The following is a 144,179-nucleotide window of genomic DNA, read 5'->3' as shown; positions in this document are numbered from 1 at the left end:
TTGGGCAGCTTTGGGTACTGTGGTACATGATTTGCATGGCATTTGGAGTCTCCTGCAGATGTCAGGATTTGGGTACAAATGACTGTCAGTGCAGTCTCGCGTTATTCTTGCTTTGGCCTTAAAGTATCTGGAAACTGAGGTGGATTAAAATCCTGCATTAAGTATAGTTTTGCTAAGATTATGATAAAGGAACATGGGAACATAGGAGTCTCATCTCAACTTTTTTTTTGGAGGGTGGGTTGGACTATGACTTATCTCCTCTGCTGGATTGAAAATTGATGACATGTCCCCTGAAGCTATTTGTTTTAATGTGTGGATTACACAAATACTTACCTTTAGTACAGCCCATGTATTGGGGAACTTGTTCACTTCCATGCTTTGTGACAAACTGCCACATGTGTTTGTATCTATTTAGGTGCTGTCACACTCTATCTAGAGCAGGGGTCTCTAAACTTGGCAATTTTAAGACTTGTGGACTTCAACTCCCAGAAGGCTGGAGAATTCTGGGAGTTGAAGTCCACAAGTCTTAAAGTTGCCAAGTTTGGGGACCCCTGCTCTAGAGTGTTGATGGCAAACATTTACCTGCTGCTCTGTAGCTTTGACAAGACTATCTCTTGGGTTACTGTTACTCATGTTCATCTACCTTGCTGATATTTTTGGCAAAGTACAAAACCTGCTTTGACTTCAAAAGCAACACCCCATGGTTTACCTGTTATTGACTCTGTGCTGATGGAGTTCAGGGTCATATAATTTTAATATCCTACTTTTGGCATTTGTATCATGCAGCTTCACTGACTTGTTCACCTCACTGGGAGATCTGCTTCAGAAAAGTCATGGCCATGAAGCAAGCAAACTTCTGAATTGTTCGTGACATATTGAAATTGGCACCTTATCCTTTGAGCTCATTATGTTGGTTAGTTTATACCAGGAGTCTGCAACCTTAAACACTCAAAGAGCCATTTGACCCCACAGAAAACACTGGAAACCAATAATTTAACAACCAGTATGACTGGGTGGGCGTGGCCAACTCGACATCACTCACTCCCACCCAATCACCTCCTGCTCTGGAATATGGAGTGAGTCTCCATCCCCCATCATCACCCTTACTTTCTCAGGCCAGGTGAGGAGTGATGGGGAGGAGAGGGGAGGGACCAGCCAGTGGTGGGATCAGCCAATAGGGAGTCACAGCAGAAGGCTGAAAGAACTGCCTGTAGCTCTGGAGCCACATGTTGCAGCCCCTGGTTTATCCATTTGAAAAGGCTCCACAAGGCAGGCATAATAAATGGCCCCCAGTGCAAAGTTGGTTGGAAAAATTAGTGGTACTCCCATAGGAAGTAGCAGTTTGAAATTTCCAAAAACCATACCCTAGTGCGCATTATTTTAAAATATATGTCTTGGAGATACCTATGGGTGTTACTGAAGTTCTGTGACCTTGATAAATAGCTGTGTTTTCATTAGCATGACTACCAGGACACAGGACACATCTGCAGGCAGGTCTGTTATTTTGGATGAAGTCCAGTTGATAGGAAGGGCAAAGGCTGAATGCAAGGTCAAGCCCTCTGTGTTGTTTATTGCTTTCTTTGTTGTAGCACAAAGCAAGGTTTTTCTGTCCCGGAGGTCTCAACCCTGATCCCTGTTGTGGTGACAGAAGAGGCTTTGGGCAGCCTTTATTAATCGTATTTTGTGTCCCAGCAGGGCCACTAATAAAACGCTTGAAGAGACCAGATACTTATTGTACCAGAGACGTTATGTATTCTCACTGTATTGTGTTCAGGTTCACAAAAGGTTTTCATAAGTCTGCTGCTCCATTTGGCAGATGATGATGATGATGATGATGATGAAGTCTTTAGTTATGTTTTTGCCCCACCCCTGAGAGGATGTTATCTTATATTTTCTCTGTTATGACAATGGGAGGAAGATACAAGCAACCTAGTGAAAGCTGCATGTTTATGTACTTCCTCTCCAGGGACTAATCAGGGTATGCACATAGTTCTTAGTTTTGTGAGTATTATATGGGAGGGTCCAATTAGCATGGTGCAAGAGCTTCCATCTAAAATAAGTTAATCTCTTGTCCTGAGATCAGCAATCCTACCAACTGGAAGCATTTGTAAATTCTCTGGATGAATCTTCAAGCCATTAATTGCACTAAATCCCAGTTTAGAAGTTCAACTAACTATCCCTGGAGCCTATTAGTTTGGAAAATGGAATTGTAAGTTATATGTGAATACGAGTGACAGTCTTCCCTGAGATTTTCTTTGTCCCTTGAGTATGCTGACTAGGATAAAGAGAGTTAGAGGACTGTCGCATCTTTATGGCCACAGTTTTCCACCTTCGTCCTAACGTGACAGCCAAAATTATCAGTCAGGAGTTTTCAAAATCCACATTCTGAAATTTCAGAGAAGCATTTTCTTACTTGGAATCAGTAGGTATACAGTGAAGGACTGAATCAAGCCTCCTATGACACCAAAGGTAAAGGTTTCCCCTGTCTAGTTGTGTCTGACTCTAGGAGACTGTATTCATCTCTGTTTGTTATCCAAGAGAGCCAGCATTCTCTGAAGACACTTCTGTGGTCATATAGCCAGCATGACTATATGCTAAGGTGTGCAGAATGCTGTTACCTTCCCATCAAAATGGTACCTATTTATCTACTTGTATTTGCATGCTTTCAAACTAAGGTTGTAGGAACTGGGGCAAGAAATGGGAGCTTATCCCACTGTTTGGTGCTCGGGTCTTGAATCTTGGCTGTCAGCTTTCCAACTGACAATCTCAGCATCTTTAACTATTGAGCCACCGTGTCCCTTCCTATGATGCTAATCAGGATTTTTTTTTCTGATTTTGGAAGTTGTCTGTAAGCATGACAGGCACCCTGTCTTTTAATTGAAATATGCCAATTGGTTTCAATTGCTAGTGTGGTGTTTTAGCATTTTAGCAATGCTTGCTGATTCAATGGAATGGTGCAGAAAGACAGAATATTTCATGCTGCTTTAAAATCAAAAGAGGATGGGGCGGTTTTTTCAAAGCATTAATTACAGCACTGTACAGAAAAGGAAAGGCTCAAATACCTGGTCAAGGCTCTTCAGTTTTTATATCTGTCATTTGATTGCACTGCAGGCCAAGGGATATACTGTAACCCAAACCTCTGCAATGAAAAAAATGGAAGGCTAAATTGCCTTGCTAATCAAGGCGCCAATGCTTGCATGTATATTTAATGACAAAACAATCCCACTGAAGCAAAGGTGGACAATTTCTATAGAAATATTCTTGCTGATGGGCAGCACTGAATTGTGTTATCCTTAGCTGCCTCGGGCATCAGTAGCTCTGATCTCTCCAGATACCTTGAGAAAGAAAACTGAATAATAATTACCAAAACCTTTAATACCACAGCAGTTCCCTGTGAAATCTTGGTTTGGGGTTTCAAGGATTGTCATGCAGCATCTTTTTCAGCAACCCAACAAGAAGGGGCAGATCAGCTGTTTAAGAACTACAATACTGCATGCACCTGAGCAACTGATTGGCTGAACAACTTTTGATTTAGATTTTGTGCTAAGCAAAAGGCCTCATTTCTGTTGTTACCCTGGTGCACTTTATAGCAATACCTGTTAAAAAACCAATCCACTTTCTCATTAGTTTTGTGTATTCAATGGACATACAGTACTTGTCTTATACATTTAATATAATTGGGTCACATATGGAATATGGTTAAAGATATTGACAAAAGACATTTGAGAGCCAGTTTGATGTAGTTAAAATACCAGTCTTGAAACCTGAAGACCATGAGATAGATTCATTCATTCATTCATTCATTCATTCATTCATTCATTCAGCCACCCACCTCACAAGCATTAGAAGAATTCTACTACCACCAGAAGTATAAAGCTAGTTGGATGACTAGGATAGTCATTCTCAATCAGCTCCAGAAAAAGAAAATAACAAACCACTTACGGATATACTATCACCCCTTAGTGTTGGACCAGGCAAGGAACCAGTTAATACTAGAACTCAATTGACACAGGCTATAAGAGTTGACAGTGTTTCCTCTTTTCTCCTTTCTTATTCCAAAAAGACTCAAGGTGGAGCAACTTCAGTTTCTTTCTGATACTGTCTTGTGTTTTTCAGACTGAGCTCGTGTTTTGCTTACAGCCTTTTCTCTTAGGTCAGCTTGAGGGTAAATATACTATAAGAATACCCGGTTTGGTGGGTCTGACTATGTATAGAAAATACATAAGGAACAATGGCCTGTGTTATTCTATGCTGCCTGGTTTGTAGGATATTTGCAGAACTATCATAGCTCCCAGATGAAAGAAAATCCCAGGTTAAAATCTGGACAACTTTTACGGAAACTGTTTGCAGGCAGAAACTTAAAATTAGTGTCAAATAGCAACATTGTCATCATGCCAGATAAGGCATTGCTTCAAGGAGGAATATCAAATACAAGAAGATGGAAGTGAATTACTTTCTTTTATTGGATTTTATATTGATCTCATTAAATTTTAAATCTTCAATATTTGTTGGTGATTGCAACAAAATTGAGAAATTGATTGAGAAACACCATAGAATGTTAATATTTCACTAGTTTATTATTTTAGTAGTTTAGTATTTTATTCAATTAATAATTAACTTGGCAATTTCGCCTCTAAGTATTTTAGATTCCTTTTAGTATTTGCACTAATACTTTATTCTGTTTATTTCAGTTTGTAGCTTAGTAATATTTATTTTACTTATTTTTGTGCCTCATAATTATTGTCATGAAACCATACAACATTCTGGCAAGTTACTGTAATAAAGGATATTTATTAATTTATTGAATTTTTTTTATTTTTTTTTAAAAAAACCCCCCCCCCCCCCCCCCCCCCTTGCCCCGCGGGCCGGGCGCGCCGGCGCCCCCGGCCCCCCCCCCCCCCCCCCCCCCCCCCCCCCCCCCCGCGCCCGCCCCGGCCCCGCCCCGGGGGGGGGGGAGAAGGATATTATATACAATGATGAATTTTATATATGTATTAAATAACAATAACACTATTATATCAACTACTTAAACCCTTAATATGCTTTTCCTAGTCAAATTCTCATTCTCCAGGTGTCTTCAGTATGTAAGATATGGATTCACCCATCTCCTGTCTTCTGGCTGGATTATATTTCATTACAAGTGCTTCCACACACTTCTGCTATTTTTTCCTTTCCAAACCCTCAGGGGCACTTTGAAGCTGATCTGTGATCTGAAATGCTGAAATTGAGGAGGAAAAAAAATAAAACTCTGCCTTGCCTGAAGCAGCTGCAAATCCTATAGCAACAAAAAAAAAGCCCTCCTCTCCTTCATTGCAGATAGAAAACACAGAAGGAAGGAAGGGAGGGAGGGAGGGAAGGAGGAGGGAAAGGGGAAGGGAGGGAGGAAAGACAGGCAGGCAGGCAGGCAGGCAGGAGCAGTAGACAGGAAGTTTGCAGACTTTCATCACCTACTGAAGAGAAGGAAAAACTCTAGCTGACATCATTCCTCCTTTTTTGTTGGGATTATGGATCATTGTAAAGTTCTCAACCTATCATTGTGGCCACAAGACTGTAAATTGAGGAACTGGGGGGAAATGTGAAGCAATAGTTTGTGGGTAAAAATAGCCACAATGCCAACATATCAAAACCAAAGCAAGCAAGCAAACAAAACCCATGTTTGCAATGATTTTGGATCTACCTTAGCTAAGCTGGGAACACATTAACTCTTTTCTTTAACATTGCTGCTACAGTGTTGTGTCTACTCCCCAGTCCACCCAAAGCACTTATGCCTCTCAGACTGCAAGGAGCAGGAAAGTATCAGCATTTATGGAATCCAAACAACAGAAGACTGCAAACTTTAACAGCTGCATCTATGACATTCTCTGTCTTTCTTCTGTGCCTGAACCAGAGCCTAGAATAGAGCTCTCCAAACTTGGCAACTTTAAGATGTGTGGATTTCAACTCCCAGATGGCTGGAGAATTCTGGGAATTGAAGTCCACAAATCTTAAAGTTGCCAAGTTTTGGGGACTCTTGGCCTAAAAAAATGGAGTGAAGCAAGGTTTGGTGAAAGGAAAAATAAAAGTTTTATTTCAAGTTTGTTGATAAGGTATCTGTTAAATTTACAAGAGAGCCCCTGTGTTCAGATGGAGGGAGGTGAAGTAAAGCAAAGTTCCTGGAAATGGAAAAATGATCCATCCCAAGCCAGCAGAACTCCAGCTTTACAAAAGATAGAACAAAAAACGGGCTTGGCTGCTGAAAGATTAATATTATTATTGGAACATAGTGGCATGTAGCCAAAGCAGTCTGAAGCATAGGCTGCATAGAGGTTCCTGCCATTGAAACCCAGAGGTCCAAAGTTCTTTCATATTGGCAAATGAATCTGAACATGTGGAGATGTTTTTACTGTGCTGCAGTATCTGTATTGAAGATGGAGATACTCATAGTTCTCGCTTAATGACCACAATTGGTACTGGAATGTTGGGCATTAAGTGAGATGTCTTGCCACATGAGCACTTCACCCAATGACCGTGGTTCTATGCGTTCTGGTTGTAGTCATTAAGTGATCTCATTGGTTTCTAAGCAAATGTAGGCTCAGGTAATGGCAAGCATGGAGAGACAGGGAGGGAAGGATTTTAGCTGTGTTCTCTGCTTGGATTTCATCCAGGGGTGGGATTCTACCAGTTTGCACCTATTCACTAGAACCGGTTGTTAACATACTGAGCAGTTCGGAGAACCGGTTGTTGGAAGAAATTACTGGCCTAATCCTGTAAGGAAGGCAGGAAGGAAACATTCTGGTGTTGCTTACAGAAACTGCCTCTCCGTTAACCCTTATTACATTCTTGGCAGGACTAGACTTCCTGTCTCTGGAACTTCTCTGGAGTTTTTGTCCCCTCCTTTGCTGGTACTTTGCTTGTGTGGAGTGATCATTGAAAAAAGTGACTTATGACCCTTTTTCACACTTACGACTGTTGCAGCATCCCCACAGTCATGAGAGGCCAGGTGACGAGATACGTGCCTCAATGTGAGTGATGTTGAGTTGGCCATGCTCAGCCAGTAACATGACCACCAAGCCATGTCCACCCAGTCACATGACCACCAAGCTACACCTACCACCTAAGCCATGCCCACAGAACCGGTTGTTAAAAATTTGAATCCCACCCCTGATTTCATGAGGCATGTTGCTAAAATCTTTTCTCTCTGCAGCTCCATGCCTGCAGAGCAGCTTCAGGGAAGGATGCAGGGAGAAAAGGATAAATCTAGCCAGGCATGGAGCTGCAATCCTTTCTTCTCTGCAGCTTTGTGCCTGCAGCTGCCAAAATCCAAGCAGGAATGAATCTGAATCCTTCAGCTGGAAGCTCTTTTAGCCAATCCTCTTGGCAGGAAGCAGTAGCTTGCAACCTTTCTTGTCAGCTTCCCCAATGACTTTCTGGGGAAGCCAGTACAGAAAATTGCAAATGGTGATCACATGATTGCAAGATACTTGCAACTGGGTCACAAGTTTGCCAAGTTTGCCAAACATCCAAATAATGATCGCATGACTGTGTTCTCTGTGTGTATGCCATTTTGTGATGTAGGAAGTGCTTTACAGGCACTCCCTTTAAAGCACACCCTTTTTGAGGCCATCATTAATTTGAACCATCATTAAATGTATGGTTGTTATTTGAGGGCTACCTGTACTGTTGCTACCAGTTAGGACTTAGAAACTTCCTTATTGTATACTAGATGAGACCAGTGGTGGGATTCAAATAATTTAAAAACCAGTTCTCTGCCCAAATGACTGGCTTGGTAGGCATGGCTTGGTGGTCATGTGACTGGGTGGGTGTGGCCAACTCAACATCACTCACATTTGAGGGGCATTTCACCTCACCCAGGCTCCCATTACCGTGGGGATGCTGCAATGGTTGTAAATGTGAAAAATGGTCATAAGTCACTTTTTTTGGTGCTATTGTAACTTTGAATGGTCACTAAATGAATTATTGTAGGTCAAGGATTACCTGTACAAAAATACAAAAAGCTTCTTTGCTTGCAAAAAGCTGCCCTAAATACCGATCATTAGATTACCGTATTTGCCGGCGTATAAGACGACTTTTTTGCCCTGAAAAAGATGCCTCCAATTGGGGGGGTGAATCCTGTGAAGCCAAAAGGAGCAGCCAGCCTTCTCCCAGCTCCCAAGGAAACGAGGCTCGCACCGCCCGGGCTCCGCTGAGGTATCTGGCTGGGGCTGTCAGGAGTTGTTACCGCTGGCGGCCGTCTGCGCGGCTCCAGTCCTGCGTTGCCTCGGAAGGGAAAGGCAAAACCAGGAGCCGCTGCTGCCATTGCAAGCGCCGCCGCGGCTCTTCCTTTTGCCTTTCCCTTCCCGAGGCAACGCGGGACTGGAGCACGCGAGTCAGCGGAGCCGCCGCAGCGGTAACAACTCCTGACAGCCCCAGCCGGATACCTCAGCGGAGCCCGGGCGGTGCGAGCCTCGTTTCCTTGGGAGCTGGGAGAAGGCTGGCTGCTCCTTTCAGCTTCACGGGATTCGCTTCCACGGTAGACAAAAGTGCCTCAAAAAAAAAAAAGTGCAAAAGTGGAAGGCGTGCGGAAGAGGGGTGAGTATATAACAAACTATATTTTGAGTGGAAATGTTGGGGGTCGTCTTATACGCCGGGTCGTCTTATACGCCGGCATATACGGTAGAAATGGGGGAATACACACTGAAGATCAATGATAGCCATAGCCATCATTGAAACCTGAACTATTGTGTCTGAATACCTTCCTTTTCATCAGAAATACCTACAAGCCAGAATTACAAAATCAGGCAGGGTGCCAGAGCACCTTGAGGAATTAAAATAGTTAAAATGCAATAATAATTATCAGCAGCCAATGCTTGCCCATAAAGTGAAACCCTTTAGCAGAGAGGTCATTTAAGCTCTCCAGAAAGTGGGTGGGCATCTTCCTGACAGGATTAGCCCCGTAAAGTGGAAAAAACAAAAGGCTGTTGGAAGGAGATTTCTTCCAAGAACCAGTTTGCTGAACTGCTCAGAAAGTCAACAAATGGTTCTTCTAAACCTGTGCCAACCGGCTGAATCCCACCACTGGATGAGATTTAATAATGTTGCACAGATTGACAACAGTTTATCAATGTTCGAGGCAACAGTTTACCAATTTTCTAGTGCTAGATTAAGATGCCAGGGATTGAATCTGATATTTTCAGTATGGAGACCCTATGTTATCTCTGATTTATAAATCCTTTATTAATTGAATCAGTCGTATTATACTTATATTTATGTCTTGCCCCTTACTATGTCACTCTGGCATGTAAAGACAAATTTCTTTCAATTAGGTTCAACTCCTAAGTGATTACACAGGCATGTCTGGGTAATTTTCTTGATAACACAGAAATTGTTTGCAATTGTCTTTTGGAATACTTTTTGACTTCTTCCTCTTGCCTACAGTCCCAGTATTACTCTCCCATGAAACTAACCACGGTGAACAAATTATGAATCACTTGTTTTTGTTTCCTTCCAGGCTGGAAATGCTGAAAATAGTATGTAATAATCTAACACTTTCCTATCCCAAGGAAGCCCTGACCTGTTCCTCTCCGCTATTTCTGCTGTAGTCTGGGACATAGTAAGTTCTGTTTATGGCTGTTGTAATCCTAGCTAGCAGACTATATTGTATACTTTCTGTATTCAGGCAACTTACTGCCCTGCCACTATTACTTATTATTCTATCCTATAATAGTTGATTGTATTGTTTGGGAAACCTGAAGGGCTAGTTGGGTCATACTGGAGAGCTGTGTGATCATTAACAGTTGACACCAATTTGATTAGAAGGAACTTACGAAGAATCTTATCTCTCAGCTTCATCTTATGGCAATTTTTGAACTGACTTTATACAGGACAAAGAGAACAAGCCAGCTTTCCAAATCTCACTAAAGATTTGTAATATATCGGTTATCATCTCTAGCTACATAGAAAGAGGTGCTGGAGTTATGAAAGCAGTCGTACATCTTATTTTGGTTTGTTTGCTGTAAAATGTTAGATGTTTTGTTCCTGAATGATAGAATAGTTAGATTATATGGTGTTTTCATTTTCATGTTCTCATTTTTCCTGTACTAACTGAGTGCATAAACTGGCCTCCTACAATAAACAAAGACTCAAAATTATAAACCCACATTGGAGGTAGAAAAATAAACAAAGTGTCCTTTCTGCCTTAGGTTTAAGGGAGATAAGCTTCTTACTGTTCTATTTGCTTCATTAGAAGAGATTGTTAGATATGAAATGTGCAATCCCCTTTTAGTTACTGGAAGAGCTTTGCCTGATAACAACTAGCAGCTAGATGAGCAACTAGGAGGAAAGGAATGATGGTTTTTTAAAAAAAACGCTTAAAAGTTGCCACAATGAAGTTTGGAAAGAGATTACAAGTAGTCCTCAACTTATGACCAGAATCGGGACCAGAATTTTCATTGCTGAGCAAAGCGGTGAGTCGCATAGTTGTTAAGTGAATCTGGTTTAACCCATGAACTTTGCTTGTCAGAAGGTTGCAAATGACAATCACATGACTTTGTTTTTTGTTTTTTGTTATAAACTTTATTACATAAAATTATATACATCATTATGTCAACGTCAAGACATCATTTAGATTTCCTTATTATATTTCTATATATACTTTCTTATTATATTACCATTGCATATTTCTTTCCTTATTCTTATTACAAATTAATATATTTTCATCATATATTTCCATTTTCTCCACAATAGATATATACATAATCTCCTATTCTTTACCTAATTACCATTTTAGTTTCTTTTTATTCTTAAACCATTTGTACCAGGCGTCCCAGACTATATAATACATCGAATCCTCTTCATCTCTTAGTTTCAAAGTCAGCCTGTCCATCTCTGCACAGTCTAATTTTTTTTAAATAACAACACCCTCTGGTGGTACATTTTCCTGCTTCCAAAATTGTGCATAAGAGATCCTAGCAGCTGTTAAAATATGTGACATAATATATCTGACTTTTTTGTTGTATTTTTCTGTTGCTAAGCCTAATAAAAATAATTCTGGTTGGGGTTCAATTTTCTGTTTTATTATTTCTTCTAACCACAGTTGAATTGTATTCCAATATTTCTTTCCACCACGTATGAAAATAGGTGCCCCTTTCTTTCTTACACTTCCAACAATTTGGATTTTGGTTAAACGTTTTTACTAGCCTAGCAGGGGGTAAGTGCCACCTATAAAACATTTTGTACAGGTTTTCCCTGTATGCTGGAGACATAGTTAATTTGTAATTTAGTCACCACATTTTTTCCAATGTTCCAAATCTATATTGTGTCCAACATTTTTCACCCTTACTACCATTGTTTCTTTAACCACCTCCTCTTCTATCTTAAAGTCAATCACATGACTTTGGGACATCATAATATCATAAAAATATGTCATGTCACCTTCTTCTGTATGATTGTAATTTTGAACAGTCACTAAATAAATAATTGTAGGTCAAGGACTACAACCATACAACTTCATATCTTTTTTAAAAAGTTAGAATTTTGATCTTATTTTGTTTGTTTTTGAGATACTTCCTTTCTACCCTTCCTACATCCTTCTCTCCCTTTGATATAACCTGGAATAATGTTTGTTGAGAAATTTCAAGAAACAAATGCTACAAGAATACAAAGGCAGTTCCTAAGGAACCATTTACAAAAATGATCAAAAATTCTTGTTACAATTTAACTCTAGTCTTATAAGTTCCAAGCAGCCTCCTCCAGCGAAATCTTAATATTAATTCTTTTCCTCTCCCTTCCCACTTATAGCAAAAAAAAAAAAAAAAAAGTTTTTTTTCCAATGTTCAGAAATCTTTAATGTCCCCTTGGCTTTAATTTTCAAAATTAATTACCTGCTGATGCCAAAGCGGGTTTTTCCGATATCCATCTGCTATCACCGTAAGGAAGGAGAGTGAGAAAAAACAAACTTTCTCTTTTAACTTTCATCCACCACTTTTTCCAATCTTCTTAGGGAACGATGTATCTTTAATGAAGTTTAAATTCCAGGGTATTTAAATGTTACTTATTATCCCAAAAACTTTCACTTCTCAAGCTTCCTCCTGCACATTCTTATTCCGGATGAAAGCTTCTTTGTGGCGGCCATTGCTGACCGCCGCTCCACCGCTTTAGGAAAAGGGAGTTAAGCCAGCTGAGGAGCGGGGTTGTGATTCCCCCGGACCCCTGCTGGATCTTCCCTGTCTTCAGTTACCTCTACGGGGTAACTATTAGCCCCCAAATCCGGCTGGATCGGGGGCACTCCAGCGGCGAGCGCAGCAGAAACCGCGCACGATCACGGATTCCTGCCGCCGCCAAAGTCTTACAAACCTTCTAAAAGATATATTTTGGAACTTTGCAACTGAACTGTAACCCCAGGAAGAGAAAGTATAAAAAGAAGAAAGTGTTAAATGAAACAGATTGTGTGTATTTGGATTGCTTGGTGACTTTGGGACCTTTGGAAATTATTATTTGAAAGACTAAAAACATTTGGGTTGTTTAAAATTTTTTTTTACAATGGCATTACTTGTTGATGAACTGAAAATGGAATTTAAAAAGCTAAAAGAAGAGGAACAAGAAGGGAAGGGCTCTTCTGGATCTGTTTTTCATTTCTTAGAAATGGCTATTTTTACCTATCAGAAACTACAGAAAGATCGGGATGAAGAAGAAGAAGAAAAAGAAGAAGAAGCCATCTTTAATGAACAAGAAACTCTAGCTGGGGAAGAAAAGGGAAAGAGAGGAAAGAGAATGGAGAATTTAAGACTTAAAAAAACAACCAAAAAAGGGAAAAATAAGGTGAAAAATCGATACAATGTCAGAAAGCAACAGAAAAGAGGATATACAGAAGAGGGTGGAGATTAAGAGGGTGGTGATCAAGAGACAAGGGGGTAAAAAGGCTAGATTGGAGAAGAAAGGAAGGAAAAAAGGGAAGAGAAGTTACAAAGGTTTGAAACAAGATGTAAAGAAACAGGATTTATTCAGAGACAATGGGTAAAAATATAATTAAAAAAGAGATTCTGCAAAAGTACATAAGACTGTATTGTTGTATTTGTATTTGAAATAATGTTAGAAAACTGGAACATTATATGATTATAAAATGGGATAAAATATTAAAAGGAATGTGTAAAATGCTTAAGATTTAATGATAGAGTTTAATTTGCTATGGATTATTGTTCTAATTACATTATAAACTTATTATCTTCCTATCTTAAAATATGGTATGCAGCTTTAGAATGTACTAAGCAGAAGCAGAATGAAAATTATATATTATTTTAAGTGTTAAATTTAGGGGAAAGAAATTTAGGGGAAAGAAATTTAGGCGTCATACTTCAGTCAGTGATTACAGGAGAAACTTTGTGTTAATGAGAAAAGATAATAGATAATTCAAATAGAACAGACAAAAGATACAAGCGTAATGATTTAAATTGAGATGAAATAAATAAAATAGAATTAAGAGAGTGAAAAGAGGAGGGAAGCTATATAGAAAATGTAGAATGGTAAATAAGATATGAAATGGTATATAAAGTGAGCATTAATTTGATTTATGTCTGTACAAAAAAGATGTAACCTGGGACTAAGCCGCTTTCCAAAAAGAAATTTTATGTTTTTATGTTTTGTGTTTTGTTTGTGTATGTTTGTTTATTGAAAATTAATTAAAAAATTATTTTAAAAAAATGATAAAAAATTCTTTTTTCTGTTAGCTTTTGGTTTAGTCTGAGACAAAAGTAACTTGCTTTTCCTGTTGAAAAGGGGCAAAATTATGTTTCAGTTACAAAAGAATTTTTTTCTATTTTTCATATCTGTATATTATTATTAGTCAATAATTCTGCTGACATCCATATCATATCTATTCTAGACCAGGATGTGTGCCTTTTTGAATAAAAAGTATATTGCTTACTTTCCGCATTTCTCTCTCTCCATGCATCTTTTAAATTAAATTCTTTTGTTATTCAAAGGAAGGATTTTGGTAGTATCTTTCTAACTTTCTTTGTTGTTTTCTGTGTTTTATAGTCCAACCGGTTGTTAATTATTCCATTAAAATCTCCCATCATACAAATATTAACATAGTCCTATCATTTAGCATAGGATTGGTTCATTCTCAAGCAGTGATCTTGTCAGGAAACAATATTAATTTGATCAAGAATTTCAACACACAAATGTTGTCATAGAATTGTAAGATTTGGATGGAACCTTCCAAGACTGTCTATATTGAGTTTTATTACCCAAAACTATATCAAAATTGCCACTGGAACAGTAAATTTTAGATGCAACAGAAGAGAAATGAAATTAAATCTAGTTTTTTATTCTGGGTCTCACCCAACTTTTTGATCTTAAGCTTTCCTTACAAGATTAGCTTGTATTTTTTATTTCTTTGTTTATTTTTACCAGGTACATATTATAGTTTTCAAAGCACAAAGCGAAGAAACACAAATACAAGTTTAAAATAATATAAAAAAATCACAGCCTAGTGAAACTCAATATATACAGTACAGATTGATTGCCAAAAAATCTAAAATATAGTTAATATATTTAAATCATCATTAATGCTTAAAGTATTATAGATGTTTCATACCTAATTTCTAGTCAAAACATGTCTCTGTTAAACTTTCAACATACTTATCCAACACAACTGGAGTAAATAGATGAAAAATGAGAACCCCTCATTTATCTGGTAAGACTACAGGTAAGACTTTATTATGCCCATTTATTCATTGCTCAAGATATATCAGGATCAAAATCTTGGTATATTTATTTCAAATGGTATGTTATGTCACAACACTAAGTCATGCAGACATTTAACATAATAGATGTTTCTTCTGTGATTGCATTTTTCCTGTGCTATGGTTTCCCCACAAATAGCTCCTATCAAAGCATTAGTCTCCATAATGGCACAATGACATCATTTATCTTCCCAATTTGTTGTTTGATATACTTTATCAATCCTCTCAACTGTTTCATTGTGCAGCACTAGCTTCAGAGCCAGATGGAATGTTTTCAGACATTGCTTCAAAAATTTGCCATTATTTAATTTTTGCAGAGGAAAACACATAGATCCTCTGAATAATTTTTTTTTTTAAAAAAAAAACAACCTCAGCAGCCTTACTGGAAGCTAAAGCACCACCAAATTCAGTGAATGAGAACTCCATGGGATAAAAGTGCTTGAGGGTTTAACTCTCAGATCTGAGCCTGCACTTCTTTGTTTCTTTTCAAGTTGGCATCATTAGTGTAACCCTCACCTGTCAGGTCAGTGATTGCAATTCCCAAATCTTTTAACTTTATAATAAGTACATTTTTTATACCAGGTCCTGTTGTATCAGCAATTTTAATCAATTCTGGATAACGCAGGAACTTTCTTTTACTAGATTCTGTTGTTAAAAATATTATTTTATTTTATTAGTTTAATTTATTATTTATCAAATTTACATACCAGCCCACCTCCCCCAAAGGGGACTCTGGATGGTGCACCATAATAAATAAAACAGCCCAAATAAAACAGATAAAATTCTAATCCCCAGTATTATTTATTTTATTTATTTATTGAATTTATATTGCTGCCTATTCACCCATGGCGACTTGAGGTGGCTTACAAAATGTAAAACCATATTTAAAATAAAAACCAATAAAAACTAATAAAAAGAATCAAATAAATTAATAAAGCACAATAGAACAAAATCTGGGAAAAAATAAATAAAAAAATCATCCCCAACTCCTACCGCTGCCCCGACAACTGCAGACCACACAAGGAGATGATGATGATGATGATATCCCCAATAATAAATAGTAATAAATAAATAAATAAAAACCAGAAATATTAACCCAGGGCAAAGGAAGGATAAAAATGGCATCCTCAGCAATAGAGACATCAGAACAGATCTCTGGTCCTCTGTTCCAGGCCTGGTAGCATAACCTGGTTTTGAGGCCTTTACAAAAAATCGAAAGGAATGGGGCCAATCTACTGTATTTTCAGGGGGAAGGATATTCAAAAGGCAGATACAGCAGCAGAGAAGGTACCAGGTGTAACATGGCATATCTAATGAGGTGGGCCAATGTAACCTGGGAGCCTTTTCGATGACCCAGTCCCAATGCAGATCAAGGAGCAGTCATGTAACATGTCCTGCCCTAGAAGTGCACATAGCTGTCTGTAACACCACATTTTGTACCAGCTGAAGCTTCTGGATGCTCTTCAGGGGCAGCACCATATAGAGCACATTGCAGTAGTTCCACCTGGAGGTGACTTGGGCATGAATGGCTATAAGCAAGATCTGCAGGCACAACTGGTGGATTAGATAAAGCCATGCAAAGGTCATCCTCGTCTAACAGGCAACTCTTCATCGAGCAGGAGTCATGAGTCTAGGAGGACTCCCATCCAGTACCAAAGATGGCATGGTCCTAGAACCAGACATGGTCCTGAGAACTAAAGCTACTCAACCTTAGCAGGGTTAAGTTAAAGCCTGTCATTTCCCATACAGACCCCCACGGCCTCCAGGTATCTAAGACATTTATGGCATTGCTTAATTTGCCAGGGCTGGAGATACAGTGTGTAATTGAGTATCATCAGTATACTGATGAATCCTCACCCCATAGCAACAAACGAGCTCACTCCTGTAAAAAGGAGAGGAGAAAGCAGCGAGCCCTATATCACTCCATATCATAGGGCTGAGGGTATGAGAGTATTCCCCAATCACTTTTGACTGGAATTGATCCTGAAGAAAGGAGATGAAGCCCAACACATGGCAGAATACAAAAATACTGTATTTGTTCCATATGGCTAATAATTGTCCAGAATCATTAATTAATTAATCACCGTCTTGTTGATTTCAGATTTGTCACAATCTTGACTTTAAATTTTGCTGCCAGTTAGCAATATGATCTTTTTTTGAACTGTTATTGAAAAGTAACAGAGTGTGATTCTTTGAGTAGTGATTCTTCTGAGAAACTTCTAGAGTATAGCTCAAATTCAGCCATTGGTACTACAATTTCAAGTACATTTGTATTATTTCCCATCAACAGTTGATCTGATGTATCATGACGTGTCAGATTTGGGTAACAAGCATTACAGAAGAACTGGGTACATTCAGTACATTTTCCCAGTAAAGAGACTGACGCTATTGTGTCCTGATATTGTTAATCTATGGTGGCTTTCTTTCATTTACAGGTCTTTGCTGCCTCCTCATGACAGCCCAGATAATATAGCTAGATTTTTCCAGTTTCTTTCTACAGAATATCATGTGACTATAATCTTAGACTGGAAGAGTGTGCAATACAACTGATATGCATTTGAGTACATAATTAATGGTCTCTCCACTTTGTCACTGTTGGGGATTTCAGATCAATAATGTGATCTGGGTGAATATGTTTAATTGCTGAGGGGGAACAAAACATTTTTCACTTGCTATGGCACAGGCAATACAAAGAAGTCCCTTGGGCTATTATTTAAACCTACCCATAGTGTTGGATCATTAGATTCAAGGAGCTAAAGTGAATAAAAGCTTTACCCTATTCTTTCTTGAGAGACACTTTCCTTCGGGAATATTGTGGAAATAGTGTGAGAGAGATAGGAATACTGCAGGTGCTGCTAAGGTATCTGTTACGAACTAAGCAAACGCACTGGTTTTAAATCCTAATAGTTTTACTTCCACAGCAGGCTCATAATCCTGCACTTCTCATTGGCCCGCAGTTAGCAGATCATGATTGGTCGTTTCCGATTAGTCTGATTGGCTGATAGCGGGTCGCCGCTGATTGGACGCTTCCAGCGCGGCAAACTTAAATCATTGGACACTGTGACAGCAGCCAGCTCTATAAAAGGAGCTGCTGCTGCCCTAGCGTTTTTGTTCTCTTTCTGAAGTCACTAATAAAGAGTTGAGTCACTATTCGATGCCTCGTCTCCGTTTGTTGCGCCCACTCCTCCAGATCTAACAGTATCTGCACTCCGACTAATGGGAAGATCACATATCTTTTGTACCACTTGAATTCTTAGTGGAATCAGATTTCTTACTGCAAGCATATATGCCTACATAGCTCAGGAAAATTTCTTTCTTAGGAAAATCTCAATATTCCTTTCCTTTCCTTTCCTTTCCTTTCCTTTCCTTTCCTTTCCTTTCCTTTCCTTTCCTTTCCTTTCCTTTCCTTTCCTTTCCTTTCCTTTCCTTCCCTCTCCTCTCCTCCTACCTCAGAAGGGCATTTTCTTCTTTTGATCATGCTTGCTATGCTGTGCCAGCTGTTCTCAGAATCTATGGGTCAAATAAGCAGGGCGCCCTGAAAGAGAAAGGACATCATAATGGCCTAATCAGTTCCTATCACCTCTTCTAGCTCTGACTCCCTTTTCTCCCCAGAAAAGGAAGCAGAAAACTGGAAACACCCCAAGAAGCTGGTATTAAATCAGTTGAGACTCCTGGCCATGCTGGAAAGGTACATTACACTGTTTTCCTCTGCTTTAATTGCTAGAAATTTTACTCCTTTTCACCTTCTCTTCTGCCTTCCTGCTATGTCCCTTGTTTCCAGAGTCTACCACCATTCTCTCATACAGAGCAGAGAAAGCATTTGCACCATCAGCAATTTCCCACATTTTGGTACCGAGTTTAGATTTGCGGTGGTTGTTTCAATTTTCTTCATAGGTATACTAAAACAGTACAGGACCTGTAATATAGACTAGGTTTTTTTTTTAAATGTTGGGGCTGGGGAAAGTGTTAAAGAAAAATCATGGAAACTAATCTGGGAAAGAACATCCCCAACTATTTCTTTTGTATCTTAGAAATATTGCTATGGATACCTTCACTTCATTTAACTGAACTTTTCACCCCTTAGTCTCTCATGGAACTCTGTTAAATTTTCACAAAAAAAAAACAAAAGAAACCTAGAGTTCTGTGGAATACAGTCTGAAAAACCCTGAGATAGGCTAGTGGGCAGACCTGAGGTAAATATGGGTATAAAGCAGGGGTGGGATTCTACAGGTTCGCACCTATTCGCTAGAACCAGTTGTTAACACTCTAAGCAGTTTGGAGAACCTGGCCTAAACCTGTAAAAAAGGCAGGAAGGAAACATTCTGGTGTTGCTTACAGAAACTGCCTCTCCATTAACTCTTATTACATTCTTGGCAGGAGTAGACTTCCTGTCTCTGGAACTTCTATGGAATTTTTTTTCCTCCTTTGCTGGTACTTTGCTTGTGCGGATTGACCATTCAAAGTTACAATGGCACTGAAAAAAGTGACTTATGACCCTTTTTCACACTTACAACTGTTGCAGCATCCCCACAGTCATGAGGGGCCAGGCGAGGAGAAGCGATGTGAGTGATATTGAGTTGGCCACGCCCAGCCAGTCACATGATCACCAAGCCCTGGCTCACCAACTAAGCCACGGCCACAGAACCGGTTGTTAAAAAATTCGAATCCCACCCCTGGTATAACGCTTCTAGAAAGAAAGTTGAATTCTTCAGCACTGTTGCACAAGGAATATGGCAGGAAAATGTAAAATATAAGCCATTGCCTCAGGGTCCGTCTTAAAAACTACACATTGCCAGAGTCACTTGGAATCAACACAAGTGGGAAAACAACAATAAATATTGAGCAATAAAAAAAGTGTGGAACGTTTCAGGCAAGGCTAAATTCTATAAACGTGTAGCTACTTTTGCCTGTCCTGGCACCTTTACTTATCTGAACAGCAGCCTAAGTGTCACATGAGGAAACAAATTTAAAATTTTGAGAGATTTTCAAAAGTAAGTGGTAATAGAAACCAACTGGGTGACTTTGGGCCAGTCACTTACTCTCAGTCCTAAGAAGGAGAAAATGGAAACCACTTCTGAAAAATCTTGCCAAAAAAACTGCAGGGACTCCAGGAGGTCTCTGAGAATCAGACACAACTGAACAGAAAAAAAAAGCAGAATATACCCACCCTCCCAAATATGATTTAAAAATTCCTAGGAGAATGTCTAAATCCTTGGATATATAATGTATGCATGATATGATTTCTTTGAAATCCTTAAGTTTATAGTGTAAATCTTGAGAGGAATGAAGGAGTATACCAAAAGGAAAATAGATGTAAAGGTTATGGCAGAAAAGACTCCAAAATCCATAGAGACAATTTACAAATTACTTGACAGTTTCTGAATTTTCAAGAAGGCTTTTCAGGAAAAATGGTTTGAAGCCAGAAAAAATAACTGGGAGGGGAGAATGTATCTGATAATTGAGCCACATCTTCAATCAGTTATTTCTTTGCAGCAGAGCATCTCCAGATGAACTTCTATTTGGTATAGATAGATAGGTGTTTGCTTGCACTACAGACTCTTAAAATCTGCTAGGAAGAAGAAATAAACAAGTGTTAATCAGTGATGGGATTCCAATTTTTTTACTACTGGTTCTGTGGGCGTGGCTTGGTGGGTGTGGCAGGGGAAAGGATACTGCAAAATCTTCATTCCCACCCAACTCCAGGAGAAGGATACTGTAAAATCTCCATTGCTTTCCTACACCACTAACCTGCTTTCCAGCTCTGTTCTCCTGTGCAGGGCAACAAAAGAAGATCCAGCCAATTAGCTGGGACTCGAGAGGCAGAGAATAGATGGGGCGGAGCCAGTCAGAGGTGGCATTTGCTGGTTCTTTGAACTACTCAAAATGTCCGCTACTGGTTCTCCAGAACTGGTCAGAACCTGCTGAATACCACCTCTGGTAAGTAGCAAGTGATTGGAAGTACCTATCAATCCCAAGTGCGTAAATATTTTCAGGGGCATTATGTGAGGAATGCATTGCTTAACATATGGGAAAAAATTAAACCACAACAGTATATGGAAATACCAGTCTGGCTCTCCCCAGTGAAGGCACTTATATATCCAAATCTCATTAATTTGGAAAAAAATGTACTATATAAAGATATCTTAAATGAGAGGGGTGAATTTAAATCAAGGCAACAACGACAGGACCAAGGGGTTAATCTAGCTTGATGGCCATATTTTCTGATTCAGTCAAGATACGAGAAAGATGTTAGAACATGGCATGTAAATAAAGAACCTACAGCCTTGAATACAATTTTAATGGGGACGGATGAAAAAATGATTAAAAATATGCAATTATTTACTGAACTACAAAATGGAGGAAGAAATAGTCAAAGAAATGATGATTGCCTGGGCAAAAAACTTTAGCTATAATATAGAATTAGAGAATTGGCAAAAAACTTTGGGATAGAAATTACAAAATGACTATGGCTTCAGCTTACAAACAAAATCTTTATAAGATTTTACCACCTGCAAGATTGGTGAAAATGTTCAGCAACCTATCTGTTAAATGTTGGAAATGCAACCAAGTCACAAGAACCTATTACCATATGTGGTGGACATGTGATAAAGCAAGAAAATAGTGGGAAAATATACATAAATGGCTGGAAATGATAACTAAACAAAATATTGAGTTTAAACCAGAAATGTGCCTTTTAGGTAAACTATTGAGGATTTTGACAAAGCAACCACATATTTAGTGTTATACATACTGATGGCAGCAAGGATTACGTATGCTAAATACTGGAAAATATGAATGCTCCACTGGACGAGGTTATAATTAGGAAAATTTGGGACTGTGCTGAAATGGATAGATTTACTTTCAAAATTAAAGACAAAGATGATTCGGAATACTTTTGCACATGGAATACATTCTATGAATGGGTAGAGAAAAGAGGTAGAAATTAGAGAAAGTAAGATTATGATGGTTAATATTATATATATTGAAAGTAAAGTGGTAGATAAACATAAATGTAGTAATTGATAAGAATGTAATTAACCTAACATAAGAAGAAACCTAGATCAACTCTTTCAGTTATACTATTAGTACTGTTATTATACCTTTACTATTGCTATTGGTTTGTATGTTGAGGTTTATTACCAACGTATGTTGATCGTGTTTTATTTGTAAATAATGCTCTGCCAATGCACTGTTATTCAAAAATGTTTATGAATGAAAATTTATAAAATAATAATTAAAAAAGAACCTGCTGAATACCACCTCTGGTGTTAATAATATTACTACTGTATATGAATTATGAAAATTATTCAGATCCCTTCTCAATGGAAATTAGGCAGACCCTCTACAAAATTGGAGATTATTTAAGGTAACATAATAAAGCCAATCTTGTAAAACTGGATGCTTAAATTAACATGTTAAATCAAAGACAATTCTACAACACTGTCAGCTTTGGAAGTCATTTTGAGAGTTGATGCTCCCATTCTGCCACAAGCCTGAGAAAGTGGGAGACATGGGTTTCAATTGAGTAGCTCTAAGTAGACAAAATAAAATTCTTTTATTAGTTCAAGGTCATTGAATATAGCGCAGAATGAAATTATAAACTGACTTTAGGACGGATCGTGATTGGGCATGTGATGTGATGGATGGATTTGCAGTTTGAATATTGCAAGGAATGCCGAAAACTTTCAGATTTGGGATTGAACAGATGTGCCAGTTTACTATCCAAATAAAGATACCTTTGAGATATGTCTGCCTCAGAGTTATTGATTGGAATGGAGGTTTGCTGGAACCCTGACAAACACTGGATATTTAAGTTAATATAATCAAAGCCAATTCTAGTGATCTTAGGGAATGTCCCCTCAATCAACAGAGTACCACAAATGTGATTTAAAGTGTTCCTCCTCCTCCCATATATGATCTTAGTTTTCAGTACCTACATCTGTAATTTTTGAAATTGTGTTACAACAATACAATGAGAAAATAAATCCCAAATCTATGGAGGCTGACTGAAATTTTATGAAGAGTGAGACACTGTCTCAGAGATTAACATACTTTAGAAACTTGATATGTTGACAGTTAACAATTTGTGGTCTGAGACAAACAAAAGAGCAGCAATTTGCTGTCCTTTCATGACATGCAGAATCAACTTCCTAGGTCTAATTCATGGAAGGAATAGCTATTTTTGTGAGGAAAAAAAGAGTCACACAAAAGTTATTGAGCTCCTTATAAAATAATGAATGATGATTACAGTAATGTATAAATAAAAACCCAGTTGTAAATGAAGCAACTTGGATTTATATTTTCCAGGAAGAATATATATATAAGCAACTATATAAAGAAAGAACTTTTGAGGGCTCATTTACCCTCAGGCTTATATAAGTGTGTTCTGTCTCTCCTTCCCTTTCCCCCCAAAGATGAGAGATTATACACACACAAACACAGACAGGCAAGCTGGCTGGGACTTCGCAGAGCTAATTCTTTGGAACTGATAATATTCTTGGCATTCCACTACATCTTGCCTGTCAAGTCCGAGCTGGCAGCAATTATAAATTAAAGTCTTACTCACAGAGATAAATGGTTCTTTTACATCATAAAAATCACAAGGTAGTCCACAAAACAATCATTCATGAAGAAAATCTGAAGTAAGGCAAACTTTTTCCCATACAAAGTTTAAGGAGAAAACACACCCACTTTTATCCCCTGTGGGGTGTGGCTCAATGACAGCCTACTCTCTGACCCTCCCATGCCTCCTACGTTGCTGCTCATGTTTCTCCCTACGACGCTGCTTGGGGTCGAGCCAATACTCCTCCTCTTCACTCCCTGTCAGGGGCTGCTCCGACATGCCTTCCTCCTGATTCATCTCAGGCTGTTCCTCTCGGTTGTCTGATGGAACCTGAGGCATTACCAGGGAGGAAGGTCCTGGGGAGGAAGGCATTGCCAGGGAGGAAGGTCCTGGGGAGGAAGGCATTGCCAAGGAAGAAGGTCCTGAGGAGGAAGGCATTCCCAGTTCCTCCCCCTCATCTTCCAGGTCCTCTTCCTCTGACAGCATAGGCTCAGGAATCAGGGCCACAACGTAAGTGAGATTAGGCAAAAGAAATTAATTAATTAATTAATTAATTAATTAATTAATTAATTAATTTGTGTCAATTGCTTACAAAATAATAGGTATAAGTAAAAGCATAGTTATGAATACATGGATACATGTAAGAAAAATAAAAAAATATATAAAAGAAACAATACGACAGGGATAGTAGGCACGTTGGTGCACTTATGCATGCCCCCTACAGACCTCTTAGGAAAGGGGTGAGGGCAATAGTAGACAGTCTAAGGTTAAAGTTTTTGGGGTTTGGGGAAAAAAACACAGAGTCAGGTAGAGTATTGCAGACATTGACCACTCTGTTGCTGAAGTCATATTTCCTGCAATCAAGTTTGGTGCGATTAACCTTGAGTTTGTACCTATTGTTTGCTCTAGTGTTGTTATGGTTGAAGCTGAAGTATTCATTGACAGGTAGGACATTGCAATGTATGATTTTATATACTATACTTAGATCGGACCAAAGGCAGTGTAGTTCTAGGTTTTCTAGGTCTAGAATTTCGAGTCTGGTGGCATAAGGTATTCTGCAATGAGTAGAGGGTGGAAAACTCTTCTTGTGAAATATTTCTGGACTTTCTCAACTGTGTTAATATCAGATACATAATGTGGGTTCCAGACTGATGAGCTGTATTCGAGTATTGGTCTAGCAAATGTTTTGTATGCTCTAGTTATTAGTGTAATATTACCAGAGAAAAAGCTACATAGGATTAGGTTAACAACTCTTAACGCCTTTTTGGCTATGTAGTTACAGTGGCTATGTAGTTACACTTAGGCCATTAGAGATGAGTACTCCAAGATCCTTGACAGAGTTTGGATCATCAACAAGGTCTTGACTATTCAGCCTGTATTTTATTTTCTGATTTTTTTTTTGCCAATATGTAGGACAGAGCATTTATTTGTTGAGATTTGAAGTTGCCATTTGTTTGACCATTCTGATACATAGTCAAGTTGCCATTTGTTTGACCATTCTGATACATAGTTTTTGAAGGGTAGCAGTATTGTCTGTGGTGTTGAATAGCTTTACATCATCAGCGAAGAGAACGCAGTTGCTCTTGATATGATCACAGAGGTCATTTATGTAGAGTATGAAAAGAGTTGGTCCTAGAACACTGCCTTGGAGGACACCACTGTTGACAGGTACAGAATTTGATAGGACGCTCCCAATTTTGACCATTTGTTGTCTGTTTGACAGGAATGCTTCTATCCAGTTATGCAGGTGTCCAGAGATACCATAAGATTTTAGTTTTAGGAGTAGTTTGTCATGTACCACTGAATCAAAGGCTTTACAGAAGTCTGTGTAGATTGCATCTATTGTTTTGCCCTGATCGAGTTGTGTAGTCCATATGTTTTTGCAATGTAAAAGTTGCAGATTACATGATAGTTTTTTTTTCCTGAAACCAAATTGTTTATTAGAGAGTAGGTTGTTTGTTTCAGTGGAGGATGATGGATTGGTTAATAATTGATTCCATGACTTTACAGGTGACGCAGCATAAAGAGATTGGTCTGTAATTTTCAACTAGGCTGGGGTCTCCCTCCCTTTTTGAAGATGGGGATGACCGTGGCTTGTGACCATAGTTTTGGCAAGAAGCTGGTCCTGAAAGATTTTTCAAAGATTATGCTTAGAGGTTCAGCTATGGCAGTGGATAGCTTTTTTAAGAAGTAGGCACATATTCTGTCCGGTCCAATAGATATAGATGGTTTCACATTGTGTAGTGCTTTTTCAACATTGTCTTCTGTAAAATCTATATGCATTAGATCATTGTAGTCTGTGGTTCGACTAGGAAATTCTGGGCATGATCCATTGCTGTTTACAAATACTGAGCCGAAGAATGTGTTAAAGAGGTTGGCTTTAATAGTGTTGTCGTTGCAGTCTTTATCATTAGGTCCTTTCAGGAGTGGGATGGACCTTGAGTCTTTTAGTTTGTTGTTTACAAAATTGTAGAAAGTGTGGGTGGAGTTGGTGCATAGGTTTTCTTCTTGTTTAATGTCGTAATTGGTGCATTCAGTTTTTATCTGGTGGCATAAATTTTTGTATCGGCTTTTGAAGTTGGCAACGTGACCAGATTTGTTTTTCTGCCAAAGTGATTTCTTTTTGGATTGAAGTTTCCTTATTGTTATGGGTAATTTGTTTTTTCTGGTTTGGGGAGTTGTTAATGGTACATATAGTTTGATGACTCTTTTGACTTCAAATAAAAATATGTTGTAATGGTCTTCTATAGTATTGCATCCAGAGAATAGAAATTGCCAATCAAGAGATGAGAGATTTTTGTTTATAAGATCATAGTTGCCTTTTTTGAAGTTATAATTGGGGATTCCGTCATTGTGATGATTTTTGTGTGGACGTATGTTGAGACAAAAGTCAATCATGTTGTGGTCACTGTTGGAAAAGGGTTCTTTAATTTGTATTCCGTAAATTGAATTCAAACTATTGCAGAAGATGGGATCGAGGCAGTTGTTAAGTCTAGTATTGTTGGTTACTAGTTGTTCTAGTCCCAGATTTGTTACTGCATTGTCGAAGGTTGCATGTGTGGGTTCAGTTGTACATTCATTAAGGATCCAGTTAATATGATGTAGATTGAAGTCACCAAGAAAGAAAAAAGTGTGTGGGCAGGATGCTGCCCATGTTAGTAGTGTATTTAGCTTGTTTGCATGTTCGATGTCATAGTCAGGGGCTCTGTAACATAGTAAGAACGAAATGTGATATTTAAGGACAGTTCACAGATGATGGTCTCAGGAATAGCATGTTCCTGTGTAACTTGGATGTTTTTTAGATGTAAGGACTTTTTATAGAAGATAGCAACACCACCTCCTCTACGGATTTCATGATCTGATTGATAAACATGATAGTCTCTTACTGTAGTAATGGAGTCAGGGAGAGATGCATTGAGCCATTTTTCACAGACAAATATAATGTTGAATTTAGGAGAAATTTAGGTATTTTATTTACAAGGCTTCTTGCATTGAGTAGCTTGCATTTAAGGCCAGTTGTGGTTGGAATAGAGGTAGTTAAGGGCATGCATGCCTAGTTTTGAGTGATGTTGGATTGGATGGGGTGGGGTTGGATGTGGAGTTGTGGGTTGTGTGACTTTCTTTTGATGCAGTCATCTCTGTAGTCAACGTATAGGTCTTTTTCTCCATTGTCTAGACAGTTTTTGAGTTCTGCGCGGAATTCACGGGAGCGGATTCTTTGCAGTATGGATAAGCCTGGTCTTGAGCGAAGTTTTTTGTGGTTGGGATTGGTTTTTCTAATGGCATTTATTGTATGAATGAATATGCGTTTGCTGGACTCATTTTTGCATACAACCCTACAAAATCTTGGGGCCACAGAGCCATCATTGTATTTGTACCCAGGGCCATCTCTGGTTATTTCAATGATATCTTCAAGAGGGATGTTTGTTGTATTTGAGTTGCTTATGATATCGCAAACTTTGGTGATGTTGTCTGATTCGTTGGTGTCTTCGAGACCAAACAAAATGGCATTTGGACGTTTGTGTTCACGTTCCATGGTGTCTCTGATGAGTAAGGGGATATTATTTGTGGAATTATTTGAAAGGATAGTAATTGTTTGTGGCTGTGGTTTGGTGGTTATTTTGGTTGTAGTTGTGATTGTAGTTGAGGTAGTGGTTGTGGTTGTTGTGGGATTTGATTTTGAGCTGATAGGTAATCACTTATCTGTGCTGTATTTTTTTTCCAAGAGAGATTAGGCTTGCTTGTATAGTTGTTTCAAAACATGTTACTAAGCGTTCTTCTATTGAGTGAATGAGTGATTCTATGCTTTCAACTCTGTCAGGTAAGGTACTCAGTTTGTTTAGCTTAGGAGAACATGATGGACATAGATAAAATAATGTATCTAAATTTTTAACCATATCAGCTAGGCTTTTGTTTGCATTTAAACAGGCAGGGTGGGCTAGATTATCACATAGGCGGCATTTGATGTGAATTTCACTTTCATTGATTGTTTCAAGACATCTGAAACATGTGCAGGAGTCTGCAAGGTCATTGGTAGAGATATTTTTCTTTTGTTTTGGTTTGGAGTTTTTGGCTGGCATGATCAATGGCAATAGTACAGTAATCAATTACAATAGCTAGTTAATGTGATAGGTAGACAGTTACTTAATGAATGTTGGTAATTAATAAATGTTAATTGTTATGTTAGAGAACAAATCAAAAGTAATATCTGAACTTAACCCCATACTTGTGGCTGTTACTCTTTGGAGAATACCTTACAATCAAATTATTCAAGAAATTCAAAGTTTACTTTCCAGAAGCTGTTAGAATACAGCACATACACTTAACAAAATTTAGATGAATATATATGGAGATTCTTAGCCATCCAGGTCATGGTTGTCCCAAAGGTGCTTTTTCAAGAGGCCCCTGGACTTTCTTGTTTTTCTTTGAAGATGTTTTGCTTCTCATCCAAGAAGCTTCTTCAACTCTGCCTGGATGGTAGGTGTTGTGAATCAATAAAAAGTAACTAGCCTAAATGCAAAGCAGGTTTTGAAAGCCTGCACACCTGATTGGTCCTTAAACAACGAATAAGGATTGGTCCATAACAAGTCCCTGATTGGCCAATATTAGGACACTTCTTATTGGGTATTAGTTGAACTTGTTGCACATATTATTGGTTAATAAGGTAGCAGCCAACCCTATAAAAGGGTTACTGCTGCCCATAGCCTTGCTCTGTTCTGTTCTATCTACTGTTATTAAAGAGTTGAAGTCACTGGTCAGATGTCTGGTCTCCATTATTCTCCAAACATAACAGTAGGGAATGGACCTCACCATACCCCACCGTCCAGTCAGAGTTGAAGAAGCTTTTTGGATGAGAAGTGAAATATCTTTAAAGAAAAACAAGAAAGTCCAGTTGCCTCTTGAAAAAGCATCTTTGGGACAAACTTTAGATAGTATTCTTTTGACTGGAATATGTAGTATTTGAGGAATGCCATCACATCTTTGTCCCATAGCGAAATTCAACCTCTGTTCCTGCTATTAAAATACATACATACATATATAAATACATACATACATACATACATACATGCATGCATACATACATATCAGATGTTGCTGCATTTTAATATGCTGAATGATTTTGGAAGTTCTTTTTATTGATCTAACCTTCCCAAAATAATTTAATATTATACCATAGTAAGATAAAAACAAGAGGTTACAGATAGCTGATCTGATTGAGATTTAAATATCTTTTTCAATTTGGCTGGATGCTGATATTAATAAAATGAATAACAGTTAACATTATTTCAGATGAGAAATTTTGAGTGCTTAACCTGAACTTTATCCTCCTGCTGCTATAAATGTTCTACCTGGACAGTGATAAATCAATGATGATGGTGATGATGATGATGATATAGGCCAGGGGTCACCAACATTTTGGACCTCAGGGACCACCAAACTCATAATTTTAAAATCCGCAGACCCTGGGAAAATCCCCAAAAAACTCTGCAGGAAAATTCTCCACCCCATTTTCTTACCAATTGACCATTCTTTATTTGGATCGCACGATACCGTCTCCAGCTCCATTCTCAGGGGGAGAGAGAAAGACACTTTTGGCTTCATGCAAGGAAAGCAGCAGAAGCAGCAGATGTCTTTCTTTCTCTCCCCCAAATTCTGCCAGAAATGAGTCATTGTGAGATTTGTCGCACCTGCGCAGCCTCTTGGAACAAGATGCCTTGCAGGGTCCCAAAGACTCATTTCTGGTGAAGTTTGGAGGAGAGAAAGAAAGACTTTTGCTGCTTTCCTTGCGTGCAGCCAAAAGCAGAAGATGAACAAAGTGGAAAGAAGCAGCCCGGTGGCCAGGCGTGACACGTGGGCAAGTGGAGCAAGTTTCCCCCTTTCCCCCCTCCCCTCACTACCTCGTGTTGTTCACAATGCAAGCGACGCAAGCCTTGTGTTCCTGCAGGCCATGCGGGCGGAGCAGCCTTGTGTTCCCGAGCAGCCTGGATTAATTGCTTTAGGAGGTGCTTTGGAGGTGACATTTCTCTGTGGACCACCAAAATTTTCTCAAGGACTACCAGTGGTCCCCCAGTCCACTGGTTGGTGACCACTGATATAGGCAGATAACCTGATGGGTTTCTTATGTTTCAGACTCCAATCTCTATCAACATTCAACATGATCAATAGCCAGAGTCGATGCAACCTATAGTCCAAAACTTCTGGTGGGTACCAGTTTACCTCCCCTTAGAATGGATATTTTAAAGATTTTAAAAATTAAACCATTTTTAATTGTCTTCTATAAATTGCACATGGAGGTAGACATTGGTACTATACTGATGTTCAGCTGATTGAGTGAAGGCAAACAATGAGGAAGAGATGTGTAGTAATATTATGAATATCCCCAGTTGCCTACAGAGTTTTATTTCCATTTCAGGGATTGTAAGTAGAAGCATCTTCAGGACTGTCAGCCAATTCAGCAAGACTGGGAATAGAGCCAATAGAAGCAAGGATTCTGGTTCTCTTGTATCTGCATCTTTTCCCTCTGTTGGTGAGCGGGGGTTGTGCCAGCATAGAGCAGTTTTCCGTTTCGGTTTTCCATTTGAAAGTGTCCTAGGCAGTTTGCAAAGATGTGTTCACATTAAATTTTACCCAGCAATCGCAGCATAGCAGCGTGCAGGTGTTATAAACACACTGTTAACTGGTACAATTATAAAGAAATGAGAATTTAAAACATAAAGGAGAGAGAAAATGCCATTCTTTTGCATTGCTGCCACCTACAGAAAGTTTCCCTAACAACTAGAATTGTTTCACTGCCACATTGTCACACAGTTTAAATAACAATTTCATTTTCTAAAAAGAATGAAATCAAAGGAAAAAAATGAATAGTGTTTTGAACTACAAGAGGGTATCTTTTTAAGTGGTGTCCCTGTTAATAAGGACACTATATAACAGTGTCAAAGTAATACTACATACTTCTGAACCTCTTATGTTTTTTAATGCAAAATATTGCTGGTAAATTAGCGTGTGTAATTTAATATAGCAATAATACTAATTGAGTGATTTTATGCAATTAGGGAATGCACTTCAGGAAGCAAGGGCAGTAGGTTGAATGGAGAGAAAATAGAAGCAATAAGGTAGACAGAGGAGAGGAAAAGATGCTGCAGAAAAGCACAAAACTACAACGAACGAGAACCATGTCGATGCTTGAACCTGAAATGGGAGGACTGAATCAATCTAATTATAATCTCTATCTATCTATCTATCTATCTATCTATCTATCTATCTATCTATCTATCTATCTATCTAACTATCCCTGCACATCTATCATCTATGTCTGTCGATCTATATCTATCTATCTATCTATCTATCTATCTATCTATCTATCTATCATCATCATCATCTCTATCTATCTATCTATCTATCTATCTATCTATCTATCTATCTATCTATCATCTATCTATCATCTATCTATCTATCTATCTATCTATCTATCTATCTATCTAGCTTCTTCTCTTCTCTTCTCTTCTATATCTAGCTGTCTACCAAATGTATATGTCCACCTATCTTTAATAATTCTAGACAGCACATAACAATTCATAAAAAGATAACTAAAAGCAAAGGTAATGATGATATTTAGAAGAAATATTAGATATTGAAGTTTCAAGCAAAAGAATTCTGGAGGTTAAACAGCAGATTTGAGTCTTTTGTATGTATTCGTTTCTTGGGATATAGTTGGATATTTTGCTACCTGGGGCAGAACCCCAAAATAGAGCTTCTTTCTCCCACCTACATTAAACATTATAATATCCCAAACGAAGTTATTTTGGCATCCTACCCTACTTCAAAAACAATTGAATAAATAGCAATTTGTTAGTAATTAACTAGATGTCAAATGCACAGCCTGAGAAACATACCACACTTTGCTTAATGTTAGAACCAGTGTTTCGTCTGATAATGTTTAAATGGTCACTCTATTTACCATTTTATAAAATATAGAGTGGCTTACAGAATTTCAAATAATTGACAATTTTCCAACTTTTAAAATAATAATTAGACATAACCCTGGCCCTGAATGTGTTTTCCCCATATTTAAGTGAAGTTGGCAGCTCCTGCCATTGACAGTAGGCAGGGAAGCTGAAGTGCACAATGATTGCCAAACTAATCTGAATCTTTTCTCACCATCTTTCTTCACTGAAAGTATTTTTTGCCAGGCAGAAGTGACCATATATTGTATTGACAAAGATAGTAGCATTCTTATTCTAAGAATGATGTGGACCCATAAAGCAGGCTAATGTGGTCCAACTTCTTTGATGCAGAAAATTTAGAGCTAGAGCATCCATAGTAAGCTTTTGGGGAAGATCTTCAGCAAGGAAGAGCCAACCTCATCTTTAGGAAATGGGTGTCTTGTCCCAAGCTATCAAGAAGGTTGATTACAAAACCTTACTTTGGGTTTGTGCATTTCCAAGTAAAAGCAAGGAAGGCATGCATGTGCAAGCACAGAACAACAAAGTCACAGTCTCCATTGAGCTTGTCTGCAAAGATCCAAGAGGCCGGAATTCAAGTATGAAAAGCAAAAGCATAGTCGGGTTATGATCCAGAAGTTCAAGAGTTCAAATGTAGATCATCAGTTCCTCTGTGTTTGAAGGGGCAGAGTTTCTAAGGCAACAGGTTCAAGAGACCAATGTACAGAGTTCTAGTAAGCAGAGAAGTTCTTTTCAAAAAGAGATTGTTGGCAGCAATAGTTATTAAATAGGACCAGGGGTGGGATGTTACCAGTTCGGCCCAGTTCTATAGAACCTGTAGCTGCGAAGAGCAGCTGACACTGAACTGGTTTGGTGTTTGGCTTACCCACCTTCACGGGATCTAGGCTGTCCTTTATTCCCTGCTTTCCCCTACTCAGTTGCTTTGTGTGGCACAGCTGAGGGTGAAAACCCAGGAAACAAGAGGATTTTCAAACGCTGTGCACACCCGAGCGCAGCACTTGTCAGCTGTCCAGGCGGCACAGCTGATGATTTCTTACAAATGCTGCACACACAATTATCCCCAGTTCAGAGAACCGGCAAATCGCTCCACTGGCTGGCCCTGCCCCTCCCTGCTCACTCATTCCTTACCTGGCACGCGAGCCATCCAACTTGCCTGGTTTGGTAAGTTGCTATTTTTTCTTTTTTCCCTGGCCATCAGCTGTTCTGCTCTGCCAGGAGATTTAGATTAGCTAGAAAGCAGGAAATCCTTGGATTTCTTGCTAATCTAAAAACAGAGCAGAACCTTTCTTAGGACTGAAGCTTTTCTAGTTTTGGGTAAAAGCTGCTCTTTTTTAATAAAAAAAACTATGTGGTCACTAAGAGCTGAAAATGACTTGATGGCACACAATCAATCATTCAATCAACCAACTCAGCACAACATAGCATCAAAAATCATTAAAGGACTCTCAAATGTTACAACTCCGAAATATTGACATTGGGTTAATTTCTTGCTTGCTTGCATGTAATTCACAATCACTGTGAAAACTTGACAATTCTAATTAAATCTGAAAATGCATTTGTAAGTTAGCAAATAAGTTACTAAATTATTAGGATACACCATAACCATATTTTGCATCATGAAAAAACATGGTTAAAATAACCAGTAAATTAAAATCAGGAACTTGAAAGTACAACATAATAAAATGGAAAATATATTATAATAATTTAAAGATGAATTGAATGATGAAACATTCATTGTTTAAAGCATAAAGAAAAACTTAATCTGAACCGTGTAAAAAATAAAAAAAAGAATTCTATAAATGTAGTGTTGAACAGAAAATATCCTGACTTAAATCCTTAGTAACAAAACTCTCCAGAGCCTCTTTAATGATTGCAAACGGGAAGATTCATATGGAAAGAAGCATAGCCTGCTTTTAACCAGTACACTGAATAGGACTCAGAAAATCAATATCATGTCTATGAAAAGACACCTTGCAATTTAGTCACCATGCTTACATTATTGTTAGTTTCCAAATAACATTCAAGAGGAGCCATTACAGTAAACAAAGTCAGATTAAGGCCTAGAGCACATAAGCCAAATTCTCCTTCCAGGAAAGACCACAGGTATCACACCAATCAAAACTAGGTGTTCCTAGCCAATATTACTCTTGGGTTTCTAGGAGCATCACTGAATCTTCTATATCACTAAATCCAAAACCAGCCACAGATCCAAGCTGTGGATCTGACTTTTAAGAAAAAAGTGTCATTTCCTAGAACAGGTTAAATTCCAAAGTAAATGGTGTCATTTTTCTCCTGGAGGCATATTTACTGCAGCCTAAGCACTTATTTGTATCCATAGACTAGATTAGTTGCCCTAAATTAATCAAAAAGAGGATAATGGTTCAAACTGGAGATAGAGGGTAACTAACTGGGAGACCCACTAGTTGCAAATGAAAGTCTTATCTCAGAGCAGACTTTAAATAAGTATCCATGGTTATTTGATTATGCTCTTCCTGTCCTTGCAATCAATAAAAGTTGAGAAGCATAAAGCTATATTTATGGTTTGGGAAGTTTGACAGAAAGAAATTTAACTACAAAATGTTAGAGTCATTAATATTCATTATTAACTATTGTAAAAAGAAGAAAAGCTTTTGAGGGAATGCTAATGCTTATTTATGCATATGTACATAACATATTTGATTTATGCTAACTCTCTCTCTCTCTCTCTTTTCTTTTTGTAAATTTTGTGACTCAGATGTAGAAACAAGCTCAAGTTTGTAGCAGGAAAGGTTTGTTGTGCATGTAGAAAGCCTTACAGTATTTAGGGCAAATCTACCTCAGTTCAGCGAACAATGCAAGATTTTCCATGTATTAATTTGAAAGTCCTAAAACAGTTTTGTCTACGTCAGGACTGCTCATTCAATTCCTTAAAATAGGAAAGGCAAGGAGAGGTTGTCCCTGTTAGGCAAAAAGTATGAACTTATAGTTGCAATTGGAACTTTCTGCTGAGAAAAGGTATATTGGATTGCATTATTAGACTGCAACCTACATTCTGTTTATAGTGATTTGTGTATTTGTGTGTCTATTCCTGTGAGTCAGTCGTGACTCCTGATGACTGTTTGGATAAGTCCATGCAGTTTTCTTTGCAAGATTTTCAGAAATGGTTTGCCATTGCCTCCTTCCTAAGGCTGGGAGAGAGTGACTGGCCCAGGGATACCCAGCGGGCTTTGTGTTTAAGGTGGAACTGAAACTGATGGCCTGATGCCTTTAATTACTATACCAAACTGACTCTCTTCTCTGAGGCTGCAAACTTTACTTTACTTTACTTTATAGTCATTGCACCTCATACAATGAAATCAAACACCATCTTCAGTGCATATTATGACCATGACCATGAAAATAAACACAAACACACATCCTTCACCTTTCACACATTGAACCGGAAACCCCTGACACCATACCAACACTGCACTATAAAGAAGAATTCAAAAGAGCTACTGCCTGGGATAGAAGCTATTTTTCAGCCTATTTGTCTTTGTTTTTATTATTCTGTACCATCTGCCAAATGGTAATAGTTCAAAAAGAGGCTGCCCAGGATGAGATGGACCTTTGAAAATGTTTTGAACTTTCTTAAGGCAGCGGGAGCTATAAAACTCTTCCAAAGAGGGGAGAGGGCAACCAATGATCTTCTGGGCAATGACATTAACCCTTTGGAGTGCTTTCCTATCTGCCACTGTGCAATTGGCAAACCATACAGAGGTGCAGTATGTTAAAATACTCTCTATGGTGCAGCGGTAGAAGGTCACCAGCAGTTTTTCATTCAGTTGTTATTTTCTGAGAAGTCTCAGGTGATATAATCTCTGCTGGTCCCTTTTGACCAGGGCTGCAATGTGGGCACCCCAGGTCAGGTCCTCTTTTAGGGTAACACCCAGAAACTTAAAACTGGCCACTTGCTCCACTCGGTCTCCATTGATAAGCAAGGGCTGAATGTCTGATCTGTTCCTTCTATAATCCACTATAATCTCCTTGGTCTTATTGGTGTTGAGGACCAAGTTGTTTTCTCCACACCACGAAAGCAACCGGTCCACCTCATCTTGGTAGGCAGACTCATCCCCCCCAGAGATAAGTCCCACCACTGTTGTATCATCTGCAAATTTAGCAATAGTATTACTAGCGTGAGTGGGAATGCAGTCATGCACATAAAGAGTATAGAGTAAGGGACTCAATACACAACCCTGTGGTGTACCAGCGTTAAGAATAAGGGCTGAAGAGGTATGATTACCTAATGTGACCCTCTGTGAGTGGCCAAACAGGAAATCCATAATCCAAAGGCAGATTGAATTAGAAAGCCCAAGGTCCAGAAGTTTAGACACTAGTCTATGTGGAAGAATTGTGTTAAACGCAGAACTAAAATCCACAAAAAGCATCCTCACATAGCCCTCCCACTGTTCTAGATGAGTCAGAGCAGTGTGAAGAGTGATGGATATAGTGTTCTGTGTAGATCTATTTTTTCATATGCAAACTGGTGTTTATAAAATGTATGCGGAAGATCAGAAATGATGTGCCGGCAGACCAATTTCTCAAAGCACTGCATGATGATAGGAGTGAATGCCACTGGTCTGTAATCGTTGAGGTTATTGAAACTTTGGCTTGTGCTCATGGTTATATGAGAAGTGTTTGTACAAATTGGACTAATATAGTCTTTTCAAGTTGAGAAAAGTAACTGACAACTGAACAAGTAGCATAGTTTTGATTGGAGGTTGATTTTGTTATTGTTGGGGATCCATGAAATAATAAATATTGATTGACAATTTCCCGAACCGAATCAATCTTAAAAACAAAACTTCAAGAATACTTCTTCTTTAAGGCTGTCATTTTGATGTCCTTTTTTCTGGTTATTGTTCCAATAAAGGTAGTAAGATTTACATCATTTTTCACTCCAAATCAATTAAGGCCATTATATATATATAGCAAGCTCCCTCTTCCTAATAAAACAAATCCATTCTGTTCCATTGTCTGTACTTGACAAAAACAGTTTTACCTAAAGTATTAATTAATGGGTATTTTCAAGGAATCCCAGTCAATTAAAACCATTCTGCATTTGACTGGACAGGAACAATACAATTAACTTTAACATATCCTACACAATAAAATAAATCTTTTATGTCTTCTATGGAAAGTATGTCAGCTTTTCTAGTAGAAAGTAGAAGGGGCTGAGGATTCCCCTCTGCAGTTCTGTATACAGTGATTGTTGGCTGTGTTGCTTGTTCCTAAAGAAATGTGAATTGGAATGCATAGGCTGGAGAGAAAGTACATACAAGCAGCAATTCCTGTGAAAATTGGCTACCTTTTTACTGTTGTTTCTAGAAAAAGCTGCATTGGTTGAAAAGGAAGGTTGGTTTTAAATTTGTTTCATACACTTTTGTGTGCATTGCAAACTCCAATTTTTCTCATATCTTCATGAATCCATAGTTGTTTCAACAAAACTTCACAACATATTGAATTAAAAGGAGTTCACAAAACTGATTGGGAGGAAAAGGCAAAATGTTTGGTTTGCTGGGTTGTTTGATGCCACCATGTAGATAAGTTTCCTCCTTGTAATGTCTCATTCATCTGTTCCTCAAGTATACTAGGAGAATGATGATTTGTCTCCACAAATCACCATGTGTTTTGGGTCCCAGTCATCAGAATGTTATCCCAATCAGCTGCCTTTGTCACGTTCTGTCAACCCTATCAGAAAATAGATCAGACCAAGAAACAAATACAACAAAGGCCTAAAGCTACTTTTATTAAGATTGGCTGTAGGAACAGAATCTTGCAGTATCTAAATGGGTCTCCCACTCCCTCTTTCATATTCATGTGAATTGGGAGGGAACCCTGTCTGAGATGTTTTCATAACCTTTCCTACTCACCTGGGCTTAGACAATGTTCATCAACTTGTTGCCTTGGTAACAGACCTTCTGTCTGTTCCCTCAAGGTCATCCTCTTTACTCTCTACACATCCTACTACAGCAAAAAGTGGCTTGTTTGACTTTAGCTTGGTGTTATGGGTGACCTCATCCATTGTAATTGTAGGGCTATATGAATGATCCTTGTAAATAAATGCTTATGCCCAATCATTTCAATCGAAGGAATTATTATTCTATGATAATTTAGCTAAATATTTGAATATGCTGTTCTTTAAAAAGTTTGTACCCAGCTTACATGCTGATACCAAGCAGTGAGTCATCTTTCTCTAGTGGTGTTGAGAAAGATCATTTTCTTCCCCGCAAACTTAATTTTATACAAATTGCTATAGGCAATGAACTGTACACAAGCTTACCAAAGCCCAGGAGGTGAGTTGCCTTCTGGCATGCAATTATAAACTATTTTTCAGACACATATTCCATTTTTTAAAAATAATAATGACTATTGTTGATACAAGTTTCAGTTGGAAATAGGCTGCATTAAGCCCCTACAAAAATTGCCTTTGGGCCAGTTAAATGCAAAGCAAGTTCACTGTGGTGAATCATCCAGTGAATGTTAGTCAGGCACTATGGATAAGAGATACTTTCAAAGAACCAGTTTTATCTTAGAAACAACAGAGGCTGACATTGTAAGTGCTAACTGTGACTTATAGCAGCAAATATGAACAATGGGCTACTCTGTGAATATTCCCTCACATTTTTATTCATTTATTATGAAATAACTCCAGTTGCGTACAAGCAAAATTCTTCTTTGGTCCTTTAAATCTTTTATTCCCCAATTAGGCAAAAGGGGGAGTCCCAAGCCTGTGGCTTTTTCAAGTTTAATATCAGTGTTTGCCACTTTACATTTATCTCCTTCCATGAATTCAAAGCTAGAAGTAGATGAAGAAGCAATGGAATTCTCTTAGGTTTGTATTTCATCTCTGTATATTTTGGTTGATTTTATTCACAGCAGCAAATCTCTGATAAACTGCTTATTATTCTTCAACAGTTTCTCTAAAATATTGTAACAGCTGGAGTAGTTTAAATTTTGTGTAGGAAGTATTTAAATACCCCATTTGTAGGTTTTCAAAGTACATGATGTTTCTTGGAACATACTTATTACATTTCAGATTTTTATGTTCAGTTCTGTAATTATACAAGATATCAGTATTTCTCAGCACTGTTAGTCTTTGGACAACTGAGCATTCTGATCTCAGTCTTGTTTACTATATTTTTATTTAATTTAAATATTATTGAAATATATTTTCAATTTAAAATTTACATCTCTCTCTTTCTCTCTCTCCTCTGTCTGTCTGTCCTCTCTCTCTCTCTCTCTCTCTCTCTCTCTCTCTCTCTCTCTATCTATCTATCTATCTATCTATCTATCTATCTATCTATCTATCTATCTATCTATCTATCTATCTATCTATCTATCATCATTTGTCTATTTGAAAATTACAGAAGACTAAAATTAGTTTATTTTTGTTTTGGGGTCATACTTTTTCTAAAAAAATATTTATGAAAAACCCAGTCAAAGAGGTGGAACAATGTACTTCTGGGATTACATTTTTTTTCTTTGAAACTACAGTCATAGGACACTGTTTGGGTAAACCCACCATTAATTTCATATGATATATTCTGATAAATATATGCCACCCAGAATCACCTTACAGGAGAGGTGGATGGCATAAAAATGTAAATAAATAAATAAATAAATAAATAAATCTATAAATAAATAGAACCAGAAAATTATTTTTTAAAAATCTGAATCATGCAATGTATAGAAAAAATGGTTTGTGGACATGTATGTATATTTTGTGCAATGTGGAATTATAAGTGTTTAACAAGTATCCCATCTTTAAAGATAATGGAAAACACTATCTTTAAACATAAGTCTGTTAACATCGTTTCTAGACTGAATCTAGTATGCCGCCCAATTTTTCAGTTAGTTGCAAATAAACATTGTATTTCCTGACACACATTATTTTATTTATGGGCTCTGAACCTTAATTTTGCTCGTAGATCTTCTTTATGGCATATCAGATTATACAATCACTTTCTTTATGTCTTGACTGCTTACTTTTAATAGTTATATTATGATATCTTCATTGTTCTTTAGGAGAAATAAGGAGCTCATATTTTAACGCATTAGCTAATTGTGCACCATAAAGAAAAGAAAATTTGGAATGCCTATGTAGAAAAAGGGCCACAATCTGTCTGAAATTGCTGGGCATTTTTGTCTGATTTTTAAGGAAACTATTTTTTAAATTATTAATAAAAAGCCGGTTCACATACAACATATCTATCTGATCCATCAAGAACCTAATACTACAGATATATTTTCTGATTACTTCATAGGACTCTTGATCATTTTATTTATTTTATGTATACCTGGCCAGAATTAGAAAATCTCTCTTATGTTTTCATCTACAACTATGTCCTTCCTTGTTATTTTCTTTGAATTGAACTGCATGAGAGGGACCTGCAATTAGAGAAGCTGTACTGGGCACAAGAATAGGAGGAAGAGCTGCAACCAAGAAAATGGTCAGATAAAAGAAATCTGAATCTGTTCTTCATAAGTTTGCTATTCCTTTTTCTTCCCTCACTTCATCATCTTAGATGCTATCGTCTGGACTCACCATAGTGACTGAAAGACTGCTGAATACTTGCCAGCTTAAATATGATAAAGTCAAGGTACACTATGCCCACTGCATTCTGTGAGTCAACTAAACTAAACCTCTCTATAAAAAAAGAAAGATTGGATTTAAGTATGCTTGCGTTAATTATACTTTTGACAGATACAGACAACATCTACTCTGAGATCAAACTGTTTAAGGGTTTGTGCACAGACAACATTTATCATTCAGTGATTCAGCACCATGAAATTATCATTTCCGGGAGGTTGAACAGAGATAGGGGGAGGATTTCATTTATTATTTTACAACATTTATATATTGTCCCAATCTAATATTAGACTCTGAGCAGTGCACATAATTACAGCAATTCTCCCATTCTTAATTATTAAAATATCCCAAAATGTAAACTACCGGTAAATAGTCACCTGCGTTTTTTTTTGCTAGAGGTCAAAAATAACCCTGAAAGAAAATGATATTGGTATCTTCCAAAACATAAAAAGACCCAAACCCTGCATGTTAATTTTTGAACGTATTACATTAAATGACCCAAATGCAGGTAGAATATTCTATACTATCAAATATTGCTGGGTTGTAAGTAGATGGAGTCTATAAATAATATGAGAGTTCAGTCACTAATCCTTTCCCCCAAACAATGGCAAGTGAAGATGGCTGGCAGAAAGGATAGAAGAGGGTCACACTGCTATTTCTTCCTTATTGTTGCTATAGCAACAGTGGGTCTGAGTTCCATAAGGATCTTTCCTCCTTTCACTCACTCAAATTATCAGTTCCCACCTCTAGACCTAGAGGTAAATGCTCTTCCATTTTCCATTCAGAAGACCTCCCTCCTCTACTGCTTTAAAATATACTTTAGCTGCCAAGAATTGACTATTTCTTTATGCTACCATCTACTGAAAGATGAATTACTGCAGCCCAGCTATAGTTATTACCCCTTCTTAATGTTTTAAAAAGTCACAAAATGTATACTAAATACAACCAGGTTTGCTTGGAGAACGGGACAAGGAAGGAGGGTATAGGGGAGCCCACCAGAGCCCTCTATGTCTGTGGCTCCCAAGCAGAGGTAGTATTCAGCAGGTTCTGACCAGTTCTGGAGAACCAGTAGTGGAAATTTTGAGTAGTTTGGAGAACCGGCAAATACCACCTCTGACTAGAGATTTTACAGTATCCTTCCCCTGCCATGCCCATGAAACCACGCCCACAGAACTGGTAGTAAAAAGTTGAATCCCACCACTGCTCCCAAGAGGGCTTCTTTGTTTTTTACTGCTATATTTATATTTTTACTGTTTGCTACTAAATTGAGGATCTGTATCACATTGTTAATTCTTCTTCATTTAAGTGAATAAGATTAATAACTGAATAAACATGAATAAAACTCCATTTCTAACCTTGCTACTCTGTGCCAAAGTGTGAGATATCTGGGCACTGAGACCTTGGAGTGATTCTGATGTATGTCCTTCGTACAAATAACCAAGTAACCTGTTTCATGGTTTTTGCTGAGGCCAGGGCATTCTAATTTCTTGCTGTGTACCTTCTTGATGGTTTCCTTTCCATGTGTATGTAAACACCATTTTGCAGGTCAAATACTACAAATTAGAATTGCTTCTGCCTCATTTCAAAAGAATACACAGGAAACTGAGCATCAATTGAGCCATTAAATGAGGAATAATCAAAGCTTAGAAAATTAGGTGACATAGGGACATGTATAAAAGAGCCCTGATAGTTTAGAGAAAAAGAAATAAAAAAGAAGGAATCCAGTTTCTTGTGTTTTCCTTTATAATGTTGCTCTTCAATTTGAGACAATAAGCCAATATTTAAGGACAAAAGAATTAGAATGTAAAAGTTAAGTTATGGCTCAAATCAGATTGCTGATTCACACTGTACGTGAATTGAAACAAGCTTACTGATTTTTTTTAAAAAAACACCACATTTGTATATATTTTACAAGTGCATTGTGAGATTGTATGCAAGTTCAGGAAAAGGAAGTTATGTCTCTTGCAAATGAATGTTGTGCATTCATTCCTGAATATCAATTCTACAAAAATATTTTCCTTATATCCAATTTAGATAAGTTATTCATTTACATCCATCTTGAAAGTCATATAAAAGAAGATGTACTGATTTAATCCTTTTTTCAAAGCTTGAATATTCCAAATCAACTAAAAAATTCAAACCCAAAGCTCATATAGCATGTGCACTGCACAAAAATTGCAAAATATAACACTATTGTTGGACATAGGAAACACCAGTATGCAGTTTGTGTTTGGAGAATATCAAAGTTATGAAAAAATGTATCAGATGCAAAAAATGTATATTTAATTTAGATACCACCTTTTCTCAGATCTTCTAATCAGGCAATCAGGTCTAATAAACTCAATATTCAAATAAAGATTTTACTTGTTTTGTTCATAGTTTAGGTGCCTGCTGTTCTTCAGACTTTGCCATTTTTAGGACATATTCCAGTAAGGTGGGGGAAGAGGAAGCAGAGATGATTTGTCAAAAGGGAACACATTCATATTTTAACGCAACATTAACATTTTTGGTAATTAACATGGCAGTTAATGCTTTTAGCAGATGTAACAACATTAGACTTGTAAATTTTAATTAAAGTTAATGGTTCACGATAGCTGTAGGGATCAGGCATCCTCTCTGGATTCTAAAAACATGTCTAATGTGATTAGAAATACTAATTGAAGAAAAAAGGACTGCAAGAATAATTATGGTATTTCTTATAATCTTGCTCCACCATTAGAAACCTTCAGTAGTTTTTTTTTTTAAAAAAGGCATTCATGCAAGAGGGAAACCTGGAAAGTAAAATATTTCCCTTGAAAATTTTAAAAGAGGTCAACAAAAAATCCAGAGAGGTGTTGTGCACACAAATTAATGTGACTGTAAAACCCTATTTTGTTGATTAGCCTCAGAATCCCTGGCAAAGTTGTAAATCTCTCTGGTTACATTTCATACTTTTTTTTTTTTGCTTGATTAGAAAATTAATTTCTTTCTGAGGTCCTAAATTCAAGGGATAGGAGATTCTTTTTAGGGGACATCCACCTGTAAGCTGTTGTGATGGTGGAAATCGTGATAGCGCATGTGAAGATTTTAAGTTTCTCTATTCTACTTCACATATAATGCCAACACCTACAGAACTGTTTTCATCCCATTACATCATCTCATCCCACCTGGTCAGGCAGAGAAGGTATGTTGCAGATCCCATCAGTTAAAAAAATTAAGCTGGTGGAGCCCAGGAAAAGTACCCTGGCTATGTGGAATATTCTTCTTCTAGAGGTGAAATAGGCAACCACTTTCCTGGCTTTCTGAAAAGGAGTTAAGAGATGACTCTGCAGCCTTGCATGTGGTGCTCAGGGGAACATGAAGCTCATTAGTGCTCCAAAACCATCCTTTTGCCTTTTTGCCTAATTTTAATTTCTTGCATCCTCTTAAAAATTTCAACTTTGATATATACTGTTAACTTTTTAAATTGTACATTGCCCAGAGTTTCTCTTTGAGGAAGATCGATAGTACAGAAATGTGAAAAATAAATATTAATTTAAAAAGAAAAATGGACAAAAGGGTAGCTAATATCCACTTTATTGTGAATATCAACTATGGCTGCAGGAGGACACAAAGGTCAGGGTTCTTGAAACGACAAAGGTGCATAAAAATTGGAGTTTTCCATTAATTTCCTAAAGTTCTACCAACATTAACAATAGTGAAGGGGAAATTTAGCAAATTCTAAATATTTTCTGAGGGGCTCATCTTCCAATGTCATATCTGTTTGCCTTTACTGTCCATGGGGTTAAATGGACTCCGGAGGATGGTAGAGGACAGAAAGGCCTGGAGTTGTCCATGGGATCACGATGGGTCAGACACAACTTCGCAACTAACAACAAAAACAAAATGTTTTCTATTCCTTTCTAACTAATATGGGAAATGAAAGCATTTCAGTACAGGAGATATTGTTGCTATTCAGAGTATCCAATACAATATACTGTATATTTTGTGCCTCATGGCAAAATATGATCCACTTTCCTTTAGATTAAGCATGTCCAATCTGCATCCCATGGGCTGCTTGTGGCCTCAGACAGCTAGTAATGTGGCTCCATTAGATCATAAACTTTTAACATTATGATATGATTTTTAGCAATATTTATATACATTTACTATATTATATATTTTATATGTGGCCCAAGACAATTCTTCTTCTTCTGGTCCTGGCAAACCAAAAGGTTGAACATCCATACTTTAGAGTTGGACAAGCAACAACTACCGTTTGGGGACTATAGAAATTCAGATAATCACTACATGGCAACAAATATTAGATTGCTACATTTCTATTGATTCTAGCCAACCTTGGGAGTTTGAAAGCATGCAAATGAGAATAGATTAATAGGTACCACCTCTGTGGGAAGGTAACAGCATTCTTGCTGGCCACATGACCACAGAAAATGTCTTTCGACAACATTGGCTCCCTTGGCCAAGAAACAGAGATGACCACCTCATACTAGAGTTGGATATGACTGGACATGGAAACCTTTACCTAGTGATATTTGCATTTTAGGTATAATAGTGTTAAAACATACATCGGGTGGTATATTACTAAAGCACTATAACATAGTTATTGTTGGAAGAAAGCTGTTGGTAGCCAAAAATCAGATAAAATTTGGTAGTATATGTTCAGAATATTTTATTAAAAGGCATAAGCATTCATGACCATCTGAGGAAATGAGGTGTAGCTCCCTAAAGTTTATGCCTGTTAATAAAATGTGTTAGTCCAAAAAGATGCTACCAAACTTCTTATAATTTTATAGGGCTTATAATTGGGAACTATAACAGTAGGTATTATATAAATTTCTATATATTTTATTATTCATTGTACTTGGATTGGAACAAAACATCAGGAGATTAAGATCTGGAATTAGTAAGAAATGGGTCTAGGAAAGCATTTTGAAGGATGTCTATGGGATGTGGGTTGCTGCATTTGTACAATTCAAAACCATCAGCATTACCACCCAAAAGTTTACTTCTACTTTAACCTAGTATATTATACAAACTCTGTCTGTGTAATTGATTTATGCTTTAGAACAGGGGTGTCAAACTCGCGGCCCATGGGCTGGATGCATCACACGTTGACCACATTCATCCCCAATTTAGAGAAGGGGAAAAATTGTGATATATCACATGACAACAATGTGATGCCGCGAGTTTGACACTCCTTCTTTAGAATGTTGTGAGAACACAGGAGAAGGCAATGAAATCCCTGAACTGGCCATGATCCTTAGGTCATAATACTAATGGATCTTTATGAAAAGTAATGAACAACTTGGTAGAATAAACAACAAATGTACTCAGCAGCAAATTGTAAAGATAGTCATGTATGGCACTCTTGTCCTGGGGGTGAGAAAATATCTCTTAAAGCAGATGAACAAGCCTGGCTTGGTCAATGGCACAGAATGTGGAAGAGTTGAGGGCCTTACATCTTTTTGTCTCATAATTAACCATGGGTTCCATGGATCTGGTGGGGATTCATTTTCATCAACCTGCTGCAAGAGAAGACAAAGATAATAAGAACACAACAAATGGGTTAATTAAATAATGTATTGTACACTAAAGATTATCATAGAAGAATATTTTGTATGCATATACATGCAGCTATACACATTTCACAAAGTTTTCCCCCCTGCAAAATATATAGTGCAAAATTCCCCAAAACAGGCAAAATTTTTATCATTTTGACTCAGTGTAAGGCACTTTTAAACAAGTAACCATAATCTTATGTTAATCTTCATGTATTTATAGGACCTTCCTTAAGAAATTGACACAGTGGCATAACCTGCTGCAGGATATTGGCAGAGGTTAAATAAAGGTCAACTATTAACAAGCAGAAAACATTTTGCCCTTAGGAGAGAAGACAAGAAGGCTGTGATCTTTGTAAAACAAAGGTCAGAGAATGACTTTAGTTTATCTGGGGCTTCAGCTATTTCACCTGTTACATCGCAACTGATCAATGACAGAAATAAAGCATATAACCACTAGTAAGAGAAGAGAAAGCAAGAATGAGGTATTTCTCAGTTTAAGAGGTGATTTGTTTCCCCCCTTCACTTGTGCCTAAACATGGTGTAAACATTCTCTGATATCTTTGTTCTGCTCTATTTTGTCTTATCAAACCTGTGCCTTTATTGGTGGTACGCTTCCAATGATACTATGCCATTGATTGGATTGGCTGTCTGCTATTTATATTTCTTAGGTTTTTCTAAAACCTGTATTGTATAACACTCTGTAAGCTGCAGTGGAAGTAAAAAAGGAGGAGGAGGTGGTGATGGTGAAATCGGATGCATATATGAATGAGTGTGAAAGGAGCAATGAGAGAGGCAGGCATTTGAGGGACAGCTGCATAAACAGATGGCAAGATAAATTCCCTCAAATCAACTTGTCCAGAACTGCTTTAGATTTCAGAAGGCCACGAAGAAAAAAGGAAAAGCTTCAATGAATTGTTGGCTCAAATGATCATTTGACAAACTTGAGCTCTGGATTACAGTTCAGGATTCACATACTTAGGAGAAGAAATAGAACAGGGCTGTCAGACTCGTGGCTTGAGGGCTGGATGTGTCAGGCACTGGCCACGCCCACCCCCAGTTTAGTGAAGGGAGAAAAAGTCACGATACATCACGGGATGCTGGTGTGAAGATGTGAGTTTGACACCTCTGGAATAGAACGTGGCAACAGTGATAACATGAGCTAGTGGCAATAGGAGAAAAAAGAGGTTTAATTTGCAGGTAATCAGGTGGTGAGGAAAAGCCAGTCCAGTTGAGTGAAAATAAGGAGATCATCAATAGCCACATCACGATAACACACTGTTAGTGGTCATTGCTAGCAATATAACTAAGGTGGACAGATAACAGCAGATAAGGGAAGGAATGTAAATAAACTAAGTGTCTAGGAAAGAAAACTTGGCTGGGTGGTTTTGTTTTAACAGGACTCTGCAGAAGAGAAGTCAAGTTCCACTCTGAAGTTCAGAGAGCCAAGTCAAATTTGACAGCTACTGCTAGGTCAGAGTTTCATGAGCAGGATTCACAAGAATGACACACTGGAGGCAAGAGATTAGACAGTTGTTTCCAACAGGCAAACTCCAGGCAGGATTGACTCACGAATCAGGTTACAGCTAGCAATCTTCAGTTAAGATACTTTTTTTTCTTTGCTTGACTGGAATAGCATTTGGATGACAATTCTGTTTGAGGAGAAAAAGCTATTCCATCAATTAATTATTCTCATTATCAGAAAATTTCTTATTTAAAGGTTGGCTCCCCTTCTGATAAGTTTCCACCCATTGCTTCCTGTCTTGCCCTCAGGTACAATGGAGAATATATCAACCCCCCTCTTCTCCATGACAGCTCTTCAAGTATTGGAAGGCCTTTTTGTCTCTGTGTTTGTCAGAGACCTCTTTGTGCAACTGTACTGGTTTCACCTGGTGTCTCTTATTTTCTCTCTCTCTGGCATTGTTTTTGTTTGGGTCTTTATTATCTTGTTTTACGGAGTTCTCCAAGCAACCTGAACTGTTTTTCCCTCTAGAATTTCCATCCAGAGTTTCCTTCATATTTTATCTCTTTGTGCTGTCCAGACAGTTTAGAGTTAATGGGATTTGGGATAGTTAATTAGGAATTGAGAGCTGTCCCCTTAAGGGAATGCATCATGGTAAATGTAGTTAAGGTATCCTGGGAAATGTAGTCCATATCTTGTGGTCACATCTGTAATCCTGATTGGTCACTAAATTGACCCTTCTTGGGTTGGGGGAGGCTCCCTCACTCTTGCCTGAATCCATTACCATGGAGCTGCTTCAATCATCATGGGGATGAGAGTTTATTATTTTTCTACACCATAATGCAGATATGCAAAGGATTGGACATTAAGAAGAACCTTGTCACAACTGTGAGTTGATAAGGATGCCCGATGAACCAATAAAAAAGACTTTGTATGGATGCTTTGTGGAGTTGCTTTGTCTGCTTTATACCCATCCAGAGAGTAATAAGCAGAATACTCTTAGTATGTTGAAGTTAGCTCTCTTAAAATCTTGAACACTAGCCTGATTTTATTCAGTTACCTATAGTAAATTCTATTATAACATGTTCACTGTCCATGAAAATTCCTACAACTTCCACTCCCTCAACTATTTCATCCCTATTAGTAAGAATTAAGTCCAATATAGCTGACCTTCTAGCTCCTTCCACATGCTAGGTGCATCAGGAACTTGTTTGATCTCCCATTCACCTCAGATTTTGTTTCCTAATTGATGTCAGGATAGTTAAAATCCCCAATTACTACAATGGTGTGTTTCCTAACTGATTTGCAAAAGTTGATCTATGTCATCTGCTTGGTTGGGTGGCCTGTAGTACAGACCAATAGCAACCTCATTTCTTTTTCCTCTAATATTCACCCAAATACTTTCAAGAAGGCTTTCATCTTTGGTATCATGTATTTCTGTACAGCTGTAATAATTATTTACATTCAATGCAGCTCTCATAGTATATTCCAATAATGGGTTCAATCCCACCAAAGATATTTCATTTCTTTTGTTAAGGATGTTGGATCAGTTTTAAATGTATCTCTAAATAATTTTTTTAACCTTGGACTTTAATTGTCCCAGTAGAACAGATAGTTAGTGAATAAGAAGACATATAATATATCCCCTGCTATAGGCAGATTTATTGCAAACTTACAGTATTAGCAAATTTAGCGTACCAGCTAATTGAAAATTAACTAAAAAGATAGGAAAAAAGGACTTCATTAATATATTATATACTGTAAATTAGCTCTTCACTAACCAAGAGAAAATTTTAATCAATTTTTATCCTCTCATGAAAATGTTACTTCTGCTGAACTATAGTTGGTCAGAGTGCTTAAATTTGGTTGGCACCAGATTTAACTCAATACCTTAATTTTAGAATAACCTTCTTCTTTAATCCACATTCTATAATGTTGTTTCAAATGGAAAATTCATTTGACTCATATACTGTACTTTACAAAAAATGTGGCTGAGGATATGGTTCTTCATAAATTAATAAGAAACCCATTTGTGAATAAGGCAACACAAATTTATATTTGCTCTAGGAACATTATAGTTAAAGGAATCATTTTATTTAAACCCATGGGCAGCTAGTGGCTATACCTACCACTGAGGTATCAACTCATAAAATGCAAATCCCATAGCAAAATATGGCCACTATTACACAGTAAGTCATGACATTTAAAACTTCCATTCCATCTTTGTTAGAAACATTTTGATATGAAAAACAACTGTTTCTGATTTTATAAGGAAAAGCTTGTATGTTAAAATGGTCATTGTCAGATTAAAGTAGTTGATGGAACTTAAAAAAAAAAACAAGTAACCATAGAAATGAGTTAAATGTCAGTGCAAATGGTGTTACTCAGATTTCTTTCAAACAAATAATTATTTTCATTTTGCTGATTCAACTGTCAATCATGACGTGGTTAAATTGTTTTGTCTTTATTTTTTTAAGACAGTGGCAAACAAGGGATTTTTTGTAAGGGTGAACAAAATATATTATTAGAATTCATTTTTATATTAGTGATTTTAAATAACATTTGAGCACCCCAGTCAAATTGGATGGGGGAGGGGAACACAGCACACAGAGGCTTTGTCTTTTAACAGTGGTTTATATCCAAGACTGCTATAAATATATGTGTTACGCACATACCAGGCAAGCAATCAGTCTTCATTACTCTGCATGGAGAACTACAATGAAGTTAGAACAAGAGGAGAGAGAGAGAGAGAGACACCCTCTCATGGCCACCTTTATATTGACAGCTTCTTAAAGTGGCAGTAACCCTGCTGACTTATTCTCATTGCGTCAGCATTTATAGCAACTGGTCAGCTATTAAATCTCCAACACTTTAACATAGCATTTAAGCCATGAGCTGACCAAGGCATTAGTGACCGAAGGGGTCCATAATCCAAAAAATGTGCACCATATGAAGTGGTGCAAAGGCCTTCCTGACCAGAGTCACACCTGTTCTTCAAGCAGGTGCATTGAGTCAAGGAAGACCCCCATCCAAAGTCAAAGATGGAATATCTCCAGATCTTGAGGTTCAAACATCCACAGCCCAGAGGTGGTATTAAGCAGGTTCTGAACAGTTCTGGAGAACCAGTAGCGGAAATTTTGAGTAGTTCAGAGAACCGGCAAATACCACCTCTGACTGGAGATTTTGCAGTATCCTTCCCCTGCCACGCCCACCAAGCCACGCCCACAGAACCGGTAGTAAAAAAATTTGAATCCCACCACTAAACTTAGTCTTGGTAGGATTGAGTTGGAGATGGTTCCTCTCTGACTAAACCTACAAGGACAGAACCCTAACAGCCTTTTTTGGCTAGCTCAGGGTCGAAAGCTGTAATTGGGTATCATCAGCATACTGATAATATCAAATTCCAAACTGGTGGATAACCTCACATAGCAGTACAAAATCCTGATTTGAAACCTTGATAATTCATTTTCTCCAGGTTCCTCTCATCACCTGCACCAGCCATCTTCTGAACAACCTTCTCCCAAAAGGGAAGGTTGGAGACTGGTTGATAGTTATAATAAACTGTTGGGTCAAAGCATAGGCTGTTAAGGACAGAGTGCACCACTATCCCTTTCAAGATAGGGGATTATTCTTCTTCTTCTTCTTCTTCTTCTTCTTCTTCTTCTTCTTCTTCTTCTTCTTCTTCTTCTTCTTCTTCTTCTTCTTCTTCTTCTTCTTCTTCTTCTTCTTCTTCTTCTTCTTCTTCTTCTTCTTCTTCTTCTTCCTCCTCCTCCTCCTCCTCCTCCTCCTCCTCCTCCTCCTCCTCCTCCTCCTCCTCCTCCTTCTCCCTCCTTTATCTACTCTTTTTAATATATAACTCAAGAAGACAAACATACCTCATACTCCTTCCTCCTATTTTTCTCACAACAGCAATCTTGGGCTGAGAGAGAATTACTGGCCCAAAGTCACCCAGCCAGCTGTCATACCTAATTACTATTACTCAGTCTCCCGATTTCTAAGACAATATCTTCCCCATTATACCAGACTGGCTCTTCTCCAGAGAGACCAACACTAAAGATTTGACCCAGTTGTATTGTGCTCTGGGTGGGGCCCAGATCCAGTAAAAAACTGATTGAGCTTACAGTACAATGAACCCTGTTCATTTTTGGGGAGTTACCAGCTCAAACTCATTCCAGATCATACCCCAACCCTGCACCCATATATGCAGACAGTACTGGATTTTAGTAGGGAAGTGTTTTAACTGGACAGCCTTTTGTCTGAAATGGTGTAGGGTCTCCTGCTTGAGTAGCTGATTAGATTAGAAGACCCCCTCTTGTTTTAATCTCTTCCCTTCTTCCAAATGATGGGAAATCTGGTTTTCAGCAATCGTGTTTAGAAGCTACCAAAATAATAATAATAAATATAAATAATAAATGTATTCTGCCTCCATCCATCTTTAAAGATGTTTCGAGCTATTCCATAAAAGAAATGCATGTTCTTTTCAAACATAAAATGCAATTTCCTCCATGCATTTTCCCTCCAAACAGAATGCAACTTTTAGGAACACCTCAAGCTTTCCCTTTTCTTATTATATCCTGGAAGTTATATGCTTAGCACTGTAGAGGGCATCTGTGCAAACCTCAGCATACTTGCCAGTTAATCCATAAAGCAAAACCAGTCTTAGTTCCTTGGGGATTAAACTGTTTATGTTTAAGGCTTGGAATGTAATGTCGTCATAAGTTTTGCCAGCAAATGCAGAGGCTGGGAAAGCAAAATAGAAGCACTGGAACGTATAAGGAAAAGATCCAGCATCTTCAAAACCTTTCATAGCAGGATATATTTATCAATGTAGTTATTCACATAGTTGTTTAGTTTTTATGATGCACTAAGTTTTACATCATTTTAAAATGCAATTTGTTATAACTGATAACATAAATATATAGAATAGATTCAGTTTGATTTTATATGGTGGTTTCAAGTTCCTGAATGGAAAAATCCAACTTTTCCTAAATATGATTCTTAGTATAATTTTAACTTATCTTCCAAATGCTAAATATTTACTGTTTCTTTAAAGTCAACTATGACTCATCCAAATAAGTCCTGCACTTAATTCTTCTTGAGTTCCACAGAGTCTGAGCTTCTTTTTAACTCTTCCTTAACTAGCACATGAGGTCTCTTATCCAATGGCACAGGGTCAGGTATAAATCAATGCACAGATGTTACCCAGTTGTAAATCTCAGTCCCCAGACAATTGGGTGATGCTGTCAAAGGTCTGCACTGATACCTGGAGGTTATTGTGGACTGATGGAGTAGTACAGGTTTAGTCTCAATTCTTGCAAGACTGCATAGCTATGGATTCAAAGACCCCTCCCTGCATTTCTGTGGATTTTCCATCTCTCATACTTTATGGTGTTGTACTTTCTCAAGTGAAATGTCTAGGGAGATTCTTAGTCATCCAGGCCATGTTTGTCCCAAAGGTGCTTTTTCAAGACGCAATTGAACTTTCTGATTTTTATTTGAAGATGTTTCACTTTTCATCCTAGAAGCTTCTTCAGCTCTGGCTGAATGGTGGGGAATGGAAGAATTTATGCAGCTGTCTGCAATGAGTATAAACCTTCCATTTCCCACCATCCAGCCAGAGCTGAAGAAGCTTCTTGGACGAGAAGCGAAACGTCTTCAAAGAAAAGCCACAAAAGTCCAGTTGCCTCTTGAAAAAGTTCTTCGGTGAACCTGCCTCAGAGGTGGTATTCAACAGGTTCTGACCAGTTCTGGAGAACCGGTAGTGGAAATTTTGAGTAGTTTGGAGAACTGGCAAATACCACCTCTGACTGGCCCCGCCCCCATCTATTCTCTGCCTCCCGAATCCTAGCTGATCGGCTGGGGTAGAGTGAGAATGGGGATTTTGCAGTATCCTTCCCCTGGAATGGGGTGGGAATGGAGATTTTACGGTATCCTTCCCCTGCCACGCCTACCAAGTCATGCCCATCAAGCCACGCCCACCACGCCACACTACGCCCACCAAGCCATGCCCACAGCACCGGTAGTAAAAAAATTGAATCCTACCAGTGACCTGCTGTGTACACATGGATGAGGGAGCTCCTGGACCTGATATAGTTGATTGAGGAGTAAATATTTTTTTTTAGGGTGTGGGAGTTATTACAGTCTATTTTAAAGGAATGGTGTGGTCCTGTAGATTTTTAATTGGCATTTAAAAGTGTTTAACATAACAAAGAAAAATCTGGCAGGATCAGGCCATAGTTCCATCATCCTTATCACAGAGTTACCAACACCATTCAAAAAGCTCATAGAATATGTAGGATTCCAGGACTCCACCACTGCTTCCGTTACTGCTAGCAAGCAACCAGTATTTTAAAGTCTACAAAAGCAGTGAAGAAACTCCAATATTATTAGCTCTTAATAGCTTGGTCTTTCATGAACCTCCCGAGTTCACCCCTTAAATCACATCAAATTGCATGCCATTATTTCATTTTGGGGCAGTACATTCTGCAGGCTATCCATTGGTTGAAAAGTTATTTTCTTCTTTGGATTTGAACCTGTCCACCTTTGGCTTTATGGATGACCTGAAGGTCTGGACCTGTGAGAAGGAGAAACACTTCCATTTATCATATTTTAATTTCCAAAGTTAAGGGATCCGGGTGGTGAAATCTTTCCTTCAGGCCAGTTTAGGGTTTAACTGGTTTCGAATGGAAAGATTCTTACCTGATACTGTCTTTTTAATTGCATTCCTGTATAGCATTCTGAATGCATTCTGCATTCGGTGGTTATACTATAATTCTTATTATCATTTATTTGATGTATTTTGCTACATAAAACCCAAAGTTTTAAATGTTTTATGAATTCACTAGAAATAATGCCCTGGCTGAGAAAAGGGGTTGATTCACAAGGAGAGAGAACTTTACTATCTCAGCAAAACCTTTATTGCTAGGAACTATGTGGCCTTTATTAGTCAATGGTGACTCTGGGATTCTAGGGACATAAGCAGCAGCTGCCTTCTCCTGAATCAGACTAATGGATTTATCTGTTTTTGTCCTGCTTGCTCCATTGATTGGAACTGGTTCTCCTGGGTTTCATGCAGGAACCTTTCTCAGCCTTACTTGATGATGGAGGAATTGAATTTGGGATTGTTTGCATACAAAGCACATACTTTCCCACTGTGGCCTTTTGCCCAGAGCATAATAGTAACTCAGCTTAGGACACTTGCTGTAAAAGGTTATTGTTTTGATAGTTCTGCAGTGGAATTGAGAAAAATTCCTTCCCCCCCCAATCTTCTACAGTCTTTTTCTCCCTTTGAATCTCTGAAAGCAACCCTTATGCACGCACACACACATACACAAAATTAGGGAAAGTCATATTTCTTGGGCCCAGAATTGGCTCAAAAGTCTAGGATGGGAAGATTCTGTGTAGTCTTCTAATATGAAATGCATATAAAAAATTACAATACGCATTGCATATAAATATTACATACAGTACAGTTCTATGACTGAATGCCAATGGGATTTTCAGAGAGTGCGTGCTATTTTTTGCTAGTCACTAGAGGCCTCCTTTTTGGGAAAAAAAAACCTTCTTCCCACTGGTATTAGAACATTGATCATCTCTGAGCTTGGGAAAATTTGTCCATCTCTGAAGTATAAGTATAGTATAATAATGTCTGGAACTCACTACCTGATTCTGTTGTCATCTGCTCAAACCCCTGCTCCTTTACCCTCAAACTAACCTCTATTGACCTCACCCATTCTTAAGAGGTCTGTAAGCGCACAATCATGCCTACCGTCCCTGTCCTATTGTCCCCAATTATTAGTTCCTATTTCTTATATTTAAACTTATATTTATTCTTATTTCTATTGTATTGTAAGCTTTTGACCAAATAAATAAATAAATAATATGTAAAATATAAAAGCAACAAATATTAGCATATGTGTCCTATGCTATTTCTCTTGTTAGAAAGCAACAGTTTAAACAAATTCTTTTATCATTATTGCTGATACTTTTTCACTGTGTCTTTTCAAAAGGTTTTGGTTTTAATTGGCCACTCAGTGGCTAAGATTCTGAGCTTATTGATCAGAAAGGTCAGCAGTTCGGTGGTTCGAATCCCTAGCACTTCATAATGGAGTGAGCTCCCATTACTGGTCCCAGCTTCTGCCAACCTAGCAGTTTGAAAGCATATAAAAATGCAAGTAGAAAAATAGGGACCATTTTGATGGGAAGTGTTCCATGTACTTTCAGCGTTTAGTCATGTTGGCCACATGACCATGGAGACGTCTTCGGATAGCACTGGCTCTTTGAGGTGGGCACTGCCCCCTAGAGCCAGAAACGACTAGCAGGTATGTGTGAGGGGAACCTTTCCCTTTACCTTATGTTGTTTTATCTGCACTTACACAATATTCTTTTTTTACATTTAGTTTATTGTTCTTAGTTGTCACAGGTGTGTTTTCATGAAAACAATGATATATAAATTAAAATAGTAAAAGAAAATTGTCAGACAACTTCCTCCAGAATAGCTATTAATTTAATTAAATAGGGGGCTGCTGAGAACCATATGATACAATAAGAGACCTATGTTTTGGATTTCAATTTTGAAGGTTGATAGATAAAGCAACTTCTTACATTCCTAAGAGGCTTAATTGTGTTTGCATCTGTAAAAAAAAACACCAAATCAGAATAAAACAACACTATGATAATGAAATATATGCAAAAATGTGAAGGGGAACACTATGGAATGTCTTTAAACTTGTTATTATCCATCTGCCTGGATATACTCGATTTCTTCTCCATGAAACTAAAATGGCAAAATTTTGCTTGTTCATCTGAAAACAAATCTCAATTCAGTTTCGCTGCATCTCCTATGTGTATCTGAGATGGGAGTCCAAATGTAATGAATAAGTGGTGATCTTGTTAGCCAGTAATTGGCTCTCCTTGCTAAATAGCCTAAATAGCAAAGGGCCTGCTGCACTCTGTTGAGCTGTGTCCACACTATTAGCAAAAACTTCATCTGATCCCACACGTAGGTCATGCTTCCCTGCCTCCGCACACACACACAATGACCGATTTTAAATAATGCACTTCCAGAAATAAGTAAACTAGTTGAGGCAGCACCACTTTAAAAACACTGCTGCAAAATCGGCACTTCTACTACCAGAACGGCAATCCTTTCCAACATCAAGGCTGTTCTTTTCAGCGGAATGTGCCCAATTACCTAAATGTGATATTAAATACAACGTTTGCTGAATTATTGATGATTCTGTGACTCCAGAGAAGGGAGGCTGACTGACTTACTAATTTCCTCTGGGCCTTTGTTAGAGATATCATTGCCTATACTGCATAAATAGCTGATCTAAAAACTAAAAGAGGTTGCTGTGGGGATATTTTCATGAGAATAAGTGAAGGAGATAAATCTCATTTAAATAGACAGGGATACCAATTCATTCATCTCACTACTAGCTTGCTTGATAACATTTCAGTGATTCTTTCCAGTGGTAAAAAACACTATGCTATTTTCATATTCAAGAGAAATATCCTCCTCTTTATTGTGAATATGTGGTTAAAATGAAAACTGAACTCACCTTTTCAGACTTTAGCTGCTTTTATTCACTTGTTTTATTATTAGCAGATATGTGGATAATGATATATTTACATATATATTTGGGGTAAGCAACATTAGGCATAGCACAGAAAAGGACTAAAAATAATAAGCAAAAGAAATTAAAGGCATGAGGTAATAAACAGGAAAGGAAATATAGCTTAACCTTGTTTACACATAGCTCACTTGAACTATCTTTTCATTCTTTTCTACCCTATTTGCTTTTTCACATCTGTACACCATGTCATAGCTTGCCTTTTATTTAAACTTATTTTTCTCTTTTATATTAAGTCCATTAATTCATCATCAGTTTTTCTTGACCTTATTTCTCCTCTCTCACACCCATAACTTTCACTTTCACTTTGTTAAAGACAGTACACACACACACACATACACACACACACACACACACACACACACACACACACACATCAGTGGTGGGATTCAAAAATTTTTATTACCGGTTCTGTGGGCATGGCTTTGTGGGTATAAAATGTTTTCGTGTAAAATGTCCAGTCAGAGGTGGTATTTTCTGGTTCTCCGAACTACTCAAAATTTCCATTACTGGTTCTCCAGAACTGGCCAGAACCTGCTGAATACCACCTCTAACACACATGTATATGTATGTATGAGAGAAATGGTGGCAAAGGCTAAATTCCAAAACTTTTAATACTATTGATGATTATGGTTTGTCAAACATGGTCTAGATGCCTTTTCTTACTAAGATCCAACTCACCTCCATTTCTTTTTCTCCATTGTCATGTTTGTAGCAATGAAGCATACTATTATTCCATGTATAACATGTCCCAATATTTTATTTTTCCTTCAAGGGCCAAGTTAGATTTGAAAGGATAATTGCTCTTAGGTTTCAATGCCACAAGCCTATTGATAAATAGGCTTATACAAAACCATAGTAATATAAATCTCTAACAATATGTGTAATCATATTGTGGCAGAAATTGTTTCTATGGTAGAAACATGAATGTATTATTACACAGGGAAACAAAAATACACATACCTACCCTGTTTTTCTGAAGATACAACCTACCCTGAAAGTAAGTCCTAGCTTGATTTTTTACACATGCACCCAATATAAGCCCTACCCCCCAAATAAGCCCTAATTAAGATCCCACCCAATCTAGAGTGCATGGGTAAAAATTAACCTAGGGTGGGGATGGCTGAGTGGAGCTGCCCTACTACTTACCTTTGGACAGTTGTAGCCAGGCCTCTTACACCCCAACACCTGCCTTGCCAACCCATTTCTTCTGCAGCCAGCAAGGCTTTTCTAAAGGCCTCTGTAGCTGATAACAGAGCCCCAGATCGATCCGGAGCTCTGTTATCGGCTGCAGAGGCCTTCAGAGGCCTTTCCGGCTGCAGAAGTAGTTCCTGAAGGTCTCTGACAACGAAAAGGAGGCCGGGGCAATGTGTGCAAGTGAGGTTAGTCAGTGGCTGACTTCCTCCGAAAATAAGACCTGGTGCCTTTTTTGGTGGCAAAAAATATATATAAGATAGGCTCTTATTTTCGGGGAAACATGGATGCTAAGAAATTACACTAATGTCTTTGAATGGAAAACCCTGATCAATGGAGAAATTTTTCTTTTTTTGCATTGGGAATCAAGAAAATGATTAACAAGTTAATTGTATATGCCTTATTTTAAGCTTAAACCACCAAAAAAGGCACCTTTCTCTCCAAACCTCAAAATATAATTTCTTCTGGGAATTTCACTGCCCTCTACTTGCATACCATCTTCCTTATTTATGCTGGCTCTTGGCTGCCCCCTGCCCCCAATTAAACTGGCAAACCAGTACAACCTTCATTTGCCCTTGATATCTAGGCTTGTGGTTGCAGCTGAAATGGCCAAGAATACCAAATGTAATTTTATTAATGTTACTTTCAAATTACTTCTTGATTCATCTGAATGTCTGACTGAAAGGACAAAACACGTGAGAGCCAGAGACTAAAATCACTATGCAGCCATGGAGATCTTCTAATGTGTTTAAAATGCTGGATTCCTTATAATGAATTATGTGCTAACAGCTTTCTTTCAGTGGCAATAGTATTATTTTTCATCCAATTATAAAATTTGTATGCCATAAAACTAATTTTTTTGACATGATAAATATATTTCATTGTGTGTGTGCTTTTTTAAACAAGGAAACAAAGGGAAACATCGAAGCATAAACTCATTAATCATCTTTAATCAGCCCATCATTTATTGCTTTTTGAGAACAGAAAATATTTTTCTTACTATGGTAATTTTATTATATAGAGGTTTCAGACATCTTTTTAAAAAATCCTAATGATGGAATGTCAGAAATAAATATAGCTTATGTCTGCTTACTTATGATTGTGGATGTAGTAGGTAAACACTATTTGTTTATAATGAACAAGAAAATTGATAAATTCTCAGCATGCTGTAATGTCTCTGAAATTTATTTCTAGAACTGACAATAATTCATTAATAAAGGTAGCTTGCTCACAAGATAGTTATCAATGGGTTCCTACTACTCTGCTAAAGTATTTCAGAATGATGGTCATTTAAAAGTTTGAATTTAAATTATTTTCCCAGTTTTATTCCAGGGCTTTTCTACTTATTTGTTGCATGTTCAGTTTGGGTTCTTCAGAAAGTTTTGATGCATGGCAGATACACAATTCTGATTTTTTTTTAAAATGTAGCTAATGATTTTTCTACTTACTATTATTTGTGTGCTTCCTCTTCCACTCCAGGAATATTTCCATTGTACCTGTAACATGAACGAGGACTTGTAAAAAACATTATTATCAACAATATTTGGAGCAGTTAACATCATTTTCTTGGGAAGTTAGAACAAATGAAGAGCCCTCTTTATTTTTATTTGTCTGACATATTAAATGATTAAATAAAGTCCATGTAATTTGTAATATTCTTCAACCCTATTAACAGAGCCAAGTTAAAGGTCTGGCTATATACTTCTCTTCCATCTCCATTTGAAATGATTACTGAGGATCAAGATATTTCGTGAGTAAGTTACACAGCAGACAGTGTGCTTCAGGGTAGAAACTAATTCTGCAAACTGATGTGCTTCAGTGCATGGGATAGTTAATGGCCAAAGAGAGAAAAGCCATGAGCCAAAAGTTATAAGAGAAAGTTAAATGTTACTACTTATTTAGGAAAAAAAATGATAATAATAATAACACAGTCACCAAAATGATTAACTGGAACATCTGTAATAAATTATCTTGTGCTGGTAATGAAAAAATTGGTTGGAAAATATATTGTTATTTATTTATTCAATTTATATGCTGTCCACCTTGCCCAATCTAGGTGGCTTGCAATATTTAAAAACCAATAAAAACAATAAATAATAACATTAAATTAGTTTAAAATTTAAAAAGATGGGTAGGAAGGGAGCAAGATGCACACGGGGCGGTGGAGGGAGATGGAGTCTTATCTAGCCCATTAACCACCTGGGACCCCATGCCAGTTGGCAGAGCCATTTCTTCAGGTCCTGTCAGAAGGCCTAGGAGTGGGTGCAGATCTTACCTTGGGAGGCACAGTGTTTCAAAGGGCAGGAGCAATGGCAGAAGCTGTTGATTAAGGGCAGGAGCTATGGCACAATATTGCTGAAAGGATAGTAGAAAATGAACAGGCTAAAACATTGTGAGATTTCTCAATACAAAGTGATAAAGTCTTGGCCCATAACACAGCAGATTTAACTGGCTGAAAAGAAGGAAGTGTGGATAATTGATGTGGTAATACCAGTGGTGGGATTCAAATTTTTTTTTACTACCGGTTCTGTGGGCATGGCTTGGTGGGCATAGCAGGGGAAGGATATTGTAAAATCTCCCGTCAGAGGTGGTATTTGCTGTTTCTACTCAAAATTTCCACTACCTGTTCTCCAGATCTGGTCAGAACCTGCTGAATACCACCTCTGGGTAATACCAAAGGATAATAGAATACAAGAAAAGAATTGGAGAAGGTCACAATGTATGAAGATATGAAAATCAAAATTGAACGATTATGGCATACAAACATGGTAAGCTTTGATACAACATACCAATCTCTAAATTCAAAGCATTAAATTTCAAATTAATCCCACACCAATAATATATAGATATAATCCCACCTGAGGACCCCTAAGGGGTCCGTGGTACTTTCTGAGCTTGGTTGTTCTCTTGCAAACATTTCATCACCCAAACTAGGTAACATTATCAGTGCTAATCTGAACAAACCTGAGCTAATGATAGTCTCCTTGATTGATAATTCCACCTATATTACATCATAACTGGGAGAAAAGACTGACAAAAATGTCCCATAGTTTGTGTTGGACTCTCTACTTCTCTCTGCTGTCCACTTATGTACCAACTCACACCCTAATGTGTTTGATGGGAGTTTACATAGAAGTCAATTCTGCACAGTGTATAGTACATGCAACTCTCAGGAGTTTGCAACTGTGCGGGATTTGTCCACTATATGCTACTTAGTAACATGGTCTGAGGAATGCCTGGCAACTTTAAGATCATCTCCCAGAATTCCTCAGCCACTATGAACAAGTTTCTGTCTAACGCAAAATTTCTACCCTATTTTAACAAATCAAATAAAAGTCAATATATTAAAATGTTACGTTAAGAAAAATCCACAATTTGGAAAGAAAGTGTTCTCAGTGGCTGCTCCCCTCTTTTGAAACAGCCTCTCCTCAAGGCAAGAATAGCTTCTACTCTTGTAGTCTTCCAAAATATAGTTAAAACCCACTTTTCCAGATTATACAGCTAGAAAAAAATCTGTGTCATTACTTAGAATTTTATTGGTGTTTTATTATATTGCGCTTTGATTTTTACAGTACCTAAAGCCTCTAATATCTTATAATCTTATAAATAATAAACAATAGTGGGTAACTGTAAAATATTCTAGCATTTTTTAACTGTTTAATTTCATTTTTCTTTTCTCCCTGATTCAATGATGGAAGGGACTTTATGCCTCTCAGGTTGCATCAGGCTGTCTTACTGCAACTTCCATTAGTTGTTAGAACTCCCCCTCTTTTTTTCCAAAACGAAGCCACAGTTCCAAGAGGTGTACAATGTTTTTATTCTTTCACTGTCATGGTTGATGTACTTCAGTGATAGTTATTGATTAATGCCAGCATCAAGAATATTTTAGCATAAGTGTGTTACTTGACAGAATCAAACCTCACAGAAATTGAAGTTGACAGTCTGGAAGACATTGCTTGAATATATTATATAAGGAGCTTTCCTCTTCAGGGATGTATCCCAAAGCACAGTCCTTGTGTAAGTTGCTTTCCTTAACTTCTATGATTTGTAAGTAATGAGTATGTTCTACAGTAGGTTTTCTCATTCAGTTGTCCTCCAGAGTTGTTGGATTATAATATTTATAACCCCCGAAACCACATGAGCTATGACTATGTTGGTAGGGACTGTGGAGATTATAATCTGATATTTCAAAAGGTAAACACCTTTCTCTGATTATATTCCTGGAAATACTTTATGGAAGGAATATGGAAACACTGTTTTTTTTTTAAAAATTTTTTTTACATCTGACTGTGTTGCGGAATCTCAGCTTATCTGGAAGATATTAGGATATAACAACAGTCAACTTTCACCAGACTCTGTTTACACAGTGAATCTCACAATGGCATGATGGCAAGGAGATTCTAGCAGTGACCATAAGGAAAGCTTATCAGTAGTATTTAATCAGTAGTGGCAACTAGAAAACTTTGAAACTAAAGCATTTTAAGGGAAGCTTAGAAACACTTTAAAAGTCCAGAATGGAGTGATGTTAGAGGGAGGATGAATTTTAAAAAGTTCCTCTGGAGAAAAGGAAAATAACAACATTTCCTTTATACTATAGTATATGATGACTACTCTGAACCCAGCAAGATTGGGGATAAAAATTAAGTTAGAATGATGTTGCCTAGAATACCTCTAATCCTGTGAATTTACTTTGTAATAGAAATAAATGCCTGTATATATTTTATTTTAAAAATGAAACACCAGAGTTGGTATTTAGATTAGTTATGTGTAGTTATTTGAAGCAGGCATGTCTTGGTATTGATATAGTATACAGAGATTCCTATATGTAGAAATCTTGATATATAATGATGTAATAGTAAACAATACTACAGAGAGAGAAAGAGAAGGGGGAGGGGAGAGAGATATGTGGCAAGATAGTGCTGTGTGTTGTCTATTAAAGTATGTATGCATGAATAAATGTATGTTACAATGTACAAATTAAATTGAAATCTACAGACAGCCGTCTCACTTCCAAAGGACTAAATTGACATTAAAGGAACAGTTTTATAAATTACTTTTTATGTTTTCATGTTGCTAAAAATATTTTGATCAGTCATTAATTACTTTTGATAGAAAACATGTTTCTGAAATGATCAATGGTATTAAACCTGCTAAAGGTTTTGTAAAAAAAAAAAAAAGTGGACGTAGAAGGTTGAGAAAATCATAATTACTTCAATTAAAAGTAAATAACCACAAAGCCTTTTTTTACTATTATTTGTGGAAGCCAAGATATCTTGCTTTTTCCTTATGTTATTACCAAAGACTTCTTCCAGAATAAATGTCCTGGATATATTTAAAAATGCATATCCTGAATAATCTTTTCTCTTTTGTTCTAAGGTTTTCTCCTAGCAGTGAGAATGGATTCCAATTAAAATCCTTTCCACCAGAAATATTTTAAGATTTTTACCCCCTTTCATTACATCTGTACTTCTGTGTAAGATGATCTGATATTGAACTGAAGTGATGCTCTTGCCCAAAGTGCTACTGTCAAAACATGTGTTGCACAATTATGATTTTTGCCTCCTTAAAATAACTTTTTGTGGAAGGAAAAAGATAACACAACAAAGGAAGCTTGCAAATGAAGAACATTTAGTTCTAAATCTCTTTTTTTAAAAAACATAGTAAATGGGGTAAACAGTGCAAGGCATAATAAAAAGTTGTTCTAGAAGTAGAGTGAATCTGACAATTTAAATTCTCACCAATATCATACCTCCCTGTCATTTATTTTACCCCCTTAAACTCCTGTCACAAGATGAAGTTCTCCATCATCCCAGTAAGGAACTACAAATCAATATTTTAGGCAGTGAAGAATAGGATGTTAAAAAACTCAACGTTCATACCAACCAAGGCACTGATTGCAGTACATTTGAAGCATGTGTGTGTGTTTGTGTGTGTTTTCATGAAATAATGAGAAGATAGAAGGAGAGATGATTTAAAAAAAGGAGAAATAAGGAACTTGAAAGTGGTGGCTTCCATGGAAGAAATGGTGAACTGAAGACGGCTCTGCTAAAAGCAAAGCCGACAATGGTGGCAGAATGAAGAGTTGATGTGTAGACCAGTATTTTGTAATCCCTCTCCAGACAAGGGGAGGACCTGAGATCACTCCAAGTGCTTCAGGTAGTTATTTCACCCGAGAAGACTACAAGGCAATTGTTGTGTCCCTGACTAGCTAAGTCTTCAACCTGGTCCGCATTTTGAGCGGGACCACCTGACTGTTCCCATTGGTTGGTGCCGTTTGACAGCAGACTATATAAGGAGCTGTCAAACGGCATCAACTGGGCTTTGGGGCTCGGCTCCAGCCAGCCGGCTGCCAGCCCAGCTGGGCAGCCACGTTAATCTGTTACTACTTCAAATAAAGAAACGTTATTCTTCAGCTCCTGTGTCTGCCTGGTGTGTCCGTTCCACTAATACAACAGCAATGGTCTCTGGTTGCTTTGGAACTGTGGGAGATCAGGAAATAGCCATCTTACTCAAACCATAGTCAGTGCCTTCAAAGGGACCTTAAGTTCACATAATTCCTTTTCCAAGCAACATTGGAAATTGCTCATTGAATTCCTTTTGACTGTTAAGAACTTTTGGATCGACAAGTCTGAAAACACTGGTGAGCTTCCTTCAATCCTTAGTGAATGAAATTTTAAATACAAAGTTAGGGACTTTTTTTTAAAAAAAATAAGCATCAAAAAGGTGATTACAACTTTGATGTTGGAAAGTTGCAAATTGATTTAAGGTCTAGATAGATTTGAAATATATTTTTGGAAATATAAGACTCTTCCCCATAGGAAATTGCTTTTGTTTTGATTGTTTTAAAACACACACACACACACACACACACAAATATTGGTAGAATGGGACTTTGAAAGTTGGACAAAATGGGAACATCAAGGAACGTAAATTAAAGAACACTTAAATTTGATTTAATAGTACAAAATAGAGCAAAATATTTTGACATTGGACATATTGAAGGATATTATTGAACAATGGACACAGAAGTTAATTTTAAAAGTGTCTGCCTTTATAGGTGGATTGTGTTTAAAAGATGTTATGGAATGGTATGTGCCATTCCAACTGAGAAGCTTTGCTCATGGTCACTTACATCTGGTTGGCCTATTGCAATCTGCTCTCCATGGGACCGTCCTTGAAGTTACAATTGGTTGGTATGTGCAGCGCCATTTGCTTTGCCCATATTGCAAATCTGTTTTGCAAGCTGCAAAGGCTCCCAGCATCTTTCCAGATGCAACTCAATGTACTGCTTTTCATCCTTAAAGCTTACGTGGCACAGGGCCAGATTATTTACAGGACCAACTTTCCCTCAGAGTATCTGCTAATTCCATCATTCGGATAGAATGGGAACTAGGTTACTTCTCTTAAATGTTGCCATTTAGGAAGTATGCCTTTTCAATTGTGGCCTTTGCCTTGTGGGATATTGTTCTACATGAGACCTGGCAAGCCATGACCCTTTTAAGTTTCTGAAAGGTCATAAATATGCAGCTTGAGAACGTCAAAGTTCCAAGTAACAATCTCCAAAACAGACAACTCCGAGACAATCATCTTCTCAAAGTTCCATTTTATTAGAGATGTCATATTGGCACATCTGGGAAAACCCAAATGTGAGAGTTCCAGATTTTCCCTTCCCCAAAAGAGAATCAAAGTTCCCTCCCCTGCTTTCATCAGCCCATCACATGGCCCAATCATGTCTTCGTCCCATCCGGAGACTATCCCAGATCACTCCCCTCCAGGTGCAGAGTGAACCGACCTTGAATGTTGTTGTGGCTAAACATGCTCCTAAAAAAACCCCTCCCAAATTCCCAGGTACTAAATGTGGCAGCCTAGAAGCTCCAAAAGAAAAATGGCTTCCCAGGCTGACAGCTGAGTTGGATGCATCAAAGGAGGATGCCACTTTTGGTTGTTTGGTTTTTATTGTTTCTTGGTTTTTATTGCTGTTGTGATCTGTCCAGAGTTGTGCTTTCTAAATGGGCAGCCATATAAACCTTTTAAATAATTAAATTGATGTGATTAACTAGGAGCCTTACGTAAGTAGATAATTTAAAAAAATAATTTTCACACATTCTTCTAAAAATAATCCATCTGGCTCTTGTCTCTTCTAAAAGAGACCAACTTCAGAAAGCGTGTAGCCTGTAGCTTTGACATCTGTGAATGACATAAAATCATTGTTTGCTTGTGTTTTGCCTTGTGCACAATGTTTTTTTCCCCTACCTTTGAGATGTATTTGTCAGAAAAGGGCAGAACAAGACATGCATCTAGAAGAAACGGGTGAATTTTGAAATTAAGGCAAGTTATCTTAATATATACCTGATTTATATCTACAGTATATCCTTACCCACATATCTGGGGGGAAAATTCTTTGCCTGATGCTAATTTGTTCCATAAAAATGAAAGGCATAGTATAGAGTAACCTTTTCCAAAGAGCTAGCCCCTAGAAGTCTAAAACATTTAATGGGATCAGGTTGGGATCAGGTCAATAACATCTATGATTTTTCTGTGTCTTAAAACAGGGAAGATGGTATGTATGGCAAGACAAGCATAGAAAAGGATGGAGCTTGCATTGTAAGCCAACTGTACCATGTTGCCTGAAGTAAGAGATTGATAGTTAGGATTGCTACCTTACCTAATATAAGGCTGATACAAAGGACTGGAAGAAAGAATGTGACAATCGGGAGACAATGTGCTCCCTGAATGAACTGCCAGGATATTCAGACTCATCAAGAAGAATAGGATTATGAAATGAATGGAAACAGTGTCTTCCTATTTGAAGAAAAGCAAACATGTTTTGCATTCAGTTTTCTGCTATTGTTAATTTCAACTATCTTTTTCTGGGCATGTTCTAGATTCAGCAGCAGGATTATCAAAGCTTTACTTACACTGTGTGCACATTTTTACACAATTCAACTGCACCCAGGAGCTTTTAGAAGAAGAATCAAGGACAAAACTTGGATGGAGGCGTTACTCTAATAATTCATCAATTTGCTTAAAATACTTCCAAGTTTTTAACAATAGAATACTTCTCAGTATAATCAATCCTGAAACTAAATTCATTTTTACAATATTTACTTTCCTCCTGGAAATTTGTTATCATTTATTTCAAACTGTGACCACAGCTGCCAATTTTTTTGAATTCATATCAATTAATAATCTATTACTATATTATGCTTATTATCCCTTTATAAAAACAATTTGTGCAAGATGACCTATCAAAGGTAATATTGTCTGTTGCCTGTGTAGTGCTGCTATCAAAATGTTGGCATCAACATTGAACAAGGGGTTTGGGAAATTGTTTGTATAATGAGCTGAATTTTTACTTGCCTTTAAAGTTAGGTTTATGTAAGCCTCAGCAAGGAAACCTGGGGAAGCTTTGTTCAAAAAGGCATCATTATAAACAATGTCAGTCTTTTGAAGTAGCAAAATCAGGAAACAGATATTGCTAGTACACTTACAATGCACTTTAATATGGTTGGATATTGTAAGAAAATCTTGAAAGCCTGTTGAAGCCTTTCCCTACCTCAGCTTATACCTAATGCATTGCTCTAAGGCAGCGTTATGTGGGGTTTCTCACCACATTTTCTATTTTCCCACTACTCAAATACCTTTTTCTTTAATAACTCAACCTTATCTTCCCTCCTTTGCTAAATCAAACCAACATTTTATCACATACAACATTGGAACATTTTTTTTTTATAAAGGTCTTATACAATGATAGGAAAACCATCTGAACCAGAAGTCTTCTTTGCTTTCATAGATTTAATAGTGATTATTACTTACTGAAGATAAAGGAGCCATTAAAATAATAGAACATTAAATAATGCTGTTAAAGAACAGATGATACATTGAATGGTACATCAGCTGACAGCATCCTTTAAAAATCCAGTGCTATACTCCATTTATTGGTGCTGATAAAACTGCACAAATGGCAAGTATTGAATTTCTAGATTGAACTAGAACCAGCAGATCCAGCAAAATACAAAAACAATAGTCAAATGATCTTCATACAGATATCATACTATCTTCTGCTCAGAAACATATTTTCTTTCTCTACTCCTTCAGCTGATTAATTAACTTGGTCCTGTGCAAGTGGTCAAGGTCAAATAAATGTATAGTTATTGACTAGATAGAGAAGTGAAATTATCTGGCAACTAAACAGTTTAGAATGCTATAAACATCTCAACAGAAAGAGCAATATCTTGTTCATTGAAAAAAAAGATGTTTGGAGAATATTGAAAAGCTACCTAACTTTACCTATTGTTTTATGTCTGTAAATAATATGCAACTTTCATAAATCTCTGGATAACAATTTAGACAGATGGCTGGGATCTCTGTTGCCAAGATATTTCTACCCAGGAAAGTTGCATTCATAGCTTAATTTCCATAAAGGGACTTGTGGCTGGATTCATATCTTGCTGTTAAGGCATAATGGGTATCATTTTGTTTTGGCTTAACATCTTAATCACCCATTGTGATTTGCAAACTGTATGTTTTAAAATTGCATGTTGTATGAATTCTATCATTTGTGATTTTGTTAACCATGGTTAAACAAATTATGTTTTAGAGAGCTAAGTTTCTGATTCAATTCTAGATCCCAAAAGGCAGAACACACTGTTATTTCTTACTATGTAAAACTATTGTAGAGAAAAAAATTATTTAACTGCTGTAAATTACTCGCAAGTATTCTGTAGTGTAGAAAGTTAGCACCTACCTCTCTCCCAGAAGAATGAAATATTCTAGGAAATATTAAAAAAGCAGAATATTTCTCCTAAAAGAGAAATAGAAATCTTAAGGGACACAGAAACTCAGCCCCAGCAGATATTTTGGTGCCAGCTTATCTACAGGACAAAAGGTTGGGCCAACTTATCTACAACACAAAAGACCTTCACAGTCAGGACATGATAGGATTAGCCCTCACTCAGATCCAAAACAGGACAAAGCCATTAAGCCATAATAGGAATTGCCCAAAACCCCTTCATTACATCATCAGCAAGATTCAACCAACCCTGGGACTCAAGATAGCCTACAAAGTTACCCCTGCATGGCCCCATGGAAGTCTGACAACCAATCAGGATACATTTTTGCCGCAGGAACAGGAAGCAAGTTCAAAGCCTAACAGAGGGTATAAATCTCTCTTCCTCTCTCACCCATGTACTCAGTTTTTGCCAAGGACCTCAAAACCATGTGGTCCTGTTCACATTAAACCATTCTTCCAAGCAGTCTCCTTGTTTCCAGTGTCTTTCTTCCCACTTGGAACTGAACCCAGATGGACATTTGTTCCAGCAATATTCAAAGTTAGATAAAACTCTTCCATTGACACTTGCTGTGATTTTGCATAAATGACTATAACTGGAAAGTTCAAAAGGGGCTGTCCACTAGTTTCATGTTCTGTATTCACTTGGAATGTCTACCGTATTGAATTGTACTATACTACATTATGCTAGTTATATAATATACAAACTAGCTATTACCAATAACCCTTTGAGCAAAGCACATACATATTAAAATATAATAAAATAATCTATAGACTGTGTGCATTTATTGACTGTTTATTCTGTTATAGTTTAAAAGACATTTGCTTCATATAATCAGATTTGCAACATTAAAATGTTATAAACAATAAACCAGCAGCCTTAGACAAAGCAATAAGATCCGCAGTAATAACAACAGTCACATAACAGGAGATAGAGCTCACTCAAACTTGCTATCACTACGGTAAAACAAATTACAGAAATAGAAAGGTATTTGCCTGCTGTCAAAAAGTTCATAATGGAGTCAGCAGGTAAACTTTTGAAATAGGGCATAAAGATGTTCTTTCTTTTGTCTCTCCCTACTTTACCACATTCTCTAGGACACAGATCCTTACTCTAGATAGATTTCAAGGGATCCATGCCTTTGGATAGGGAAAATTATAACTTTATTTTCACTAAACTCTAGCAGAAATTTAGCTTGCCTTGTTATTGATTTAATGCATTAATAAAGCATATATATTTCTGTATTACACATTGGTTATTTTTAATGTTTTGATAACTGCACTTGAACATTATTAATTTCCTTTATAATAAATATGCATCCATGTATTTTAAACATTTGAATATGTATTTATAAAAAGGGGCTCGTAGATTTTGCTCTCAAAGACAGCCATGGCACAGAAAGATTTAGAACTCCTGTGTAGGGAACCTGGAGAAGTGACAAAAATTTCACTGTCCAAGTAGAAACATGTGAAGGAAATGCCCTTTTAAGCAATCTGATCCTAAGCCACCTAAGTCTTTAAGTACAAGTACTTTGGATAGGCCCTGGAAATGTAGTGAAAACTGGTGGGCTGCAATGCAGAGGCATTTGATTGCACTCGCCAACCCTTAGTAGTTCATCAGCTCTGTTTTGAAGTAATTGAGATTTCTGAAACCATTTGCAGTCACAATCCCAGTTCAACATATTGCAATAATCCAGTTAGAAGTCATTGGAGTGTTTTGCAAGGATGTGTCTCTCCAGGTAGAGCCTCTCCAGGCTGGTGTATCAGTCTAAACAGGTACATAAACATTCACAGTCACTGAGACAACAGTGATGAGTCCAGAAATAAGTACATAATAATAGCCTTGCAAGGGTCATCTTAGTTCAGCATTTTGTTTCTTGTCATGACTAACCATCTTAAGACCAGCAGTATCTATGGGAGAGGCAGGCAAGGGAGGGACAGAATACCAAAGCAAGGTAGATAGAGTGATGCTTGCATACATATGAAACAGGAGCAGTTCATCATTTTAATGAACATAGCAAGGTCCTGTGAACATGTTCCAGAAGACTAGATCTCTCCCATAAATTCATCCAATCCACTTTTGAAAAATTCTATGAGCAAACATTAGAATAAAAACTTTATTGCCACTTTAAATGGGCACTAAACAGCATACATTAAAATGAAATGCTATTGCATTCAGCTCTCAAAAGATAACCATTATGCATATGCCCACATACACACACATATGATATAGAGAAATGTCTAGTTTGAATGTATACATATACATGGTGAAAAAAAAAAAGAATTCTGGAAGTTTACAAGATGAATGGCCTAAGGCAGTGGTCACCAACCAGAGGGCCAGGGACCACTGGTGGTCCACGAGAAAATTTTGGTGGTCCGCAGAGAAATGTCCCCCACAAAGCACCCCCGCAAAGCAATTAATCCAGGTTGCACGGGAACAAAAGGCTGCACCGCCCACATGGCCCACCCGTTCAGCCGAGTGCAAACCTTACCTTGAGTAGAGCCATGAGAACTGGAACTGGAAGGTAAGACCAATGGTGGGGAGGGAAATCCGCCCCAGGGTGGCTTGCTGATGTTGGTGGGAAAGTCAGTCCCATATTCCAAAGCTGTAATAGTCACATGACTGGCCCTTTGGTCATCCTGGAACAGCTAAAATTCATATTAGTGGTCCGCGGGATTTAAAATTATGAGATTGGTGGTCCCTGAAGTTCAAAAGGTTGGTGACCCCTGGCCTAAGGAACAAAGCTGTTACAGAATCTAGTAATCCTGCTATACTTTGAAACCTCCTCCCAGAGGGGAGTAACAGAAACAGACCGTAAAGTGGGTGTGCAGGGTCTATAACAATGCTTTGAGCTCTAAGCACATAGCGCTTATAAGCAGTATCCTGAATAACAGGAAGTAAGCGTCCTATAATCTTCTCAACTGTCCTTACCACTCTTTGTTCCAACAATGTGATGTTCAGTAAGGAAGCAGCCATCTTTCTGGATGGTTCTCAACTTACAACAGTTCATTTAGTGACCATTTCAGTTATGACACTGAAAAAAGTGACATATGACCATTTTTCACAATTATGACCCTTGCAGCATTCCCAGAGTATTCGTTGCAACAATTCCCACATGTGATCAAAATTCAGACTCTTGGCAACTGACTCATATATATGAGAGTTGCAGTGTCCGAGTCATGTGATCACCTTTGGCAACCTTCTCACAAACAAAGTCAACAGGGAAGCCAGATCCACTTAATTACCATGGTATTAATTTAACTGCAGTGATTCACTTAACAACTGTGGCAAGGTAGGTCATAAAATGGGGCAAAACTCATTTAACAAATGTCTCACTTAGCAACAAAAATTTTGGACTCAATTGTGGTCGTAAATCAAGGACTATCTATAAAATTTTAGTAAGGGGTTTGAGGAATTTTGCAGATTTCAAAACATCTCAGAAACTCTCATAATTGGTTGTGACATCTAATTGAAAATGGAATTCAGTACCTAGAGAGCCACAGATCTCTCACTCATTTGAGAGAGGGAAAAATGGATCTGTGTATTTCTATTGGCCTATAGAAATAAGATTCAACAGGCTTGCCCACAACATGTACACATCAGGCAGGAACCTCTTTGGATTCTGTGACAGTTCCTCACAAAAGCAAAGAAAGCTATTTCTGGGGGGAAATTTCTTTTTATGTAACATGAGAAGTACAGTAATAAAGTAAGTTCTCCAATTAACCAGAAGTCCTTCTTATACCTGGTAAAACAGTGAAAGAATTTAAAACATACATCTCTTATTTATTATATTTATTTCAGCAAAATAAATACAACAAATGAGAGATGCATATTTTAATATATATTGTCTTACTCTATTATTAATAAAGGTAAAATATAAGTCGGCCTTCCATAGGTGTTTAATGTTAGTATTCCTGTTTAGCAGAAAAATGCAGCGTTAACCCATCTCTTAAAATTACAGCTACATTGGCCATTATTCAGTTTTCTGAACTGAAGTAAAGGACACATTAGATTCATAAATATATAGTTTTCAAAAGTATTTGAACTCCTCTACTAGACACAGAAATAGAAGTGTGTTTCTAGGTCATTTTGTATCCTTGAACTCATCACACAAGGTGTTTCACAAAAATTTGAAGAGGAAAGAGATTTTATTTATTTGTATGAATGTAAATCAAAGGTTCTAACAATTGGGTCAAATAGACATAATGTTGCATATATAATGTTGTAGATGTCAGATCCATAGGGATATAGCATTTCTTCTGCCCATTGCCACCCCCCAAAGGTTACTGGAGTTAATGCTCATATGGGTAGAGATTTGGAAGGAACAGAGTAGGATCTAACTACCCAATCCTGTATTTCAGAATTCAGTATATCCATTTATTATTTAGAACCCGGATAAATAAAATTATAATAATGCAGATGTACGTAGAGTTCCCAATACTTTCCCCACATTACAAAGTTCTGAGACAAAGCTTCCAGTGAATGTTGGTAAGCAGCCTCCAGAATGTTGCAAAAGGAAGTTTACAAGCCATTTATCTACTTCAAGAGTCTCAAGTATATAGCATCTCTTTGGTATATAGCATCCTTCACATTTCCATTGCCACAGAGTGTTTGGGTAAAGCTTCCATTAATGCACATTTACATAAGCAGTAGTCAGCACTGCTCATGCAATATGTTCCACGTATTTTGTGTACCCTTGATACACAAATCACAGAATGCATATTAATTTGACTTATATGTTAGTGGGAAGGATATGGGGTCAATGGCTGCAAAATTGTCAGTATCCTTTGTTAAGTCCTACTGTTGAAAGATGCTTCGAGAAAGTATTCAAGAAAGAAAGATAAAGGACAACTCCTTTATCCTGAGATTGATCTTCAGTTAAGAAGGGCTTTCTTAATAATTCATTTACATTTCAAGCAAAGATACATAAGTATACCAGCAGAGGAATGAAAGAGGGACAGCTGTGGTATCTTTCTGTCCCTTACACATATTAAGAAAGATAACATTTCTGAAGCAAAACAAGTCAAGACGTAAAATTTACAGAAAACTAGTCATAAGTTGTCACCTTGTTTAGAAATCCTTTAAACCATTTTTACCAGGCTGAGATATGCTGCAGATAAGGATTTTCATTAGAATGTAGCTTATGGAAGCAATAATTGATATGTAACAGGAGTGTCAATGGGCGGAATTATGTGTAAACAATATACAAATTATTTGTTTGCAAAGGGCTGTGTGCATAGCCTTATCAGTCCCTTGCCATCAGTCATTTCTAAATGCGAAAGGTCCAGGTTTTACTGAAAACCTTTCCAATTTTCATTTGTATAAAATCAAAAACTGGAAGAGATCATATTAGGTCATCCAGCCCAAGGTCCCGCTCGGTTGGAAGCGTCCACATTCAATCCCTCTTAATGAAGCTCCACAAGCGGAACCCCGCCGTCTTCCTGGATAAGCATTGGCGAGAAATTCCGAATTACGTCACGACTCCCACGCATTTCAGAAAAGGAAATCAACACCCCGGCCGTCCCTTAAGAGGGGATATCCGAAAAAGAAAAGAAAATAAAATAAAAGAAGCGCACGGCCGGGCCGGAGGCGGCTACAATCCAGGAGCGCGTCTCTTTCAGAGCAAAAACCGAAGTTCAGTTCCCTCACACACCAAAAACTTTTTCCGGGCCTCGAAAGGATTCTGCTTCCGTAGCTACCAAGCCGGGGCCGGGGCATTTTTAGCCGCCCTCCCCCCCGGTCGCCCCTCCCCAAACGCCACTCCGGGCCGACCCAGCGCGCGAGTCCCGGGCACCCCGTGACGCGTGCGCTACTGCTGAGCCACCCCGACTCCTCCCTCCCTCCCCGCCGCGACTCGTCCGTCCCAGCTGGCGCCCTTCGCCGCTCTTCGGGCGGTAGGTAGTCGTTCTTCTCGCTTGCCATTTTCCGAGACGGTGGCCCGGCTTTCCTGGCTCACGTGGTGACCGGCGGGAGGGAGGGGGAAAGGGTAGGGTCTGTGGACTAGTTTTTCTGGAAAGAGGGGGAAGGCGCCTCGCGGGAGACGAGAGCGGCTGTCCTCGCCTTTCTTTTGCTCTTCTCTCTCTTCCTTCTTTCAGCCCCTAGTGTCGCCAGTCGGCAGCGCTTTTCAGAAAGGACTTCCTGCGAGAGTGCAGCCGGCTGGGACGGTAGCTTGAAAAACGAGAAAGAGTGCCGGGCTGGGGCTGGTTTGGGGTTTTAGTAAGAAAACGAGAACGGGCAGCCGATAAAGAAGAATTATCATGAAGTCGTAAGCAGCTAGTAAGTAAGGTAGTTAGGAAAGCACGCGAAGGGGGTTTCCTCCCCAGATTTCCTGGGAGCGGCATCCGCAACTGATTGGCTGGAAGCGGAGTTATCCCAGTCCGAATTTGGTTCTTGCTCCCCCATCCTGGTTTTAAGGCAAGGCGCAGGCCTTAGGGCCGCAGACCGGTTTCGGTATTGAACCCAGCCTTATCAGGCTGAGGCTAGCAGAGAGATGGTTTTTTTCCTCCCCCCGATGAATATGGTGCCAGGTTTTGCAAGCCTTGATTTGTTTACCCAGGAACGAACCCCGCTGAAGTCCGTGGGAATTTGACTTCTGAGCGCTATGCAGTTTTGAAAGCGTTGCACTGAAAAAAACAACAACAAATACACATTGTGTCTTGCGGAGAATTGCCAACGAATCCAAAATAGTTTGCGTTTTGCCAAAAATAGAGTGTAGGGGAGACAGAGGAGGAGGAGAAAACTTCCCTTTGTTGTTAGACCTCTTTACAAAATTTTCAGGTCCTTTACTAAAGGAATTAAAAGGAGATGACATTCGTGATCAAAGTTTCTGAAGTATTAAGTTGATCAGTAGGTGTAAACCAGCTGAGCTCTGTTTGAAAAAAAAAACTTTACTTCTAAAGGCATTTTCAAGGGAGAGTTAAGTTTTCAGGCCACTTAGCAGAAGTTGCTACTCATCTCCCCCTCCCCTTACAAATATATACTTTATTCAGTTTGGATTGAGACTGAGATGTTATGTCTTAGTCAATGGCTGGAGAAGTGCAAGTAGCATTGCTTGAAACTGTTTCTGTTTAGAGCAAGTAAGAAAAGAGACTATTTGCCAAAGCCAGTATTTTGCTGACTTCTGGCTCATTAACACTGTAAAGTTTACCCAATCTGTGCCTTTCTCTTGTCTGAGCTAATTGAAGTATTAGCTTAAACAAATTTTGGGGAGATGAATTACTATCCCAATGAGTCCTGACAGATACCAGTCTTATTGGAAGAAACAAATAATGGACGACATGGTTCACTGTAAAACACTTAGCCCCCCCCCCCCCATGCTACACTTGGTTTAAACCTGGAAAGAAGTCAAGCAGAGAATTTTACCACCAAAAAAAATAATCATTTTTCACCTTTGCTACAACGTTAACAGAGTCCCATTTTACAACCCCCCCCCCCAGTATCTGTATCATTTATTGGTTTTTTCTCACATGATATTTATATTGTCACATTTGGATGTTCCTAACTCGGTGGTGTTGATAGAAAGATACGATAGTATTCCTTATGAAGCATTGGTGTCTCTGCTCAGACTCTGAAATTGAGACAGTAGTACATCTGCTTCTGAAATACCATATCGTCATTTTTGGAGGACAGAGTTAATCTCCCCTCTAATTACAACTATCCAGGCTGCTCTCATGACAGTTGTATGGTACTTAGTAGAATTGGGAAATCTCTAGAATGAATGCAGATGTTTTTACTATCATTGTGTCCATTAGAAGTTTCTGGACCTGATTGGTATATCTTGTGTAGGCATGAATAGTTTGTCTTTTTAAAGTTGGATGGAATATAATGTATTCTTAACTTCTGTTTGGTGTACAACCATATATTTAAATAGAGTTTCTCTGCCTGTAAAAGTCCATATTAATAATGGAATTCTTTTAGATTGTAGAACATTATGAAATGTGTTGTAAGAGTTGCTTTTTCAGTACATCAAGTTCAAATAAGATTTCTCTCCTCCCCTCTCTCCCTCTCCCTCCCTCCGTTCCAAAACACACATTGGTCTAAATCAGTGAAAATGAATATTTTTTTTAAAAGCACCTGTATTGAATATAGTGCAGGGAAGATGGATAGTGTCTTCAAGGAAAATGTTATAGATCATAATATCTAACCTTTCTAAGAAACCCCAGTATAGAGTTCATATTTCCATCCTCTCTCTGTCTCTCATACACAAACACACGGTTCTTAAATGTACAGGTTGTTATTAAGACATGTGCTGCTTATATCAGTTACAGTTACTTTGAGATTAAAAGCAGAAGGAAATAACCAGTGTGGAAAAGTTTTCTGGTAATGTTTCAAGCACAATACAAGGGCTTAAAGACCATTGTATAGAAAACCAGCTAGTTTAAGAATTAAAAGGTGAAAATAGAGATGTTAGTGAAAAAAGTAGGAAAGATTATTTGTACTATAGTGTAACTTACATTATTTATATAGCACCTTAAAAAGAAGCTTTCAGTCTTAAAAGTGCAACTATTATGTCAGTAATTCTGCTGCATGATATTGTTCTGTTGGATAGACTTGTTCAGTGTTTCTGTGTTTAATATATTTGGATTTCTGGCTTGGCTTTAACAAGGAACTGTAGAAATGTGTTCCTGTTAACTTTCTTTGCAACATTTTGAAAAATATCTTATATTCTCCATAGTGTTTTCACATTTAAAGTTACTTCAGTTCTATATGACCCGAGGTAATACTATTGAGAAAAAAAAATCATAGCTAATAAAATGTACTCACTTTTTTTTCATTTTACTGAATGCTGACATTCAATCTTACCTTCTCTTTGAACAAATGGAGAATAAGGAATTACCTTTATGGTTTTTATAATGTGCCTTTTAAAAAATGTCATTTCATGCTGCTCCTGGCAGAATGTTCCTATTGTTTGAACACAACTTTCAAATTCTTCTCCAAAAGCTTCAGATGCCCATTTGGTAACAAGACTGGCAGGATAAAAACATTGTCACTGTCTTTTTTTCTTATTTGGGAAAAATATTTCCTCTTACTGCTTCCAATGGGAAGAAATATATTTGGACCAACTGTCAAGCTAATCTAAATGTTTAATGCCTTTGGGGTTCTGGAAGTAGAAGAAACTGAAGAAATCCTGCTCCTCTGGGAACCCATCCACATGATTTAAATCTGGGCAAATCTGTATATATACTTAACCTTTTGTTATTTTATAGTCACATGTCTCAGGAAAAATTGCATCCAAATCTACAATCCAACGTACACTTACTTAGATGTATATCATTGGCAGTACTAACTCGCCCTTCTGGGATTTACATGAAGGATTTGCAGATTGCACTGGATTTGCCTCAAAAAGTTTGTTAAGCAGAATTACATGTCTGCTCCCTTTTGAGAGGATCTCATTGTTTATTTATTTATTTATGAATGAGAATGAATAGACTTGAACTCTTATTTCTAGCATGTTTACAAGGCTTCTCTAGCAATAAAATGTTATCTGGAACTTTTTATCTCATTAATCTACACTCAGTACTCCATAATGACAAAGTAAAAACAGAATTTTAGAAATGACTTGTAAATGTATTAAGAAGAAGAAAAAAGCCCTAAATATCACTGGCATTAAATATTCAGAGCCTTTGCAACAATACTTGAAATTTATCTCAGGTGCTTCCCATTCTCTTGATAGTTGATGACATGTTTCTACACCTTGATTGGAGTCAATCTGTGCTAAATTAAATTGATTGGACATGATTCGGAAAGAAACACAACTCTCTATAGAAGGCCTCACAGCTAACAATGCATTGCATAGGGTAGCAGAGCGAAAGCCATGAGGTTAAGGGAACTGCCTGCAGAGCTCAGAGACAGGATTATTGCAAGGCACAGATATGGGGAAGGCTACAGTAAAATTTCTACTGCAATGAAAGTTCCTAAGAGCATAGTGTCCTCCATAATTCTCAAATGGAAGAAATTTGGCTCAACCAGGATTCTTCCAAGAGCTGGTTACCCGGTCAAACTGAGCAGTCAGGGGAGAAGGGCTTTAGTAAGAGAGGTGACCAAGAACCCAATAGTCACTTTGACTGAGTTCTAGAGATCCTGTGTGGAGATGAGACAGAGTTCCAGAAGGACAACCATCACTGCAGCCCTCCATTGATCTGGACTTCATGGCAGAGTGGCTAGATGGAAGCCTCTCCTCAGTGCAAAATACATGAAAGCCCACTTGGAGTTTGCAAAAAAGCACCCGAAGGACTCTTAGACTGTGAGGAACAAGATTCTCTGCTCTGATGAAACCAAGATTGAACTTTTTGGCCTCAGTTTTAAATGTTATGTTTGGAGGAAACCAGGCACTGCCCAATATCATCCCAACAGTAAAGCATAGTGGTGACAGCATCATGCTGTAGAGGTGTTTTACAGCAGCAGGGACTGGGAGACGAGGGTTGAGGGACAACTGAATGGAGCAAAGTACAGGGATATCCTCAGTGAAAACCTTTTCCACAGCGTTCAGGACCTCAGGCTGGGCTGAAGATTCACTTTTTAACATGACAAGGATCCTAAGCACACAGCCAAGACAACACAGGAGTGGCTTAGGAGCAACTCTGTGAATGTCCTAGAGTGGCCCAGCCACTGACTTGAACCCTATTGAACATCTTTCAAAATGTCTGTCCACTGACGGTCGCCATCCAACCTGATTGAGCTTGAGAGGATTTGCAAGGAAGAATGGCAGAACCCCTACCCCCTCCAATCCAGATGTGCAAAGTTTGTCGTGTCATACCCCAAAAGACTCAAGGCTGTAATTGCTGCCAGAGGTGCTTCAACAAAGTACTGAATGAAGGAGCTGAATACTTATGCCAAGTATTGCATAACACAATATACAAAAGTGAGAGGGGTCTGAATACTTTCTGAATATACTGTATTTATGTTAAAATATTGTATGTATAGCACAATGTTGGTTTAATCATTGTGATGAATGCCTTGGATCCTGCAGTTGTCTCTGTAGTTCCAAAAAGATTGTATAGGTGACATTGTGAGCCAGCTTTCATCTGTAGAAAATGAAAAGAAAAGAAATGAAAAAGGGGCACAGATATTTAAATACAAGCTTGGGCTAAAGGTTACATGCAAAAGATCACTTCATGTTTCTTTGGCTGACTGAACTTGCTCTTCCTGTATGTAAACACATTGACTTCACTATTTTTTCTGTGGTTTCCTCTTTTATCAATAGTACGATTATAATCCTTTGCTCATGTTAACCCTGTAAATTTTTCTCATAAAAATGCAAGTAAAATCTGTTTTGATTGTATCCTGTTTTAATGCAGGTTATTCAAAAGGATTGTGGTTTGAAATAATGGATGAACAATCACAGGGTCTGCCCGGTCCTCCTGCGTCTCAGTTTCAGCCACAGGTAAGCTAATCTAGATAATCTAGTACAAGCAGTCATTCAGGAGTACATTAATATTAAAAGAACTGTTATCGTATAGACCAGGGGTAGTCAACCTTTTTATGCCTACCGCCCACTTTTGTATCTCTGTTAGTAGTAAAATTTTCTCTAACCGCCCACCGGTTCCACAGTAATAGTGATTTATAAAGTAGGGGAAAAACCCCTACCACCCACCATGAAAGCTGGAACGCCTACTAGTGGGCGGTAGGGACCAGGTTGACTACCACTGGTATAGACTGAAAGGTGTTTTAAATGCCAATGTTATTATCTATTCCAAAATCTTATTCTGATTCCCTTTTCTGGAATCAGTGGAAATGTGAATGGGGAACATGGGCAGGGCTGAAATGGGGTAATGAAGAACACTGTCAATAATAAAATAATAGTAATAATAGTAATAATAATAATAATAATAATAATAATAATAATAATAATAATAATAATAATAATAATAATAATAAAGAAAGGAAAGGAAAGAGCACTGCAAAATTGAAGCCTTATATCAAAATTGTAATTCATCCAATACAGAGATCCCTGCAAGGATTATATAACTAAAACTGAACATAGTAAAAGCATAACTTTTGATATACTTTTATTTTTTTGAAGCCAAATTTAAATAATTCTCCTGAAACTAGAAGTCACCTTAACAGAAATGACACAAATTTTATGTTTTCAAGAAGTATTTCCTCCCTTAAAATGAAATCTCTGATGCTATATTCTTTTACCTTTTGTTTTGGATGAAAACCTAAGTGTGCAATTAATTAATTGCAATTAATTTCATTGGGTGTAGTGACTTTATCTATACTGCAGCTCCAGCAAAGATGTCCATAATGTGAGATCTGAGGCTCACGGGGTGGGAATTGATGGTTCTCAGGCAAGAGAGGAGCATTCTGTAAATGTATCACAGTTGTCCAAGGCCATTAAGGGAGATGACAAATACATTGTTGTTGTAAGCTGCCCAGATTTGTGGTCTAAGATGGATGGCCATATGGATCTTTTAAATTAACTTTAAGTTTATTTGGAAGGGCAGTAGGAAAAAGCCCATTGAGAATATACACAAGTATACACATTACAGTGGGCTTTCTGTCTGTTGGTAAGAGTTCATTCTTCTTGTCTGCAGTGAAGATTCTCATCTAGCTGAGCATTGTGAGTATTCTACCAAATGAAGCTGAGAAATTGTAGGAAGTTTACACAGCTGGAGATTGGTGATTTTCAGCTCAGTCTGTAAAGCTACCTGTTTATCCCTGGATAAACTGTTGTAAAGCTAACAGTTTATCCCTGGAAGAACTAGGTTATGGAGAAAAGGGATTTTTACCACAATGGTGTTTCCAAAGAAAAACCTTAAATCACAATTTGTATAACCCAATCTTATTCTTTGTCTACCTTCTTTACTTCAGATTTTTTTTTTTTAGAAAAAACCCTTCAACATATTCCTGTAACTGAATCTACTGTCTATTGCCTATTTGCTAAAGTGGATAGGTTTTGTTACTTGCTATAAAATGTGTATTTTTTCAAAGGTATTTTAGTTTCTAGTGATATGTTCTCATATTAGTATTCAGCCAGGCTCCAGAATTGCTTCAAATCAGAGGTGGTATTCAGCAGGTTCTGACCAGTTCTGGAGAACCAGTAGCGGAAATTTTGAGTAGTTCGGAGAACTGGCAAATACAACCTCTGACTGGAGATTTTACAGTATCCTTCCCCTGCCACACCCACCAAGCCATGCCCACAGAACTGGTAGTAAAAAAATTTGAATCCCACCACTGCTTCAAATCTTCGGGATTATTGTTGTATTTTGAGAAGAATAGAAATGTGCAAATAGGTTGAAGTTGCTCAACGTAATGTAACAAAAACATTTTTACCTTCAGGTTGTGCTTGCAAGTGAGTATTTCTGCCAGAACCCCACTCCCACTCTTCATATTGAAAGTGACATAGAAATTTTATTTTTCAACAATCTAAGCTTCAAGAGTATACCTTCTTCTGTTTTGAACAGAGCAGTTTTTTAAATGCTTCAGGACTGGTGAAGATAAATTCAATGAAAGAAAGACTAGCTTAATAGAATGTTGCAATCATAATTTCTGAAAGGGGAGAGTGTGATTAAACATCTGCAAGAGATGATGTGGCCTTGTGGCTTTTGCTGCAGAGCAGAATGTTAAATCATAAATTTGAAGACTGTCCTTGCTCTCTGATTTGTGAAAGGGTTTGCGTCAGACAGATATTGGCACTTTAGCTGACCGAAAAAAAACCTGTATCGTGCTTGAATAATACCAGACATAAAAATAAAAGCTCTGGAATATAAAGAATCAGAGCAGCAGTAATGAGGAATAAGGCAGTATGCAAGGTGATTTTTAGATAATGTGCCAATATAACTGGTATCCCTTCAGTGTTTTTTCATAGTCCCAAGGGAAACTGTCTTCTATTGTCCTAGAAGAGAAAAAGTATTGTGTTAGGTCCACAGAACGTTAAGTCAGTACAAAATAGTGCAGCTATAAATAATTGAAAGTCATGGTTAACAAAGCAAAGTTACCTCTTGGATTTTGGAAATCATTAGCAAGAATGTGCTTCTCTTTCTCTTTTGCAAGCATCATTTTCAGGGATTCATAAAAGTGTTTGGCCCTACTATTGTTGGAGGAATGGACCTCCATTGTGGTGGAATGCAACCATTTAATTAAAATGCTGAAACCTGGTCTATAGGTGCAATTCTTTAGTAAGGAGTGGAAAGGCTGTTGACAGGCACCAAATTCAACGAAATAGTCGAATTTGGACTGAAAATACATTTTACGTAGTGGTTATGTTTTCCTCCCTGTAAGTATAGTGTGAAAATTTGTGCTTCTTGTTATGGATTGGTGCTTGTTTGATTACACTTCAGATGGCATTTGGCAATTTTTTGTCTCTTTTATGGACTTTGTATGCAGTGCCAGGCAAATCATACTGTGGTCTGACAAAGGAAAAGAGGGAAGAATTGACGTCAAACAAGGCAAGGAGAATGAGAGTCTGTTCTTGTAACTCTCAATCACAAACTATGGATTTATTTTGAACATAGGAATGAGTTAAAATAGGTCATTTTAGTTCAGTATATGAATTTCTGCTTTATTTGAAAAAATAATAATAAAAAAAACCCTGTTAGATACTAGAGAAGATACCACCATTGTTTTTTTAAAAAATATGCCTGGTTGCAATGCAGTCTAATCATTGCTGTATAATATGTTCTCTGACCAACTGATGGCCCTATTATCCATGAGTTTATTCCTTTTCCAAATTCCTTTATGTCTGGGAGGGAGTCCTGCTATATAGCTGGAGATGTGCAGCTATGTTGCTTCTCATGTCAGGTCTCTGTGTCTGAATTGTATGACACAACAAGAGAGCAGATGAGACAAGCTGTCAGTCAGCCACACTGCCCTTTGAAGGAAGACCACTGGGGTTGGGTGGGCAGAGAAGATGCTGCAAATGGGCTGTGAAGTTTACATACAGTGCCCACTGTTAAACAGATTACCTCTAATGAAGTGTCTAATGCTCAGGCTATCTCAGTCTAATTCTCACTGGCAGTTCATCTCTCAACTGCCAAAAAACCCTACCACCCTCTGGCCCTCTCTCGCCACTCTGGCCGCCAAACACAGAGAGGTGCCCGGTCTTAATAAAGCCAGACAGTGTGTGATCTGACATGCAAATGTAGGTCATTGCATATGTAAATGTGTGATTACAAACCTGCATGCCAAAACACATTAGGGAGACTTTGCTCTCAGCAGGCGGCTGTCACACTGCCTTAGTAGTTCATGCTAATGTTTGTCAAGTTGTTGTGCAGACAGAGGATGCAATTCGCTATTCCAATTTTGAAATATATGCTGGTTAAACAACCTCAGAAATACTCCAAACTTAATGAAGCTACATCCCGTTTCTCTGTAGCCTGAGCATTTGAATAATAAGAGAGAGCTCCCCAAGTTTGAATGTGTTTCTCTAACTGCTAAGGCTGAATTCATTAAACCTGCATAGGCGCTTGGAATATGTTTTTTCCTGAATTGGTACGCTGCCATTCCTATCAAAGCAGCTCCATGTTTGGTCTCTGCTTCATCTGGTGAATATTTTTGATTGTGGGGCTGAGTAACCAACCAATGAGTCAAAAGTTGATTTTTAGTAGCCGTTGAAATTTTAAAGGGAGTATTTTTGTTCCCAAATCATTTTGAATTGCTACACTTTTTTGGGAGGGGAGCAATATAAACTCTAGAAATGAGAAAATTGTTGTTCTCCTCCAGATCTTTTTGCTGTTGTTGTTGTTTCAATTTAGACTATTGTATTTAGTGGACAAATCTGTAAAACTTTAATGTACAAACAGTATACAGTATAATAGAACAGAGTACAGCCTGGAGCAGGGGTCGCCAACCTTTTGGACCTCAGGGACCACCAAACTCATAATTTTAGATCCCAGGGACCACTAACCGGTTCTGTGGGTGTGTCCTAATTTGTAGGTGTGGCTTGGTGGTCATGTGACCGGCTGGGCATGGCTTGTATGTAAATATTACAAATATTTATATAAATATTGAATTTTTTATAAAAAAAGAGCAACTTTTACCCAAAATCAGGCAAAGCAGGCAGGCAGATTGAGTTGCTCACAGAATCACAGATTCATTCAGAAATCTATCTGCCATTGGCTAGCTCAGTCTGTCACATAAAATTTGCTAGCAAGCAAACTCATAAAATTTGCTAGCAAGCAAATTCATAAAATTTGCTAGCAAGCAAACTCACAAAATTAACTCACAACACACCATGTATGTAAATATTGAATTTTTTATTAAAAAAAGCAACTTTTATCCAAAATCAGGCAAAGCAAGTAGATTGAGTTGCTCACAGAATCATTCATATCTGCCATCGGCTAGCTCAGTCTCTCAAATTTGCTTGCCGTGAGTCTGCTCTGAATTTGCTTGCAAGCAAACCTTCAGTCCTAAGGGAGGTTCGGCTGTTCTTAGCTAGAAAGCAAGAAATCCAACCATTTCCTGCTTCCTAGCTAATCTAAATCTCCCGGCAGAGCAGAACAGATGATGGTTGGAAAAAGGAAAAATAGCAACTTAGCAGACAAGTTTGTTGGGTAAGGAGTGAGTGGGTGGGGAGGGTTCCCGCGGGCCATGTGGGCTGAGCAGCCTTGTGTTTCTACGTAGCCTGGATTAATTGCTTTGGGGGTGCTCTGGGGGTGAGATTTCTCTGCAGCCCACCAAAATTTCCTCATGGCCCACCGGTTGGCGACCGCTGGTCTGGAGTATTATCTTACTTGTATATATATAAAATGTCAGCTGTGTATTAATCAAGTGTGTGTCTTTTTAAATAGTAAATTGTAAAAGAACATCAAGAATAGAAGCGGAGGAAAACTAGAGTCTAATATTGTGCTTATCTTCTTGATTTTGTTTAAAGCAGTACAGTAGGGGTTACTAAATTGATCTCTTTCGTAATGTTTTCACACAGGTTCTGATTGTGGTTCAGTACATATTCCATGTATTTGTATCAGTTATGAGTTAAACTTTTAGTTTTTTCTCTCGAGTAATGAAACACTATGCTGGTTTTTATCTCTCCTTCATATTTTTTTCTTCATCTGCTGTAGCCCAAAAGAAACTTGTCTTCTGAATGTAAGACCTGTATAAACAATATTAAACTGACCAATAGACGAACATCCATCCATCCATCCATCCATCCATCCATCCATCTATCTATCTCCAAGCCAGACACATGTCTGGCATCCTCAGTTATTTAGTTCAGTTTCCATTAAGCCCACCCAACATGGCAAATAGCAAGGAATGGTAACTGAAAAGATCAAGAGGCACCTTTACCTTCCATGTTGTCCTTAAGTGTAATGTGTAACAAAACACATTTTCATCAAATCATAAAGTTGGAAAGGATTTCAGTGGCATCTAATCAAACCCCCTGTGTAGTGCAAGAACCACTAGAACAGTTTTTAAAACATGATAGCATAGCTTTAGTTTAAAGATCTCCAATTAACAAGAACTTACCATTTCATATGGCACCTTATTGTATTGGTTAACAACGACTACATTCTTACGAAATACTTAAGCAGCCTTGCAACATAATTGTGAGCTGAAAGAGACTGACTTGAGACAATCTGGTGAACTCCATGGTTGATTTGGAACTTGTACTCCCTTTCCCTGCTCATAACCATTATTCTTGGCTCTTAGGACTGTGAAGACCAAAGCTAGTTTCTTAAATTGAACCTGAAAAGTATGTAGTAAGCATTCCATTGTCAACATAGACGTGTTTGTCTATTTTAAAAAGATAGCTGGAATTGTAGATCTTTAAGTGGGAAATTACTGATACTTAGAATTCATTTTTAAAATTAGATATATTATCTCAAGTATGTATATAATATTACCATTTCTCAAGTGAGCATTTCAAACTCAGAACAAACACTGCTTAGTGTTTTTCAAGTACCCACATCAGTATAGCTGCCAGTAAAGAGTATTTCCTTGTTCCTGTCACTACAGGCAAGTTTACCTTTTCATGAATATATCCCCTCCCACATTTATTTTTCTGGAGTTAATATTCGGAACACCTGGCTCCACTGGAGATAAAAGAAAGTTTATTTGTTTGTTTTTGTTTCTTGGCCTGCAGAAAGCCTTACGACCTGACATGGGCTACAATACTTTAGCCAATTTTCGGATAGAAAAGAAGATTGGCCGTGGACAGTTTAGTGAAGTCTACAGAGCTACATGCTTGTTGGATGGTGTGCCAGTAGCTTTAAAAAAAGTGCAGGTAAGCATCTTTAGGAAGTGAAAAACATCTCTGTCAGTTCTGATATGGTTGCTTAAATATTATTTGATGTATAAATTTAATTCTTTCCAAACGTTATCACTTAGAATCAGTTCTGATTGAAGAACTACAAATGCTTCATAAACAGTAAACAAACAAATAAATGCTAGGTTGTGATAACATCATAAAGTAATTATCAGCAAAGTCTTTCCTTTTTAAAGAAGCACTTAGGTTATCAGCATTAAATATGTTCAATCTAATATTCATAACATTTTATACTGGAATTAATTAAAATTGCACTGTGCTATGGAACTTTTCCAGTTCATATGGCTTTTCTTTACAGCTGCCACACGCACAAAAAAGGTACAGCTGCTTTAAGAGCTATGTCTATGCTCCTGCTTGTTCAAAGCAAGAATCCAAAGCATTAGAGATGGCTAGAAATTATATATCAACTCAACATCATGTGCAGTCATTGTGAGAAATTCTACCTACAATGAGAACATTTTATTACTTCTCTGTTCATTATGGGGCTGCAGCTGTTAAGTAAACTTGCTTTATTCTCACTAATATTGTTTAGAAAATAAGATCTAATGAATGCTGGTAGCAGGTAAATGCCTGGCAAATGCTGTGAAATGGATAGAAAAGAAGGATGAGGGTTCTATAATCTTCTATCAATAAAGCCAGATTATGGACTCAAGTAAGAAATTGACCCTTCCACACTGCTATCCAACTTTCTGCTGATAACCATGGTGTTTTGTGATACTAAGACATTGGTGTCAATAAAAATTTTCCAACATATTTGCAGTTGCAGACCAAACCGAATGAGGCAAGATTTGTAGAGAATCAAGCCTAAGATTGTTAGAACAGGTTCTTGCACTACCAAATATGTAGATGAAGGTGTCAGGAATTAAGCCTTTTCTCCTAGATAAGATTGTGTGGATATGTAGGTTAAGAGGGAGAACAAAAGCACAATGATTCCCACCTCCCTTTTCCAAATTTAGGTTGCTTTTTCCACCCTTTCTACTTAATATTTACAAAATATTGTCAGTGTTTCTTTGGTTTTTTTGTATTAATTTTTTTTCTAAGTCTTATGTGCTGTCATGTGGTATATTGTGACAGATCATGATAGAATTTGGACAGGATGGTTATATAACTTAATCTCACTGTTTTTCTAGACAAGTTTATTTAACAAAGGCTGTTCACTTCTTAAATGGAATTGTTAGCCTGATGCTCATCAGGAAGCCTGTAGATCAATAGAGCGTCCTTAAGGCTTAATTCTTAATCATTTTTGGGTAGGTCATGTTTCAAAGTCCCTTTCTCCTCTCCCTTCCTTTTTTAAAAGTTGTCTGACCAAGTTAAATAAATCCTTTTATCGAGGAGCAGCAGAAGATGGTGAAGAAGAGAAAGCAGGGTACAATAGTGTTAAATCATCCCATAAATGAGTCAGAAAGAGAACTGCCAAAGTAAACTCAGTGTTGTATGTTTACTAAACTATTTTTAAGCTTTAAGAGCTTAGCAGGATTGTGAATCACCCAGTAACAGAAACAAAAAAAAAGTTTAAGATGTGTTGTTCTCTGTGGCAGTTTTTAGTATGCTTGCTCTACTCAGGAACTTAGCCAGAAACTGCCTTGTATTTTATATCCTAGGGAATTGAGTGTTTTCTTCCATTTACTTCCATGTTTTTCTCAGAAGGTGCTAACTAAGGGTTGCTTTTATCCTGGAGCAAGATTAATTATTTATTTTATGTTGTCAGAGAATTGCCTCTTGAGGATTGCAATGATCTTAAGAAAGATAATCATAATTTCATAAAGTTAATGCCTTGCCATTTTATTTTAATGTTTGGCAACTATGGTATGGTTTATGTATTTCTAGCAATGGGGTTTGCTATATCTTTTTACATTCCTATTAGATTGTGTCACCTTTCTTAAAAAACCTAATTAATATTGTTTAAATTTAAGATTCTAACACTTACATTGTCAAAGATTGGATTGTAACCTGTACATTCTAATAAAAAGGCCATTGCTCTTTGAAATTAAATATCTATGACTTTACAGGAGTGCTTCTATGTAAGGTATTTCCAAAAAAATAATCTATAGATTAACTGATTTACATTATATTCTTCAAAAGTTGAAGCTTAAATTAGCTCATTGGATTAAGAGAAATAAATTATGGATTTGAAAATGAAGATGACTATGCATTTTAGCCTCTTTAGAACTACTTCTAACTACAGTACAATGTGTTGCTTCTTTGTCTAACTAATTTACTGTACACCTAATATGTAAATAGCAAGGAGTCATCTTTTCCATTCCCTGAAATACTGCCATGTTATTTTGCAGTGTGAAGCTTCTAGATATCTTGTTTGGCTTGTCTTTTTCCTATTGTCTCTCATAGAGAGATAGCCAATTAACTTCTTTTGTGCTCTCCCCTCAGTGCATTAGACTCTTTGGAGGCTAATGCTGTTTGCATTTTATGCAGATATTAAAATCTGGAAATATCTGAAATCCTAATGTTATTATGAGTATATGTTGGTGAAATGGATATCTGATTTGCTTCTAACTTGGTCGATATATATTTGTTTTCATTTTAAAAAATATGAAGGTCATTCAGTAGCTCTAGCAGCATTTTATCTGGAGTTTGGCTTTTAAGAGCCTTGCATGGTAAAATATACACAAAAGTTACCTTGACAAGAAAATATTTGTATATAGTTTTATTATTATTGCATAGAATGCACTATTGCATCCTAATTATGTTGCCTGCCAGCAGTTCTATTCTCATCAACTCAATTGACTCAGCCTTCCATTCTTCCGAGGCCAGTAAAAGGAGGACCCAGATTGTTGGGGGAGGGCTGTAGAGCACTATGAAGTGGTATATAAGTCTAACTGCTATTGCTACTTTATTTGTTTTTAATTGCTTGAGTTATTATATATTCTGGTTATTTCTTATTAAGACCTTTGAAGATGCAAAGTAAGCACATTTAATTGGTGGGTTGCCTCTACTAGTGCTGTGACTATAGTTCCTAACATTCCCAACATAACTATGATTTCTATAGCAGTCTTAAAGCTTTTTAATTGTGGAAGGTCATGTTAAATAAATTAATAGTAACCACTAATTAAAAATTTGAAAGTTTTTTCAGGATAAGGAAAAACAAATTGTTTCAAACCCTAAGAGACCTCATTTGCAATTTATCTTAAAGTAGAACTTCAGTACCATATGTAGGTTGTAAAAATCCAAATTGAATACTAAATGACAATAAAGATACACAGAAAACTCTTTTTGCTGCAGTCTGGAGCGATTGTCTCAATTTTTGCATCTCAAATAGTGTAACCTTAAGGCCTTTTAAAATTATGAATTGATTAAATGATTAAACAATTTTTTTAGTTTTTTCAATTTTTTAAAAAATAACTAATCAGTATTAAGCTGGAAAGTGGGACAATAAAGCTTGTAATTAAAAGGTAGAAGTCACAGTTAGTCAACTTAGATGCTTCTCTGATTCAAAACTTGTCCATCTTTGTCATCCCAGTAACTACACGTCTAGTAATATTTCTTTGTAATTGTTACTTTTTCTACTGTATTTGTAATGCTCAGAGTAATATGTAAACAAAAGCATGCATATATGTATGTATGTATGTATGTATGTATGGCATTCAGCTTTGTTCGGGTATTTTCCCACGTCATTGTAGTTGTGCTTTTAAAGTTGTAGCAACGTTTCGGCAGAATCTCATCTGCCATCATCAGGCTTCTGTATAGTGTTCATCTGTGAGTCAGACTTTTACAGTGGTTTCAGAAAGTCTGACTCACAGATGAACACTATACAGAAGCCTGATGATGCCAGATGAGATTCTGCCAAACGTTGCTACAACTTTAAAAGCACAACTACAATGACGTGGGAAAATACCCGAACAAAGCTGAATGCCATATATATATATATATATATATATATATATATATATATATATATATATATATATATATATATATATATATTGTGTGTGTGTGTGTGTGTGTGTATATATGTGTGTGTGTGTGTGTGTGTGTGTGTGTGTGTGTGTATGTATGTGTATATGTATATGTATATGTATATGTGTATGTATCTTTGGTTATTCAGGTTTTCTCCCACGTAAGATTGGAAGTATCTAGGCAATGTTTCGATGAAGTGATACTGCCTAGATACTTCCAATCTTACGCGGGAAAAAACCCGAATAACCAACGATCCACATACAAGTACCCGCGAGAACCTCAGAAAACATTATATATATATATATATATAAAACTGGGCTAGGTTTAGATCCAATTAAAGTTTATATCCTACAAAAGATTAGATTCCAAACTAAACATATAATCTAGTAACTCAAAACTCCTGCTTTTAAACTATATATTTGTTTGGATATCTGCTGTTCATCCAACATGACAAGATTGCCACAGAACCCAAAATAAATACCCTCTCAATTCTCTTTACTTTTTACTGCAAAAGTATTTCACTCTGTCTAAGCCATTCTTCATGATAAATTTCTCCTTTTTCTGAGTCTTTATTTCCGTAGATCGTTAACTATTTTTTCCCCATACAAAACCTATACTAAAATAGTTTTCCTCTTTGAATCATTTCAGGAATGTAATAAGAACTTTCTATTTTTCACAAATTCCCATAGTCACATTACCTAATACTCAAGGATCTTGTCGTTAATGTTTTATGGACCTAGGAACTGTTATTCCACACTGGAGAGATAATGAAACAAATATTCAACCATCAGATTACATTCTTACATCAAATTGTGTTGGTTTTTACAAGCTCTTCATCCTTTGTCTCCTTCATGGTTTTCAGAAAGTTTTAAGTTTGGCTTTTAAACTCATGCAGGAAATTATAATAAAGGATGATGCCTATTTTAAGGGTGTCAAGATTAACCTCAAAGTATTTAAAACTCCTTTCTGGCTGATAAAGAAGTGAGAAAAGTGGATGCACTTGGTTAGTCAGTAGGTTGGGATAATTAGAATCTCTGATGAAACCAGGAACGTAGTCTTATTAATTATGTTGAATGGGATTTTCTACAGTAAATCAATCAACTTCTTTTAAATAATAATCTGACCTTTGGATTTATCCCAAGGCAATCAATTTAATCTGTCCAAGCTCCTGTGTGTTGCTTGGTCAAACCTGAAAAAAAATTCTGCTGAATATTCCTTTAATTTCTACAAGTCCAATATAATCATTTTAGTTTTATTATTCAATCTCCTAATGCTAAAGTGTACCCATTTCTTAACTTCAATCACATAGCTCCCTCCTTTAAATCTTACCAGTCAAAAATACTGAAAATAGCATAAGGGAGGCAACACTTGAATATGGCTTCAGTTTTTGAAAAATAACATTTTTCAAAATTTTTATGCTTGGTTTTTAAAAAATAATATTCTCCTGCTTCTCAGTTTTTACGAGCATCTCTTAATGCATAAGACACAGTGTATTGGTATTAGTCATCACTGGCTTACATTCTTCAAACAGTCTGTTCACTTTGATCAAAATCCTAATATCCCAGCAACTTAACACATCACAAGTTCCTCACCAGAATAGGTCTGTTCTCTGTGTGTGTGCTTTGGAGGCTAAACAAATTGCATTTAAGCACATGTAAGTAATTTTATCTCTTTTTCATAATCCCAGATAAAGCCACAGTGGCTTGGAGATTAATAAAAATTAAAAATGATTTGTGGTTTTGCCAAAAATAATACCTCTCCCTCCCCAACTGCTTGTAGTATAACAGAATAAGCATTCATTTGTGCTTTTAATTGCTTCTGAATAGCTTCTATCCATGTTTGCTTTGGGCCTGATTTGTATTAGAGATCCTAAAGGATGAGGAAGTTTCTCCAACTTTGCGTGAAGAAACTCAGCTGCAGAAGTAAGATCTCTCAGGTTCACAAAGCTGGAATCTGGTAATATGTTGAAGCTGCTGGAAAAGTCAGAAATGACCTGAAAGCAATGAAGAGGGCAAGTCCAGAGGCCAGAGCGATAGCCTAAAGTCATAACTGAAGTGACAGGCTGAATATAGTCATTCCGCAACCTCTAGAGAAGGCACTGGGAAATAGATCCTCAGGAGAAGTTTCAAACCTTTCCTGCACCCCAGGCTGCTCAGCTGAGGCATAAAACTCCCATGCGTGCAGCAAAGAAAAGGTAAACCCCCCAATTATTTCCTGACAATTCTGCTGTTATAAGGCAGATGGAAGTGCTGAGAAGACAAGATTTAAACCTCCACAAAGTGGTCCTTGCTCTGCTGCGAAGGTTTCTCTAGGACAGTGATTCTCAGCTTTTAATATTAAAGCATTAGAAATCACATGGGCCCTTCCAGGGTCCCATTAAGATACACATAAAACGTTCTAATGGGAAGGAAATATGTATTTATATAGGAATGTTTTTACATGTATTAGTTATGGTAAGGTTTTAGAAGAGAAATGCAATACAGGTAGTCCTCGACTTACAACCACAATTGAGCCCACAATTTATGTTGCTACGTGGGAAATTGGTTAAGTGAGTTTTCCCCCATTGTGCGACTTTACTTGCCGTATTTGTTATCACTGCAGTTGTTAAATTAATAATGCTATTGTTCAGTGAATCTGGCTTTCCCCATTGATTTTGTGGTCAGAAGGTCACAAAAAGGAGATCACATGACCCAGGGACACTACAGCTGTCATAAATATGAACCGGTTGTCAACCAGCCAAATGTAAATGACATGACTGGGGGATGTTGCAATGGTCATAAGTGTGAAAAATGGTCATAAGTCACTTTTTTCAGTGCTGTTGTAACTCCGAATGGTCACTAAACAAACTCTTGTAAGTCAAGGACTACCGGTAATACTCAGATTGGATCCTGCAACATTATCGTGGGACACGTATATTTGCCTTCATTCATACAATAATACTGTTCACAATGCAATTGTATTTGTAGAATGATGAGTGAAAGACACAGTAATGCATTTGTCACTATCGGAACAGTCATCTGTAATAGCACTAGTGTCAGCTTTGAAATCCTTATTCATTGCTGCCACATACCTTGAGAAAGTGGGAGGGGGTGATTTTAATTGAGTAGCTCTTAGTAGACAAAGTAGAATTCTTTTGTTAGTTCAAGGTGAAAGAGTGTGGCGCAGGGAAAAAGGAACCTACTTTGGGATTGGTTCATGTGATGATGAGAGAGAAAGGGGATGGTTTGTAATTTGGGACATTGTGGGAAGTCCGGGAAACTTTTAGTTTTGGAATTCCACAGATGTACCAGGTGCTATTCTAATAAAGGTACTTTTGAGATTATGCTTGTCTCGGAGTTACTGATTGGAATGGAGGTTCCCTAGAACGCTGACAACTAGCACCTAGGCTTATATACCACTTCACAGTACTTTACAGCCATCTCCACATAGTTTACAGAGTCAGCATATTGCCCTCAACAATCTGCATCCTCATTTTGCCAATCTTGGAAGTCAGTCTGGATCTGCTGGCAGCCAGCAGAATTAGCCTGCAATACTGCAATACTGCATTGTAATCATCGTGCCACCTACCCCCCCCCCCCAATGATTCAAATAATCAGAGAAAGTAAACCTGTTGAGAAAGCAATTTGATTTTAGTTCTTAAGCTCAAATTTTTCCAGTCTTTGATCCCAGGAAATGCTGAATCCCTTTGCCTTAGTAATCAGTTGCATGAAAAATGACATTTGAATTTCATGTTTTACACTTTTCTGTGCTGCCTGAGGACTAGAAAAAGAGAAGAGGGGGACAAGTGCCCTCTTTTTGTGCTTGTTTTCTAATGGCATTTTTATTTAATTTTTATTTGTGGTTTGATCAATGGGACCATATTCAATACTTTTATTATTTTCCGCACAACAACTCTATGATGTAGTTTGTGTTCAGAGAGAATAACTGGCTCAAAATCAATCAGCTATGCCTAAAAAAAGGACTAGAACAGTCTCCAAGCATCTAATCAAGAGATTCTAGTATCCTTCATTGGCCTCAGATGTATATATTGATAATACTTCATCTTGACTTTGTGGTTGCATAGAGTGGGGAGAGAACCAAGCATAGACTGACTCCCATAATACCAGCAATGATTAGACTTGTCCATTCAAATAGGAGCAGAATCATAAAATAATGCTCCCAAATCCCAGTACTGTCAATGGTCTAGAATGTCATGGTCAAAACATTTGAAGAACTGAGACAGCAAGACAAAGATGACCATGCTCTTTCCACCCAGATTCCTCCATCCAAATCTCAAGTTATTCATGAAAACAACCAGGGCCATTTCTATCACCCAAAACGTATGCCTGAATACTGATGTCTCCTTGCAATACCTTTTATCCTCAAAACTTTCCCACCAAAGGGAAGGTTGGAGATAGGATTGTAGATCACAAGTCAAAATGGATTTAGGCAGGTCTCTTGAACAGCAGGTAGACTAGCAAATGCCTCCTTCAAAGCTGCTGAAACTATCTCCTCTCTCAAAATCATGCTGCTTCTCACGTGCCTATCACCTGGTGATAGCTACTTATGCCTAGGTAGTTTAATCTACCTGTGACAGAGACGACTCACAAAGAGGCCTGTCAATTTCCTCAAATTCAAAGTCCCGCCCCAACATTGGAAGATGCCTCTGTCACCTTATCAAATTCTATCTACTTGGCTTTTTACTAATTTTTCCCATGAAGCAGTCAGGCAAACAGTTGCAAGTTACACAAATCAGGTCTTTCCACCCAACATTTCCTTAAGGGTTTAACAAGAATAGATTAATGAATAATTTCACACAGAAGACATTAAACTCACTCAGGACAGATAGATAGTTTATGTGATTCCATAACCACCCCTGTAGTGAGATCATGCAGTTGGAAAGAGAAGGTGTTGTACATATGGGGGAATGCACAATAGCAGCAACCCCAACTTGTTCAGTCCCTGATCCAACTTCACAAGTATGGCCTCAACACTCAACAACGTGAAGAATAGCGGTCCTCCCAACTCTTGGACACACAGCTTGCGATTTCTACTCCTGTCTTAGGGTCATGATTTTAAGCACCAATCCTAAGGTCATGACTTTTTAAAGTACCACTTAAAACCTAGCCAGACAAGTACAGCGAATACTGCTTTATCATTAACTTGCCAGATTTTGGTGCACACACCAAGGCTGCCCTCTTGTGTTCAACTTCATTACAGATGAGATTAAACTTACTACAAAGAGACTAGGTGATCAAAAGCCTTGATATGAGCCTAGAGACTCAGTATTTTGGATATCTGATTCAAAAAATAACATAGTGTAGGTGACCTGAAGTATAGAACGATGCCAAATTTCTAACCTCTCCTACCTTGGACTGACTTACCTCCAACTTTTACTATACTTCTCCTTTTCCATTGTTTCCATTGTCCTCTTCTCACTCCCTGACTCCCTAGCCTCCTTCATAATCCAACAGTGTCAGATACAACACCCAACTAAGATTCAGTTGCAGCTCAAAAAACAAGTCTGACTATCCCACCTGCTACCAATACAATAATCTTCCCAAATCCCATCATTCACCCAACCCCCACCAATCTGCAGCTGACTCTCACCCACTTAGGTGGGGTGTGTGTGTGTGTGTTGGAGCCTCCCTGTCTATTTTCACACTCCAATTTGCTGACTCTCATCCCAAGAGCAAGCAAGTCTGTCTCTGCTCTCTTTGGCTTCTCTGTTTGTTTAGTGTCGTTTCCGCTGTTGCTTGCCCCAGTAGGATTATAGGCACTAAAAGCTAAGGGTGTGTATGCAGGAACTATATTGATAGGGATCTTAGTACATCTAGTACATAAATGGCAAACTTGTATGCAGCAGGGCATATGTCTTGCTGTGAAAAAAGAATTGCATGCATGGAAGCAATTCACAGACTCTTCCAGTTAGACTAGAATGTCCTTAGCATGCCTCTTTTCCACCACTCAGATAATCAAGAATTATTGTAAAATAAACATTAAGAGGAGTCCATTACTGCTGACTAACAGATTTACGTACAGTCATTAGAATGAAATAATTGCAATGGGCTAATAAGCCAATGTACATCAGTCTGGATTGAAACACCACTTAGTAATGATAATTCAGATACCCGTAGGATCTAATATTCATTAGATGCTATCTAAATGGGAAAAATCACTTTGTCACAGGTTCTTTTTAAACTATACCCAAATGTGATTGATTCAAGCTCAAAAGTCCCATCAAAAGTACTAAACCCTGGACAACTCGGATTTCATCTCTCCCTATAAGGAATGGGATGATGTCTTATTTTGGAAAAATATCCAAGAAACAAAATTGAAACACACAAATATACTTTACAAAATCTTTTTACGTCTGTTGTCTTCTATACTCTGTTTCAGCTATGCATTGTTCTCCATTCTTTATTTTATTATTATACTCTATAACTTGTAGTTCTGTGCTATAATATGCAATGTTTATTATACTGCTACTATTAACCAGTATACAACAGTGTTTTAACTTTTACAAACCCTGGTTTGTCTTTAAATTCCCTCCCCCCCCCCCATATCTTCTCTTTTTCTTCTTAACTAATGGGCAGTAGGTAAAGCCCTTGCACCTTCCCAATGTTGGGCTTGGTTTGGCTGCACCTCTTTATTTTCCTCTAGACCTTTCAGTCACTGTGTGAGTTGGGCGGCCATATAAATTTAAGAAATAAATAAAATAAACTCCTTTTACCTGCTTTCTTTGAGTGCTGGTGCAGAACTTGCAAACCATGCAACATCTCCTCCAACATCTGTTTCAAGGCTGTAGATTTTATAAGGAATTCTGCTATGCTGGGGAGAAGGTTCAGATAAGAGAAGTGGGCAAAACAGTGGGTGCCTGCAGTTTTCTTAGCATCATATTGGAATTTGTGGGAATTCTGCAAGATGCTTTTGCCTTTTAGTAATTTACCTTTTATGAACTGATGTGCATAGCTATATCTTTCAAGTTGGGTAGATGAAATTAAGATTGTTCTACTTTGTGAAGAAAAGTTACTTTTTCAAGTTGTTTTCTATAATCTATTTGTAAACTCCATGTTGTATAATTTGTACAACATAAGACTTAGGTGTTAACAAATAATAAAATAATTTGTTTAATTAATATTGCATCACAGTTTTGAAAGCGAGAAGACACTGGAGTAAATTCAGGACCTCTTAGAAATCATGTATTAATAGATGATAATCAAATATCTATTTTACTTTAGTATTTGACATAATGAAACATTAACCAATTAAACATTATTTAACATTGCAAAGCAGATAACTGTTTCTTTCTAACTTTCTTTGATTCTTTGGACTATTATGATTGTCAATGGATTATTTGGGTGTCATTCCTTTATGTTATTACGTTATGGATACTAATTCAAAATGAATTAGAGTTTGCCACTGCTGGTTTTTTTAACCAAAAGAAGAATGAGAGTAACTGTTCAAGACCATGGGGTAGAAGAGAGTAGTTTTATATCTCATTAATGGCATTTTCCTGCCAGAGGGTACTGAGAGTTGTCATGAACTTCATACCTTTTATTACTTAGCTTATCATTGGGGCTGTTCAGAAGTTGCCTAACAGAGAAAATAAAATTTCAACTTCAAAAAGCTTTTGGAAGCTTCTCTTGCATGATCCCTCCCATTCAGTCTTCATTGAGTTTATTTGAACAAATCTGACTCCCCATTTTTTTAAAGTGATGGACCAAGAAGCTAGAGAGAAAATTGTGTACAAATAGATTTGAAAGAGCGAGAATCAGATGTGAAATGCTAAAGATAAAGCATAGCTCAACAACTTAGAGATTTTTCCTTGGGAAATAATAGTGATGTGTGTCCATTAGATCTTCTCAGAGGCAGTCAAATCTTTGAAAGCTGGCTATATGTGCCAAATCTTAGAATTTTGGTGCCAAAGTGTTCTAAGACAAAAAAGTTTGCATTCTTGTCCAAAGGCCTACAGTAACTACAGGTACTATATGTGCTCACTTGTAAACCTGAAGCTTACATCTATACTTATATGGTTTTCATTTATATTAACCTCCTTTTCAGTTTGCATTAAAAAAAAAACCTGAACATACTCCCCCTTTCCATTTGTCAAGCTTTAATTTTCACATTCCATTCGGCTGATATATCCTACTATTGTACTGCAAAATTACTCATTCTCCTTCCTGAGTCATAACTTCCAAATTAGAGGTGGTGTTTTCTATCATCATAGAATTTGTAATGTATGAAGGTGATAAATTAAAATCAAAACTTGTTATTTTTTTAACAGTTAAAATGGCTTAAAATATATTTATAATATTTTCTGTTAGATGCATCAGGCTATGCAAGGGAAAAAATAAAGACGACAGTTGAATATTGAAAGTTGATTCTGAGTCCTACATCACCCTAATGCCTTTTCAGTAATCAGAAATTTCCTATTTCTGAAATACAATTTGTTTAAGATTTCTGGAAATTAAAAAGAACATTCTTATTGACATTTTAATGTATTGTTATGAGGTGAAAGGTATTTAAAAAAAAACACCGGTATTGTGTGCGTGTTTGTGTGTGTACCCTATGCTGGAGCATTCTTAAAATAGTTTACAATATAAAGAATATGATGTATTTTTTCCATCGCTGTTTACCTTATCCTATAAATCACATTCTCCTAACCCATTCTCCTTTTCCTTTCATGTTAGTTTGTATTTAAATATTTGTTTTTGAAACCTAATAAAGATACCATGTTTCTCCAACAATACAGCCTCCACCAATAGGAAGGCCCAGCATGATTTCTAGGCATGAGATGAAATTAAGCCTCACCCCCAAAATTTAGGCCTATTTAAACCATGCGTTTCCCTGCCATTTCTCACATCATTCGTTAGAACTACACGAGGTGAAGAGAAATGGGGGAGAAGGGCGGGGGGGAGAAAACTTGCCTTTAGGAGTGCCCTGCAGGTAGCCTAGGCTAGAATACCCTGATCTACCAATAGAACATCAGCCAATAGAAGCTCCCTGAAGGCAGAGTCCCCAGCCGCTTCAGGGCGTGGTGTGGCTGCCCGTGTCCCCTCGCCTTTAGGCAGTCTCTTTCGAGCGATGGAAGCTCTTCAAGTGCAGTCACCAGCCACTTTGATCGGCCGGTAGTAGCGGCCTTGGGGCGAGCGCACACACACACACTCCCCTCGCCGTGAGGCCGCTTCTATCGGCCGATCGAAGTGGCTGGTGACTGCACTTGGGGAGCTTCCATCGCCCAAAAGAGACTGCCTAAAGGCGAGGGGACATGGGCAGCCATGCCCCAAAGCGGCTGGGGACTCTGCCTTCGGGGAGCTTTTGTCGGCCGATAGAAGCGGCCTCGCGGCGAGGGGACTGTGTGTGTGCGCGCTCACCCCGAGGCCGCTACTACCGGCCGATCGAAGTGGCTGGTGACTGCACTTGGGGAGCTCCCATAGCCCGAAAGACACTGCCTAATGGCAAGGGGACACGAGCAGCCACGCCACGCCCCGAAGCAGCTGGGGACTCTGCCTTCGGGGAACTTTCATCGGCCGATAGAAGCGGCTTCGCGGCAAGATACATGCATATGGGCCGCTCTAGGTGAGGGAGGAAATTAAGTCACCCCCGAAAAGATGGCCTTGCCGTTTTTTCAGGGGTCAAAAAAAAGAAAAGGCCCGGCCTTATTTTGTGAGAAACACGGTATTTAAAAAATATATATATATAAGAAGCAATACATTAAAGTTTAAAATATGTGGATAGATTTGTTACCCCAAAAGTTAATGATTGCTCAGTACTGAATGCAGTTACTCTTGTCTTTTGAACTTGTATTCTTTCTGTTTTACTCCTTTAGTTTTAAGGATTGAATGTGTACGCATGGTATTCCTGATCTTGTAACAGTTAGAAAATGAAATAAAACATACACTTGTTGAGGGTAGAAGAAATGGGAATGGAGTCAGAAGGAGAGAACAGTTGGAATAATATTGTCCTTGATTACTTATGGCTAAGGAGGAATCTGTGCTGGAATGTAGTCTGGATTCCCAGGATGGAGGGGTGCATTCCAGAGGAAGAAGAGAGAATTCTTTAGGTAGTTTTGTGGGTGGAAAGAGGGTGAAGATAACCCTCCCCAATAGTTCCCGGAATATGCTTCCTGTAGATAATAGTCTGCTTTAGTTTGACAAGATTCTATTTATAGGTGTGGAACAATTAACAAATCTGCTTGGAAGTGTAACTATGTATCTTTCTTGATTGTTGGAACCTGACAAGAATCTTTGTCAAGAAAAATTACGATGTAAGGGGAACACTAAATTTATCATTGCTATTTTTTAAAAGAACTTAAGGATCCTTATATCAGTAAATGCTCTGTGCATTATTATAATTTATGCATACACCAAAATAGCAAAATGAATTAGATGGTCCTATGCTGAAACTAATTATGAAGATATTTGGCTTTTTAGATTCTTGATTAAAGCAATGGGGAAAAAAGGAAATATTTGGATTTTTTTTTAAAAAAGCTACAGGGTCTTTTTTGTTTGTTCTGTCAGATTAAAAAAATATTATGAATATGTCCTAATTTTTTTTAAATACTTATGAAGTAATTAAGATGAGAAGAAAGTAGGTCTATATTTGGAATTTTCACACTAAATCAAATTAACAAGAGAAAGGTTATAAAGTTTCTTCTTAATATTGTATAGATACATTTTATGAAAGAAGTAGAAAATAATAGAGTCAGAAATTAAAATAGATTATGCAGTGCTTCATGTGGTAAAATGAGTATTTTAAGCTTTGGTTTAATCCACCTCTATCAGTTAGTGCTCCCTGTATTTCTTTAAAAAATATGTCTCTTTGTTTTAATGTGATGTTGTTTGCTGATGTTTTTAACATATTTTTGTCTGCTTGCTTTTCCTAAAATAGGAAAAACAAAATGATATTTTTAAAATAAGCTGTAGTTCCTTTATAACAAAAATTAAAAATACTCAAAGTAAATTCAAACAGTAGGTTTACAATTATCTGAGCAAAGAGTGCTTTTTAATTTTTAAAGTGAACATATTCTTATGAACAAACCAATGTAGTTAATAACTAAAGGAATAATGTTGAAAACGAGTTGCATATTTTGCATTTCCTCCAACCTTTCTAGTTTTTTTTCCTTGTTGCTTCACATTTATATAAAAAATACATTTCTAATCATTATCATGAAAGTTAGTTTTAGACCAGGAATGGATAATTTGCCCTTAGAGCCCTGTCAGCAGTTGCAGCAACTGGCAGCATAATTTCTGTGATTTTGGATAAAAACACATAAAAAGCAGTATAGGCACTAAGTAGTCTTAATGTAGTTTAAAAACAAACCCAAGAAGTAGAAAAATTATGACTCCATACAGATGTATGAGAATTGACTTTTTCCACTTGGCGTCATTATCATGTGTTTCTTGTTTTGCCCAAAGACTGTAGATGCTACTGCTGCCTTTGACCCTTATTTACAAGAGCCACCAAGTTAGGCCTTTAAAGTCAATCTTAAAAAATTTCCTTACATGAAATAGGATAATTGAAAACCAGCGGCAGAATTATGTCACTATTTAATAATCCCAAATGCTTTTAGAACATGAATGTCACATTTCATAATTTGTACTTGACAGTGTTTCTGTGTTTCTGAAATGTCAGGCAATGAAATATGAATTAAAATTCCAGGCACTTTCCTTAATGATTTTGGAGAGTTTACACTGACAGTGTATAGAAATTTTTGTGATAGAATGTAATGTGAGTTTCTGAACATCTCTCATGAATGGGAAGAGATCATAGAGCACTGACTCCAGGATTTTCCTTTAAGAACACGTGTTTTTGCTGCATCACTGTGGTTGAATGATCCATTGATTCAGAAATGCTGGGCAGAATTATTCACCCCTCCTGCTGTGAAAGAGGCAGAGCTGGAACAGCAATTCATGCTGAGGTGCTGCAAAGATTTGTGCTGTCTCACGAATTTGTATCTTGCACTTCCATGAAGCTTTAATTTAATTTGTGTAATGTATATCTCATGGCTCACTACATGAGAATTTGTTCTTGATGCAATGGGTTGCTCTTATCTTGCATGTTTTCAGTTAACGAGAAAGCATCGAACACATATTTCTTGTAAATGTATTATCACTTTGTAATTTTTTTCCTTTATTTTCTTTAAAAGATATTTGATTTAATGGATGCAAAGGCACGTGCTGACTGTATTAAGGAAATTGATCTCCTTAAGGTAATTTTCTTTTCTTTTCTGGAATGGATATATTCTGGCATTACAATTTTGATAACAAAAGAAGCAATGAGTTATCGGATATAGGTAATTTTGGGCATGTTATTACATGTGAATAGCAAGCTATCTTAGCTTAGAGCTTCACTGAATAGTCAATAGGTCAGTTTGAATTAAAATTTTATGTCAGATTCACATTCATCTGTGGAATTTGAAGCAGACTATATCTGGCCTAGTGACTTCCTTCCTTGGGGAAGGAGAATGAATCATGAAAAAGCACCAAAAGTCTTCCAGTTACTTAAAACTGTGACTAAATAGGTCTTGCCTCTTACTTTACAACAGATATATGTGATGAAGTGAGCCATAGTTTAAGAACTTTACCAAATAATAAATTGATCCAACCTTTAATCCAAAGATTTAATATGAATTTTTGTTACTTTTCTCTATAGACTAATTTGGCTCTTATCTAGAAATTAATTTAAACATACACATTTTATAAATTGGGGGGGTCTCAACTCCACAGGGTAATAGATTATATGCTATATTTTAAATTAAAATATAACTTAAAATTTATTTTAAGTTACCTGTAATTTTAAATAAAATCAGTTGTTTACCCATGGGTTATAGAGTTCTTTTTTTTTTTTTAACATGCTACCTTTTTCTACCGCCTTCCCTTACTTTGAAATGTATTTGTTATATGGGTGGTGATAAAGGCGTAAAGGAACATAAACATATTCACAAAAAGCAAAATGCATAACAGAGAATATATATATTGTATTACACTTGAACCAATTACTGTATTTTTTGTTGTCAAAGCTTGTAAAGTAATAGGTTTCCATTTTGCTTTATTTTTAAAATGTTTCTAAAATCTGTCTAATAGCAGTTAGTGTTTGCTAGAGGGAAAAAGCTGTTGCTTGTTTTAAAAATGTTTATTATAACATCTGATTTTAAAAAATTAGATATGTAACCTATGTTTTAGTTATTATATTTACATATATAATTATATTTTTATTATATTTTTTTATTGATACAGATAGCCCTTAACTTATATCTGGTCATTTAGCGACCATGCAAAATTTTGGCACACTTCCCCCAGGCTACTCATGGCTCATTGAAATCTTGGTGGCTAGGTCACTTCCCCCATGGTCATATGATCACATTTTGCAACTGACCACATTTATGATTATTGTATTTGCAGCGTCCCATGATCATGTATTTACCATGGTGTTGGGTTTTTTTTGCAACCCCCCCCCCCGCATTTCAGTTTTCAGCAAAAAAAAATATGCAAATTTTCAGATAACGGGTGTGCTTAATGACTATGGTTTTTGCTTTATGACTACCACATCTGTATAACGAACCACCGCAAAAAAGGTCGTAAAATTGGGTATAGTCCTGCGGTAACTCACTTAACAATCAGCATGACTTATGTCCATAATTACAGTCATAAAATCAAAGACTGTCTGTACACATGTACATTAACCTGTCCATAACTTTATCTTTTCAAAAGTTTCTTCTGCAGCATGCTTGAAATGATACCTCAAACTTTGCACTAGAAAAGCTAACATTTTTAGGTTTTAAATTATTTTATGTATTGTTTTAATATGATGCTACCATTGAAAACATTCGCTAGAGTTGGTATTGGAATCAGCCACTGTCAGGAAAAAAAGTGGAATTTTTACAAAAAACATTGGGCATTGGCAGAGTATAGATCCTTGCACAGAGCAGGTTTCAACATAGAGAAAACCTATTTCCTAATTGTCATAAGCAGTTATTTTTATTCTGTTAATATATGCAGATCTTGAATCCTAGTGACTACTTGAACAAATCCCGACTCTGTAGTTTCTTCCCCAAACCCCAAAAACTTTAACCTTAGACTGTCTACTATTGACCTCACCCCTTTCCTAAGAGGTCTGTAGGGGGCGTGCATAAGCGCACCAACGTGCCTACCGTCCCTGTCCTATTGTTTCTCTTATTCTTCTTTTATTTTTCTTATATGTATCAATTTCATGTATTCACAACTATGTATACACTTATACTTATTATCTTGTAAACAATTGGCAAATCAAATAAATAAATAAAATAAATCCCTGCTGGTTTCTTAAAGTCTTTCAAAAATAGTTTGCCATTCTTGCTAAGTCTGAGAGAAAATGATCGGCCCAAACTCATGAACTGGCTTTGTGCCTAAAGCAAGGCTTAAACTCACTCTCCTAGTGCCTTTAACCACTATGCTAAACTGGCTCTATAAATAAAACATATTTATTTTTATTATAATTGTATTATATATTTAAAACAAAATACATTTTATATATTATAATAAGTACTATAAATATAATTAAAATTTAAAAACAAAATAGAAATAGATTCCTCTTTTATAATAAAAAAGGAAAAGATCCTGAAAAGAGTTTGGTTTACTTTGGCTCTCTTAACAAGGATTGCACTGACTTGTAACTTGGGGTTCTTCAAGTGTTTTTAAACCTGGCAAGTATGGAAATAATGAATATGAAAATGATGTTTTAATTATAAAATAAGAAAAGTTATTTTCCCACTTGGGGAGATTTAAATGGCAGAGCATATATGTTATCATTTTTACTACTTGTTTATTGTATTTGTGAATAGTAGTCTGTAGACTGAAATAATTTTGTTTTCCTAGCAATTGAACCACCCCAATGTAATCAAATATTATGCATCATTTATTGAAGACAATGAACTAAACATTGTGCTGGAATTAGCAGATGCTGGAGACCTTTCTAGGATGATCAAGGTATGAGTTTTTCTTATTAGGAGGAGTTACACATAATGATAAGGAGTAAATTTCATTCAATCTAAAAAATAAAAGAATAGCTAATGTTGTATTCCTTATAATAGGTATATGTACATCTTATCTAGTGAATTGAGACTTTTACAATATAACCAGCTGCCAAACATTATATCTTATTGTCAAATAAATTATATAAGAAAATATAGAAAAACATAAAATTATTCCCCAAATTTGCAATATGAGCCATAATAGTATAATTGGATTCCTATTCCCTTCAAGTTTTACCCAGAATTCAATGATAAAAACTAATTAGAACTTGAACATGTTTAAGAATGGGCCCAACCAGACATATTTATATTTGGGAACAGTTGTGTCCTCGGAATAGACCTGTTGCCTCCCAAAAGACACGTGGATACTTTCCAGCAGTCATTCGCCAGTTGGAAGGAGTTGCTTTCAAAAATTCTATAAGATTCTCTTTCTATTGTATAGAAGTGAGGAAAAGATGAATTAGGAATCAGTATGGCAATTGATAGTGATTTTTAAAGCTATTTTTGGATTCTCTAAAGCAGAACTGGAATCAATACTTAAGCAAGTAGCCCATTGTGATCTCTTCTTTCTTCACCTATATTAATCTACTTTCTTATCCCTCAGTGTCTATGGAGATTCTTAGTCATCCAGGCCATGGTTGTCCCAAAGAGGTAACTGGACTTTCAGGTTTTTCTTTGAAGATGTTCCATTTCGCAAAACATTTTCAAAGAAATCAGAGCTGAAGAAGCTTCTTGGATGAGAAGTGAAACATCTTCAAAGAATAACCAGAAAGTTCAGTTGCCTCTTGCTTTTTTAAAAAATTAACTCTAAAAGTCAATTATTCATTTTACCAATTTGTGTATTTAAGTAAATAACTATAAGATGAGTGTATGTAATATATATATTTCATAGCTATACAATTTCTTTATTTCATTTCATCCTAATTTTTCTTCCACCACAATAGCATTGTTCTTCAGATTACATTAGTTAACAATTAAGTACAGTGTCTCATGTTTGTTGAAGTACAATTTTATTTCGCTACTATACTTTAAAAATAGAAATTTATTTTGTATGTTCCTTGGAAGAGAATACAGTGGAATTCTTTTTTTATTTTGAATAATGTTTTTTGCCAAAATGACAGTTTTAAGTTAGCTAATTAATAATAGGACACATAGATGAATAATGTTTTGGTAAATTAACCAAACTGAATGCATTTGCTTAAGTTATACTGTGTGTTTTTTTCTTTTAAATGTGTAATGCATATTTATGTAATCTGTCTACCTGTTTTTAACTTTGGCCTTTTTATTTGGAAGAAACAGTGTACTGCCTTGCTTTTAATATATATTCTTTTATTTGATTGCAGTGATATGGTTAGCAGTTTCTTTTGAAAAATTGTAAACTAGAAATAATTTTATATAGTTTTCTAGATTTCTATAGTTTTCTAGATTTACGGATTTACTTATTACTTATTTTCCACAATATTCCACATATGTAGAAATATTAGGCTTCCATTCCAATTTTTGGAGAATATCAGAATGGGAATACTGATTTACTTTTAGTACAGTTACCCCTTAGGTAGTTCTTCAGTGAAGACAGTTCTGAATGTAATCATGTCCTTGTGTAAATCACAGTTTGAATCTATGGTTAGTAAATTTACCAGTTAATGTTACTGTACTTGACTCTATTAATCCCCCTCCCCTTGCTTTTGTTCATGGTCAGATTTGATTCCATTTTTTTCCTCATTCTGTTCCATGGTATTTTCAGTTGCCTCTTAACATACACATCATGTTTTATGTAGTGAGTTCAGATTACCATTTGAAGTTAATGACAGCTTATCTGGCTATGTTTAAATATGCATAAGGTGTCATGGTATAGTAACATTTTCTTAGTTCTTGTACTATGAATTTATGTTAGAAATATAAGAGGGAGGGAGGGAGGGAAGTGCAGTAAATGCACTTCCAGCTACTTTTTAGGTGACAATTTGAGGAGAAAAGATATATAACCCAATAGAAAAATGATAATGCCCCTAAAGGTTCATTGCTTGTTATGTGAATAGAGAGAATCAAACTAAAGAAGCAGTAATTAAACTCAAGGTATTAATGGGCTTCTGTTCCTACTTTCATTAGATTCTTTTGGTGTATATTTAGCATGGAATTGTTCTATCCAGTAGCACTGCACATTCTTTGAAAACAGTCGGAGGCCCTGATGACTACAGGCATCACACCTCTTGGCTATTCATTAAAGAGTCCAATCTCTGTTAGGCTGCTGGGCAGGCCTGAAAAAAAAGGTACTGTTTTAAGACTTGCCTGAACTGTAATGAGTGGATTTCTTAAACCAGTGGCATCTTTTTTTTCAGGCTTTCATAGAAGTCTGAAAAAGATCACTTTTTTTAATGATCAGCCAGAAGGTGCTATGCTTCCTTAAGATCAGAAAGTTCCTTTAAAAATAGACATAGGAACAAAGTGCTTTAAAACATTATAATAAATATTTATTATGTAATGCATATATCTCTATTTTACTAACTCTGTTAACCTAAATAAGTTTATATACTGTACTTTGCACTGTTGTTTACAAGAAAATTTTCTCATTTATAACTGTATGGCTTTTTAAAAAGAGAAACTTTGCACTTGGCAACCTAAGGGTGAATAAGCAAACAAAATATTTGGGGAAAAATTCTATTAAGCAAACAAAACTAAGAAACAGCCTGTGTTAGAGGAAAAGGAGAAAAATGCAGAAATCAGGCTATTCAAGTATGTCTTCCTGTTGATTTTTAAATATTCACAGCTCTCATATACCAAGCATCTTACTTAATGAGCAAAACAGACTATGCTTGTGACTGTATGCTATTATTATACTATTGAATAGGGCTATGAAAAATGTACAAAAGAGATGTCTTGCAAGGTGTATTATATGAATGAAACATTTCTCTTTGAAGTATTAAAACAAAGCATATGGCTGCTTTGAATGTTGTCCCTGATTTTCTTTGTGTGCATGTGCACATGCATAATACCAGGAAAAATGTTGGAGCTACACACCTGCACAGGTATACAAATACAGCATTCAGACAATAGCTTTTGTGACAGTCATAAAGTAATAACAAGATACTCTTTTTCTGGTGCATCTCTGAATTCTTATGTTTGTCACTTAATTAACCAATACATTTGGGGAGGGGGGGGGGCATAGTAACATAGGACATCAGTGGTGCAAAGGATTTTGTATCCAATCTCATGTTCTGGTTATAAAATATTAATGAAATGTGGATTTATTATTGCAGTGCTCCTTCATAAGAGCATAATGGTCTAAAAAGATGGATCCCTTAATGGATCCTGGGTATAAGAATACTTTGAAAGTTCCCTGTCTGCATATCTGATTCTCCCAACAGTCCTGATTTCATTATGGAATTCAGAAATGACTCAGAGTAATATATCAGTTGATGTAATTATTGTCACTAATTAGAATTTATTTGGCTCTTCTATATAGCAAGAGGTTGGGGGGTGTGGTGATGTAATATAAGATACTCCCCAAAGTACTACCGTTTGTTCAGCAACTTTTGAATTTATAATGGCACTGAAAAAAAGTGACTTATGACTAGTCCTTGCACTCACGACCATTGCAACATTCCTTGCAGTCACATGATCAAAATTTGGGTGCTTGGCAACTGGCGTGTATTTACAACTGTTGCAATATCCTGGGGTCATGTGATCACTATTTGCAGCCTCTCACTTGGTTTTTGATAAGCAAAGTTAGTGGGGGAAACTGAATTCGCTTAATGACTGCATGTTTTACTTAACAATTATAGTGATTTGCTTAACCACCATGTGAAAAAGGAGATAACATTGGGTTTGACCCACTGAACAACAGAAATTCTGCCCCCAGTTGTGGTCATAAGTGGAGGAATACCTTTAGTAAGATAATAGTGAGAATGCAGATGGGAGAAAACTCCAGACAAGTGTGAGGAATCAGCTTAAGAGCTTAGCTTATTTCTGTGTCAGTATAAAGAAGAAATATTTTTCCATGCTATTGCATTGGCACTGTGCAGTCCAGTAAAACTGTCTTGAGTGCTTAAGGGGTTCCTTTAATTTGATCCCATGGGTTATTGTGGAGAACCTCAAATGCCCACTGTGAATATTTGCAAAGCACTTTCAGGGTAAAATTACTCACACCCATCACAATAATAGGATAAAAAAAGTAATCCTTTTCTTTCTTTACAGTGAAGTCTAGGTAAACTTTAATCCTTGAAAAGCCTGAGTAGGTTTGAGGCTGTAGGAGAAACCAGAAAGAGTAGGCATGTATATGAATTACCTTTTTGTGTAAATCCATCTTGATATCTGAACGATTCTGTACTGATGTGAGAGTTGAATAACAGTTTGAAAAGTACTACTGCTATAGCTATATTGTGGCTCCACTGTCAAACTAAAACCAGCTCCCTTCCCTTCCTCTTCTAATATATGTTGCTCTTTGGCAGCATGTCCAGATAATTGTATACAAAAAAGAAAGAAAGGGGAAAAAAAGAAAACCTTATTAGAATCTGTTATCTTACTGCACAAATAAAACAATTCATTTAAACAATTCAACTTGGAAAGCAGCTTTATCTGATACCAAACTAAAGTAAGGCACACTTCACTTTGAAGTGATTCTCACAAACTTGATGCCATCATTTAAATGATATCATGCCTTAGAACAATGTTGGCTAAACTTTTCCATGTCGCATGCCTGCACCCATGATGCAATGCACGCACGACTCCCTGTGCATGCACCGTGTGCCTTTGCGCATGCGCACGCAACCCCCTGTGCTGCATGTTTCTGTGCATGCCCGTGCGATCCCCCATGTGCTCCCTGTGCATGCATGCACGTCTCCTGTGAGAGTGTCTCCCCCATGCATGCACGGCAGCTACCTGACAATCCACTGGCTGGCGGGCACGCACGCATGTGCAGTGGGGCTCTTACGGGCAACCTCTTGCTTGCCGACAGAAATGGCTCTGTGTGCCACTTCCGGCATGCGTGCCATAGGTTCGCCATCACAGCCTTAGAGTTTGGAAACACCTGGAGGAAAATTTCTAAAGACAGCCTCGAAACCTGGCCTGCTTGGTATTCCAGCATTTCATTGGAGATGCTTCCAAGTACATGGGAAATCTGTAAAGGGAATTCCCAGACAGGAATAGGTAAGTTGTACCTATTGTGTTTTGTACCTTTCTGGTGGCAGGCCAATTTCTGATTCACTAAGAAGAAATTGCAGCAACATCTAGTTTTAATGCCTTAAAGACAATATAGAGAAAAATGTTTTAGTTTGTTGGTAGGTTATGACAGATACCACAATAGCTCAAAATACTTCTGAGAACCTGGCAAAATAGGAGGAAGACAGAGTGGCTGAAAGTGAGAATTTGTTTCAAGTAACTAACTCTCTTCCCTAATTGTGGCACCATATCCCATCAAATCTTCTGCTGCCTACCATGATTCCTGATCGCTCTTTATAACACTTCTGTTCCAACTCTCAATCTCTGCCTCAATGTTGTCAACTAGGGGTTACAGAAGGCAACTACATTCCCTTCAATTCCTATAAAGGTAGTCCTTGACTTACAACAGTTCATTTAGTCACCATTCATAGGTACAACAGCACTGAAAAAGTGACTTATGACTGGTTTTTACACTTACGATGATTGCACCATCCCCATGGTCACATGAACAAAATTCGGATGCTTGGCAACTGACACATATTTACCATGGTTGCAGTGTCCCTGGGATGATGTGATGACCTTTTGTGATCTTCTGACAAGGAAAGTCAATGGGGAAGCCAAGTTCACTTAACAACCATGTCAGTAACTTAACAACTGCAGTGTTTCACTTAACAACTATGGCAAGAAAGGTTGTAAAATGGGACAAAAGTCACTTGACTGTTTTATTTAGCAATATAAATTTTGGGCTCAATTGTGGGCATAAGTCGAAGACTACCTGTAAACTTACTTATCCTCAACTTTACATTCTCCTCTGCATCTGGAAACAATTCCACAATCCTCCTCAAATCACAATCCGTACAAGACCCACAGCCCTTCAAACTCACTCTGATCTTTTTAAAATAATATTTCTTGTATTGCATGAAACAGCTATAAAACTAGATCGCAAGACCTCAAGATGTTGATGATTTTCCTAAGGAAGATAAAAATAACTCCTTGAATTGTTTACTTGTGTATTTGTTGCTAAGAGTTCTGAAACTATCTCTAATTATTGTTTGATGTTGATTTTTGTGTCTTTATTAGGCCAGCTTTTTAGATTTTGTTTTATTTTAAATAGCTGTTCTTTCAAAGAGATTTGTGGGCAGAGTAGATAATATACTATTTCTCCATTGAGCTACTCCGAGCATCCAGAGAGTGAGGGAGGTGCTTAGTCTCTGCTCGGATAGGCTGGGTTTAATTGTTAGGATGCTCTTACTCCTTCCTGACTCCTCGCTAGCATTCCCCAGTTTTAGCTCAGCCTTTGGTTCGATAGGCAGCTTTCCTTGGCCGGAGCAGGAACAACTTCGAGGTTTGGATAGTTTTCAAAAACTCCGTTTTGCTAGAATCCCTAAATTGCTCTCAGTGGCAAGATCTGACTGCAATTTGAGATAGGAAGCAGTCAGAACGATCGTGGATCGCCATCAGCGTTCCGCCCGCATCGTACCCACAAAAGGAATATTTTCCAACCCTTTTGTCTGCTCTTAATATAATGATCTTCCTGTTTTGTTCAGAATGACGACAGCAGTGCTGTGATTGCCATTTTCACCCTTTTGGTGGCATTTGTGCAGTGTTACAAAGAACACACAAAAAAATGGGACTCATGCAATAATATTGTTCCCATTTTGACCCCCTTGCCTTCCCTGCACATGTTGCAGGGTTTCAACTCAAGAAAATCCACTTAATTTCTAGCAAAAATGCCACATTTCCCCCTGTCTTAAAGAACTATCCTCTTTAGAACTCTCAGCATATTTTCATTTAAATTGGCTTCTCTAGGTTGCCAGATTTCCTTTGTCTTGCTAATCAATATTCTGTGACCTGGTATTCTCCAGATAGGAAGCCTCAATGCATCTGCAGGGTATCAGTTAGAGAAGTCCCCTTAAATATCTCACAGTGTTCCTGGGTTTTTTCCAGTTTGTGTTTCAAAGCCTGTGATAGATGGAGTGTACTCACTGAGTTATTCTTGCTTTTTGCAGGAATGGTTTACAGTACTTGATGGTCAAGTGCCATTAAGCTGCTTTCTTCTTCCAAAATTTTTAGCTTAAATCAAAGGTACCATTTTTTTTACATTTTAATGATATGCTAGGTCAGGCAGTCATCTATCACCATCTATCCCAAATCTCTGACCACTTAGTTTCCAGCTTCTACTATTACAATGGAGATATTTTACCAAATCATGTTACTTTTCCTAATAACAGAGTTACATTAATTCATCAGTCATTTCCACTGTTCATCATGCTATGGTTGATCATTTTTTTAAACCTTTCTAAAAATTGAAACATTGGAGATTTTTAAGAGTATTCTTATAGGATCAAAAAAGTATATTGTTTCCATGATGCTCTGTCTGATGATGCCAGGAATCAAACATAAAACCATACGAAGTATGCCTTCATTGTTAAAACTTCTACTAAGCTCTATATATTCCTTTATGAGATCAGATTTTGGATTTTTCTGTTGTGGTGTTCTGTGTTTATTTGTTTTAATTGGATGCAGTTGATTTTATCTTTAAAACAAATGAAGGGAGATGGTTAGTTTGTTGTAAATGGCATAGTCATTTAAATTTTATATTGTCGCAGTCAGTGAAATCGATTTTCTTATTGTCTCTGCTCAGTCTATTTTAAATTATTCTTAGCTGCATCACTAGTAGCCACTCAAGTACAAAGATGGAAGTACAGATAGTTCTCTGTTAACAATAGTAATTGGGACTGCAAACTCTGTTGCTAAGCAACACAGGCATAAAGCGAGAGAGCACATGACTTTACCAATTTATGATGTCACTTCTGGCAGTTCCTGTCATTAAGCAAATTTCATGTAGTCATTAAGCAAAATGTCATGTGACCATGGCTTGCAATTTCCTGCCAGCTTTCCCATTGATTTGGCCTATCAGAAGCTAGCAGTGAATGTTGCAAATGATAATCACATGACCATGGGACACTGCGACTTCATAAATATGCACTGGTTGCCAAGCTCCCAAGTTGTGGGGATGTTGCAACAGGCACAACTTCAAGGACTGGTTGTAAGTCTCCTAATTCAGCGCCATCATCATGTCAAACATTTACTGAACAAATTATTGCTAAGTGAGAACTATCTACAAATGTTAAGTTTGTGTGCACTGATGTCCAAGTTAGCATCATGCTTTCAAGTAAGATGCTGTTGCCTCCTTTGGCTCAAATTAAGTTTGTCTCCTGATCCAACAGCAGGTTAAAGAAGTAACCATGCCAATCTTTTTTAAACATTTTCCATTCAGGTCAGGCAAATAAAGATTTAGAAATTTTGTTAACAAATGGATATCTGGTGTTGTGTTTCTGTGTGACTAGAGTTACCACAATGCTAATTTACTATACCCAATTCTGAATGGCGGTTAACAGTGATTGTGTTCCATGCAGTATCCCAACACAAATAAACACAAAGCAGAATCCAGATAACAAATACAAATGCAGAAGTGCATATTATACTGTTAAAGATGTAAACAAGGGATGAGATATCCAGATAGGTAAGCATTTTGTAAGGGGTTGTTGTTTTTAGGGAAATTTATTTAGATGTACAATCTAAAATCTTCAGGGATAATTTTAAAAACAAAGAAGTACGCTTTATATTCATATTCTTGAAGCTGTGTATTCACTTGTATATAAAAAGAATTCTGGTCTCTGTCTTCTTGTCAACATCAAACAATTCTCTGATATGCAAATCTGAGCTATAGGGACAACAGTTCACAGAATTTGTTTGGATTCAATCCAGGTCTCAGCAATGGCACCATTCAAGGAACTGGCATTTAATTGCCTCATTTGAGCTTTTAAAAATTGTAAAGGGAAATGATATTAAAATAAATATAAAATACTTTTAAATATTTTATGCTGCTGCTTGTCTTAAGGAAAGTGCAGCCACAATATCATTCTCTTGCTCTTTCAAATGCCAATTGAGGGGTGTTACAGGATTGAATCTTTTTGTTTTCTATTGCATGAAACTTTCTCCCTACTACTCTTTCTTTTACCCACTAATAAATGTTTCATTTGCCACAAGCCAAACTAACAAGATTCCCTTCAAAACTAATTTGATCAAACCATTAAACCTCTATTCAGATCTGGATTATGATCAAAGCTTGGTTTATTTAATTGGTTAAGAAAGAAATGGGTGGGCCTGAGTGAAAACTCCTTGGGGGTGTATTTTTAGATTTTTTTTGTTTATTATTTTTATAAATAAAGGGACAAATATACATAATACTCCTTTTTCCTATTTTCCTCACAACAACAGCTCTACGAGGTAAATTGGGCTGAGAGAGAATGACTAGCTTAAAGTCACCTGACTGGCTTTCATACCTAAGTTGGGATCTGAACTCATTATCTCCTGGTTTCTAGCCTGGTGCCTCAACCACTAGACCAAACCGACTAGTTATGTAAGAGTAGCCAAAATGCTTAGATTGTTTATCTACCATGATCTGGCCTGTACCAGATGCAGGAAAAAGGAAACTACAATGAATAAAAACAATAAAAAAGGGGGCGTGCATAAGCGCACCAACGTGCCTACCGTCCCTGTCCTATTGTTTCTCTTATTCTTTTATTTTTCTTATATGTACCCATTTCATGTATTCACAACTATGTATACACTTATACTTATTATCTTGTAAACAATTGGCAAATCAAATAAATAAATAAAATAAATAAATAAATAAATAAAATTCAAGGTTCTTTGTTGCTCTTCTTAGTAAATATTGAAGTCATAGAAAGCAGAGTGGAATGGCTTAAATGATGGATGGAGAGCAATGAAAAGGTATGAACATCCAGCAGTTCCAAGCAATCAAGTATCCTCATGATTCTTATAGATTCTTACAAACGTTTTTGGAATAAATCACTGAATAATATTTGCTGAAATGCTGTTATTGAAGGTTCTTAGTAAAACTTAGTTATGATCAGACAGTCTCTACTCCCATCCTTCCACTTTCAGATTTTTCTCTTTTGCCATTTTCCTAATGGAAAAATTGAGGAAAATATTTTTCAGATACTCTTTTGTGCACTTCTGAATTCTGAATCGCAAAACTTCTTTAGTTTGAGTTTCAGACGGACTTCCCAAAGAGCCCTATTTCACAGTTTAACTTTTTTGAGTTAAGTTGATCTTTCACTACTTAGTCTTTCATTCACTTCCTTATATGTGTATACATATTCTGTACATATGTAAATGAACATACATGTAGCCAAAGTAGGTGCACTTTAAACATTATCTAATGAGAATCATTTTGGTATTTGTATACGGACAGATTGAACTGCATTTTTCTTTCGGCTGAAGCTGTTCCTCCAGGAGTGTTGAAGAAAAATACTGGAGGAAGCATTTCTTCTTCCTTGGAGGAAGGGCAATATATATATTAAATATATATAAAACAAAAAAGAATTGGGGCAACACTGGCTAGACTTAAATCACAGTGTAGATTAAATCATGGTTTATGATGCTATGTAATCTAAACCAATGATTATTAAGATTAATCAATTTAAGTTTCAGAAACAATGTTAAATTATGACTAATTAAAAATTGAAACAGCAACTTATTTCTTAAATGCTGTTGTTCTGAAGAATGCAGGAGGAGACTGTGTGAGTCTGTGTCATTCATATTATTCTAAGCCATTATCTGATATCTAATTAGATTCATTGGAATCGAGGAGAAGATAGACATAACAAAATGAGGGCTTATCACCTGTGAAAGTAAGAGTTCATCTTAAGTTACACATAAGTTCCCAGTCTCATCTTGACCTATCAGACTTTTCCTTTGGTCCAAGCTGTTTTTGTGGATACTTGTTCTTTTTATCCAAAGCGCATCCCTGAGGAACCATCTCTCTCTTTGTTAAACATGGTCCTGCCTCCTCAGTTGTTTGTGTTAATGATTTCTCGATTGAAAAGCTGAAAGCTTGTTCATTTTAATAATCTTCTGCATCATTACTGAATATCAAATCCAGATTGCAGTATTATTTTATTATTTCAAAGCATTTTAAGAAGCAGAAGAGGCTGATCCCGGAAAGGACAGTTTGGAAATACTTTGTTCAGCTGTGCAGTGCCTTGGAACATATGCATTCTCGGCGTGTCATGCATCGAGGTAATAAATTGCATTTCATCCCAACTACTGTTGTACAAATGTGGGGACTGCTGTATATATTACATGAACTACAAGTGATGGCCTCTTCCAGTTGTTCATATTTGTTAAAATAGGCAACTAAAAGACATTTTATGTATGTAATTTTTTTTAAATATCATTAGCATATTTTCTATTCTCTAGTTATATTTCATTTATTTTTTTAATGAGGTTTATCGGCTCTAGTTATATTTCATTTATTTTTTTAATGAGGTTTATCGGCTGCCTCAATCAGTTACAAACATGTATGTCTATGTGTATACAATATCATTTGACTTAAAATAAGTAATCTACATTCATATGCATGCTGTTTCATGTATGGTAGATTCTTATTTTTATGTATCTTGAAGATTTGCCTTTTGATTACATAGGGCGGCCTATACAAAACAGGTAACACTTCCAAAAACTGAAACATTTCAATCTGTGCAAATGAATATACACATACAAAATCCAAAAGCCCTTTTGATGATATCTGCGGCTAGTGGATGGAGGCCAGATTATACCTCTTAAATCAACAGTCAGCATTTAGATCCAACTTCTTTTTTGCAGAAAGATGAAAAGCATACTTGCTGTAATTGCTCCATCATTGGCCATAGATGCAGCAAAGATTGTCTTTTCCTTGTCATTGGTGGCACCACTGGCAGAAAATTAATTATTATTTCTTATGGATTGCTCTTATATAGAAATTTCATCTAAATGAGCATGGTTGTGAGCAGTTTTATCCATTGGTAGTTAAGGTAACTGTCATCGAGGACAGAAATTTGATGAGAGTTAAGTCATAATATCTCATTAACATATCTGGAAAGTGTGATTATAGTTACAGTGATTGAATAAGTAAGATTTCCTCTCCATCGTAGAATAGGGCTTCAAATGGACTGTAGTGTATTTTGTAAATTTTGTTACAATTTTTTTTACCTTGTCTTAATTTCAGTTTCAGTTCTTTCTGTTTCTTAGATAACTAGAAGTACAGCCAAGAAGAAATAAGAGTATCTTGTAATGAATATGTATTAAATATGGATATTTCACCTTTTGCCATAACATAAGGCAGTGAACTTAGACTTTTTATGCCTAAGGCGGGACTAGAATTCACACTCCTGGTCTTTAGCTTGGTGTCTTAATCACTAGATGAAACAAATAATTTAAAATATTTTTGTTGTATTTTTAAGAAGGAAACAAACATTGATCAAACCATAATACTTAATATAATATTTAATAATGGACTTCTTTTCTATTAAATATATGGTATTACACAGTATTCTTTTTTTTCTTATAGACATCAAGCCAGCAAATGTATTCATTACTGCTACAGGAGTAGTAAAACTTGGAGATCTTGGATTGGGAAGATTTTTCAGCTCTAAAACCACAGCTGCACATTCTCTAGGTAAGAAAGATTTCTTTGTATGTATAATTAAAAGTGGAAGTTGACGTTATATATCTAGAGTACTGTATATGTGGCAAACCTTTTATTTGATGTATTTTTAATTAAAAGAATTTCAGCTGTCCGTTGATATAGATTAAAATATGTTTAATTGATAAATATATGTAATTTCTGTGGATTGAAAAATGCTCATTCAAAATTAAGCCGCTTATGACTGATTTTGATAGCGCTTGTTGAATGGGATTTTAATAGATTAGTTTCCAAACAATGTCATTTTTTGAATGTGTCAATCTTTATTTTTGGTTTGAATGCTTGATTAATGCAGCCTATGGTAGAGACTTATTACTTCCACAAAAAATGTGTTTATTGATGCAGTGAGATTCAAAGCAAGAGAAGATCCCCTTTTGTCAAGATTTCCTATATATAGGTAATCCCCGATTTATGACAGTTCACTTAGTGACCATTCAAAGTTGCAACATAACCCCCTGCCCCAAGTACTTATGGCATAGTCCTGAGGTTACGAATGTTGCAGCACCACGGCAGTCGTTTATCCTTACAAACAACCACAGAGGCACTGCAACATTCGCTCTACCTATTCTCCCTCCTGCCTCTGCCAGGTCTCCACAGGCAGGCCTGTGGAGACTTATTTAACTTGCAAAGATCTAGCAAGCTGTCTACCTCTCCAGTCTCTCTGCTGTGGTTTTTTTGCCTGCTCCTGGTGCTCCAAAAGTGGACTATTGAGAGCAGAGGGAAAGCAGGACGAGCACACCCTGTTCTGACTCACCAAGGTTGACTCACCAAGGTTACCTACCGCTCCAGGTTACCTGAAACAGTAGGCAGCTTCTATGAGTTTCCTCCAAAGGCTTCCAGTCTCAATGCAGAAAAGTATTTGCATGCCAATGGAAGGCTTTGGGGCAGTGAAATCACATTGCTTCAAGCCTCCTGTTGGTGAGCAAACATTTTTTGCGTGTAGACTGGAAGCTTCTGGGTGCCCTAATCTCACAGAACTTCAGTCACTCATTCTCTGCAAAAGTGAGTGGGTACCTGAAGTCGCCACAAGAAGCTTCCAGTCTCCAAGCGAAAAGTATTTCAGTGCTGATAGGGTGCTTTGAGGTGGTTCCATTTTACCACCTCAAAACGCCCCATCAGCATGCAAACAAAGCTTCCAATCTGCGCACGAGAAGTGTTTAAGCGCCAATGGGGCATTTTGAGTTAAATTCTGCAAAATGTAAGCATTTGTTCTCTTCTTTGTGTATTACCAATATCTTCTCACTCCTTTGATGTAATAATAGGTTTTGGAGAATGATTGGTTAAAATGTACTTTTGCTTTTGATAAAGTACAACCCTGTAAACCTCATTGTTAGGCTGACCTTTGATAAGTTTTTTCTCAGCAATTCTCTTGAAAAAGAGAAATCAGAATTATTTTTTCTTCTTGTGAAGCAATATGCATGATTAGAGTTTAATCAGAACACAACAACATAATTGGACAATTCATCAGTAGAGATGTATTGGATAGGTGGCCTTTTCAAAATGCTAAGTCCTAAATTCCAGCAGTTTATTTAAATTTCTGAGCTTCTTTATTGGAGAGTTTTTGACACAGCATCAAAAATATGAAAGGATTTGAAATAGCCAGGGGGCCTATACCTTTTTGATCTGCTGAATGTGGCAGCTTTTTGTCTTTTAGTGAATCAGTTTTAAGTCAGAGCCCTGATTTTAGTATTGATGAGCATAAGCTTATTGACCCTTGTTTGAGTATCTCCACATATCAGACCTTGCTAGGGAGAAAAGTGTCTGCTTAGTTGTAGCTCAGTTTTTGGACTGTGTTGGTGAACCAGAAGAAGTCATGCAGATAGACCTGATTTACACAAACAGTGTATCTTGCCCACCTATCAGTGCTCCTGCGAAGAGAGGGTTATCCTTTCTGAGCACCTGATATGTTGTCACTCTGCCCACAGCTTGATGTTGACTTGATGGCTAATTCATCTTCCTCAGATGAATCTGTTCTGCCTGCACTACCTGAAAAAACAGGTATTGAAAACAGGTTGAAGGCTACTCTCTTACCTTGTCCTCCAAATCTTTGGCAGCCACCTCCCTCTGCCTAGAGTTGGATGAATGCCGTCCTGAAAATAATAGCAAACTTCAATAAATCATAGATAGACAATCCTTCCCTTTCCTAAATGATTCAAGCATAATTTCTACTTCACAACATTTGAGTGATATCCACTGGGACGCTAGGAGTCTCAGTCTAGGAATCACTTGAGTTAGGTTTTAACTCGCTAAAACATTCAGGAGCTGTTCTTATCCATCCACCTGTGGTCCCTTCTTCCAAAAGCACAAGGCCAGCAGTCATTGATTCATTTGATCATGCAGAGTGTATTGGATCTGAGACTGCTCTGAGACTAGTCTTACTACACAGATAATATTAACTTAAATTTTTTTCTGGATAGCAATTTCCTGTCCAGACTTAAGGAAATCAACTTTAGTTGCAACTTCTTATTTACCTGGAAAGAAAAAGTGGAGTACTTACGCTATAATGAAATCCACATAAAGAACCATTAGGTAAATGCAGAAGTTTATATCTACAGCAGGGCTGCCAAACTCCCGGTCCGCAGGCCGGCTGCATCATACGCTGGCCACACTCACGCCTGGTTTAATGAAGGGAGGAAAGTCCCAATATGTCACGTGATGCCACTGTGATGATGTGAGTTCGATACTCTTGATCTACGGTATCATGCTTCACAGAAGTGCTGCTGATGTTGAAAGTTTAGATAATAAGTTCTTAATGCAAATAATAGACTTACTGATTTGGTGTGTTTACAACTTACATTCAGAGTATATTTTTGTCTCTTGTTTTTAAAATGCATTTAAATTAAAGGTTCTACTATATTGGTGTGTTTGGCTTATTGATGCCTCACCTGTGTATGATGAGGTCATGCATAATTAAAAATGTATTTTAGAAGCACGGGCAAAAATGTTAACTTCATTTGTTTGGTTTTGGTGAGTTAGGTTTTTTTCCTTAATTTGTGTTTTTACTTTGTGGGAGGTTGTCGCTTTTCAAAAAGGTCCTAAAACTGTAGTTTGTATTACTTGCTATGAGGATTTGCTATAAGGCTGTGACATGAAAAGCAAGAGAAAAGGTTTATTCTAAATTATCATTTTTTACAACTTCAACATATTTCAAGATACTGTACATTACAAGTTTTGTTCTGTGGCAATATTTTGATTTGAAATGTTTCCATACTTATTTAAAAACAAATTCATCCATTATCAATTTGGAAATGTAAATAATTTTGAATACATTTCAACTTACGTAGAAATAAAATTTAGATACATAGTTATACAGATATGTACAAAATTATTTCTGAAACTGGAATAATGAATCAATATTCCAAGGTGTATGTGCTTTAGAAGAGACCTTATTCAGGTTGCTATCCCATATGAAATATCTCTTAGAATAGGATGATATATGCCTTACTAAACTTTTCTGTCTTTTGTATGTTTTTCCATTTCCGTTTCTATTAAGTACAGTTGGTTATTGTTTTATGAGTTGGCATATATTAGAATGATTTAAAAGTAATTATAGATAGACATACAGATCCCCATACAAATGAATCCATACTTTTAGGAAAAAGTCTTTATTTAAAAAAAAACATTTTGCCTCAGTAACATGAGGATACCATTTCCTTTTAAAAGATGTATTGATTATCTTTAAAACAACATTTTTTGCTTATTTCAAATAATGTAAAGATGGTATTGGATTTTGGCTATGCTTTTAAGATAGGATGCAAACATACCAAAATCATGTTTAGCGAGTTTCATTCAGGAAAAAAAAAATGGAAAACCCTTTTAGTTATAAAACCAACATATGTTTTTATTTAATAAGCGCTGCATAAATAAACATACTCATATAGAATTCTATCAGTTTATGATTGACAACATTAGTAATGTTAATATAATATTAAATTGCTAAAAATCTGGTTTATTGATAATTATTGGAAACTTCGCTACTTTTTAAATAGGTTATCATGAAATTAATTTCATAAAACAACTTACATTATTTGGAATAATTTTTCACTTACTAAAGTTTACTCTTTTGTATTTAAGTATTGAATAGTAATTTTTCATGACAAATGTTGGAGTATACATTACTTGAAGTTTATTTAATTTTTTTGTTTATTATGTATTTATATTTTTTGTAGTGGGAACACCTTATTATATGTCTCCAGAAAGAATCCATGAAAATGGGTATAACTTCAAATCAGATATCTGGTCTCTAGGATGTCTGTTATATGAGGTAATACTGACAACTTTTAATGAGCATAATTTGTTGATATGTTTTGTTGATCAAAATGTTTTTCTACTTGTGTTATGATTCTATTGAATATTCATTCCATAAATTAGTACTAGGTGAAAGTAAAGAATTCTACATTTTACAGATATTTATGGTGAAATTTGCACATTTACCTTAGCTCAAAATATAAAGAGAATGTAATATAAATATTTGCAAAATTTGGAGCATATACTTCTCAAAATAATCTCTTTCAAGGTCTTCATCTTTCAGTATCAAGGTTAATTGCCAAGGTGGCAATTTGAAATTGAAAACATTATCTTCACATGAAATAGACCTATCAAGGGCATATTCGGGTCAACACTTGTAGTATCATCTATTATTTCATTAATTATTAAACTTTTGTTTTCTGAGTCTTAAACTTTATCTTCAAACTTTGCTAAATGGGATTATCACCTAGGAAACTAGTATACTGTCCTTTTTATATGGTATATCAGGGGCTGTGTATTTTTAACTAATCAAACACAAGATAATTAATACTTTAATACAGAGGTAAAGGATCTATAGAAAAATAATATCAGGAAAAGATATTCCTTCATTTGGTTTGTTTATACTATTTGCAATTCTAGCTTGTAAAATGTTAATTATAGCAAGATCAGCAAGATAACCAAATTCTACCAAAAACCTTCTGGATGTTTACAACAAGCTCTAAAAATTTTACTCATTGGCTTGCAGTCTTTCACTCAAATGCTCTCTAGAAAAGTTTCTGTAATACAGCTGCAAGGTGAATTGGCAAACCACTTTCATTGCAGTGAACTCAGCAGAACTCAGCAAAGCTCTCTATCAAGGAAAAAAAATCCTACAATATTAGGATTTTCTGAGAACTATAGCAAGGTTTTCTTTAAACAAAACAAAACAATTCAATGCTAAAATTATTTTCTCTCAGACTCATGTATACAGAAAGCACATTTAATGAGAGAATTCTTTTGGAGATTTATTAATAGTTATATCTTAAACTGAGATTTGTTTAAAAAAACCTATTTTTCTGTGATGCTGCTATTTGTATAATTGTACTATTTGTGTAAATAGTAACAAGGATTTGTATTTACATTATTTTCTTTCTCACAGTTGCCATGTTACCTAATTTTTTGATATATAATTATCGTTATATAGTAAGATCGTGTTTTAAACAATTAAATTTTTCTACTTTCCTTAAAATTTAGCAAACAAATTAAAGATTGGGGCACATTAATGGCATATTGTGTAGCAAAATAAAAAAGAAATGTTATGTTACATTATAAGTGGTCATAATTTTATTTCACTCCCTTAGTTTTCACTCACTCAAGATCCATTCAGCTGTTGTTTCTATAAAAACAGGAATTTGTGGACCCTTAGTTTTGTAATAAAAATGAAGTAATTGTAAGGCAGTTTACAGAATAGTAAGATTTATTCAATATAGCTCCAATAATAGGAGGATTGAGAAGCATGAATATTGTAACTTAATTATGGTACAAATTTAATATTTAAATTTATTCTTCACTTGTTCAATATATTCAACATAAAATGATTTTAAGGAACTCTAAGTAGTTATATTAGTTCCATTGGTTTATATTATTTTTTGAACTTGCAATAAGAATTTTATTTTTGCATGTGCATGAGATTTTCCTAGATTACATAGCTTCCCAATAAATAATTTTTCAGCTAATATTTTATTTGAATGTTAATATTAATAGCTAACAGTTTGGTTGGACTTTAGCTGAATCTAAAATTAAGTGTGCTTTCTATTCACTGCTGTTCTATGATATGTCATTTCCTCAACCTGCTGCCTTCCAGATGTGTTCAGAATGCAACGCCCAGAGTTGCTGCTTGGGAATTCTAGAAGTTGGAAGTTACAACACATCTGGAAGACACCAGATTGGAGAAGGCTGGTTTTACAGTTTGTTAAAAATTGCTCTCTTTCCTTAACTATTTCCTTAACCTTTTGTTGTTGTTGAAGGTTAATTTTACAGTCAGAAAATTAGACTTTCAAATATTCTGGAAATGCTTAAAAAACAACAATTCAAAATACTCTAATCACCCTGTGTTAATTGATATGCAACAAGGTAGACTTTACTAATTAAAATCAACATGCCATGCTTCCACTACATGGACCTTTACATGAAAAAGTAGATATTACACATTTCCTTTATTGTTCAGCACAGTAATTGCATCCTTACAGGGTCGTAGGTTGGTGGCTTACAGTCCCCTCTCCCCCCCCTCCAAAAAAAGAGAACGAACGATAGAGATGGTGGGGGAGATCATTGCCACCAGCCCTGAAGACAGACAGTGGGCTTTCGTCCCTCAGACACCCCTAGAATACTAATCAGGAAAGTCAGACCCTGGAGGTCAGGGAGCAAGTCAATCATTCTAGCGATCGTCTCAGTGTGGAGGATCAAATTAGCCTGAAAAATTCAGCTGCTGGGAGGAGAGGGCGAGCAGCTGTCAGGGGCAGCAGCAAGATGCACTAATGAACCAGATGAATAGTGCAAAAGCTTGAAAATAAAAACAGGACAGTTGACATTTTTCATCTGTCAAAGCAGGAGATGCATGAAAATATAGTAGTCCTGTTTTAACTCCTTAGGGGACATTCAGCTTTTTCTCTCCCCCCCCCTACTTATTTTTCTCTCTTTTTTTTTAAAGCATTGAAACAGAACTATTTTTTAATGAATGTGTTTTGTACCATGCTGAATATCTCTGTGTTTATTTTGCAATTGTGCATGCATGCTGATTGGGTGATGAAATTTTCTAATTTTGCATTTAATTGCACTGAAATGAAAATACACTGCATGAATTAGGTAGTTTCAAGATGTAATATTATGGCAGTAATACAATTGGAAATCATTGTTTTCCTTGATAGCCTCCAACCTTTTCAGTAATTATGATATCCAATTAATGTATGCAGTTTTGATCTTCTTGCTATAAATTTAATTAGTTCTTTTTTTCTTCATTCCTGTATGCACCACTATCAAAATGAGAACCCTTTTTTGGTCGTGAAGGAGTTAACACTCTTGTCTGAAAGACCACAAGACATGAGAGCCATTTTCAGCTTGTCCTGTCCCTGCTGAAGCTCACTGAGTAGCTCAGCATGGACTAGCGTGTTTCACACACGCTTTGCCTGTCTAGGGAATGTACACATTGTCCTTCCAAAATCAAACTTATTAGCACATATAGAAAAGGGTGACTGACTTTGGGGCAGCGCTGCACTCAGAGCAATGCTCACGCTGCTGTGGTTCAGAGATTTAAAGGCTTTCAGAGGCAATATGAACATTTCTGTACAAATCTCTTGAAGCTTAGCAGTATGTTGCATTTTTTGTTTGCTTTTGAAAAGCCAAACATTTAAAATAAGCAGTGGGAGACACTAAGGATATATAATAATTTTTTTTTAAAAAAAATAATTATACCAAATATAGGGAGTTTGGGGGTAAAACTGGGATCATGTTTGCAAAATGGGCTGCTCCATTAGATTAAATACCTTGTTAGAAAAATACCAGAAATATAATTTAAACAAACCTTACAGTACATATGTTTAATTTCAGAGGGATGTAAAGCAAACAGTTCTTTGCAGGGAATTGCATTCCTGTGGACAGCAAAGTGCTTTCTAAATAGGAAATTACCTTAAAGTTAGATGCTATCTTTTTCCAATAACATAAAACACTTAGTAAGGTGTCCATATAGAGTACTTAATATATAATTTATTTATCAGATTCATGGTGCTTTCAGCTTCTTCTTGATAGTAGCAGAAAATTAAGTCTTATATTAATGTATGACATTTTTAGTATATTTGAGTACATATCAGCTGATGGCTTTTGCAGCCTTAACAGTTGAAAGATGACCAAGACTATAGGCAAAAAACAGCCAAACAGAAGCAAGTTGAGCATGTAGAAATGTTTATATTTATCCTCACTCTCATTTTAAATAATAAAACTTTTCGTTCATTTTACTGCTTATTGTTGGTTATATCTTGGATTGTATTTATTTGTAGTTCCCATAACTTTTAAAGAAGGATATTTAAATAAAATTTAGAACAAATACCTCCACAATGCAGAAAACGCCTTTTGGTTTTGAATATAATTCTACCTGCTGATTGAAAATTTGTAATGTGGAATATCATAGTTTCTTGCTACAAGGGGTGTCAGAGGGAGCATAAAATTTATCAGAGAAAAACAAAATCAGAGCCTTTATGAGCTAGGTGAATTTTACCAAAGCTCCTCTGATTCCCGATTAAAACTTCATGGTATAGGTGTTTGTAAATGGCATTTGGATTTTATATAGAAAAAAAAATACTAACCAACATTTATGAATAATATTCTGGGTACATAATAATTTTAATTTATGCAACAGGAATGTTAGCTGAGTGTAATGCTATAGAAACAATCTAATCCAATATTCTGAAAGTCAGATGTGAGAAGTAAAGGACTCAAACCAATAGCATAGAGAGAAAATAAGTATTTGTCTCTAATTTAAACTGGGATTTTTTTAAAAAAAGTCAAGTTTCTGTATTTGAGTCTTCTCTGCCACACCAGTTAAAAGTATATCCTATTTTTATTACTCCATACAGATGGCTGCATTGCAAAGCCCCTTCTATGGTGACAAAATGAACTTGTATTCTTTATGTAAAAAGATAGAACAATGTGATTATCCACCCCTTCCGTCAGACCACTACTCAGAAGAAGTAAGTAACTTCCTTTTTGGTGGGCTGTTTGAACTTGCTTCACTTTTTAAAAGCATCCTATTTCTCCTGGGATCTGGTATGCAGTTTTCCACAGCTGAGTTGTTCTTGCACAACTCTCATTAATTTCAGTGTGAGAGGACTTGGTTTCTTCCTGGAAGCTGAACTTTCATTTTTTTTAAATTGCCTGCTGCTTAAATATGGCTGCAAGTGGGAACCTTAAATGGGCCACGACTTTAATGTTCTACATAGTACTTTTTATATCTTGTGCTTTCTTTATAGTTGCAACTCTTTGCAAGGCATTAAAATTCAAGCTATAAGGGGAAAATTGCTTAAACTGAGCGCAGTTAACCCTGAAATCCTCTTTGCTTAGATTGGTTACACCACAGTGAACAACATGAATTTCTGATTTTCAGCAATATAGAATATCTTCTGAATGATATATCCTGTGGTGTTCTTATTTATCCTTTTGAAAACATTGTGAAAGAATGAAACTCTTCCCTCAGTTTACTGTGATCTAAGTGCCTACATGGATGTGATGAAAAAGTAGTTACGCTCTCTTCAGGAGTAATGACTAGAACTGTGCATAGTATTTGAGAGGGGTGCTTTATGAACACCGTTAAGTGCATTGTTGCAAGCAAAAATGTCTTGAAGTATTAAAGCAACTGTGTCATCTGAAAAGCTCAGCATGGCTGTTTCAAAGACTTACCTTGGTTGTCTCAGTGGGAAAATGAACAAAGCAGTATGGCTGTGCACGCAGAGGCATGGGAAGACAATTGAAGATACTGACTGTTTTGAAACACATTGGCTGTTTTAAGGTTCTGCAAACCAACCTTTTGAAATGCCTTGTGTAGCCGTAATAACAATTTTGCAGCATGTGTGATGCCCTGACCCACAAAAAGCAGACATACAAAAAAAAATCCCTTGGAAACATTTTTATATCACAAAGTGTATTCCAAATGCAAGGCATATTTCCAACATGATATACCTCTTCATGGACTTATGTATACTATTAATGTTTACTATTCTGTTTTCTGTGTATGCATTCAGAGATGTACATAGAACTACCACAACATGCTGCAACAAAATGGGCGCCAATGTATACTGTACATTCCTTCTCTAGCAATTTTGCAGTACCCTGGCGAGGAACAGTTATGGCCTGAAAGGCATAGGATAAAAACTTTAATACTTTACACACAGCAAAGAAAGACTTAATATTTCTGCTAAGGGATGGATGTGTTAATGTCTATTGTAACTAATACATAGATGACTCTGTGTGTGTGTGTGTGTGTTTCCTTTACCATGTATGGACATATTGTTTTGAAATTTAGGACACAGAAAAGTAGCAGAAACAGTAAATTACACTGTGTAGGAAATGCATATAAAATTCTCATATTTTGTAAACAGAAAAATTCACTGTCTTTACGGAATTGGGGAATAATATAATTCCAAACCCCCAAATCTCATTGCTTTTAAAGATTTTAATTATTAATTAAAAACTGTGGTCCATGAAGTATGGGTCTCATTAAAATCATTGTATAATATTTGCACTTTTATTACATGGAGAATTTGACTATGAAATTCTCTGTATCCTTTTAAAGATGACTAGGTAGATGATGAAGTGAATGTGATGGTCTTTGCTGGTGTGTACAATATTGACTTAATGTAGCTTTTCCAATTAACTGTTTTTTTTCCAGTGGCCATTTTTAATTAAGAGAATTGTGCAGAATATAAATATGGCATTTCATATAGGCAATTTCAGAACCGGAGGCCTAGAAATACAGTAGGGTGTGAACAATAATGCAAAATGATAGCAAAAATGTCAGGGGCCGTTCTTTGTTGTGTCATTCATGCTGTCTTCCTTTTTCCACGAAGCGCATGAATATTTCACGTATCTGCATCCTCATCCTCTATTCTTCTTGACTAATTTTCAGACTGTCTGAATTTGCATTTCACATGGTAGCTGATTAGGAGATGCTGCGTGCAGCAGTGAAGCCTCAGCAGGCGGTTGCCATGGTGACCTTCAGCAGGATTTTAATGATGATACCACTAGTGGTTCGTTGAAGTCGGCCTGCCTAGAGGGCTACTTCACTGCAGCTAAGTGTGAAGTTGGATATATAGATTCTCAGCCAAGGGGCAGATATCAAAGTTCAGGCCTGATGGAAGCCTTGGTATTCAGAAAGGGAAATAATAATAATAACAATAATTATTATTATTACGTAGATAGGAGGGGGGATTTTAAAAATATCATACTGTACTTTCCCCTCATTCAGAAACAAGGTCTTTATTTTCACAGCCTTCATTTTAAAATCCTTTTTCTATACACTAACATTTGGAAGAAGGAAAGCCCTGATCTATTACAGGTAGGGAAACAATTTCCTGACAAAGTGAAAGACTCAGTAATAGAAGATGTACTATTACTGTTCATTGTTCCAAAATTATACTTAGAACAAAACTGTTTTTTTTAAAAAAGAGTATAGTTATGATCCCTGCTAACTACATTTTAATGTTCTATGTTTTGCACAGGCTCTATATTACACAAGAAGACAAAAACTACTGTATCTACTGCAGCATCCAACATGTAGGCTAAACTTTTATGTAGATTGAAAGGTTTGCTCCAGTTGAACAGAAGAATTAAGGGATCAAAGAACAAAAAATATATATACAAAGATGTGTTTTTGTATCAACCTTTGCCTATTATTGACACAAAGTTTTTAGATAACATAACTTTTTAAATTAAAATCTGTTTTAATGTACTTCCTTTTTTGATAGGTAGTTACAGTGCAGATTTATTCCATTTGATAGTTTTCAGCATTTGAACCACTGTATATGTTAGTTCCCAGAATTTAAACCAATTTAAACTTCCTAAGTGAGGATCTAGTTGGATAAAACTTTAGGTGTCCATTTGTGTTTCTTATTCTCATGTAACACTCCTCATTTCACATGTCAACACAATATTATGTGATAATGTTACTTCTTTCCTTTTCTGAAGCCCTTTCTGTGAATAGTTCCATCGCTTCCTTAGATCCTTTGGCTGACAACTTCATTTAATTTCCATTTTTCTTTTAATGTCTGAACAGTTAGAGTGCTTCTAATTGATGAAAAGAGATGTCTCATTTCCGTATTCTGAAATTATCTAATTACTGTATTGGTTTCAAAGATTGCATGTTGTTTTTCATTTTTTGTTGTTAAAAATATTTGATTGGAGGAGGAAGGAGGGAAATTGACAAACCAATGCTTTACAAATGTGTGTTCTGGGCAGTAATTTTCTATATACAATTTGTCACTCCATAATTTTAGTAAGATCACTGGCTCTATCTAAGGCTGGCTTTGACTGCAAATGAACAGATACCATCCAAAAACTAGTATAGGGATATGTGATAGATCTCAAGGTCAGCTCATTAATGAGAATTTGACTAGCAGAAAAATCTGACAGCGTTGTCTTTGGAGCCTTTTTTATTTTTACATTAATAATGATATAGAAATGAAAAGATGATAGTAAGTTTGCTTCCCCAAATCTTTGCATTTTTTCCTTTATGCTTCTTAGGCTATTACCATAAAGGCTCCTTATTCTGATCTTCCTATAGCATGTGTTTGCACCCCCCCCCCCCCCCCCCCCCCCCCCCCCCCCCCCCCCCCCCCCCCCCCCCCCCCCCCCCCCCCCCCCCCCCCCCCCCCCCCCCCCCCCCCCCCCCCCCCCCCCCCCCCCCCCCCCCCACCTAGATTATCTCTGTCCTTTTTCTGGGCATGCAGAAGTCAAAGCATGAATTCTAACTGCCCACCATTTTTGGTTTCTATCCATGTTTATAGGGCAAAGGTTAGAACTAGAATTAATTAAATATCCAACAAGTTGGGGACAGATCAAGTTGTAGAGGTGTGTGTATGTGGGGGGGGGGGGACGACAAACGTGAGTGGTCTTGATATAGGGCAAGGCTGTCAAACTTGTGGCCCACAGGCCGCATGTGTCATGCGCTGCCACGCCTGGTTTAGAGAAGGGGAAAATGTCATGATACGTCACGTGACAATGAGCACTTGACACCCCTGATATAGGGGATCCTTTTGGGAAATGGCCTACAACATACATTTTCGGGGAGAGGAAGGGAAATTCATAGAAAGGAAACATTTCTGTTTCCTTTCTATGAACTTCTCCCCTTTGCTTGCTTGATTTGAGAAGTAATTGAAAAGCAGATATTTGTGTTAGGTATGTTAGACTTTCAGAATCTATCCTATCTTTGCAGTAGTTGAAGAGTTACTGCTAAGAACTCTTATGGACCCATTTAATAGGAATGGTGTTGCGCTATGCATGTTTGTTCTTGATGCACTGGCAACAGTTGTTCACGCCCTTGTCACTTTTCATGCTTGGGACTACTGTAATTCAATCTACATAGGATTGTACTTGGAAGCCACTCAAAAGCTGCAGCTGCACAGTGCAGCTGTCTGTGAGTTAATGGGCAAGAGCCTTTAAGTCTGGATAATATCTTGATGCTGGAAATACATTGGATGCAATTTGTTTCCAGGTACAAGTCAAAGGAATTGAGCAGCATATGAAATGATGATGCCGGTTATTGTACAAGTCTTGTGTCTTAGGTAAATCCGGTCTGTTCCAAGTGTGGACTGGCTGGGCTGGTATGTTGCTGCCTTTGTGTTTACTCTCTGGAAGATACTGAACTGAACTGAATTCTTTATTGGCCAAGTGTGATTGGACACACAAGGAATTTGTCTTGGTGCAGATTCTCTCAGTGTACATAAAAGAAAAGTCGTCAAGAGTCAAGAATCATAAGGTACAACACTTAATAATAGTCATAGGGTACAATAAGCAATCAAGTCATACTAGGAAACAGTCAATATAAATCGTAAGGATACAAGCGACAAAGTTATACCCATACAGTCACAAGTGGGAGGAAATGGGTGATAAGGAGTGATGAAAAGATTAATAGTAATAGTAGCGCTGACTTTGTAAATAGTTGGACAGTGTTGAGGGAATTATTTGTTTAGCAGAGTGATGGTGTTCGGGAAAAAACTGTCCTTGTGTATAGTTCTGGTGTGCAGTGCTCTATGGCGTCATTTTGAGGGTAGGAGTTGAAACAGTTTTATGTCCGGGATGTGAGGGGTCTGTAAATATTTTCACAGCCCTCTTTTTGACTCATGCAGTATACAGGTCCTCGATGGAAGGCAGGTTGGTAGTAATTGTTTTTTTCTGCAGTCCTAATTATCCTCTGAAGTCTGTGTCTGTCTTGTTGGGTTGCAGACCCAAACCAGACAGTTATAGAATATAATATTTAATAATATTCAAGAATATTATTAAATGTTCCTGGGTTATTTGGTGATTTATTGATGTTGCTGAAGGAGATTGTTTTATTATTAGATTGAAATATAAACATTTTATTTTCGTCATTATATTGTAACCCTCCTATGGTCTAGGATTGCGGTAGCCTGGAACTCCTAGCAGATGAACAATTAGAACAAATGCTCCTAATTCTATATAATTTGTTTTAACAGTGCTCTCTTTTAAAGTTTTTTTTAAATTTACTGAATATGTTTTCTAATCACGAGTTGCATATTTCCCTTGCTGTTTTATTATACTAAAAACAGAAAAGGTGGGAAAAGGGTCTATTTTGTGGAAATATTTTGTACTAATTGTGCATATCTAAAATAAATCTCAAGATTAGATACTATTATCACATATTAGACCAAAGAGCTAAGAGTGTTTGTGTTGATTTCAGTGGTTTTAGGTAAATAGATTGGTAGCCTAAAGTACTCATTTTATGATGTTCATCTAAATCATAGGTGTCTTTCCTTTTTGCTTAGCAAGTCTCAGAAACCATGAAAATATTTCCATTCCACGTAGGCATTCCTCAGCTCTCTGCAGTGTCACTGAAAAGCGAACTCATGTTTCCATTATAGTTTTGAGCAATTTTAAGATTAGTGAAAAATCCATCATGGAAACATAATTAAGCATCCTGCTATATGTGGCCCTTGTACAAAGCCTGGAGTCATGCAAAACTAGTGTTGATACTACTGTGACTATGTAAAGAATTATATAAAAGAAAATGCAGTGATTCAAATAATACTGTTTTTATAAGAAAGCATATCTTTAAAAGTTACTGCCTTGCTTTTTGCTTTTCCATCAATTATAACTTGCATTGAACTTGTAGTAGAAAAGGATTTTGATAATTTTGCCTGTGGGAGTATTTTCCTTTTTTAAAAAATTCTTTGTTGTTTATATGCTGTTTTTTCTTTTTCTTTTTTTCTAGCTCCGACAATTAGTTAACATCTGCATCAACCCAGATCCAGAGAAACGACCAGATATAACCTATGTTTATGATGTAGCAAAACGCATGCATGCCCGCACAGCTACCAGCTAAAAGATTTGCCTTGTAGGAGGAACAAAAACAAGTGAACATTTAAGCATTGATATGCTTTCTCCCAATTTTTTTATTGTCTATTGCTTTAAATTTGCTTGTGTGTCAAGGTTATATTAACACCTTTGTTACATAATTTACAAGTAAAGGATACTTATATTTTTAAATTTTAAAATATGAGACAGTTTTAAAGATAAGTAAATTGTTACAATTTAGAGTAATTGCAGTTCATTTATATACTATGCAATTATTGAATAAAGGGGAAACATTTTTATATAGCTTTAACTTTTGTCTAACAAGTCTAAGTTGCTGGTTTTCTTAGGAAGATAATAGTTTAATTCCTACAAGCAAAATTTTAAATGTTGAATGTTGTAATAATTTATGGATATGAATATGATGAAAGCATAATTATTGAATTTATTATTCATTAGTAAATTTATTGTTGGTTTTCTTTCTACTCCTTTCCCAAAAATGTAAAAAAAATTTTTTTAAAATAATGTATAGTTTTGCTTGTCAAAAATGTGTATTTATTTGACATTAGCTTTAAGGCAGTTTTTGAATGTGAAAATGTGGCTTTTTCAACTGGGTTGTTGTTTTTTTGTTTTGTTTTTTTTTTGTTTTTGGCATATTGTCCCACACTGGGGAAACAAAGGAGAAGAAATCTGGTCAAATTGTGTGTTATCTAATCTTGTACTGTATTATAACCCCAATCCCTAATTTTGATTTTAAGAACTGAGAGAATTTGCACAATGTCGAGGAGTTAGAATCAGTCATCAGGTTAGGAGGGATGTTGAGGATCCACCTGGTCTCTACTATCTCCCTGACAGATGGTTTAAACTAGGGGTGCCAAACTGGCAGCCTGTGAGCCAAATGTGTCACATGCAGACCACGCCCACCCTGGTTCCGCAAAAGCAAAAAAGTCACAATACATCGCAATACGTCATGTGATGCAATTGAGTTGGACACCTGTGGCTTGGAAAGGAGCATTTAATGACTCCCAAGTCAGCTTGTTCCACTGCCTTAAGGTTCAAGCTTGTAGCTGTAGTGTTAATCATTCTCCAAATCTGTGGCTACTAAGCTCCAGTTATAAATTAGTTTTCTTGTCAGTATTACATTGCTAAACACATAAAAACTAGTAGAGTACTTAACTTTGGGCTGGATAGGTATGTATATTAATTGCATTGGCATAGATGACTCCCAAAAACCTAAGAGATTGGGGTTTAAAAGACATTTGCTTTGAAGAACAGTATTTTCTACAACATATACAATTGGATGAACCAAGGCCACTTCCCAAGCTGTGCAATGTAGTTTCTTCCTAGCAACATCCAGCCACTGCTGAAATAATATAAAGCTGACCTCATTACTATTTACTTTGGCACTCTGATGCTTGGATGACTATAGACATTACAGAAGTAGTTATGTGTGGGAAAATAATCCCAGGATATTTGAAATATGAGGGACACTTAAAATAAATGACTGTCATTTGGAAGATCCTTCAAATTGTTTACATAGGATGATTTCTCCATATGCTGAATGGAGGCCATTGTGTATGTTTGTTTATATAATCAAGAGCCTAATGATAAGGTTAAATTATGATTGTGGTTAAGACTCATGGCCACTGCTGGGCAGGATTTGATATGAATTATCTATTACGGTGAAGGTATCTGCTTTGAAAATCCTTTATTAATTTAAAAGACAATAATAATTGTCTGGAACTAAGAAAAATGTTTTGAATTGGTGAAGTTTTTGTTAGACTTTAGAATGACCTGAAATGAAATAGATCAATAAAGCAATAAATAGCATGCTATCATGAAAGGGAAGAATATTAATTTATAACTTCAAGAAATTATATAGCTGAAGGTCTAATTGTTTAACATGTTGAAGATCATAAACAAGGCTTCCCTAAGAAAGCGTCCCCCTGTCATTACACTGCAGTTCTCAAAAATCTGCATCTAACACATTGCCCAATTGTACCAATTCATCATTTATTTCAGTCACATACATGACTATAAAGCTATGCGATTTCATGATTACAGCCAGCCCAGGTCTGTCCCTCTTGCAATGATCTAAGTAAAACATAAAATACATGCCCAGCTGTCTCTTAAAGGTTTTATCCATTTCTCTACTCTTACTGTTCTATTCTAGCTAGATAACTGATTTTTTTTAATCAGGGTTTCTTAATACAAGTTTAGTGGGAATAATGAGGTCTGATGGTCACTAATTGGACAGGTATGAAACACATGCTTTTTGTTGCATCAGCTTATGTTAATGTGATTTTAAATTCTATGTCCAGTAATATTTGGAGTAGAGTTAAAACTTTAGTACAACATCTAGTCATAGAAACCATGAGGGAGAAACTTGAAATTTTGCCTTCTCCCTTAGCACATGTTTGACTTCTCAGGAAAATTCAAAGAAAATGAAAAATGCTAATAATGTCTGTAAGATTCTTTACTTTTTTTGCTAGGAATAAAACCAACATAATATTTGTTAAAACATTGAATAAAATAATATCCCAGTCCCTTGTTCCCACCACAACTTTCATGCTTTTATATGCAAAAATACTTCAGAATTCTGTATTTTTTTCCCATTGAAGAGAAGAAGCAGTAGCATTTAAAACAGCATTATCTTCATGTGGCTTTCTGGCATGCATATTTGAAAAAGAGGTTTACTGAATTTACTCCAAGTATGTATCACTAATTGTGTGTGCACACATGCATGTGCACACATGCATATATCACTGTCTACACAAAATACTTTGGGGAATTGTTTCTAAAAATAAATGTTGGGAATAATGATGACATTAATTCCAATGTAAACCAAAAACATATCTGTAAAAATATCTGATATTGATAAAAAATATGTGGATGCGTATGTAAAACAATTGCATTAGTATGAAAAGGTTACCGGTTTCATATATCTGCTGTTAGCATTAGACGTAGTGGATAGCTTGCTCCAATCCCACTACATACTGGCAAAACCAAGATCAAGATAATCTTTAAATCATGATCAAGATAATTCTCCTCCCTAATACCATCCCCTTCTCAAGAATCAAGTCACTGTGCATTGACACAGAAATCCCATTCGTGCACTACAGTAAATAGTGAAGTTCCATCCAGAACACTGATTTACTGAAAAGAGTTATTTCCAAACATGTTGGACTACAACTCCCATTGTTCACAGTTAGCATACTTAGAGGCCATATTAGGGAATGTGGGCAGGTAAATCTCTGTAGGCTAGATATTCAAGACTGGCAGTGTAGGAGCTTTCAAAGCCATCATTGGATCATAATGCTTTGCTAAGGGAAGAATCCATCAAACAGTGTTAGGGCAGTGTAGGTGCCATTAAATTATAGTCCCTTGAACTATTAATGATGCTTGGAATATAAAATAGATTTCTTAATATCTTGATTTGACTAGCATGGGTGTGTGTTCGGGATGGGTAGGTTATGGCAACCACCTGTTTGATCTCACCCAAATAATGGAAAATGGTAACTTGCATAAGAGGCCAGAAAGAACTCAAGTTCCTGATAGTATAAATTAGGAGGATGGCAGCTGTGGCATTTCTGCCTCTGGACCTAAGTACAGGGATCTCTAGCAAGACCCAGAAGAACAATTTATTTAAGTTCTCCATCGTTTTGTTATTGCATCTAGATTGCATATATCTGGAAATTACCAGATGGCAGCATAGAACATTTTTCTATATTGTTCAGCTGTTGTCTAGGGATGTTGATTTTACAGCGGAAATCGGGTAGCCCAAATCTGTCCATGCTAAACTGTTTTACATACTTAGCAATTGCTAGGTAACAAATGCCTTAAGTTTTCTTCTGCACTATAAGAAAATACTTATATTTTTAGATTCCATGTATGGGTACTGTTAATACATTTGCTGTATTTATTTTAACCAAGCTGTTTGCTTCTTTGAAAGAAATGTATTCTATATCCCAAACAAAACCAAACATAATATGCATAGTTTTATATTCAGTAATATTGAAATATTTCTGGTTTTATGAATATTTGTGTTGTGTTTGATTTCTAAATATACTCTTGCACAATGATTGTACTCAGTGTTCAGAATTTTATGTTGAACAATATCTTAATATATAGAACACATAGATAAAATATATGGTAAAATAAACCCACCTAAATTTATTTTCTATTGAATCTGCCTGTTTATTAGAATGCTGATGTTGATGTGATGAAGATGTGAAAATTAAGCATTTTTATTTGCAGTTTTTAGAGAACAGGTTGTGTTCTTCTAAGGTTTACCCTTAACCAGAATGTAATATACCAACCCCTTGCATGTTTAAATTTCTGTTTCTATAATCATAAGAGTTACTAAATATTAGTGCTACATTTCTCCAGCACAAGAAAATAATTTTTGCAAGCAGTTCTGTATACTGAAAAATACATATAGTAAAACAGAAAAGCAAAGGTTGCCTCATGCATCATATATAGTACTTGCATGCTGTCATTACATATCATCCTCTATACATTATCCTAGTCTATGAATTTGTGTTCCTGTTTGTACTGTAATCATTCAGCATTATAAACTACATCAATATATTTTAATTGATTATACAGTCTTGCTAAGAGTGCTATGGCTCAATGATTATCGACACTATTTGACAGCTGGAAAGCTGAAAGCCTGAATTCAAGACCCGTGCGGGGTGGGTCGGGTCTTGAACCCAGGTGAGCTCCTGTTACTTGCCCCAGCTCCACCTAGCAGTTAAAAAGCAAGCAAATGCAAGTAGATAAATAGGTACCACTGACGGGAACAGCTTTCCATGCTCCTTAGGATATAGTCATGCTGGCCACATCACCACAAAAATGTCCTCGGATAATGCTAACTCCCTCAGCTAAGAAATGGAGATGAGCACTGTGCCCCCTAGAGCAGGGGTGTCAAACTCGTCACGGTGTCAAGACAACATGACATATCGGGACTTTCCCCCCTACACTAAACTGGGTGTCGGCATGATCAGTGTGTGATACATCCGGCTTGTGGGCCAGGAGTTTGACAGCCCTGCCTTAACAGATAACAGATAATCAGAGTTGGAAGGGACCTTGTAGGTCATCTAGTGCAACCCCCCCACCCAAGCAGGAGACCCTACACCATTTCTGACAAATGGCAGTCCAATCTCTTCTTGAAAGTCTCAAGTGATGGTGCTCCCACAACTTCCGAGGGCAAGCTGTTCCATTGGTTGATTGTTCTCACTGTCAGAAAGTTTCTCCTTATTTCCAGGTTAAATCTCTCCTTGTTCAGTTTCCATCCGTTATTCCTTGTCTGGCCTACAGGCGCTTTAGAAAATAGCTTGACCCCTTCCTCCCTGTGGCAGCCCCTCAAATATTGGAAGACCGCTATCATGTCTCCCCTGGTCCTTCTCTTTACTAGACTAGCCAAGCCCTAGAGTCAGACATGATTGGAGAGGGGAAATCTTTACCTTTATAAATGCTGCTGCTGCTGCTGCTCTTCCTCCTCCTCCTCCTCCTCCTCCTACTACTACTACTACTACTACTACTACTACTACTTGCTGCTGTTCCTCCTAGTACTACTAGTACTTTTTTTCCCCAAACATTCTATGCTAGTGACTTCAACAGAAGGATACAATGAACATATTGGCTTCCATCTGAACTGGTGGTGAGGGAAAAACTATAACAAAAGATTGAACTCTCATGGAAGAAGGCTTGAAATTGCTGGAAGCAATTTGTAAATACATAATTTCCGAAATATGGACAGATACTCTTCCACCCCCTACTTTCAATCCTCTTCGGTGTCTTTAAAATGAGGGCAATAAAGTGTTACAGTGCCCTGTTTTGGGAAAAATAAATCCCTATGGAAGTGCAACTAAAATAAATTACATTGTTTAAAAAAAAAATACATTACATTCTTTAGAAAAAAGCACTTTAAAATATAGCATAATACTAATTTTCCAATTGCTGAATGAACATGAGTTGTAAAGATGTCTGCCTACTTCTGTAGGCAGAAGGGAAAAAAATCACTGCCTTTTCTGATAATTGCCAAATGTTAGTCCATTATGGAACTAGACTACATAAACAACATAGACTACATAGACAACATAAAACTGCCCTATGTTGCATAAAATCAAAGATCCAAATGTTCTGACTTCTAGCTGTTACTATTCCTTGGGAAATGCAGTACCAGAAAACCACAATAAACCTACATTATCATGTTGAATATCACATGGCTATGATTTGGGGATAACTAGATAAAATTTGAGGAGGACAATTATCCCCAAATGAAAGTGTGGATGTATAACATTTATAGTAAATATGGTTTTTGGAGATGATCATAAAGACTAATCAATTATATATCGTAAACATTTTGTATGTCTGAGTGAAAAAGCCTCAATCCTAATTAGAGGAGCTGTCCCAAAGGAAGTAATAAATGAAAATTGTGTTGGTTCCACATTTACTGAGTAAACCTGTATACAACCAGTCTTCCAATTGTTTCCCTGTCCTACGTAGATTTTCAGACACTTCCCTTATGCGACTTTACAGCTTTATACATTTTTTTAAGTTGGTTGTTATGTAGGATTCCAGGAAAATTAGTTTCAAAGGATAAAGTAGAGAACTACCCCTTCCAACTTTCTGGGATCTAAAAGGCATTCAGTGACTATGTCATTGGTTGCAAATTTCAGTGGATTTGGCTAAGAAAAAATGTAGGTGGAGATTTAAAAACAATCTTCCTATGGCCTTATCAAGATAATTTCAGAAGAATAGCATGGCTCCAGAAACAATTTGGCAAACTACACCTTTTTATCATACACAAGAACACTCATCTTCATTTTCAAATTATGTTCGCTGTGTCACACTACTATTTTTAAAAATGGGCATAGTTCTGCATGCACTGTTTTCTGGAATCTTTATCTTTGCATACCCTTTTTTGGGTTATCCTGATCCAGCTTATTATTCTCTTATAATTTTTTTTAATAGAAAAGGAATGTAGGGCAAAATAATTCAGGATCTTCTAGTTTATGAGAGGGTGAGAAGCTAATTAAATCATAAAAAGATATTCAAATGAAGTCAAGTTAAGTTTAGAGTTATGTAACAAGAACCAGTAAGACCAGAGCAAAAATAAAAGCTGATAGTAATTAAAGATTTTAAGTAGGATTTTTTTTTTTAACATAGAACAGATTATTTCCAGATTACTTCTTGGAGTTACATCTTATAATTAACTACTTTGTCTTCCAAAGCATTTAACAGCCAAACCTTATGGAGAGGTTTCATCACTTCTAATGATTAAGAAACAGAATTGTTCTAAAAGCAACAGCATCATACTAGTTTTGTAATATACTATATAGCTCACTTACATTTGTTTTATAACTCTTCACCATTTGCAAATAAACATACCATTTGGGTTTCACACACACACACATTCAAAGAGGAACTCTAGGAGGTATATGATATTACTTTAGTCAGTGAGAATTCTATCAGAAATAGTTTTTTTTACAGTAAACAGCAGCAGAGGTTTAAATTTTTTTTTATATTTTTAACATGTAATATGAACAGTGGTTAGAATGTATTACAGGCAAACTCTGCCCAGAGCCTGGAGTTCTGGATCCTGATGGGGCTCAAGGTCGATTCAGCCTTCTATCCTTCCAAGGTTGGTAAAATGAGGACCTAGCTTGTTGGGGGAAATGTGCTGACTCTGTAAACCACTTAAGGGTGTAAAGCACTGTGAAGTGGTATTATAAATGCTATTGCTATTGCTATCCGTATTAGAATACAGATAGTCCACAACTTACAACAGTTCATTTAGTGACCATTGAAAGTTACAGTGTTACTGAAAAACTCACTTAAGAGTTGACTTGCTTAGCAGTTTGGGCTCAATTGTGGTCATAGGTTGAGATTACCTGTATTCAGAAATTTATTGCAGTGCTAATTAACTTTTAATCATCATTATTTCTACAGAATAAAAGTTATATATCACACACACACACACACACACACACACACACCTGTTACAATCTGCCACCTTCCAACGTCATATGTAAGTCTTAAACTGAATGTAAATGAGCTATATTATATGGTTCATAAAATCAGCAGATTATAAATATTTTGGCTGTGGAAAGTAAAATAAGTTGCTGTATCAATTCTTGTCTTGCATTCTAATTTGCTGTCCTTCACATGACCTGAGAGTTTCTCCCTTAAACTTCTGCAAGTTTGATGCCCAATTGTCTTATGCACGTTGTGCAATTTCTTCATAAATCTCTTTGGTAGGAAAAAAAAATGAAGCAATTATTTGGATTCAATGGTTGTTTCTATTGGAATTGGTATTAACTTACAGCTGTTAGCTGACTTATGGCACAGTCTAAGCTTCATTAAGTAGAGTCCTGCTGATAGAGGCTATTGATCCAATAGCTAGCACAGGTGTACTATGCTATAATATGTTCTTCCTCCACTATGCTTTATTTCCCTCTAGGGATAACCAATCGGAGGAATTGACCTGCTTGCCCAGAATTTGGAGAAACTAATGTGCAGTTTGATTTCAATTGTCAGTCTGATTGCTAACCTTGTAAATCAAATCTCAATTCTGCAAGGATTGCCACTTCTGCAGTTCTTTGTTACGTATAACTAATATGAAAGGTGGCCTAATTAACAACTGCAGTATCGCTAACACCAAATAAGTCAAGCATTCATCTGCAAATATCCTGTCTGTGCCCCATCTACTACAGGAATAAGAAACATTTCCAGGTGATCTCCCTAAATAACATGCTATAGAACGACCAGTAGAAAATACATGGTTTTGCAATTAATTTTTTTCTAAAAATTAAATCAAATTTTAAAAAATAACATATTCCAAAACAAGCATTTATTGTTATGCATAATTGACTAAGAGCAGGAAGGACCCAAATGAGATATAGTTCTATACAGAAGTAAGTTCTACTGATTCCAATAAAACACGACACCAAGAATGGGAAAGTACATTTAAGCTGTATCATCACGTTTTTACTCTTCAGTTTGTTGAAGCCTATTCAAAGAAAAGGACATGTGGAAAACAGGCTAATAAAGCATCATCATGTATATCCATCCATTTTATCACTTTTTAGTTCTATGCAATGGACTGCTAATGGCTTTAAGAGGGATTCAGCTATCTATTTTCTCATGTGACCTCTTTATAAATGCATCTAAGCTCTTCTAAAATAGGCTAAGGCAAAATGTTGCATGTAGAATGCCTCTGTGAGTGTAACTCCCTTTTATGTTTACATTACAAAACACTGAGTGAACTGAAAATGTGGGAAAGGAACTGGACATATCTATAAGGTTTAGCTTCAAAATGATTTGGAAGAGGAGTTTTAGACCATAAGCACCTCTGGGTTATTCACTAAAGCAGAGCTGTCAAACTCTTGGCCCATGGGCTGGATGCCTCACACGCTGGTCACGCCCATGTCCAGTTTAGCAAAGGTGGGGGGGAAGTCCCATTACATCATATGACATTGCTCTGACGATGTGAGTTTGACACCCCTGCACTAAAGCATATCTTTATCAGATTTCTGCATGAGCAGCTTCCCTTAAGCAATAGCATGTTTTCATGCAGAAAAGAAAAAGATGCTTTAATTAATAGCAGTGAAGTGCTGAAGCACTTTTTCCACATGTTTGAAGCAAGAATAGCTTTAGTATCTATAATGATTAAAACGTGTGCCCATAACCTTTGACCTGTGGCAGAAAACAGGGGAAAGGTTCTTCAAAGTAATGAATCTTGCTTATTGAATTGCATTCCCCAATGCCATCTGTTTAATGCATATTGTGTACTTTTCAAAACTCAGTATCGTGTGACACAAATGAAGAGGGACAAGTCTTAGTGATCTGAAAGATAGAAAGATTCCTTACAATTATCCAAGAAATTCTACATACTGATTTATTTCAAGCTGACACCATAATATTAAAGTTCAATTAGACAGTTAATTACCAGTACCTCCACATATTTCTGAGTATGCAATATATATGCATATGTATTTACTTTTAATACTGTATAGAGTTCTTTCAGTAGAGCATTAGACTTTTAGAGATGGCAGTAAAATTGCACTTATCAGAGATCATA

The 144,179-nt window shown here is 36.8% G+C and overlaps 1 protein-coding gene and 2 long non-coding RNA genes across 6 annotated transcripts; 1 reads left to right on the top strand and 2 right to left on the bottom strand.

Annotated features, from left to right (window-relative positions):
- Nucleotides 1–5,064: 5,064 nt before the first annotated feature.
- LOC148131286 (uncharacterized) lies at nt 5,065–23,476 on the bottom strand. Its single transcript, XR_015748347.1, has 3 exons — nt 23,287–23,476; nt 18,169–18,255; nt 5,065–5,218 (listed from the first exon to the last, which is right to left on the bottom strand). It is a non-coding gene; the product is annotated as an uncharacterized LOC148131286 (long non-coding RNA).
- Nucleotides 23,477–56,625: 33,149 nt separating this feature from the next.
- Nucleotides 56,626–78,112, bottom strand: LOC148131285 (uncharacterized). Its single transcript, XR_015748679.1, has 3 exons — nt 77,811–78,112; nt 57,932–59,680; nt 56,626–57,144 (listed from the first exon to the last, which is right to left on the bottom strand). It is a non-coding gene; the product is annotated as an uncharacterized LOC148131285 (long non-coding RNA).
- Nucleotides 74,754–138,268, top strand: NEK7 (NIMA related kinase 7). 4 transcript variants are annotated; one of them, XM_026671736.2, is made up of 10 exons: nt 74,754–74,868; nt 80,272–80,357; nt 86,997–87,137; nt 103,222–103,284; nt 105,929–106,039; nt 117,240–117,348; nt 118,658–118,765; nt 122,962–123,056; nt 127,648–127,761; nt 134,013–138,268. In XM_026671736.2, the coding sequence occupies exons 2-10, from the start codon at nt 80,301–80,303 to the stop codon at nt 134,121–134,123; spliced, it is 909 nt and encodes a 302-aa protein (XP_026527521.1). In that variant the 5' UTR covers nt 74,754–74,868; nt 80,272–80,300; the 3' UTR covers nt 134,124–138,268. The 4 variants fall into 4 exon arrangements, with proteins under 4 accessions (XP_026527521.1, XP_026527520.2, XP_087816908.1 ...); XM_026671735.2 differs by having other exon boundaries at nt 74,807–74,933; XM_087960782.1 differs by lacking the exon at nt 74,754–74,868 and adding an exon at nt 75,051–75,138.
- Nucleotides 138,269–144,179: the final 5,911 nt, after the last annotated feature.

This window comes from Notechis scutatus, chromosome 3, assembly GCF_049901735.1.
Source record: "Notechis scutatus isolate UNSWTSFEM ecotype Mainland chromosome 3, rNotScu1.2, whole genome shotgun sequence".
Classification (NCBI taxonomy): domain Eukaryota; kingdom Metazoa; phylum Chordata; class Lepidosauria; order Squamata; family Elapidae; genus Notechis; species Notechis scutatus.
This window is presented reverse-complemented; position numbering and strand designations above follow the sequence as displayed.

Coding starts and splice junctions, on each gene's coding strand:
- NEK7 (XM_026671736.2), top strand. CDS start 80,301: ATGGATGAACAATCACAGGGTCTGCCCGGTCCTCCTGCGTCTCAGTTT. Junction 80,358..86,996: donor CGTCTCAGTTTCAGCCACAG/GTAAGCTAATCT, acceptor CTTGGCCTGCAG/AAAGCCTTACGACCTGACAT. Junction 106,040..117,239: donor ACCTTTCTAGGATGATCAAG/GTATGAGTTTTT, acceptor ATTATTTCAAAG/CATTTTAAGAAGCAGAAGAG.